This window comes from Budorcas taxicolor, chromosome 2, assembly GCF_023091745.1.
Source record: "Budorcas taxicolor isolate Tak-1 chromosome 2, Takin1.1, whole genome shotgun sequence".
Lineage (NCBI taxonomy): Eukaryota > Metazoa > Chordata > Mammalia > Artiodactyla > Bovidae > Budorcas > Budorcas taxicolor.
This window is the reverse complement of record NC_068911.1, coordinates 173082399-173193586: the sequence shown is the minus strand read 5'-3', so window position 1 is coordinate 173193586 and position 111188 is coordinate 173082399. Positions and strand designations below refer to the sequence as shown.

Genomic DNA, 111188 nt, shown 5'->3' with positions numbered 1-111188 from the left:
TGGAAAATGGATCAGGGACAGCTTTCTCAGCTGCTGGGAGTTCTGCTCTGAATTCCTCCCCCGGCTCCCCCCAGTGACAGGTGCTTTGGGGAAGACACGCAGCTTCTCAGATCTGATTCCCCTTCCGAAAGTGGAGACAGCGAGGCTGGGCCCCCAGACATCAGGAAGACATGATGTGTGACTGGAAAAAGGACCCTTTAGTGCTCATAAGGTATCACTGCTAAAATAAAAGTGGGTTTCTTCTCATCTCTATACCCCCACTCGGCACACAGCAGCTACTGACTGGCCCTGCTCGCCTATGGTGAGGGGCGTGAGGGTGTGAGTGTGTGTGTTTGTGTGAGGGTGTGTGTGCGTGTATGTGAAGGTGCACAGGTGTGTGTGAGAGTGTATGTGAGGGTGTGTGGGGTGTGTGATGGTGTGTGGGGGTGTGTGGGATGTGTGTGTGAGGGTATGAAGTGTGTGTAGGTGTGCATAAAGGTGTGCAGTTGTGTGTGAGTGTGTGTGTGAGGGTGTCTGGGTGTGTGAGGGTACGAGGTATGTGTGGGGTTGTGTGTGAGATTGTGTGTGAGATTGTGTGCGGGCTGTGTGTGGGGTATGAGGGTGTGTGTGGGGGTGTGTGGGGTGTGTGTGAGGGTATGAGATGTGTGTGAGGGTGTGTGGGGTGTGTGTGTGGGTATGAGGGGGTGTGGGTATGTGGGTGTGTGGGTGTGTGGGGTGTGTAGGAAGGTATGAGATGCATGTGGGGATGTGTGTGATATTGTGTGTGGGCTGTGTGTGCGGGTATTAGGCTGTGTGTGTGTGTGTGTGGTGTGTGAGGGTATGAAGTGTGTGTGGAATGTGTGTACGATTGTATATGGTGTGTGTGTGAGAGTATGAGGTGTGTGTGGGGTGGTGTGAGAGTGTGTGGGCTGTGTGTGAGGGTATGAGGGTGTGTGTGGAGTGTGTGTGAGAGTGTGTGTGCTGAGTGTGAGGGTATGAGGGTGTGTGTGGGGTGGCGTGAGGGTGTGTGGGCTGTGTGTGAGGGTATGAGGTGTGTGTGGAGTGTGTGTGGAGTGTGTGTGAGGGTGTGTGGGCTGAGTGTGAGGGTGTGAGTGTGTGCAATGGTGTGTGTGGGGTGGCGTGAGGCTGTGTGGGCTGAGTGTGAGGGTGTGTGGGCTGTGTGTGAGGGTATGAGGTGTGTGTGGAGTGTGTGTGAGGGTGTGTGGGCTGAGTGTGAGGGTGTGAGGGTGTGTGATGGTGTGTGGGGGGTGGATGAGGCTGTGTGGGCAGTCTGGGGGACGTGGCACAGGCAGCCCAGGAGGGCAAGTCATTTCCTCCTTCCCCATCCAAAGTTCCCAAGCTTCCGGAGTGGCCACTGGGGAACTTTCTTCTGGACCTTTGCTCCTCCTCCCCGTCTCAATCCTCTCCCCTCACGGATATTCACACCTAGGCCTGCAGGGCACTAGGGAAGCAGAGGAGAGAGAAGATGCTGGCCATTGGGATACAAGTCTCATCTAGGCGGGGAGACAGGCAGTTACAGCAGGGGGTGATCAGGAGGGGCGCCTGAGCCAGTCTCAGGGGATGCACAGGTCTGGGAAGGCAGTGCTGGCTCCGCTCCAGAGACACAGCTCCCCGTCTGGCCTCTTCCTGGGGCCTCAGGGGCCCAGCAACGCTGAGCCTGTCATCCTTCCCAGTGCCCTGGGGACTCACTCCTCAGGGGAGAGAGACAGACAGACAGATAGACAGAACACACAAGTGAGCACTTCAGCCAAAATCTCAGCCTCCTAAAAGGGAACTCTCATGTATTTCTCGCAGGAATATAAATTGGTGCAGCCCCTATGGAAAACAGTATGAAAGCTTCTCAAAAAAATTAAATAGAACTACTATATGATCCAGCAATTCCACTCCTGGCTACATATTTTAAAAATGAAAAGATTAATTAAAAATATGCACGAACCTCAATCTTCATAGCAGCATTATTTACAATTGCCAAGATAAGGAAGCAACCTAAGTGTCCATCAGCAGACGGATGGATAAAGAAGATGTGGTAAGAATATACAATGGAATACTACTCAGCCAGAACAAAAGATGAAGCTTTGCTTTTTGCAACAACATGGATGGACTTGGAGGATGTTATGCTAAGTGAAATAAGTCAGACAGAGAGACAAATACTGTATGGTCAGTTCAGTTCAGTCGCTCAGTTGTGTCCGACTCTTTGTGACCCCATGGACTGCAGCATGCCAGGCTTTCCTGTCCATCACCAACTCCTGGAGCTTGCTCAAACTCATGTCCATCGAGTCGGTGATGCCATCCAACCATCTCATCCTCTGTCGTCCCCTTCTCCTCCCGCCTTCAACCTTTCCCAGCATCAGGGTCTTTTCTAATGAGTCAGTTCTTTGCATCAGGTGGCCAAAGTATTGGAGCTTCAGCTCCAGCATAAATCCTTCCAATCATACTGTATGATATACCATCACTTATATATGAAATCTTAAAAATGAAATAAATGGGTGGACATAACAAAAAAGAAACAGATTCACAGATTTAGAGAACAAACTAGTGGTTACACTGAGGAGAGAGGAAAGGGGACGGGGAAGATGAAGGTAAGGTATTAAGAGGTACATACTATTGTGTATAAAATAAATAATGTACAAGGGCATGTTGTACAACACAGAGAAGATACAATATTTTATAATAATTATAAATGGAATATAACCTTTAAAAATTGTGAATCATTATGTCATACACCTGAAACTTATGTAATATTGTATACATAAACTATACCTCAACAAAAACATTAATATTAAAATAAAAAATCTTAGTCTCCTGATCTTTTTGAAAACTCTTTCCTAAGCATTCTCCCTTCATCCCTGACTGCAGTGTTAAGAGCCCCTTTGGGGGGAGATCATTTGGCTGCTCTCTCCCATCTTATACTGATCCAACTTAAGAAGGGATTTCCACATTTATGCGTTCACTGTGAGGAGTGAGTGTGAACCTGTATATAAAACCAAGAGGTGTGAGTTTCCAATCCAGCAGGAGACAGTCGTTTAAACTGGTTCTATAAACCCCTTTCCCCCAAAGCAGCCTGGTGGAGGAGCTACTGATCACTATGATCTTGAACAAGTTCTATGATCTTGAATAACTTCTAAGTTATGATCTTGAACAAGTCACTAAGCCATTTTGGTTTTATCACCTGTACAATGGGATCAGTGATGCCTGCCTTGCAGTCTGATTGAAATGATTAAGTCAGGAAACTTGAAGCCTGTTGCACAAAGTCTACTGCCAATAACACTAAATGAGAGCTCCACCAATAACGTCGAGACTAAGAAAACGGAGAGCTTTCTCTGCCTTCCTTTGGGTGTGGTGTTCCCATGTAACCCTTTACAGACCAAATCCCAGGGAGGCCCTCACTCTTCCTGGGGTGCCTTAATGTGAGCACAACCAAGCTTCAGGCCGTGAGGTAGAGCAGAGGTCAGACTTGGTGCTTTATGAACCTTGGTTTAAATACCAACCTCTGGCATCTGTACTTACTAATGGGGTGAACTTGGCCTCCTTTCTGGGCTGCTTCTTTATCTGCAAATTGTACGCAAGCTCTGAGACAACAAGAAATTGCCTGCCTATCTTGTTCACTGTATCCCCAGCCCCAAGAACAGTGATGGTGTACAACTCGGTCTTTGATATATACTTGTTAAAAATGAATGAATGAGTGCCTGTCTTGAAGAAAGTTTATGAGATTTAAATCAGGTTAAAATGCATGAAATGCCTGGTATAATACTTAACTCATGGCTTGTTGTTGTTTAATCGCTAAGTTGTGTCCAGTTCTTTGTGGCCTCATGGATTGTAGCCTGCTAGGCTCCTCTGTCCATGGGATTTCCCAGGCAATAATACTGGAATGGGTTTCCATTTCCTTCTCCAGAGGATCTTCCAGACCCGGGGACTGAACCTGTATCTCCTGCATTGCAAGCAGATTCTTTACCTCTGAAGCACCGGGGAGGCCCTCGCCCTCTGGGAAGTTCTAACCCATGGGTAGTGCTTCTTAAATACTTCATACCCTCTCCCCTTCCTTTTCCTTTTCATTGCCCTCTTTGGATTTATGAACATTAAGGATACTCATCTGAAGCTTTTTTTTGTAAATTAATTAATTTATTTTAACTGGAGGCTAATTACAATATTGTAGTGGTTTTGGCCATACATTCACATGAATCAGCCATGGGTGTACATGTGTCCCCCATTCTGAACCCCCTCCCACCTCCTAATTTACCTGCCGACCACCCTGAACTGCCACAAGGGTTTCTGGGACAGCAACCAAACTGTCTTTGGCTGATGGCTCCACCTGGTGGCCAAGAGGAGAACTGTCTGGTCCAAAGCTTTCTCCCACCACTTCCTTCCGTCCTGTGTCAGTCTGCCTTCCCTCCTCTGTTGCCCTCACACTTCAGTTAATTCCCATTACAGTTCATCTCATGCTAACAGGTCAAAACGCATCTTCCTCGTGCCGCTTCCTCATTAGAGTGGGAAGGGAAAACTGGCTCAAGCAGCTGAAGGGCTGAGTGGGGCTGGGGGTGGGAGGGTGGGGGATGGGGCTGGGGTCTCAGAGCTGTGTCCCTCTGTCCAGGCTGACACTCAGACTAGGGAGGGGCACAGAGGGATCCAGCCTTGCCCTGTGGGACCCTGGAGGAGCCCTCATCCCCAATGGCCCTGTTCTCTGGGTGGAAACTCAGGCAAACCACGTGCATTCCTGGGGTGGGGGGTTTGGGAGGCCAGGAGTCTTCAGATATCCCAGTTTGAAATACCTACCCTCCCCGCCCCACCTTCTTTCAGCTCTCCACCCTCATCTAGGGGGTTAGATGGGGGTGGCTCTAGGGGGATATTTGAGACCAACGGATAAGAGAGCTATTGATATAATAGCATGGGTTCCTCCACTGGCCTAAGAGGAATCACTAAAGGACTTTATTAAAAGCCTGATTCCCTAGGAGCTGTGGACCCAGCAGGTCTGGGCTGGGGCTGAGGAAGATGTATTTTTTGTAAGCTTCTCGAGGGCTTTTCATTGTGAAGCAAGTTTAGGAAACCTCACCTAAACCCCGGAGAAGGCAATGGCACCCCGCTCCAGTACTCTTGCCTGGAAAATCCCATGGACGGAGGAGCCTGATAGGCTGCAGTCCACGGGGTCTCTAAGAGTCGGACACGACTGAGTAACTTCACTTTCATGCACTGGAGAAGGAAATGGCAACCCACTCCAGTGTTCTTGCCTGGAGAATCCCAGGGATGGGGGAGCCTGGTGGGCTGCCGTCTATGGGGTCGCACAGAGTCGGACACGACTGAAGCAACATGGCAGTAGCAGCAGCAGCGCCTAAACCCTCTGAGCCACATTTTCCTCCTTTGCAGAATATCATGATGCAGCCTATCAGGGCCGGTTAAGGGAAGAATGAGTCATCCAGAGCAGGAACTTCCCGACGGTGAGACTGAGTCCCTCCTCCTCTTACTACTCCTTGTCGGGCTCTCCTGGACTCTTATTCATTTGCTTCTGGGCTGGGCTCTGCGTGACTTGGAGGCTGGTGACACCAGACTCACCTTTCTCTGGCCTGGGTGGGGCCAGGCTGCAGTGCGGTCAAGATCTAAGACACTCAGGAATGCCAGCGCCCCAGCCCAGCTCCGGGGCCTCGGACACTCTGCCCTCTAGCTGGTTCCAGCAGTGTCTGTAGCCTGAGTTTCCTGCCTGGCAGGCTGGAGACCTGAGAGGGAACAGAGCCTAGTAGATGCAGGGCCAGGCTGAGGGGGGTCACAGGACTCAGGGACTCATGGACTGTAGGAACAACAGTTACCCCAGGGAGCTTAGAGAGCTTTGTGGCCTTGTGAATTGGAAGAGATGTTTACAGCTTTTAATTAAAACGTCTCTGACACCCTGACCCACTCACCTGGTGAGAAGAGTCCAGCTGGTAAGTTGGTTTTCATGACTAAACCAGGTGAGACCGTCAACCTTTGACCAAGTTCACCCTGAGTGACAGGAAGCAGGCTTATTTGCAGTGTGGGGGCAGGAGCAATCATCAGGGCCAACGTAGCAGCTGTCGAGAGGAGAGTGGGCCTGCCCACCCTCTGCCAGGGAGATACTGGGTCTAGACCAGTGACCCCGAAGAGATGTTAAATATTAATTACAGATAAGGATGGTGCTGCCTGGCGCTGTGCTGCAGGGAGGGGAGGGGTGAGGAACAGGAGGGGAGACGTGCTGGGCGCACAGAAGGGAGGGCTTTGCCCACCCAGAAAGGGTCTCACCAGGGCAGCTGCACTTTGACCCTGTTGCTCGGCTATGTTCAGACAGGGCTTCAGGATGTTCAGAGGGGGATGGGGGCGCTGGCCCCTCAGGGTCCCCATGGGGCCCTCCCCTCCTTATGTCCCTGGAGTCTCATCCTGCAAGGAATCCAAACTGCTGTGGGAAGCTCCTTCTCTTGATGAAGACAAAACATACTAGGTTGGGGGACTTCCCTGGGGGTCCAGTGGTTAAGACTTCCCCTTTCAATGCACAGGCTGTGGGTTCAATCCCTGTCCAGGGAGCTCAGATCCCACATGCCTCGTTGCCAAAACACCAAAACGTAAAACCAAAGCAATATTGTAACAAATTCAATAAAGAATTTAAAATAATGGTCTGCATACAATTTTTTTTTTTTTTTTTTAGAAAAAGCACTAATTTTAAACTCCAACTGTGTTGTAGCCTCAGCAGGGGCCCAGTGGGGAAGCCCCCTTCTTCTCCTTGGGCCTCTGTTTCCTCATCACAAGAATCACAGGAGATGCAGTGATACAAAGCATGTGACTGGATGCTGAAAGCTCAGATGAGAACCTGCTTTTATGGAGGAGCAGAGGCAGGGGCAGAACAGTGGGGTAGCCCTGCCCTGCCTCTGGGGGTGGGGGGTGCTGGGGAGACAGGTCCTCTGAGAAGGCTGCTGCCACCCCCAAAATAGCTTCCACCTAAGAGCTCAAGGCAGAAAGTGAAAAGGAACTAAAAAGCCTGTTGATGAAAGTGAAAGAGGAGAGTGAAAAAGTTGGCTTAAAGCTCAACATTCAGAAAACGAAGATCATGGCATCTGGTCCCATCACTTCATGGCAGATAGATGGGGAAACAGTGGAAACAGTGTCAGACTTTATTTTTCTGGGCTCCAAAATCACTGCAGATGATGATTGCAGCCATAAAATTAAAAGACGCTTACTCCTTGGAAGGAAAGTTATAACCAACCTAAATAGCATATTCAAAAGCAGAGACATTACTTTGCCAACAAAGGTCCATCTAGTCAAGGCTATGGTTTTTCCAGTGGTCATGTATGGATGTGAGAGTTGGACTATAAAGAAGGCTGAGCGCCTAAGAATTGATGCTTTTGAACTGTGGTGTTGGAGAAGACTCGTGAGAGTCCCTTGGACTGCAAGGAGATCCAACCAGTTCAACCTAAAGGAGACCACTCCTGGGTGTTCATTGGAGGGACTGAGGCTGAGGCTGAAACTCCAATACTTTGGACACCTCATGTGGAGAGCTGACTCATTGGAAAAGACCCTGATGCTGAGAGGGATTGGGGGCAGGAGGAGAAGGGGATGACAGAGGATGAGATGGCTGGATGGCATCACTGACTCGATGGACGTGAGTTTGAGTGAACTTCAGGCGCTGGTGATGGACAGGGAGGCCTGGCGTGCTGTGATTCATGGGATCTCAAAGGGTCGGACACGACTGAGCGACTGAACTGAACTGAACTGAACTGAGCTGAAGAGCTCAAGGAGGAGGTTCCATATGTCTCTGGGCCCCTGTTTCCTCTGGTCCCTTCCCTGGCCTCCTCCTAGGCAGTCCAGCCCCTCTGGCTTGGCCTGGAGCAATTCTGAGGAAATCAAGATAACCTGAGAAAATGCCTGATCCAAAATCAAACTGAATTGGGGGTTTTAAAAAAAAATCACAATCGGAGACAGCTACTAGTTTACTGGGCACGGCCCATGTGCCAGGCGCTATGAAACATTTTTTTGGGGGGGGGGGTTTATTTATTTATTTATTATTTATTTTTAATTTTATTTTTTTACTTTACAATACTGTATTGGTTTTGCCATACATTGACATGAATCCACCACAGGTGTACATGAGTTCCCAACCCTGAGCCAGACATGATTTAATCTCAGCCTCACCACAACCTCATGAGGTAGGTGTTACTATCCCCATCATACAGATGAGGAAACTGAGATTTCAAACAGCGATTCATTTGCTTGTAGCCACGCGGCCGGGAAGTGTTAAGGCTGGAGTTGGAACCCGGGTGGGCTGAACCCAAGGCTGAGTTTCCAAAGTTGTGAAGTAAGTACAGTTGTAGTTGTGTCTCCTTCAGGCGCCCCGTGGCCCTGTGTTCCTTTCAAACCCCACTCCCAGGACAGGGTCTGGAACTCCTGCTGACAGACAGGGTTTCTGTGTTCTCCCTGCCTGGTGGGCCTGCACTTCACTTGGGGCCCAGCCTCCAGCAGAGGATGGAAGCTGAAACAGTTTCAGGCAGTAGGCGTGGGTGGGGCTGAGCCACAGGCCGAACTCGGCCCTGGAATCTTGCCATCTCACAGGTTGTTCTGGTTCTGCCCAGTCTGCTGCGAGGCGTCCCTTTTCAGGCTCCTTTTTCCCCTCTTAGGGGAATCACAGAGGAGGCAGAGACCTCAGTCTGCTGAACCAGACTATGAAACTGGCCAGGAAAGGAATGAAGAGGGGTAGGCTCCAGGAGAAGTCTGTATCCAGTGTATTAGGAGCTGGGGCCCTGTGCCTCTGGGAGGTCTCCTCGCATCAACTCCCTCTCTCTGACTGTCCTGCCCTGCAGAGCTCGGCGTGCTCAAGCTCATTTGCACATGATACACCTCTGAAACTCTGGCTGGAGCTCTTCTCATGTCTTTTTTGCTCCAAAGGGATCTCAGCCTAGGCAAGGGTCCAGCCTCCTCCTCTGCTGGTTCCTCGAGGGCACCCACCTGGGGAGGGGGTGCAGAGTGCGCAGTGTCCCTGGATACAGGAGTGAAGGCCAAGGATGTGAGCTGAGGGGGTGGTGGGGACAGGAGGAAGCCCCAGGCCTGCCCTGTTCTCCGCTCAGGACTCCCACTGCACGGTTAGGGCCAGGCCTCGGAACAGAGAGTCCAGCTCCGTGGGCGACTCCAGGTCTGGGGCCTGAAGGCCTGGGCTCTCGGCCTCAGTCTTGGATGCCGGATCCTCATCACTGGGACACACGAGGGACTCCAGCAGGCCCCAGGGACTTGGACCCTCATCTGTGGGGGAACATGGGAGGGAAGGAGTCTGCAAAGGGAGGCACCCGGGGTGGCCCTCGATCTGGACAGAGGAGAGGAGGGGCAGCTGGCCCTTTAGGGAGCTTCGTGTTCCTGGCTCCCTTTGGCCTATGGTATCAGAGTCAGAGTCTGAGTCTGTGTGAACCCCTAGGTGCTGGTGGGAGGATTTTGCTTCTTGGGGGTCCTCCATGGCCAGGGGTGTCACCTCCTGTAGTGAAAGGCCACCTGGGCTGCAGCTTCCAGCTGGCACCTCTTTCTGGAGCTGCCCCTTAGTTCCAAGGTGTTTTGGACCAGAGCGTGTCACAGGTGGGGAGTCTCTCCCAGACCCTTCCCCGCACATCCCGTAGGAAGGAGGCCAGCTGTCTGGGGTGGCCTGCGGGGTGTAGGAAGGAAGCTGGGCCTCTGAGACAGCCTGCGGAGTGTAGGAGGGCAGTTTAGCTTCCAGGGTTCCCTGAGGTGCATAGGATGAGGGCCTGCCCTCGGGAGCAGCCTGGGGGGCATAGGACAGCATGGGGAGTGCCTGGTGAGGTGGTCCTCCAGAGGGCCGGAGGATGGGGAGGTCTGGCTGCCCAAGGTAGGCAACCTCAGGCAGGCCATGCCGCGGTGGGTGTCCCAGGGGCTCCGTGGGGTCGGAGACCTTGACTTTGGAGTACTGGACAGGCTGGACCAGACTGCCGGAGCTGCTGAGGTCGAAGACGGGGATCAGGGTGTGCTCCTGGATGAACCGCAGAGGCTGGAAGGGCAGGATGTGCTGGACATCCTAGGCAGGGAGAACAGCACGCCCGTTAGAGTGCCTTCTCAGCCCCCCGCCCCTGAGGATGCCATGGGCGCCGCGGTCCTCCCCAGGGGTGGGGGCGAGGGCAAAGGTAGACCGCCTGAGGGCTTTTCCAAGATCCATAATCCCTGCCTTCTTTCCCAGGGATTTCTCTAAGTGCTGGGGCCTCTGTGAAGGAACAGAGCTCTGGCCCTGTTAGCTGAGGGCCACTGCCAGAGTCTGGCTTGGCCAGGGAGAGTGGTGAGTCAGGCTGTGATTTCTCCAGGAGGTGGGTATTCTGGAAGGAGTTGACTCAGATTTGGGATGACCTTGGGTGATGCTCCCCAGGAGGTGCTTCAATTGCTCTTCAGCTCCCGAAGGGCCTCATGAAGGGAGAAAGGAGGGGAAGGGAGGGGGAAAGCGGAGGCCAGGAGAGTTTTCAGGAAATGGCTCAGATGGGCTTTGACTTGGAGAGACCGATGGGTCCGACTCCTCCAGCCCCAGACTGTCCAGGCTCTGCAGCGGGCAGAGACGCCGTGCTGGGGGCCAGACTCGGGCTGCTGATATGACACGTGTGGTTTGCTAAGGCTTAATTTAGAAAAATTAGTTGCCAAGACTTGAAACGTGGGAGAGTTCACATTACCATCTGAACTTCTGACTTCATTGGTAAAAAATGCAAAGATGTGGCCACACTGGGCCTGCGATCCCAGGTGGCAGAGCCTGTCTGGGCTGCCCATTCAGACAGGGCACGTGTCCCCTTGAAAATGACATGGTTTTTCTGTTCCACGCCTTCTCTTCCTGATCCCCTAGCTCTTGTCAGTCCACCCCAGGGGCTGCCAGCCACGTCTCTAGGTTGGCGGGAGAAGCAAAGAGCCGGGGGTCCCTGAGCCCATGCCCTCCCCGGGGCCCCTGCTCACCAGGGAGCTGGGAGGTGGAGGCGGCTTGGTGATGTATCTGTAGCTCAGGTAGCAGAGCCCTGCGACCAGGAAGCCCATGGAGAACAGGAAGGCGCCGGAGAAGGAGTAGGTCCACGTCCGATCTGGGTCAATGAGAGGCAGAGCAGGAAGGCTGAGGCTGTCAGTGTGGGTGCGCAACTCAGGCCTCGACCCCCAACCCCACCTCTCGGGACAGGCTTGGGAAGGCCTCTTCTACTCCCAAGACTTATGGGGCCGGGGCGAGGGCACAAATGGAGGGCCACACACCATATGTCTAAATATTAAGAATTTATAAATTGTGTTCTTGCATTGTTAAGTAAAATATGTTCTGTGCCCCCTCCTTGACAAATATACTTTTCATAACAACCTGGAAGGCTTGAAGCTTGCTTCTTGGACTCCTCGGGGTGCAGAGTGGAAAGAAGGAAGTGCAGGGGGGAGTTCCTGCAAGCCCAGCCTGGCTCCAGTCCACCCTGCCAGGGGCCTCATGCACAAGGATATGGGCTCATGGTCAAGTTCACCCAAGGCCCATACAATGCCCATCCTTTGGCCACCCTTTGGGCCGCGGGCTTGTCCTCTGGAAGAAAGACCCAAGGAGGAGACCTGCCGAGACTGGACACAGGCTCCGGCCATTGCTGCAGGGAATTTCGAGGCTCTCAGAGTCCATGGGGATCTGCCCTCTTGGACTTAAGGACCCTTCATCTTGTGGAGAGGGCCATGTCCAGGGCAGGGCTGGAGCAGGACCTTACAAGGGCCCCTCTTGTCTGGGTCTAAGGGAAGTCCTGCCTTTCTGGTGGGGGCTTGGGAAAGAGGCAAAGGGAGGGGGGATGGACAATGAGAGGGGCCTGGCTTGCCCACATCTCAGTCAAGATCTGAGCTGGGTATTGGGAAGACCTCACTCAGGAGGGAGCCTGGGAGGCATCACCCTTTCTAAAGCAGAAGGAGAGGACAGATGAGAGCTTTAGTGCTGAGCCTCCTCCCTACAGTCCTGTGTCTTTGGAATGGGTGCCTGCAGCCAGTTCTTGGCATGACACACTTCCTGTCACCAACCCAAGTGGGACTGGGAAGTAGCTTGGTAAAGAAGAGGTAGCTGGGGTTTTCGTTAAAACTGGTGATTTGGGACTTCTCTGGTGATCTAGCGGTTGAGAAGCCATCTCCAATACAGGGAACACTGGTTTGATCCCTGGTTGGAACACTCAGCTCCCACATGCTGCAGGACACTAAACCACTGTGGCACAGCGAAAGAAAGCCTGCGCGCTGCAGCGAAGACCCAGCGCAGCCAAGACAGCTAGCAGAAGGCTGGCAATCGGGATTAGCCAGCGGTCTTGGCTTTCCAAGTCACCCTCCTTCGGTTCCTGGCCCCTGTGTGGCTTCAGCTTGGGTGATCATCAGTTGCCAGTGACCTTGGCAATGACTGTGAACCCTGGGAATTGTTGGAGACTTTACTTCCAGCCCTCTCCTTACTCCTTCCCAAGCCCCTGTGGCGTGGGCCTCTCTGGGTAGCTTCACACTTAAGTGATACCCTGTCCCCTGCCACATGACACTCCCATCACTCTACTGGGGAGAGGACCGGAGCCACATGTTTCTACACGACATGCCTAACGTGACCGGAAAACTGCAGCTCCCCGTACCAGGACAGGGACTTGGAACATTTCTGCCATCTCACTCATGGAGAAGTAGGAAGACAATACAGAAACAGCACTGGAAAGTGGGGAATTAGAGGTCTGGTTCAGCCACTGATGTGCTGAGCTACTCTCTTCTGCATGACCCTCTCCAGTCTAAGATTTATTATTAATAATAACAGTAGTAGCCAGCGATGACCGAACTCTTACTACATGCCAGGCTCTGTGTAGAGTGCTCTACCAGTGCCATCCTACCAAACAGATGGCTCTGTATGGCCCCTCCTTACAGATAATGAAGCTGAGTCTCAGAGAGGTTGGGTGACTTGAACAAGGTCCACAGCTACTCAGTGGCGAAGCCAGGGTTGACATGTGTAACTCCAAAGCTCATCCTCACAGCTGCTACACAATGATACCTTTGTTTCCTTGTCTATTAAATTAGGATATGTGGTGAGCCGACCCTTAGACCCCTTTCCAGCATCAGGATGCTGGGATGATGGTCCAGACATTCGGAGAGGTAGATAAAGGAGGGGTCCTGGGCTCTGGGGTAAGACAGACTCCTGGATACAAGGCCAAGGGCAGGATGTTTCATCCTGAAATGGAAGTAAGAGGAATAAATGTACAGTAGAGAGGACTGGCTCTAAACGAAATTGCAGAGTGGTGATTAGAGCCCCGTCTTCAAAATCAGATGAACCTAGTTAGGTTCACTGACCAGCTGTGTGATCATGAGGAAGTTGCTTAGCCTCTCAGAGGCAGAGATCCCCCTCTGTAAAATGGGGATGAGGTAACCCAACTTGCCAGATTGTTGTAAGGATTCAATGAGATGATATATGTAAAGTATTTTGCACAGTGTTTGGCACTAGAGTAGGTACTTAATAAATGGTAGGACTTCTTATTAATATCCTTGATTACCCTGGGTTGGGAAGATCCCCTGGAGAAGGAAATGGCAACCCACTCCAGTATCCTTGCCTGGAAAATCTCATGGACAGTGGAGCCTGGTGGGCTGCAGTCCATGGGATTGCAAAGAGTTGGGCATGACTGAGCGACGAATATTATAAAGGATAAGGCACCTTCTATAGGTCACCAAGAACCAGTCACCAAAAAGTATGATTCATATAAAAGCAGCTACAGTCTTAGAAGAAAATGATATCATGAGTTAGATCACGTAGGATATGGGCCGATCAGAAGGATATGGTGGAGTGGTCTGCAAGCTGTCAGTAAGCAAGGGGACAGGGGCGAGCCAGGAATGGAGGAGATTGATCCAGTAGGGTCCGAGGAGAGGGTCACAAATCATATATACACTCCTAGCTCAGTGCCTGTGACATGGGTTTCCTTTATCTAGTTCTTCCGTTGCCAAGTTCTACTCTGGTCTTCGTCTGGCCCTTTCCCCAGGAAGGGCACGCCCCCTGCAAGTGGCCGGTGCTGGCTGGCCCGCCACGCGTATCTTCCCATGAAAACAAGAGCACTGGGACTCGGGTAGAGAAGTCAGTCTCTTACAGACTCTTGGAGACAACCGTTGAGTTGATTTTCTGAACAAAGCTGAGGACCAGAACCTAACCGATGATGATTCTACCAAGCTGCAGTTATACCTTTGGGTCCAGCCTCTAAGCTGCCTGGCCTCTATCCCTCAGAACAGAAATCACCTACTGACATCATTAACCTAAAGATGATGATTAGGGTGGAAACTGTTTTCCAAATCCATCCAACCCAGGGGTATCGCTTTCATCCTCTAAACTTACAGCATTACATTTCTATCTCTATGAAAATAAACACAAATAAAAATATCACGATGCTCACAATGAGAGTCGAGTTTCAATGTGCTGGAGGAAAGGAACACGGGACGCCACCTCCTTGAGCCAGTGACTCAAAACTATTTCTATAGAAGCGTAGTAACGAGAGTGTCTTCCCTGGTATTAGGCCTCGTTCTGTCTGTCACCACCTGTGCAATTTGGGGCAAGTTACTTAACCACTCTGTGCCTCAGCTTTCTCAGTGGAACCAAGATGCTTCATAGATAGCTCATGAGAATTGTGTTTGGTAGTGTCTGGTCCCTGGCTGGTACTGCAGAAATGCTATTATAATCACTGCTATTTTCTTTTGACCTGGGAAGGTAATGAGGGATCTTTTAATCTTTTCTGCTCTCCCATCAGCAGATTATTTCCCAGGATGTCTCACTTGAGTTAATATAAAGTTGAATTTGGTTTGCCAGGATACGCATGCAGTTTGCCAGAGAGAGGAAATTCAGATGTAGGCTGGAGGGTGGAGAGTAAACATTTGCTATGATAACCCACCAGCTAACTCATTTATGGATAAACAAAGATTGACTTTAATAATACACTGATCATCCTTCTGTGTGTGTGTTTTTAAAGAGCATGTTCAAGCCTCACCTGGGTTATCGGGAGGAAGGAATTCAGCAGTCCCACCTCCCTCTGGCTTCAGCAGAACTTACCTGGCAGCGTCTTCACTTGGCACTCGTAGGGAGCACTCTCCTTGAACAAGTTTGGAATACAAATCATGACGGTCCCATGGAACTCCGTGTCAGGGGTCAGGCCGAAAAACTCAAATTTTCTCTCCTTCTCTTCAACGTGCTGAATTTGACAGAGAACGCAGAGCAACATCTCTTATACACCAACCTCCATAAGGAGCCTGCTTACAGCTCCGCCAGGGTCATTGCACTTAGTAAAATGGCACAACCAGCTGCCCAAACCACACACTGGTATGTCAGTCTGCGGCACTCCATTCCCAGTCTCCTAACTTCTGGTTTCTCCCTAAAGCCAGTGAGTTGCAAGCTCAGTGTACTTTCACTTGGAACAGTGTCTGGCATTTAGTATGCACTCTATAAATACTAGGTGCTGTTATGTTACCACCGTCAGGGTGGCACCACCACCACCACCACCACTGGCACCAACAGCACCACCATCACTATCACCAACACCATCACCCTCATGACCACCACGACCACCACCACCACTATCACCACCACCATCACTGTCACCAACACCATCACCATCACTGTCACCAACACCATCACCATCGTGACCACCAGGACCACCACCACCACGACCACCACCATCACCACCACCACCATCACTATAAAGGACAGAAATGGTACGGACCTAACAGAAACAGAAGATATTAAGAAGAGGTGGCAAGAATACACAGAAGAACTGTACAAAAAAAGATCTTCACGACCTGGATAATCACGATGGTGTGATCACTCATTTAGAGCCAGACATCCTGGAATGTGAAGTCAAGTGGGCCTTAGAAAGCATCACTACGAACAAAGCTAGTGGAGGTGATGGAATTCCAGTGGAGCTGTTTCAAATCCTGAAAGATGATGCTGTGAAAGTGCTGCACTCAATATGCCAGCAAATTTGGAAAACTCAGCAGTGGTCACAGGACTAGAAAAGGTCAGTTTTCATGCCAATCCCAAAGACAGGCAATGCCAAAGAATGCTCAAACTACCACACAATTGCACTCATCTCACATGCTAGTAAAGTAATGCTCAAAATTCTCCAAGCCAGGTTTCAGCAATACGTGATCCATGAACTGCCAGATGTTCAAGCTGGTTTTAGAAAAGGCAGAGGAACAGAGATCAAATTGCCAACATCCGCTGGATCATGGAAAAATCAAGCGAGTTCCAGAAAAACGTCTATTTCTGCTTTATTGACTATGCCAAAGCCTTTGACTGTGTGGATCACAATAAACTGGAAAATTGTGAAAGAGATGGGAATACCAGACCACCTGACCTGCCTCTTGAGAAACCTGTATGCAGGTCAGGAAGCAACAGTTCAAACTGGACATGGAACAACAGACTGGTTCCAAATAGGAAAAGGAGTGCATCAAGGCCGTATATTGTCACCCTGCTTATTTAACTTCTATGCAGAGTACATCATGAGAAATGCTGGGCTGGAAGAAGCACAAGCTGGAATCAAGATTGCCAGGAGAAATATCAATAACCTCAGATATGCAGATGACACCACCCTTATGGCAGAAAGTGAAGAGGAACTAAAAAGCCTCTTGATGAAAGTGAAAGAGGAGAGTGAAAACGTTGGCTTAAAGCTCAACATTCAGAAAACGAAGATCATGGCATCTGGTCCCATCACTTCATGGGAAATAGATGGGGAAACAATAGAAACAGTGTCAGACTTTATTTTTTTGTGCTCCAAAATCACTGCAGATGGTGATTGCAGCCATAAAATTAAAAGACGCTTACTCCTTGGAAGGAAAGTTATGACCAACCTAGGCAGCATATTCAAAAGCAGAGACATTACTTTGCCAACAAAGATCCGTCTAGTCAAGGCTATGGGTTTTCCTATGGTCATGTGTGGATATGAGAGTTGGGCTGTGAATAAAGCTGAGCGCCGAAGAATTGATACTTTTGAACTGTGGTGGTGGAGAAGACTCTTGAGAGTCCCTTGGACTGCAAGGAGATCCAACCAGTTCAACCTAAAGGAGACCAGTCCTGGGATTTCTTTGGAAGGACTGATGCTGCGGCTGAAACTTCAATACTTTGGCCACCTCATGGGAAGAGTTGACTCATTGGAAAAGACCCTGATGCTGGGAGGGATTGAGGGCAGGAGGAGAAGGGGACGACCGAGGATGAGAGGGCTGGATGGCATCACTGACTCGATGGACGCGAGTCTGAGTGAACTCCGGGAGTTGGTGATGGACAGGGAGGCCTGGCGTTCTGCGATTCATGGAGTCGCAAAGAGTCGGACACGACTGAGCGACTGAACTGAACTGAACTGAGCCACCACCACCATCACCACCATCACCACCATCATCACCATCATCACCCTCACCTCTCCATTCTTCCTTCTTCTAGTTCTCCTTTTCCTCCTTTTTTTTTTTTTTTTAAATAAAATAACAAAACCCTTTGACTGTCCATCAGACCCTTATCTCCTCATTGCTTCTGTCTTGCCTGGACCTCAGTATGATTGCCCTGGACTCTTGCAGCAGCCTCCTTACTGGTCTCCAGTCTCTGGTCTTGGCCCATCCACTTCCAAATTTAACCTGTGTCACAGTGATCTCTCTAAACAATCAATATAATTGCAAAGCTCCTCTATTCAAAATCCTTGATGGTCTAGGTCATATTACAGAGTGAAAAACCCTGGTCCCTGCCCACCTTGTTCATTCATCTCTCCTTACAGCTCACCTAAGTGTTGTTTTTCTGAAAGTTTCACTCTTCATCTATTTTTTTTTCTTCTTCTTCCATGTATTTTTTGTGGATTTTTTCTTGATCTGTGGCTCCTGTGATCACCAATGTGTGGATAACCCCCAAACTGATCTCAGTGAGATCTATGGAATTCCTGGGGCACACTGCCAGCTCTCTCCTTAACATCTGTGGCCTTCTCTAACTTCACATGTCTAAACATCCTGATCTCCTCTCTCTGGGGTCTGTCCCATCCCCAACTCCAAACTGGCAACTGTATTTGATTCCCTAGTTCAGTTCAGTTCAGTCACTCAGTGATGTCTGACTCTTTGAGACTCCATGGACTGCAGCACACCAGGCTTCCCTGTCCATCACCAAGTCCCGGAGCTTACTTAAACTCATTTCCATCGAGTTGGTGATGCCATCCAACCATCTCATCCTCTGTAGTCCCCGTCTCCTGTCTTCAATTTGTTAATAATGTCTTTCTTGTTCTAATGTCCAAAGCATAAACCTTAAAGCCATTTTTCAACAAATGCTCTCTCATATCCTTTGTATATAATTGCCCTGAAACAATCCATAAACTTTTCTTTAAAGGTCTAGGACCTATGTTCTTGGGAGTTTAAAGGCTAATACGTTTCTTCTTTGGTTCTTTGCCTTTCAGCTATGCCTTCCCTTTTCCAGGCACGTGGAGGCCAAGGTTTAGGGTATTTATGGTTTTTCTTTTGAAGGGGGTGAAGAAGTGCATATATGGATTTAACAACTTATTATTTTATGGAACTCATATGGTTGAAATGATCATGTGATACAATTCCAGTAGAGTTTTCAAGGTCCAAAGAGTCCTTCCTTCCCCTGTTTTTTATTGCTTCCATCCTGGTTCAGGCCCTTAACATATCCAGCATGTACCATTGCAATAGCCTTCTGATTTCCCACCCTGATCACTCTTTCATTTCTATGTTTGATCTCTCTTCTTTCTCAGTAATTTACAGCTTCTATTGGACCAGTCTTCCCTAAAATAACAACTATAAATTCTGGTCAAAATGAAAATTACTTTTAGGTATTGGAAAGTACGTAAAGCAGGCAGATACTGGAGAAAGGCGGAAGGGGTAGCACTGAATGAATTTCTCTCTCTCTTCAGTATCTTTGGGCCTGAGGACAGGACCCCATTCATACCATGTGGGATGGGTAACAGCTAGACAAAACCTTGTGATCTTACCAATTTCAATAACCAGAAGACAGAGTTTAGGGCAATCATGAACGTTGGAAAGTGCAGGGAGAAACCGCAGATAGGACAAGTTCCTAGAGAGGGAGGCCTGAATTCTATGAATAAACTTTGTCAAATTCTTGGTGGATACCAAAAGTATGCACTAATGGAGTAGACTCCAAGCAGTCCAGGTAAGGTTTAAACTGAACATTACACAGCTGAGATTTTGGAGCTTGAAGTTCAGCCAAATTAAGCGTCTAGTAAGGGATGGAAGAGCCTGGTGGGCTGCAGTCCATGGGGTCGTGAAGAGTCGGACACGACTGAGCGACTTCACTTTCACTTTTCACTTTCATGCATTGGAGAAGGAAATGGCAACCCACTCCAGTATTCTTGCCTGGAGAATCCCAGAGATGGCGGAGCCTGGTGGGCTGTTGTCTATGGGGTCGCACAGAGTCGGACACAACTGAAGCGACTTAGCAGCAGCAGCAGCAAGACAAATAAAAATCAGTATTCTTTGTAGGAACATAAGAGAACCCAGTCCTTTCAACATATCATTCACAATTTCTGGGATGCTTTCCAAAATTTTTAGGCATATAAAAAGGAGAAAATGTAATCCATACTCAAGAGAAAAAACAGTTAATTATGACTTACCCCCAAGATAACCAAAATGTTTGAATTAGCAGACAATGATTTTAAAGTCAGTTCAGTCACTCAGCTGTGTCCGTTCTTTGTGGCCCCATGGACTGCAACACACCAGGCTTCCCTGTCCATCACCAACTACAGGAGCTGGCTCAAATTCATGTCCATTAAGTCAGTGACGCCATCCAACCATCTCATACCCTGTCGTCCCCTTGTCTTCCCGCCTTCAATCTTTCCCAGCTGAGATCAGGGTCTTTTCCAATGAGTCAGTTCTTCACATCAGGTGGCCAAAGTATTGGAGCTTCAGTTTCAGCATCAGTCTTGCCAATGAATATTCAAGATTGGTTTCCTTTAGGATGGACTCGTTGGATCTCCTTACAGTCCAAGGGATTCTCAAGAGTCTTCTCCAACACCACAGTTCTAAAGCACAGTTCTTCAGCACTTAGCTTTCTTTATGGTCCAACTCTCACATCCATACACAACTACTGGAAAAACCACAGCTTTGACTAGATGAACCTTTGTTGGCAAAGTAATATCTCTGGTGTTAATATGCTGTCTAGGTTGGTCATAGGTTTTCTTCCAAGGAGCAAGGGTCTTTTAATTTCATGGCTGCAGTCACCATCTGCAGTGATTTTGGAGCCCAAGAAAATAAAGTCTATCACCGTTTCCATTGTTTCCCCATCTATTTCCCATGAAGTGATGGGACCAGATGCCATGATCTTATTTTTCTGAATGTTGAGTTTTAAGCCAGATGTTTAACTCTCCTCTTTCACTTTCATCAAGAGGCTCTTTAGTTCTTCTCTGCTTTCTGCCATAAAGATGATGTCATCTGCATATCTGAGGTTACTGATATTTCTCCCCGCAATCTTGATTCCAGCTTGTGTTTCATCCAGCCCAGCGTTTCTCATGATGTACTCTGCATATAAGTTAAATAAGCAGGGTGACAATACACAGCCTTGATGTACTCCTTTCCCAATTTGGAACCAGTCTGTTGTTTCATGTCTGGTTCTAACTGTTGCTCTTTGACCTGCACACAGATTTCTCAGGAGGCAGGTAAGGTGGTCTGGTATTCCCATCTCTAAAAATTTTTCACAGTTTGATCCACGCCATCAAAGGCTTTGGTGTAGTCAATAAAACAGAAGTAGAATGTTTTTCTGGAATTCTTTCGCTTTTTCTATGATCCAAAAGATATTGGCAATTTGATTGCTGGTTCCTCTGTTTTTTGTAAATCCAGTCTGAACACCTGGAAATTCTTGGTTCATGAACTATTCAAGCCTAGCTTAGAGAATTTTGAGCATTATTTTGCTAGCATGTGAAATGAGTGCAATTGTGTGGTAGTTTGAGCATTCCTTGGCATTGCTTTTCTTTGTGATTGGAATGAAAACTGACCTTTTCCAGTCTTGTGGCCACTGCTGAGTTTTCCAAATTTGCTGGCATATTGAGTGCAGCACATTAATAGCATCCTCTTTCAGGATTTGAAATAGTTCAGCTGGAATTCCATCACCTCCACTAGCTTTGTTGGTAGAGATGCTTCCTAAATCCCACTTGACTTCCTGTTCCAGGATGTCTGGCTCTAGGTGAGTGATCACACCATCGTGGTTATCTGGGTCATGAAGATCTTTTTTGTACAATTCTTCTGTGTATTCTTCACCTCTTATTAATATCTTCTGCTTCTGCTTAGGTCCATACGTTTTCTGTCCTTTGTTGTGCCCATCTTTGGATGAAACGTTCCCTTGGTATCTGTATTTTTTTGGAAGAGATCTCTAGTTTTTCCCATTCTATTGTTTTCCTCTATTTCTTTGCACTGATTACTTAGGAAGGCTTTCTTATCTCTCTTTGATATTCTTTGAAACTCTGCATTTAGATAGATATATCTTTCCTTTTCTCCTTTGCCTTTCACTTCTCTTCTTTTGTCACCTATTTATAAGGCCTCGTCAGACAACCAGCTAATATAAGTATGTTAATTAAGTATGCTAATATAAGGAAGTTAAGGAAAATGTGCTCATAATGAATGAATGATTTTTCAGTAACATATAGAAACTATAAAAATTAGAGACTTCAGAACTGAAAAAAAAAATCTAAAATAAAAATGCCCACCGAATAGTCTTAACAACAGATCGGAGATGACAGAAGAATCAAAGAACTTGAAAACAGATCAATAGAACAGACAAAATTAGATAGTGGTGACAGTTAGAAAATTTCTTGAATATATGAAAAACCACTGATTCCTGCCCTTTAAAGTGGGTGAATTTTACGGTAGGTGATTATATCTCAATTCTTAAAAAGGGAAAGACTATCAGAATGCTGCCTAAAGACATACATTTTAAACATAAAGGCACCAGCCGGAAGGTTCAAGAGGGAGGGGACACATGTACACCTGTGGCTGATTCATGTTGATGTATGGCAGAAACCAGCACAGTATGGTAAAGCAATTATCCTCCAGTTAAAAATAAAATGTAAAAAATAAATATAAAGGCACCGATAGATTGAAAATATATGGATATAAAAAATATACCATGCAAATTATAGATATAAGGCTTTGTTGTTGTTAAGCTGCTAAATTGTTTCTGACTGCCCATGGGATTTCCCAGGCAAGAATACTGGAATGGATTGCCATTTCCTTCTCCAGGGGATCTTCCTGACCCAGGGATCAAACCCACATCTTCTGCATTAGCAAGTGGATTCTTTACCGCTGAGCCAGCAGCGAAGACCCAAATACAAGGCGAGAGTCCCTATATTAATAGTAGATAAGGTACAGGTCAATAAAAAGAGTATTACTAGAGATAAAAGGGGACAATTCATAGTGATGAAAGGGTCAATTCACCAGGAGGCTATAACAACCATGTTTGTAACTGTCTGATAATAAAGTTTCCAATATGCACAGAATTAAAGGGGAAAAGAGACAAATCCATAATCAAAGCTGGAGATTGTAATACTCTCAGCAATTAAGAGAACAATAGAGCTCCCCCAAATCAGGAAAGACATAGAAGATTTGATTAACACTCTTAGCCACCTTTATCTAATTGATATTTGTAGAGCACTCCACAAAACACCCGCAAAACACCTATTCTTTTCGAGGGCATGTGAAACATTCACCAAGAGAGCCCATATGCTGGGCCATAAAACAAGTCTCCATAAAGGAGTGAACTCATACAGAATATGTTCTCTGGTCACAAACTGAATTAAACTGTAAATCAGTAACAAGAAAATATTCATTCAAACCCCAAATATTTGCCAAAAATGAGTTGTGATAAAGCCTCTTCCTGCTCAGTAATCGCTACTCACTCCCCTTGGTGACTGAAGCAAATAAAGACTCTCGATTCCTCCATTTGCCCTCCAGACATCTATAGCATGGCCCTAGCCTGTCTTTTTAGGGTTAGCATTGTTCCTCTCCATCAGTGGTTCTTAAACTTTAGGGTGATCACTGGGTTCGTACTAAAATTCAGATCCCAGAGGTGAAACTCTAGAATTTGATGAAAAGGGGGCCCAAGAACATGCATTTTAAACCAAGGCGGTAGGAGACTGTGATGCCATTGGTTTGGGACCAGGTTTATTTATTGAGAAACTGTTCTACATGTCCCTAAGACTCAGCTCAAATGGGTAGTTTTGTTCTTTCCAACACTATCCTAAGTTTCCCTGGTTTCTCTCTGATCGTAGTGGGACAAGGTAAACTGGTGAAAGGGGGAGGGGAGGAATGTGGGCTTGGAACAGAGCTGGCTTGGAGTCTTGACTGTGCTATTATTTGCTGACCAGTCTTGAGCAAGTGACTTAACCTCTCTGAACCTCTGTTTTCTCAGTCAGAAAATGGAGATAGAAGCACCTACTTCATAGTGTTGCGATGAGGAATAAATGACACAGTCAGCATATATTACCTGGTACACCTCAGAAACTGGTCTTTGCACAAGAAAGTCCCCTGTTCTAGAGGTTCTTTCCGGTCTCTCTGCGCTGACACCTCCTCTCTCATTCCAGCTGCCCTGTCTCTCACACACTCTTGTTTCCCTCTACCTCTAGCTATATAAATTCTTGCTTTCATTCTTGCCACACACATTGGGTTATAAACTCCTTGAGTGCAGGAATAGCCATTCAGTGGAATTATGGATTAGTGGCTCACACTGCAGGGGGTGGGGGGGACATACTTCATATTTTATTTTCTGAATACAAAAAGAAATGTGTAACATTTGACAATTTATGCCCCTGCCTTCCGCCTTTCATTATTACTGATCTTAAGACACTGCTTGTATGCAGTTCCCTCAAAAAGTGGAGAGTCAGCAAAAAGAATTGCCGCAGTAGAAATTGATCCCTTGAGTACAAAATGAAGCAGGGCAAAGAATAACAGAGTTTTACCAAGAGAATGCACTGGTCATAACAAACACCCTCTTCTAATAACACAAGGGACAACTCTACATATGGATACACCAGATGGTCAATACTGAAATCAGATTGATTTTTTTTTTTTTTTTTTTTTTTGCAGCCAAAGATAGAGAAGCTCTCTACAGTCAGCAAAAACAAGACTGGGAGCTGACAGTGGCTCAGATCATGAACTCCTTATTGCAAAATTCAGACTTAAATTGAAGAAAGTAAGAAAAACCACTAGGCCATTCAGGTATGATCTAAATCAAATCCCTTATGATTATACAGTGAAAGTGACAAATAGGTTCAAGGGATTAAATCTGATAGACAGAGTGCCTGAAGAACTATGGATGAAGGTTTGTAACATTGTGCAGGAGGGGGTGATCAAAACCATCCCCAAGAAAAACAAATGTAAGAAGGCAAAAAGTTTCTCTGAGGAGGACTTACAAACAGCTGAGAAAAGAAGAGTAGTGAAAGGCAAAGGAGAAACGGAAAAATTTACTCAACAGAAGGCAGAGTTCCAAAGAATAGCAAGGAGAGATTAGAAAGCCTTCTTCAGTGAACAATGCAAAGAAACAGAGGAAGACAACAGAATGGGAAAGACTAGAGATATCTTCAGGGAGTTTGAATAAGCTCAGGGAGTTGGTAATGGACAGGGAAGCCTGGTGTGTTGCAGACCATGGGGATGTAAAGAGTCGGACACTACTGAGTATCTGGACTGAACTGAACTTCAAGAAAACTAGAGATACCAAGGGAACATTTCATGCAAAGATGGGCACAATAAAGGACAGAAACAGCAAGGCCCTAACAGAAGCAAAAGATATTAAGAAGAGGTGGCAAGAATACACAAAAGAACTGTACAAAAAATGTCTTAATGACCTGGATAACTATGATAGTGTGGTCACTCACCTATCACTTAGAGCCAGACATCCTGGAATGCGAAGTCAAGTGGACCTTAGGAAGCATCACTACAAATACAGCTAGTAGAGGTGATGGAAGTCCAGCTGAACTATTTCAAATCCTGAAAGAGGATACTACTAATGTGCTCCACTCAATATGCCAGCAAATTTGGAAAACTCAGCAGTGGCCACAAGACAGGAAAAGGACAGTTTTCATTCCAATCACAAAGAAAGGCAATGCCAAAGAATGCTCAGACTACCACACAATTGCACTCATTTCACACACTAGCAAAATAATGCTCAAAATTCTCCAAGCTAGGCTTGAACAGTACATGAACCAAGAACTTCCAGATGTTCAGACTGGACTTACAAAAGGCAGAGGCACCAGCAATCAAACTGCCAATATCTTTTGGATCATAGAAAAAGCAAGAGAATTCCAGAAAAGCATTCTACTTCTGTTTTATTGACTACACCAAAGCCTTTGACTCTGTGGATCACAACAAACTGTGGAAAATTTTTAAAGAGATGGGAATATCTTACCTGCCTCCTGAGAAATCTGTATGCAGGTCAAAGAGCAATAGTTAGAACCAGACATGGAACAACAGACTGGTTCCAAATTGGAAAGGGAGTACATCAAGACTGTATATTGTTATCCTGCTTATTTAACTTATATGCAGAGTACATCATGAGAAATATTGGGCTGGATGAAACACAAACTGGAATCAAGATTGCCGGGAGAAATATCAACAATCTCAGATATGCAGATGATACCACCCTAACGGTAAAAAACAAAGAGGAACTAAAGAGCCTTTTGATGAAAATGAAAGGGGAGAGTGAAAAAGCTGGCTTAAAATTCAACACTGAAAAACAAAGATCATGGCATCTGGTCCCATCACTTCATGGCAAATAGATGGGGAAAAAGTGAAAACAGTGGCAGATTTTATTTTCTTGGGCTCCAAAACCACTGTGGACGATGACTGCAGTCAAGAAATTAAAAGATGCTTGCTCCTTGGAAGAAAAGTTATGACAAACCTAGACAGTGTATTAAAAAACAGAGACATTGCTGACAGAAGTTCATATAGTCAAAACTATGGTTTTTCCAGTAGTCGTGTATGGATGTGAGAACTGACCCATAAAGAAGGCTGAGTGCCAAAGAATTGATGATTTCGAACTGTGGTGCTGGAGCAGACCCTTGCGAGTTCCTTGGATAGCAAGAAGATAGAGATCAAGCCAGTCAAGCCTAAAGGAAATCAACCCTAAATTTTTGTAGGAAGGACTGATGCTGAAGCTGAAGCTCCAACACTTTGGCCACCTGATGCCAAGAGTGGACTCATTGGAAAAGATGCTGACACTGGGAAAGATTGAAGGCAGGGGGAGAAGGGGAGGACAGAGGGTGAGATGGTTGGACGGCATCACCGACTCAGTGGACATGAGTTTGAGCAAACTGCAGGAAATCGTGAAGGACAGGGAATCCTGTGGGGCCGTCCATGGGGTTGCAAAGAGTTGGACATGACTTAGGGGCTGAACAACAAAAGAAATTGATTCCAGTATTTTCCAAAGTGGACATGTGAGAATATTAATAGAAGATGTTCTTCAGAATGTTAGAAGGCATTAGGCAAAACAAATCAAAATATGTAATGAAAATAAGGGGACTTTCTCTGATCAAATACATGTGAGAACAGTTGTATTAAACAAACTGAAACTGGAGTCTTGAGTTTGCAGGACTTGTCAGAGACTTTAGCACGCTATTGTGTGTGTGAATCTATAAAAGGTAGGCTGTAGATGTATTCTGGGAAATGCTGATTTATATAACACATCTCATTTCTACTTAAAGCAATGCAGAGAGGAAAATAGGTTTTGGAGGCAGGGAAGGGCCATGGTGGTATGTATATTTACCCTTCATTTACCATTTGGTAGGTATGGTTGATGCGCAGGTTGAAATGGTAGCGTAGGTCCTGGAAGATGTTCTCCAAGGTCAGCTGGTGGCCATTCCGTGCACGGATCACCGTGTAGGGGGGATGGACAGTCATCTGGATAGATCTCACCTTAGGGATGCAGGTCACATCAGGTGGTTTGATGTTAGCTAGAAAAGGGAGAGAGAAAAAAGAAATGAAACAGTTGGAATCAGCCAGAAGTGTCTGAGAGGCTGCCGTGGACCTTGGGAAATGATTGCTTCCCTCCCCTTCCCACCCCAACCCCAGCCATGCTTCTGAAAGCATCATCTAAATTAACAGGTGAGAAGAGAAGTGACTGGTGCTTGGGTGTAAGGCTGGCAAAGAGGTAACCAAGGGTGGTAGGAAGAGCCCAGGGAGAGGGTCCCGGCCCCCTTAGGCTGATCATACCCCCCCTCCACACACTCCCAGTCTACTGGCAATGAGAGTTTTGGGGAGTGATGTTTCAACTATGCATCCTGAATTTCCAGTATCATTGATGTAGCCTCAAAGGCAAGGCCTAAGACTTCAATTTCTCTCAAGATGAATTTTCCAAATAACCAAATGACCTTTCCTGGTTTATAGAACCTTTTGTAAATTTGATGAATGCATGGGCGGCTGCGACCGGTGCACTAAGCGCGGCCGAAAGGAGTTACCCCACGTCGGAGGTCCGGGCAGAAGCCTGGAGGATCCCATGCCTGAAGGGTGGTGGCCAAGAGGAGTTACCCCATGTCCGAGGTCAGGGGCAGTGGCCGACAGTGCCAGGCTGCGACAGTACAGGAACGGCTGAGAGGAGCTACCCCACATCTGAGGTCAGGGGCCATGGCCGGGAGGAGCTACCCTGCGTCCAAGGCCAGGGGCGGAGCCAGGAGCAGCCAGCCCACATCCAAGGAGTCCCACTTTGAAGGTCAGGAAGGGTGGCGGTGAGGAGATACCCCTCGTCCAAGGTAAGGAGCAGCCATGAAGAGATACCTCACGCCCAAGGTAAGAGAAACCCAAGTAAGATGGTAGGTGTTGCAAGAGGGCATCAGAGGGCAGACACTCTGAAACCATACTCACAGAAAACTAGTCAATCTAATCACACTAGGACCACAGCCTTGTCTAACTCAATGAAACCAAGCCATGCCTGTGGGGCAACCCAAGACCAGCGGGTCATGGTGGAGAGGTCTGACAGAATGTGGTCCACTGGAGAAGGGAATGGCAAACCACTTCAGTATTCTTGCCTTGAGAACCCCATGAACAGTAGGAAAAGGCGAAATGATAGGATACTGAAAGAGGAACTCCCCAGGTCAGTAGGTGGCCAACACGCTACTGGAGATCAGTGGAGAAATAACTCCAGAAAGAATGTAGGGATGGAGCCAAAGCAAAAACAATACCCAGCTGTGGATGTGACTGGTGATAGAAGCAAGATCCGATGCTATAAAGAGCAATATTGCATAGAAACCTGGAATGTCAGGTCCATGAATCAAGGCAAATTGGAAGTGGTCAAACAAGAGATGGCAAGAGTGAACGTCGACATTCTAGGAATCAGTGAACTGAAATGGACTGGAATGGGTGAATTTAACTCAGATGACCATTACATCTACTACTATGGGCAGGAATCCCTCAGAAGAAATGGAGTAGCCATCATGGTCAACAAAAGAGTTCGAAATGCAGTACTTGGATGCAATCTCCAAAACGACAGAATGATCTCTGTTCAACTCAAAGGCAAACCATTCAATATCATAGTTATCCAAGTCTATGCCCCAACCAGTAACGCTGAAGAAGCTGAAGTTGAACGGTTCTATGAAGATCTACAAGACCTTTTAGAACTAACACCCAAAAAAGATGTCCTTTTCATTATAGGGGACTGGAATGCAAAAGTAGGAAGTCAAGAAACACCTGGAGTAACAGGCAAATTTGGCCTTGGAATGCGGAAAGAAGCAGGGCAAAGACTAATAGAGTTTTGCTAAGAAAATGCACTGGTCATAGCAAACACCCTCTTCCAAGAACACAAGAGAAGACTCTACACATGGACATCACCAGATGGTCAACACCAAAATCAGATTGATTATATTCTTTGCATCCAAAGATGGAGAAGCTCTATACAGTCAGCAAAAACAGGACCGGGAGCTGACTGTGGCTCAGATCATGAACTTCTTATTGCCAAATTCAGACTTAAATTGAAGAAAGTAGGAAAACCACTAGACCATTCAGGTATGACCTAAATCAAATCCCTTATGATTATACAGTGGAAGTGAGAAATAGATTTAAGGGTCTAGATCTGATAGATAGAGTGCCTGATAAACTATGGAAGGAGGTTCATGACATTGTACAGGAGACAGGGATCAAGACCATCCCCATGGAAAAGAAATGCAAAAAAGCAAAATGGCTGTCTGGGGAGGCCTTACAAATAGCTGTGAAAAGAAGAGAGGTGAAAAGCAAAGGAGAAAAGGGAAGATATAAGCATCTGAATGCAGAGTTCCAAAGAATAGCAAGAAGAGATAAGAAAGCCTTCCTCAGCGATCAATGCAAAGAAATAGAGGAAAACAACAGAATGGTAAAGACCAGAGATCTCTTCAAGAAAATTTGAAATCCCAAGGGAACATTTCATGCAAAGATGGGCTCAATAAAGGACAGAAATGGTATGGACCTAACAGAAACAGAAGATATTAAGAAGAGGTGGCAGGAATACACAGAAGAACTGTACAAAAAAGATCTTCACGACCCAGATAATCACGATGGTGTGATCACTCATCTAGAGCCAGACATCCTGGAATGTGAAGTCAAGTGGGCCTTAGAATGATGCTAAAGCTAGTGGAGGTGATAGAATCCCAGTTGAGCTATTTCAAATCCTGAAAGATGATGCTGTGAAAGTGCTGCACTCAATATGCCAGCAAATTTGGAAAACTCAGCAGTGGCCACAAGACTGGAAAAGGTCAGTTTTCATTCCAATCCCAAAGAAAGGCAATGCCAAAGAATGCTCAAACTACTGCACAATTGCACTCATCTCACATGCTAGTAAAGTAATGCTCAAAATTCTCCAAGCCAGGCTTTCGCAATATGTGAACTGTGAACTTCCTGATGTTCAAGCTGGTTTTAGAAAAGGCAGAGGAACCAGAGATCAAATGGCCAACATCTGCTGGATCATGGAAAAAGCAAGAGAGTTCCAGAAAAACATCTATTTCTGCTTTATTGACTATGCCAAAGCCTTTGACTGTGTGGATCACAATCAACTGTGGAAAATTCTTCAAGAGATGGGAATACCAGAGCACCTGACCTGCCTCTTGAGAAATCTGTATGCAGGCCAGGAAGCAACAGTTAGAACTGGACATGGAACAACAGACTGGTTTCAAACAGGAAAAGGAGTGTGTCAAGGCTGTATGTTGTCACCCTGCTTATTTAACTTCTATGCAGAGTACATCATGAGAAATGCTGGACTGGAAGAAACACAAGCTGGAATCAAGATGGCCAGGAGAAATATCAATAACCTCAGATATGCAGATGATGCCACCCTTATGGCAGAAAGTGAAGAGGAGCTAAAAAGCCTCTTGATGAAAGTGAAAGTGGAGAGTGAAAAAGTTGGCTTAAAGCTCAACATTCAGAAAATGAAGGTCATGGCATCTGGTCCCATCACTTCATGGGAAACAGATGGGGAAACAGTGGAAACAATGTCAGACTTTAATATTTTGGGCTCCAAAATCATTGCAGATGGTGACTGCAGCCGTAAAATTAAAATACGCTTACTCCTTGGAAGAAAAGTTATGAGCAACCTAGATAGCATCTTGAAAAGCAGAGACATTACTTTGCCGACTAAGGTCCGTCTAGTCAAGGTTATGGTTTTTCCAGTGGTCATGTATGGATGTGAGAGTTGGACTGTGAAGAAGGCTGAGCGCCTAAGAATTGATGCTTTTGAACTGTGGTGTTGGAGAAGACTCTTGAGAGTCCCTTGGACTGCAAGGAGATCCAACCAGTCCCTTCTGAAGGAGATCAACCCTGGGATTTCTTTGGAAGGAATGATGCTAAAGCTGAAACTCCAGTACTTTGGCCACCTCATGCGAAGAGTTGACTCATTGGAAAAGACTCTGATGCTGGGAGGGATTGGGGGCAGGAGGAGAAGGGGACGACAGAGGATGAGATGGCTGAATGGCATCAGTAACTCGATGGACGTGAGTCTGAGTGAACTCTGGGAGTTGGCGATGGACAGGGAGGCCTGGCATGCTGCGGTTCATGGGGTCGTGAAGAGTCGGACACGACTGAGCGACTAAACTGAACTGATAGTTCTTTGCTCCTCCAAAATGCACATATACAAAAATCTTGCAAACACTTTCAGGGATTCATGTCTCCCCCTGATGCTAACTTATAAAAAGTCCTCAAGGATCCATTGACCTCTGAGATTAAAATGATCTGCACTAAAAGAATATTTGCTTCAGTTATTTATTAAAAACCAACAAAATCCTGATTCCTTCGAAAAGGGAATCAGGGAAGTCAAATAAAGTACCTCCGTAGAATGGATCATTTTTGTAGTTGTGAGATATCATGATGTGGAAAAGTATTTCATGACATGGGTGAATGTTCATGATACCATGATATGAAAAACAAACCACCAGATCAGAAAAGAGTAGATACAGCTGCTAGTAACTGCGGTTATGTTTAAGTGTTCAGATTATTTGGGCTTAGTTTTATTTTTCTTTGCATATTTCTATATTTTCCAAATTTCCTACAGTAACTATGCATTAATTGAACAAGCTGAGAGACAATATAAAATAACTTGCTGAATGTTATTTTTTATTTTCTTGAAACACCATGTGACTTTTAAGTCAGTTAGTGAACATCACCCGCTTAACTTGTGTGAGGAGTTTGGCCACTCATCCATTTATCTACCCATCCATCTAATCCTTCATCAGTTACGTATGGAGCATCTCCTGGAATACAATGGGTCCCACGCCCAGGCACGTCTCTACGAAGCTCACATTTCAATTCAGATGATATCCGTGCAAGCAAACGATAAAGACAGGTTATGATCTGAGCTCTGAAGTCAGTGAGCAGTTTATGGTGAGGGAAAATAGCAGGCGATGGCCTGTGTAGTACAAGGGAGTTGCTGGGGCTGTGGGGTGGGGGTGCTCACTTAGGAGGTGATGTTGAAACTGAAACCATGCCTGGGGATTGAAAAAGAGTCAAAGAAGGAGCAGGGGGATGGAGTTAGGAAGCCTTGGTTGCGCCCAAGTGGCAAGGCGAAGGTCTGCATACAAGAGGTCTAGAGATGGAGAAAGATGGAGAACCACACGGGGGATGCTGTCCAGTCTGGAGTGTCTTCCCTAAAAGCCACATCCTTAACTGGCCCTGAGAGGCAGAGCCATTCTGCACACTCCACCCACTTCAGAGGGGAAAAGACCATCCTCCCACCTGCATCCCGTGCAACGAGGGGCCCCCACTCACTGTCCTGCAGTGGGCTGAAGCGGTTGGTCATCTTGGTGGCAGACCGGCCTGCCCCGTCAATGGCGGTGACCCGGGCGTAGTAGAGCTCAGTGAGGTTGCTTGTCTCCACGGTAAGGTTGCAGGATTTCCGGGTGATCCCCTGGCAGCCCTCCTTTTCCAACCACTCTCCCTCTCCATACCTGTGAGCAAGGGAGGGGCTGGAGCACACCTTTCATGAACAGGCTTGGCAGCCAGCCTGTGGTTTATTAATATTGATAATGATATCAAATATTTACTTAGCATGTGCGTCCTAGGCTTTTTATGCAGATGATCTGTTAGTGAGGTTCACACATTATTAATATCTTCCTTCCTTTTCAAGTCAGGAAGCTGGGGCTTAAGGAAGTAAAATTTGCCCAGGTGTTTTCATCATGCATGCAGGGAGCCAGGATGTGAACTCAGACAGTTTGAGTTCATGTTCTGCGCACTGCTAGGCCCATTTACAGGCCAGGGACCTGGGCCTCAGAGAGGGCAAGTGACTTGCCACGGGATGAAGTGGCAGGATCAGGAATGGAACCCAGGTTTGCAGTTTCCTGAGCCCATGCTACACCCCCTCTCCTGCCTGGGAAGGGAGATGAGCGGGAATGGGGCTGAGTGGGGGCTGGAGGGGTGAACATGACTTTTTGTTGACTTGCTTGCATGCGTGCTAAGTCGCTTCAGTTGTGTCTGACTGTGCAGCTCTATAGACTGCAGCCTACCAGGCTTCCCTGTCCATGGGATTCTCCAGGCAAGAGTACTGGAGTGGGTTGCCACACCCTCCTCCAAGGGATCTTCCTGACTCAGGGATTGAACCCACGTCTCTTAAGTCTCCTGCACTGGCAGGTGGGTTCTTTACCACTAGCGCCACCTGGCTGTTGACCTAGTCTTCCCCAAATAATAAAGCAATGATTGGGCGTTTGTTCTTTGCCAGGCACACATGCTAATGACTCATTTAACCCATCCAACAACCCTAGGAGGAAAGTATTATTGCTATCTTTACTTCATGGATGGGAAATGGAGGCTTGGTGCATTTATCTACCTGCCCAGGGTTATAGGATGAGGGGCTGGTGTTTGCCTCCAGAGCCCATACTTGTAACCATCATTCTAACCTCTTCCTGCAGAAGAAACATCAAGGGGCAAAGCTATGTCTTGGGGGAGAGTTGCTGAGTGACACCAGTCTGGGTCCGAGGGGGAATCTGGGGACATATGGAAGAGGGGAGGGTTTTCTTTGGTTTCAGAGCAGAGTTAAAGGGGTAATGTTGTGGGGAGCCTACGTCTTATACTGGACGCTGTAGACGGTGTCGGGGGCACTCTCCAGCTTGCCGTCCCATGTCAGGATGTTTTCGAAGTTGCTGGACTGGAACTTCACGTGCTGAAGGAGATCTGAGGTGTCCTCAGTGATGTGAGCTGCCAGAAGTGGGAGCAGGGTGAGCAGATGGGTGCATAGACCCTGCGCTAGCCCCCCTTTCGAGCTGCCCACCGAGGGGGTGAGCCAGCAACCACTTAGCAGGAGACTGTGCTAACCGACCCTCCCGCTCCCCTTCACTTCTTTTTTTTCCCCTTTTTATTGAGCTATGATTCACATTCCATACAATTCACCACTTACAATCATACAGTTCTGTGGTATTCTAAATATATTCACAAGGTAGTGTAGACCACTGCTGCAGGTCTAGTTCTAGGACGTGTTCATCGCCCCCAAACAAATCTTGTATCCGTGAGCTGTCATTCCCTCCCTCCCCTCCTCCCAGCCCCAGGCAACCAATATATAATCGACTTCCTGTCCCAATGACTTTGCCTATTTGGACATTTTCTATAAATGAAGTCATCCAGTCGGCCTTTTGTGTCTGGCTTCTTTCACTTGGCGTCATGTTTTCAAGGCTCATCCGTATTACATAGGTTAGCACTTATTTCCTTCTTACTGCTGAATCGTATTCCATCGTGTGGACAGGTCACATTCTGTTTATCCTCCATCAGCTGCTGGGCATTGGGGTTGTTTCCACTTTTTGTCTATTTTGAGTAATGCTGCTGGTAGTGGTAGTGCACAAGTGTTTTAAGTGGACATAAGTTTTTGGTTCTCTTGGGTAGGAGTGGGATTTCTGGGTCATATGGTGATTCTACGTTGAACTTTTGAAGAGCAGCCAAACTGTTTTCCAGAGAAGTGACTGCACCATCTCACATTCCCATCAGCGATGTTTGACTGGGTGCGGTTATTTCACATCCTTGTCGACACTTGCTGTTGTGTTCACTCATTTCTCAGCACCATCTAAAATCAGTGTTCTCACCAAGGGAATATTTTAGAGGTACTCAGCTAATGTCTAAGAAGTAACTTTCCTAGAACCAGTAATTTCAAGCAAGGGTGGAGAAGATGTTTGTGAATCCCTGCCTCTCTGTCTGTGGGTCCAGTCCCTGCCCACCCACCACACACCTGCTGAAGAGGGCAAAGGCGCCTTCCCCAGCTCCATGGGTTTCATAGGGGCAGGATGCTGACTGAGGCCACATACAGGTTCATGGGGTCGCAAAGAGCCAGACACAACTGAGCAACTGAACTGAACAGGCAGCGTGTCCTTGGGGAAGCTGTTTAAGCCATTAGAACTTCAATTTCTTCAGCTCTAAAATGGAAATAATTGGACCACAGGAGCAGCTGCCATGTCTGAAATGCACGTCAAGTGCCAGGCACTGGGCTAAGTCTCCTCATCAAGTCCTCCTGACCACCTGATGAGGCAGGTTTTGCCCATTTTATGGATGAGGAAAACTGAGGCTCAGAGAGGCAGGGTGCAATACTCATCACAGTAGTTAGCCTGCTTTTAGGGGCAGATACAATGGGCCAAGGAAGGCGGAGCAAAGGCCAGAGCCCCAGGAAGAGGACCCAGGAGGAGGCATTGACCCTGAAGCAAATCTTCACTGTAAATGAGAGCCCTTGACTTATAGATCTCCTCTCAGCCCTCCCAGCTTGGTCTGAGGAAAGGAGGAAAGCACAGGAAAATGGTAACCAGAGCGGCAGCTGGCTCTGCGCATGCTCAGAGGGCCTGGTTGGCTGGGGTGGGAAATAGACAGGTGCAGACCCAGCTGAGTCAAGGCCTTGAGGCCTGTGTGTACGTGTCTTTGATGTGATGTGTGCCTTTTCCCCACCCCCAACCCAGTCAGTGACGACGACTGCCAGAAGGTCCAGAGAGTGAGGGAGTGGAGAGTTATTTACTCCATACAGGATTTCTGCAAGAGGGGTCCGTGGGCTTGGGAGGCATTTGTGGGGCAAGGAAAGTATCTCAGGATAGCCCGACTCTGCTGTGTATCTGTCTGCTAAATCTAAGGCCATATCCCTCTTGGAATCTGGGTGGATCAGGCAGTCCCAGCAACTGCAGAATTCTTTGTGTTCTCAGAACCCCTAGACTGGGGTCTTAGGGGCCGGGGGTTTCTTCCTGCCTCTAGCCAATGTGATGGATATGGTGCTGAGTCCCACAGTATGGCTGGGATCTTGTTTGGATCTGAGTCTTGGCAGAACTGGGGTCTGTTCTGGAGCAAGGGACTTCCAGATGGTGCTAATGGTAAAGAAGCCGCCTGCCAATGCTGGAGACAGAAGAGCTGCAAATTTGGTCTCTGGGTCAGGAAAACCCCCTGGAGGAGGGTGTGGCAACCCCCTCCTCTAATTCTTGCCTGGAGAATCCCATGGACAGAGGAGCCTGGAAGGCTACGGTCCACAGGGTCACAGAGTTGGACATGACTTAGCGACTGAGCATGCACTCACTGAACGGAGTGAGAGGAGTTGCTCAGTCGTGTCCGACTCTCTGCGACCCCATGGACTGTAGCCCACCAGGCTCCTCTGTCCATGGATTCTCCAGGCAAGAGTACTGGAGTGGGCTGCCATTTCCTTCTCCAGAGGATCTTCCCGACCCAGGGATCGAACCCGAGTCTCCCGCATTGTAGACAGACGCTTTACCATCTGAGCCACCAAGGGAGGGGTCCTGGATTCAGAACTGGGTCTTAAGTTGAGGCAGGGAGCCCACTTGAGGTCAGAACTCAACAGTGACTTCAGGCAAGGTGGCGAAGTCAAGAGCAGGCAAGAGAGAGGGATTTGAGAGAAGGCCAGGGTGTGCCCGGGGGTGGGCTCACCTATGGTCTGCTGGGGGAGGGTAGCTGATTGGAGTCAGTATCTTGGGTGGGCCACGTGGGTTTGGAGGAGGCAGGTGGCTGAGGCTGGGACATGCTAGGGAGGTGAAGGGCCCAGGTTGGATGGAGACGGGGACCCCTTTCCAAGAGGGAAGTGAAGTTGGCTTCCTGAAGTCAGGTGGGTGGACCTTGGCAGACCCCCCTCTTTTAGGGGCTGTTGAGGGCTAACAAGATCTCCCCCTTTTCTCCTGCCTACTCATTCCTTTTCCCTCTCAAATTCATTATCGGCTCCTCAGCCCACGTCGTCTCTGTGCTTCCTGGGTAAAAGTCTACATTGTGAAATCATGGGGAGACGTGTATTGTCTAGAGATTGACAGCCTGGGAGATCTGATCAAAGGAAGTTTTCGCATTTGCTAGGAAAAACAATTCTACGTCAATCAGTTGGGAAGTTAAGGACGAACAAGCAAAAGCAATTCAACTTGCTCTGAAATCAGCCAAAGAATTCCAAAGAAGGCGTCTGGGTCTCCAGAGTGAACTTACAGACTCCTAACAACTTCCTAAAGGCTGGTACCCCCGGGTCCCACATCGTGAAGGGCCGATGGTCCCCAGCCAGGATAGGTGGGGGTCTGGAGGGACAGATCTGGGGTCTCTTGGGGGGGAAGCATCAAGTCTCCTGAACTTATCATGAGTTCAGTAGGCTGGGAATGCCCGGCTTGATGCCCAGGGGAGGGTGAACTGGAGGGCTGGGACAGCAGCTGGAAGCCCCGTGGATCCGCGCAGCACACAGCAGGCACAGTATTGGAGGGGCTGGAAGTTCCAGCCCTTTATGGCCTTCACCCTGCACTTCAGCTTGAAGGGACCTTGTGGCAGCCACCCCTCCCCCTTCTTCAGCTGGGACTATGCTTTCACTTTCTCAGAAAGTTCCCTCAATTTTATTAAACATCTCAGGGAGCAGAGAGACAATCTAGGATCTCAAGCATTGGTCCTGAAGTTCTCCATAACCGTACATCAAAGAATCTACTTTATTGGCTGTGAAGACTATGCCCTTGAGTCCCGTTTTCTTAAGAGCGCTGGTGTTTGAAGACCTGTTAGTGCCACAGACCTGAGCACTCTGTGAGAAAGGGCTCTTTCAGGTCTGGCACAAGGGGCTAGAAGAGGCTCCCTTGGGGAGCATGGAAGGAGGCAATGGCCGGACTCAAGCTTTGTCCATCCTGATGCTTCCTCACCTCCCCATGTCAGGCCGGCGGCAGCCAGAAGCAGAGGAACAGAAGCACAGCTTCTACCAGAAAGATGTGAGTTGTCCAAGGATGTCTGTCTCCCTCAAGCTAGTTCTCCATCCGCTCGGGTGGGAGCATCCACAGATTCAGACGGGTGAGAGTCTTGAGGGTCAGTTTAGTCTCTGGAAGAACCCAAGATCTGAGAGACCCTCTCCACCCCTCTCAGCAACCTGAGCTGGTATCTACTTCTCCCCGGAAACTCCCAGTGCAGCCCAGCAGAGAAGAAACTGAGACTGGTTATGCTGGGGCTGGATGGGGTTCCGGGGGGGGACAGCCCTGATCATTGACTCCTGGGTAGGGGCACGTCTGAGCGCAGGGTGATGGGCACTCACCGAGCAGGGATCCCGCCGCCAGGATGGTCAGTAGTGTCCTCATCGGGGCCAGGCACAGGGCCCTCTTCCAGTCTCTACTCCAGACTGAGCCCAGAGGGAGGGCTGAGAAGCTTTGGCGCCTTGGCAGCTGGCTCCACCCAGGCACGAGGGCGGGGAAAGGAGGAAAGGTGGGACCTGGGCAGTGGGGAGCTGGGTACAAAGGTGCCTGGTCCGTGTGCTTCGGAATTCCAGGTCCTGGGCGGGACCCAAGGGAGTTCCCTTCCTAATTGCAGAAAACAGCAACAGTGACGGACTGGCTTGTTTATCTGGTCCAGTGGCTGATTCATCCTAAAACTCTTCAGTGCTTTATTAGGGAACTGATAGGCAGGAAAGACAAAAATAATCCATGATGTACAGCCTTATCTGGGAGCAAGTTGGCACTGGGTATCAAAAGCTTGTAACTTACAAACCACCTTTTGCCCCAGTGATTCCATCCACAGGGATTCACCCTGAGGAAAGCAACTAGAGCAGAGGCAGGAGCAGAAGATATGTTCTGGAATGTTCCTTGAAGCAGAGGAAAAGCTAGACTCCTTGGTTTTGTTCTGGCAAGAAGAGATAAATGTATTTGCTTGTGTCTTGTGCTATGTATTGACGTTGGTCCGCCATGATGTATGCTGGGCTTGGGAACAGCTTTCCACCCAGAGAGGCTGCTGTGGGTGAGAAGCCCAGGCCCTCCTACCTTGAGCCTTTGGACTTTGGAACCTGCAAAACATTAGGGGAAAAAAAAAGGATCTGAGATTTCAGTGACTCTTTCTACTGTGCTAGAGATGGGGGCACAATTCAGGAATGGGCTTTTGGTTGGGGACCATGAAGATTCAAACTGCTCACCCAAGCTGTCTCTCCATGTGCAGCTGGATCTATAGGGATTACATGATATCCACTGGGACTGGTGTTTAGGCAGTGATTTTCCCTTTCTCACTGGGCCTCAAGAGAAGGTTGAAGGGGCCTGGACTCTGATGAGGGTGGACACTGTCAGAGATCTCTACCTCTGTGGAGAGTTTGGCCTGCTGCAGTCACACAACAGCTGGCTGAGTCCTGTAGCAGGACAGCTGGGTCCTCAGGGAGGGTATAGGGGCCTTGGTTTTAGGATGTAGGAGGCTGTGATGGCCAGGGATCTGTATTTAAGTTTTTCTTTTCTGTGTTGTACTTGTTTTCTGTCAGCTCTGAGTCCTTGGTAAAATTTGTTTGACTCAACAGCCACAGTTAAGGTGTGTTTTGGGGGAATTAAGGTATGGCTTGGGACTTTATTTTTTTTTGGCTCCAGAATCACTGCAGATGGTGACTGCAGCCATGAAAATAAAAGACGCTTGCTCCTCGGAAGGAAAGTTATGACCAACCTAGACAGCGTATTAAAAAGCAGAGACATTACTTTGTCAACAAACGTCCATCTGGTCAAGGCTATGGTTTTTCCAGTGGTCATGTATGGATGTGAAAGTTGGACTATAAAGAAAGCTGAGGGCAGAAGAATTAATGCTTTTGAACTGTGGTTTTGGAGAAGACTGTTGAGAGTCCCTTGGATTGCAAGGAGATCCAACCAGTCCATCCTAAAGGAGATCAGTCCTGGGTGTTCATGGAAGGACTGATGTTGAAGCTGAAACTCCAACACTTTGGCCACCTGATGTGAAGAGCTGACTCATTTGAAAAGACCATGATGCTGGGAAAGATTGAAGGCGGGAGGAGAAGGGGACGACAGAGGATAAGATGGTTGGATGGCATCACCAACTCAATGGACATGAGTTTGGGTAAACTCTGGGAGTTGGTGATGGATAGGGAGGCCTGGTGTGCTGTGGTTCATGGGGTGGCAAAGAGTCAGACACGACTGAGCAACTGAGCTGAACTGAACTGTGCCAGTCCTGTCCTGTTAATTGCAGGAAACTGCATTTCCCAGACTCCTTTGCCAATGGCTTCCTGCTAGGTTCAGTGCCTTGGGAGGCACTGGAGGGAGACAGGTGAGCTGGAGGAGAGGAGTCAGGGGATTTCTCCCCCTGTTCCTCCACTTTGAGTGGCCTCCCCCAAAGGCAGTGTCTCCTCTGGGGCTCCCGCTGCCTCCAACCAGGCAGCCGCCACCATCTTTCGGTCAGGTGGCCTGGGCTCTGATAACATCTCCTTCCATTTTCCCCTTTAGTTCAAAGGATGGAGCAACTTCCTGCTGTGGTGACTCTCTGGGCTGCTTCTCAGTTCCTGAGTGAATTCTCAGCTCTTTCGTCACCTGGGCAACCAGCTCCCTTATGTGAAAGTCTCTTGGTTTGAAAGACTCAAGAGGTTTCTGTGCTCCTGACTGGACTATGATGGCTGTAGGGCCTTTGGTGACTTTAGGGACAAGGGGTCTTGGGGAGATCGCGGTCAGAGAAACAAGTTACAAAAATGCCAAGAAGGGCTCGTCAGGAGAGGAGCAGTCGCTGGAATAATCTGGGCTGGTTGGATGAGAGGACTGGCTGCAAGCCTGTAGGTCTGTGGAAAGTGAAGTCTTCCTTGGGGACTCTCAGAAACACCTGGAAGAAGGAACCTGTGAGAGAACTAGGCCCCCCATACTTAGGCTGGACTATGATTACGGGACTATTAATGACAAGGAAGACACCTGGATTGTTAAAGAACTTGGGAACATCCAGACATCATTTCTAATAGTAAAAAATAAAAGAGAACAGCATTCACATCTGACTCTAGGGGTTTGGTTAAACACATAACTATTAAGTCCATCAGATGCAGGATGAATGCGGCCTTCAAAACAACGCTGGAGAAAACCGTTTTGTGACCCAGGTAAAGGGTCACCACATTTTGCTAAATGAAAAGAAGCCTGGGGAATTCCTTGGTGTACAGTGGTTAGGACTCTGCGCTTTCACTGCTAACGGTGCTGGTTCAGTTCCTGGTTGGGGAACTAACATCCCGTGAACCGGCCACAAAGAAGCATGGCATGACCTATGCACCATGTAAGGCTTGTTAAAACACATACACACGCAGAGAAAAAGTTTGAGAGATATAGATGAAAACAATCATGGAATTATATCTGGGTGGTAGTAGAATTAAATGTATTTTTATTTTCCTTCCTTTGCTCATTTGCATTTTTTAAAGTTCTTATAGGAAATATATTATTTTATGACCGCAGCCACAAAATTAAAAGGCGCTTTCTCCTTGGAAGAAAAGCTATGACCAACCTAGATGCATATTAAAAAGCAGAGACATCACTTTGTCGACAAAGGTCCATCTGGTCAAAGCTAAGGTTTTCCAGTAGTCGTGTATGGATGTGAGAGTTGAACCATAAAGAAGGCTGAGGGCTGAAGAATTGATGCTTTTGAACTGTGGTGTTGGAGAAGACTCTTGAGAGTCCCTTGGACTGCAGGAAGATCCAACCAGTCAATCCTAAAGGAAATCAGCCCTGAGTATTCATTGGAAGGACTGATCTGAAGCTGAAGCTCCAATATTTTGGCCACCTGATGTGAAGAGCTGATTTGTTGGACAAGACCCTGATGCTGGGAAAGATTGAGGGCAGGAGGAGAAGGGGACGACAGAGGACGAGATCATTGGATGGTATCCCTGACTCAATGGACATGGGTTTAAACAAACTCCGGGAGGTAGTGAAGGACAGGGAGGCCTGGCATGCTGCAGTTCATGGGGTCACAGAGAGTTGGACACGACTTAATGGCTGAACAACAAAACATTAGGGAAAAGTACGGTGGCAGCGCAGCGCAAGTGGCCGCTGAAGTGCCTCTGTCTGGGCTGACCCGTCTCTGGGGATTTCTTTTCCCTCAACCAGAGACCCCTTTCTTCACAGCCAGCTGGGATGGTTTCTTCTCTGCTCACAACAGCTCCAGACCATCACAGATTCACTCTAAAAAAATCCTTCCAGAAGATGTGGTATAAATATGAATATATATAATGGAATATTACTCAGCCTTAAAGAAGAATGAAATAACTCATGGATGGACCCAGAGATTACATACCTAGGGAAGAAACACAAATATCATATGCTACCACTTACACGTGGAATCTAAAAAAATGATACAAATAAAGTTTTTTTTTTTACAAAACAGAAACAGACTCACAGATTTAGAAAACAAACTTATGGTTACCAAAGGGGGAAAGGGGAGAGGGACAAATTAGGAGGCTGGGCTTGGCATATGTGCACTATTAAATATAAAATAGATGATCAACAGGCAGATACTGTATAGCACCAGGAACTCTGCAGTGTGGCTCTTCGATACTCTTGTGGTGACTTACATGAGAGGGGGATCTGGAAAAGAATAGATTTCTGTATATGTATAGCTATATTGCTTTACTGTACACCTGAAATGAAAGCAACACTATATATTTTAAAAAAGCAACATTATAAATCAATTCTACTCCAATACAAAATTAAAAATTAAAAAATTCCTTATTGAACTCTGGTCTGCTGTGTACTTGGCATTGTCCAATATTATTCTTGAGTTGTGCTCATGTTTATGACTGGAAAAAAGAGGCTCTGGTGGGGGCAAAGTGGGGTGCCAGCATCATCTTCAAATATCAGACAGGCTGCTGCAGGGAGAAGGGTTTAGCCCCTTTTTGGTAACTGCCTCCAAACAGGAAAACCAGAGTACAGAGTAAGGGGACATATTAAAGAAGCAAGTTCCTTTTGGTTTCAGGAAGCAGCTCTCCCCATGAAGGTGTGGCCGACTTTGTGATGGGCTGCACTTGGTTGCTGCGGGTATTCAGTGAGAAGGTAGGACCACTGGGAGATGCCCCCTAGATGACCTCCTTCTCTGGCCTCTCAGGTTTAAGGTGTTTGTCTCCCCAGTGAGGAAGAAAATGTTCTGAGCGCACAGAGCACCCCCTGTATTTCTCGGTACCCTCCTCCGTACTCTCTCTGTATCCTTTACAGAGCAGCTATCCTGCACCAACTTACAGAACTGACCTTTATCTCAGCAGATTGCCCTTGCTAGCTCTTTGACTCAGACAGCCAGAAAAATGCACGTGTTTTCCCTCTGATAAAATTTTCCAATTACACCTTGCACTGTCCTGCCTCTGAGTCTTTGCACAAGCTGTACCCACTGCTCAGAACACCATGTCCATCCCACTTTAATTCCTCTTCATTCTTGACTGCTTCTCAAGCTCACTTCCTCCAGGAAGGCTTCCCCTTGTGATCAGCTCACCTGGGTAGATTAGGAGGCGCAGCTCCCACGGCCCCCTGTCTCTCCTCCAACCTGGTAAGTATCACACCACATTATTTGTTTCCCCATTTGGGGAACAGAGCATGTAACTTGCATCCTGCACGAGCTGATACCAAGCGGGTACCCAGGAATATTTGCCGGACGAATGAATGTGCTGAGGGAGCTGGCCAGGGCTTCAATACTGGCTGCGGAATACCCCTAAGCTGTGGAAAAAGCATTTCCTAAAATGACAAATACTCAGGGATGTGACCTGCTTCTGTCCCTTCTCTGAACACCCAGTGATGCCAGAACCTGTTCTGTAGAAGCAAGAACATTAGCAGGAAGTGGGGTGTGCTTTGGGGGAGGCGAGTGTTGTTTCCATGGTGATTCAGCAGTGAGATGATTGAAAGGGGTCCCTGACCATTCGTGGATGGGAGGAGCAAGGGATGAATCTGTGACAATTCACCCCAGAGCCTTTTATTAAAGAAAAGAAGCATCATATTCACTTTGGAGTCATCTGCCTCCAAGCCTGGCTGTGTTAATCAGGGACATTGACTTAGATGTTCCAAGTTGGGAGCCTGGGTCTGCTCCCACCCTTGCACCTGAGTCCAGGTAACCTTGAGTAGACTTTGGTCGCTCACTGGGCCTCTGTCTATGAAGGAGGCTGGGGTCTAGGAGTCCTTGAAGGGCCCCTGGGGCTCAAATGGCCTCTGCTTCTATGTCACTTTGAGGTTGGAATCCTCTCCTGAGATCCTGGAATTCCCTACCCGGTTGTTGCCAGTGACACAAACACAAATTCAGCTCAGCAGTCAGTGACTCTGCTTAGAATTTTAGCTGTCTCTCTCAGGGTAAGGAGTTCCAGCAGCCTATTACATGCTAGCAAGGTCATGCTTCCTCATAAAACATTAAGAATACCCTGCATCTCATGCCAGGATTGGGGAAACAGGTTTGTATGTACCCTGGGAGGCAGGAAGTGAAAAGATTATGGGCCTTGGGCAGACAAACCTAGGTTCAAATCCTAGCTCTGCCAGTTGCTTGCAGTGTGCAGGTGGCTTAAGCTCTCACCCTGAGCTTTCTCATTTACAAAAGAGAAAAAGAGCCTCTACTCTCAGTGATGCTGGGAGGGTTAAACAAGCTGATGTCTCTGGGCCGTTTCGGAGGACACTTCCTGCAGTGAGTCTTCTCTGTTACAAAATGAGGAACCAAGGATCAAGAGAGGACCCTTAGAAACCTTGATAAAACACCAGCCTCCTGGGTATGCAGGCATGGAGATGGCAGGAGGTGGCAATCAGGACAGTCATAAATATCCACTTGGAAGTTTGAGTTGGCAGGAGTTTTTGAGGCCAAATTCCAGAGACGGGAGAAGTAAGGGCCTGCATCCTGCAGTTCAGGCGTTGAGGCTGGATTAGAGCTACAGCCGGCTCACTAAGCGTGGCCGAGAGGAGCTACCCTGCATCCGAGGTCAGGGGCGGCGGCCGAGAGGAGCTACCCCACATCCGAGATCAGGGGCGGCCAGGAGAAGCCACCTCATGCCCGAGGCCAGGGGTGGTGACCTTGAGGAGCCACCCCGAGCCCGAGGCCAGGGCCGGCGGCCGGGAGGAGCAACCCGAGGAGTGGTGGCTGCGCAGGGAGGGCCTAGAGGAGCTATCCCACATTCAAGTTCAGGAACGGTGGCGGTAAGGAGATACCCCTCATCCAAGGTAAGGAGCAGCGGCTGTGCTTTGCTGGAGCAGCCGTGAAGAGATACCCCACGCCCAAGTAAGAGAAACCCAAGTAAGCTGGTAGGTGTTGCAAGAGGGCATCAGAGGGCAGACACACTGAAACCATAGTCACAGAAAACTAGTCAATCTAATCACACTAGGACCACAGCCTTGTCTAACTCAATGAAACCAAGCCATGCCTATGGGGTAACCCAAGACGGGCGGGTCATGGTGGAGAGGTCTGACAGAGGTCCACTGGAGAAGGGAATGGCAAGCCGCTTCAGTATTCTTGCCTTGAGAACCCCATGACAAGTATGAAAAGGCAAAATATCAAAAGAGGGACTCCCCAGGTCATTAGGTGCCCAATATGCTACTGGAGATCAGTGGAGAAATAACTCCAGAAAGAATGTAGGGATGGAGCCAAAGCAAAAACAATACCCAGTTGTGGATGTGACTGGTGATAGAAGCAAGATCCGATGCTGTAAAGAGCAATATTGCATAGAAACCTGGAATGTCAGGCCCATGAATCAAGGCAAATTGGAAGTGGTCAGACAAGAGATGGCAAGGGTGAACGTCGACATTCTAGGAATCAGTGAACTGAAATGGACTGGAATGGGTGAATTTAACTCAGATGACCATTACATCTACTACTGCAGGCAGGAATCCCTCAGAAGAAATGGAGTAGCCATCGTGGTCAACAAAAGAGTTCGAAATGCAGTACTTGGATGCAATCTCAAAAACGACAGAATGATCTCTGTTCATTTCCAAGGCAAACCATTCAATATCACAGTTATCCAAGTCTATGCCCCAACCAGTAATGCTAAAGAAACTGAAGTTAAACGGTTTTATGAATACCTACAAGACCTTTTAGACCTAACACCCAAAAAAGATGTCCTTTTCATTATAGGGGACTGAAATGCAAAAGTAGGAAGTCAAGAAACACCTGGAGTAATAGGCAAATTTGGCCTTGGAATGCAGAATGAAGCAGGGTGAAGACTAATAGAGTTTTGCCAAGAAAATGCACTGGTCATAGCAAACACCCTCTTCCAACAACACAAGAGAAGACTCTACACATGGACATCACCAGATGGTCAACACTGAAATCAGATTGATTATATTCTATGCAGCCAAAGATGGAGAAGCTCTATACAGTCAACAGAAACAAGACTGGGAGCTGACTGTGGCTCAGATCATGAACTCATTGCCAAATTCAGACTTAAATTGAAGAAAGTACGGAAAGCCGCTAGACCATTCAGGTATGAACTAAATCAAATCCCTTATGATTATACAGTGGAAGTGAGAAATAGATTTAAGGGTCTAGATCTGATAGATAGAGTGCCTGATGAACTATGGAGTGAGGTTTGTAACATTGTACAGGAGACAGAGATCAAGACCATCCCCATGGAAATGAAATGCAAAAAAGCAAAATGGCTGTCTGGGGAGGCCTTACAAATAGCTTTGAAAGAAAGAGAGGCAAAAAGCAAAGGAGAAAAGGGAAGATATAAGCATCTGAATGCAGAGTTCCAAAGAATAGCAAGAAGAGATAAGAAACCCTTTCTCAGCGATCAATGCAAAGAAATAGAGGAAAACAACAGAATGGGAAAGACTAGAAGTCTCTTCAAGAAAATTAGAGATACCAAGGGAACATTTCATGCAAAGATGGGCTCAATAAAGGACAGAAATGATATGGACCTAACAGAAGCAGAAGATATTAAGAAGAGGCAGCAAGAATACATGGAAGAACTGTACAAAAAAGATCTTCACGACCCAGATAATCATGATGATGTGATCACTAATCTAGAGCCAGACATCTTGGAATGTGAGGTCAAGTGGGCCTTAGAAAGCATCATTATGAACACAGCTAGTGGAGGTGATGGAATTCCAGTTGAGCTGTTTCAAATCCTGAAAGATGATGCTGTGAAAGTGCTGCACTCAATATGCCAGCAAGTTTGGAAAACTCAGCAGTGGCCACAAGACTGGAAAAGGTCAGTTTTCATGCCAATCTCAAAGAAAGGCAATGCCAAAGAATGCTCAAACTACTGCACAATTGCACTCATCTCACATGCTAGTAAAGTAATGCTCCAAATTCTCCAAGCCAGACTTCAGCAATACGAGAACCGTGAAATGCCTGATGTTCAAGCTGGTTTTAGAAAAGGCAGAGGAACAGAGATCAAATGGCCAACATCTGCTGGATCATGGAAAAAGCAAGAGAGTTCCAGAAAAGCATCTATTTCTGCTTTATTGACTATGCCACAGCCTTTGACTGTGTGGATCACGATAAACTGTGGAAAATTCTTCAAGAGATGGGAATACCAGGCCACCTGACCTGCCTCTTGAGAAATCTGTATGCAGGTCAGGAAGCAACAGTTAGAACTGGACCTGGACCGATGCAGGATACAGCATGCTTGGGGCTGGTGCACGGGGATGACCCAGAGGGATGTTGTGGGGAGGGAAGTGGGAGGGGGGTTCATGTTTGGGATCGCATGTACACCCGTGGTGGATTCATGTCAATGTATGGCAAAACCAATACAGTATTATAAAGTAAAATAAAGTAAAAATAAAAAGTTAAAAATAAATAAATAAAATTAAAAAAAAAAAAAAAGAACTGGACATGGAACAACAGACTGGTTCCAAATAGGAAAAGGAGTACGTCAAGGCTGTATATTGTCACCCTGCTTATTTAACTTCTATGCAGAGTACATCATGAGAAACGCTGGACTGGAAGAAACACAAGCTGGAATCAAGATTGCCGGGAGAAATATCAATAACCTCAGATATGCAGATGACACCACCCTTATGGCAGAAAGTGAAGAGGAACTCAAAAGCCTCTTGATGAAAGTGAAAGAGGAGAGTGAAAACGTTGGCTTAAAGCTCAACATTCAGAAAACGAAGATCATGGCCTCTGGTCCCATCACTTCATGGGAAAAAGATGGGGAAACAGTGGAAACAGTGTCAGACTTTATTTTTGGGGGCTCCAAAATCACTGCAGATGGTAACTGCAGCCATGAAATTAAAAGACGCTTACTCCTTGGAAGAAGTTATGACCAACCTAGATAGCATATTCAAAAGCAGAGACATTATTTTGCCGACTAAGGTCCGTCTAGTCAAGGCTATGGTTTTTCCAGTGGTCATGTATGGATGTGAGAGTTGGACTGTGAAGAAGGCTGAGCACCGAGGAATTGATGCTTTTGAACTGTGGTGTTGGAGAAGACTCGAGAGCCCCTTGGACTGCAAGGAGATCCAACCAGTCCATTCTGAAGGAGATCAACCCTGGGATTTCTTTCAAAGGAATGATGCTAAAGCTGAAGCTCCAGTACTTTGGCCACCTCATGCAAAGAGTTGACTCACTGGAAAAGACTGATGCTGGGAGGGATTGGGGGCAGGAGGAGAAGGGAATGACCGAGGATGAGATGGCTGGATGGCATCACGGACTCGATGAATGTGAGTCTGAGTGCACTCCGGGAGTTGGTGATGGACAGGGAGGCCTGGCGTGCTGCGATTCATGGGGCCGCAAAGAGTCGGACACGACTGAGCGACTGAACTGAACTGAGAGGAGGCTCGACTGAAGCGACTGAGTGTGCTGCACGTGTCCCGTGACAGGGCTTCCCAGGTGGCGCTAGTGGTAAAGAAACTCCTGCCAATGCAGGGGACAGAAGGGGTGCGGCTCCCTGGGCAGAATTCGGCCCTAGCACCAACCAGTATCTCTTGAGTAACTGATTCATGGAACTGATTCGCTCATTTAGACAGAGGTATAACTTCTCGAAAAAGTAAGAGGGTTCCAGGAAAACATCTACTTCTGCTTTATTGACTATGCCAAAGCCTTTGACTGTGTGGATCACAACAAACTGTGGAGAATTCTTAAAGAGATGGGAATACCAGACCACCGGACCTGGCTTCTGGGAAATTTGTATGCAGGTCAAGGAGCAACAGAACTGGGCATGGAACAACAGACTGGTTCCAAATAGGAAAAGGAGTACGTCAAGGCTGTATATTATCACCCTGCTTATTTAACTTATATGCAGAGTACATCATGAGAAATGCTGGGCTGGAAGAAGCACAAGCTGTAACCAAGATTACTGAGAGAAATATCAATAACCTCAGATATGCCGATGACACCACCCTTATGGCAGAAAGTGAAGAAGAACTAAAGAGCCTCTTGATGAAAGTGAAAGAGAAGAGTGAAAAAGTTGGCTTAAAAATAAACATTTAGAAAACAAAGGTCATGGCATCTGGTCCCATCACTTCATGGGAAATAGATGGGGAAACAATGGAAACAGTGACAGACTTTATTTTTTCGGGCTCCAAAATCACTGCAGATGGTGACTCCAGCCATGAAATTAAAAGACGCTTGCTCCTTGGAAGAAAAGCTATGACCAACCTAGATAGCATATTCAAAAGCAGAGACATTACTTTGCCAACAAAGGTCCATCTAGTCAAAGCTTTGGTTTTTCCAGTAGTCATGTATGGATGTGAAAGTTGGACTATAAAGAAAGCTGAGCACAGAAGAACTGATGCTTTTGAACTGTGGTATTGGAGAAGACTCTTGAGAGTCCCTTGGACTGCAAGGAGATCCAACCAGTCCATCCTTAAGGAAATCAGTCCTGAATATTCACTGGAAGGACTGATGCTGAAGCTGAAACTCCAATACTTTGGCCACGTGATGTGAAGAACTGACTCCTTGGAAAAGACCCTGATGCTGGGAAAGATTGAAGGCGGGAGGAGAAGGAGACAACAGAGGATGAGATGGTTGGATGGACATCATCAACTCAATGGACATGAGTTTGAGTAAGTTCCAGGATTTGGTGATGGACAGGGAGGCCTGGTGTGCTGCAGTCCATGACATCACAAAGAGTCGGACATGACTGAGCAACTGAACTGAACTGATAACTTCTCATCTGTTTTTTTTTTTTTAAATATTTATTTATTTGGCTGCACTGCATTTGGGTTGCTGCGCGTGTGATATTCTACCTTCATTGTGGCATACGGGGGTTTTTTTTAGTTGTGGCATGTGGGATCTAGTTCTCTGACCAGGGATTGAACCCCTGTATTGGGGGTATGGAGTCCTAGCTATTGGACCACCAGGGAAGTCATTGGTTTTTTTTTTAAACCCCCAACTCCCATCACTTTAGCTTGATTTTGTACACACAGGAATGAACTCCAGGAAGCTGTAAGCAAGCAGTCAAAGATGCTAAGTTTACAGAAAATAATAGATTACAGGTGGGGGCTTAAGGGCTTCCCTGGCAGCTCAGACAGTAAAGAATCTGCCTGCAATGTGGGACACCTGGGTTTGATTCCTGGGTTGGGAAGCTCCCTTGGGGAAGGAAATGGCTACTCACTGCAGTATTCTTGCCTAGAGAATTCTAGGGACGGAGGAGCCTGGTGGGCTATAGCCCATGGGCTTGCAAAGAGTTGGACATGACTGTGTGACTAATCCCGGGAGGACAGAAGGGAGAACTCTCCTGCTCTACCTCTTGCTGTCAATCGCAGACTCCCCAGAAAGAGACATAACCCAGCATTGCCCAACAGGAAGAGGGCTACTATGTTACTGCTCAGGGGGAGGAGGAATTTCTCTTTGCCTGGCAACAGCCTAGCCAATGAGAGACTGTCCTAACTCGGCCAATGAAGAGCCACTACCCTTCGAACTCCCAGTTTCCTCCAATAGATGGTTTATAGTGGCCCCTCTTTCCCCTATAAGGGAACATTCCTCTCCTGTTCTTTGGACTCGCTTGTTGTTCACCATGGATCGCATGTCATAAATGGCAATTCTTTGCTCTTTCTGAATAAATCCATTTAGCTGGTAAAATGACAGGCTTTTTTTCTTTTTTGTTTAGGTTTTCAGAAGTTACCCTGAGGGAAAATTGGTGGGAGCTGGGAGACCCTTCCCCAGTAGAGAGCTACTAGAATGAGTTTGGGCTCATAAGGCTGCCACATAGGGTATTCTATATCCTTCCGTAGGCCGTTGTTGCAGAAAGGTAAGCGGCCAGGGTGGTGGGCGCAGCTCTGGCCGCACTGTGGCACTCGTCTTGTGCCCTCAGTTTGATGGATTCCAATTGTAAGTACCCGCACCTCTCTGGGAGGGAGTGGCTCTCTACACAGGACTGTTAAGGGCTGGTGGATAAATTCCCCAGTTCCTGCCCCTGGTAGTGGAACATATCTAGGGGGCCCAATACTGAACTCCCAAAGCTCCCTAGGAGGACAGAGTCCCACTTGCTCAGAGGCCTTGCCTGTCTGATCGTGCACCTGGACTGGCCGCCTCCCCTCCCTCTCTTCCGCTCTCCTGTTGGTGCCTTCTGAAATCACTGCACTGCTGTGTACCCCAAGTCCTTGTCTCTGGTCTGCTGCTGGGGACCCAACCGAAGACCTTATCCAGTAAAGCCCCTACGTATGAATCTTCAAACCGTGAACTTTCAAAGATATGAACGTGCATCCGATTCCAGCAAGGAACCAGAACCTATGTCATCAATGTCAGACATGAGTGAAACTGCAGCTTGCGCTCCATCTCCTATTGCTGACGATCCTTCAGCTCTACCATACCACCTCCCATCTCCTCTCTCTCTTCCAGTCAGTAGTTCTTTTTGCCTGTCCACTCGGTGCCAGCCCTGTATGCCAGCGGTTGTACTTTTCAAGGTACTGTGCATGGGTTCAGTTGTGTCTGATTCCTTGAGACCCCACAGACTGTAGCCCACCAGGCTCCTCTGTCCATTCTTTAAGGAAGAATACTGGAGCGGGTTGCCGTTTTCTGCTCCAGGGGATCTTCCTGACCTGGGGGTTGGACCCTCGTCTTCTGTGTCTCCTGCACTGGCAGGCAGATTCTTTACCACTGTGCCACTTGGGAAGCTTCAAGGTACTGTACTGTAAAGTGAAATATATGTTTTTGTGTTTGTATGCATTATTTGTATGAGAAATATTATAAATCTATTACAGTACAGTATAGTGGATAGTGGTAGCTGGGTACCTAGGCTAACTTTTTGGACTTAATGAAATAAATGGACTTACCAATGTGCTTTCAGAATGGAACACATTTGTATGTAGAGGGCTTACTCTAGTCTTAACAGTCAAGACTGGTGAAGAGCCTTTGAGAAATAAGAGCACACACTTTTCCACTCGATTTTGTCTTTTTCTCTAAAAATAGAGCACTTTATTTAAAACAGTTTAGGGTAGGGCCAACAAGCATTAGGAAATTATTTAAATATGATATAAACATAAAATAAAGCTAGAAATAAATACAAATATCTCAGAGCAATATATAAACTTCTCAGTAACCTAAAGAATCGGAATGTTGCTTTTACTTAGGACTTCGCCTGCTCCACCCCCGTTGTCCTTCACATGTGGCCTGGAGCTCAAGCTGTGCAGTTCCTGGCCAGTGAGTTTATGAAAGGGCTTTGTAAACAGTTCAGTGCTGAGTACACCTAACACATGATGATAGTGGCCAGCATGTTCTTTCCTAATGCTGCCCATAGTTTTTTGTTTATAACTTAATGACTTTTAGAATTCAAGGAGGGTTCAGCCTATGTCAGAAATTAAACTCTGAAAAAACTACTTAGAAAACACACAAGGTTTCAGAATACAGTGCTTAGTTACTTGACACCAGCCTAACACAACAGTGATGATAGCTTTTAGGGACTTGGAATTACCTCCTTGAAGCAGCTCAACAGGTTCCAGAAAGGACACCGGGCTTGGTCTGGGTATTTCCCTGGGAACTGGCCCTGGGCCTTCCCCAGTGCCACGGGTACAGCTTGTTTTTCTTCTCCTGTGTTGAGTGATGGATGTAGACAAGCCTCATGGGAGAGAAACCCCTGCAGACAGGCACGTGTGTGTGCCTGAGCATGCAGGCATGTGCACGCCTCCCAGTGGTGGTGAAGGCCCCTGCAACAACGTGCCCCTTGCTGAGGCCTTGGTACTGTCTACATGGCCAAGGGGATCGGGGTTGCCCAGGCGGGCCAGAAACCCGACCTCACTCTTAGCGAAGTATACAGTGAAGTCAACATTTCTGCTTCTTCATCTGAAACAGAAGGCAGGATTTCCTACTTTAAAGGGGGTTTGCTAACTTTTTCTTTAGCAGTGGAGACTCCCAAGCACCATTGCACGTGGAGAGTGCTGGAGAAAAAGGAGGGGTCCAGGGAGGCTGCTCTGGTTGAACCTGGGGGAACCTCTAGCTTCCCCTGAGACTGAGACTCCTCCTCCCGTGAAGCCCAGGGTCTTTCGGGAGCACAATTTGAGAAGGCCTGGAAGTTTGAGAAGCTTTTCCAGATCATTCTCTCGATGCTATACTTTTAAGCTGACTTCTAAACAGCACAGCCCTGTGGGTACAAAGCTTATGAAGATGTTTTTTGCATCAGTGGAAAAACGTACTAAGTCCTGGTGGGTGAAATGGCAGAGCCAAGGTTTGTTCTGATCTCTGTGGTGCCTGCAGGGCCACAAAGCTGACAAAATTAGGTTACCGAATCAGTTGTTTGAGAACATCCATCACTACCCCTGGGGAAGAACAGTCACCTATTTCCAGAGACAGTGGTTTCTCAAAATCGCAAGGGGAAATGGGACATCTTTACAACCACAATGGGCAACTGAAGGGTCTAAAGTGCTAAACTGGGGATCACAGGCCCGGGGGCCCAATTTCCTGCTGGGCTGCTTCCCCACCACCAGTTAATCAGACTCCCTAGACAGTGGGCCATTTGGTTCTTTCTTCGCCATGAAAAGGGAGAGGGACCAGGGACCCCCTTGACGGCTTCAGCTTTTGAGAACTCAGTTTCCTGACCACAAGATGGGGGCAGTGAGGGCAGGGGGTAGGTGGGAGACTTGGAGTGAGAATCCAGTCCCTCTGAGTTTGGGGTCACAGGTGGGAGATGCCCAGTGGTCCCCCCACCCGCCTGGAGCCTGGGTGGATGGGAGAATCCTACTGGTCACCACGTGATGAGTGCCAACGATGTGGCAGGCATCACGCATCTGTCAGACCTCTCGCCATGCCCCAGGGGGAAGCTGCGGAGGGGAGACTCAGGCACAGAGGAGGAGGGTGCCTCCCCGCCGGCCACACAACTGGTAAATGGCAGGGCTGCGATCTGGACCCAGGTCTGTCTGTGATATTCTAGATTGTGAAACGCGTGACCCAGAGACTGGGCTTTCAATGACGACGCCCTTCCCCTTCCTCTGCCTCTCCAACACCCTCGGCCAACTAGATTTTTCTTCACCGGGGCCCACCCTAGGGAACTCGTAAACCAGAAGGCTGAGTTCTGCAGAGGAGGAAGCCCAGCGGATGCTGGAGAAAGCTGCGAGTCTCTGCTCCACCAGGTGTGCCTCCAAGTCCTTCTCTCCCCAAAGCCGGATGGGCCCTTGTGCTGTCGGCCTTCGTGTCTGCTGGGACCTGATGTTGCCCGTTTCACGTTGTCCAGAGATAATCTTTCCAGCTGGCCTATCACCCCAGGGGCAGTGGGGTGATCTACACCCAACCAGCCTCTGACCTCTGCCCATTCTTGTCTCCACCCCTCCTGGTGCTTGATGCAAAGCAAGCAGGTCATAGGGCGGGTGGCTTCTGACAGCTCAGCCTGGTGGACGGCTTCTAATAGCTAGGGTTCCCCAAGGTGCTCTGAGGACCCTCTGCTGCCCCAGCAACGATGCTCCTGGGATTTCAAGTCTTGGTGATGTCTTGGGTCCTCAGAAAGCTCAGCAGCAACCGGACTCAGAGGCACAGCTCACCTGGCCAAGTAATGCCCCAGGGGTCTGACCTCGGTCCTCTGGAGGCTCTTAGCCCCCCAGCTGCCAGCACTGCTGTGCTCACTTTCTGACTCCCTCCAGCCCTCTTCCTCCTCTTCTTCCTCCCCCTCATCATCCTCAGGACTACTGTCCCAGCAGAAAGTCAGTGTCCGAAGAGAAACCGGGGGTTCCCCGGGGACTAGATTCAGCCCTGGTGATGATAAGCCCCAGCTGGTCCAGGAGGAGAGGTTGTCTTTGGGGGGCTCCCCCAGGGAACTGGAGTCCTCGGGTGGTGGGAGAGGCTTCTGGTGTTCCTCCCGACCCAGCCCCTGGCCTGGCCCCTTCTTGGCCAAATAGCCAGAGGATCCAGCCTCATCCCAGGGGGACGAGGACCCCGCAGTGCTGGCCCAGCTTCTGCCTGAAGAACTGAAGGTAGAGGAGCCTTCCCCCTGGACCAGAGGAGTCCAGGGCCCTCCTGCCTCAGCGGGCCCCGGGCTCTGGGGTTCCTGCCCCAGGAAGGGGGGCGGTTCAACATAGGGCTGGAAGCTGACACCAGGATCCGGGTCCTCTTCATCTGTGTTCTCACCGTCCTTCTCCTCAGCGCTGTCCTTCTCTGGTCTGGCCTGGACGGGGGCTGGGGCCCTGACTCCAGAGGTCAGCCTGACCCTTCTGGTCACTTCCTTCTGGGGACAGAGGATCAAATCGTGCAGGCACTCTGGGCCACTGGGCTGAAAGGCTGCCGCATAGAGTCTGTGTCCGGAGAAGTTCTGATTTGGGGAGAGGAGAGAAGAACAGAAGATTCAGCCTTTCAGGAAACATGACTGTTCTAATTTGGGTTCCCCGGAAATAGACAAGGAAAGAGACGAGGGATTCAAATGGAAGTGGTTTCTCTGGGAAGTGATCCCAGGAAGTGACAGCAAAGCACAGCAGCCAGTAGCAGGGTATGATGAGTCAGGTCACCTCAAGGGAAGGTGGAGCTGAGCCTTGCTGGGGACTTGGAGCCGCTGCAGCGCTCGGGCCTCAGAGCACCAGCAGGGCAGGGATGGAGGGGCTGGTGGCGTGAACTCCCTGGCACACACAGCCTGTGATGTGCACAGGCAGAGTGGGCACCAGAGGCCAGAGAAAGCGTCCAGGTTGCAGGTGCTGGCTTTAGGAGGTTGAGCACCGTTACCATGTAATGGGAAGGTGGACAGAGGAGCTTGGTGGCTACGGTCCATAAGGTAGCCAAGAGTCGGACACGACTGAATCGACTATGCACGCATGCATGCTCGGGAAGGTAGAGGGATGGGGCCGGTGCGGGTATGTCTAACACAGAGGTAGTCCTCTAGTTAGTGGGAATTCCCTGCAGGTCCAGGAATGTCAAACACTTCCGTCTGGCAAACCCTCAGAGCCTATCCTCAAAGTTCCCACCCAACCCAAGCGCCCACCGAGCCCCATGTATGACTCAGCTTCCCTTTCCAGGCCTACACTGAACAGATCTGACCTCTCCAGGCTTCCCTTGTCCCTGTGGCCCCAGGTTCTAAGTGAGTGAGCCAGCAGACCAATGAAGAAATTGCAGGGTCTGCCTGTGCAAGACTTACCCTCGGTTAGATGGTGAACAAAGTGCTGGGACCTTTTTAAGATGTCTCCTTTCCATCCCACCCTCCCCGCCTCCCCTCCTGGCATCTCTCCTGAGTCCCAAGGCTGGGGGTTCTGCTCTTGGCACTTGACAAATCCTTAGCAGAGATGAAGTTATTTTAAAAAGGAACTTAAGGTACTTGTCCCTCCCAGGCATATCTGCTATTTTAATTTAGTGCCAAAGGAATGAATCACTAATGGTGAAAATTTGGAGGGGTAGATGGACGTTTTGCGGTCTAGGCCATCTTAATATTCTACCTGAACTACCTACCAACTCTAGCTCCACTTCCTTCCTCGTGGATAAGCCTCCCTCTCTGTCCCATGCCCCCAGATTTACCATACCAGGGCCTGTGGCATCTCTGTCTGCTGAAGCCAGGGGTTCCCCCTAAAGGTCTTCCACATCACAGGCCCTAAGGCAACAGCCAACAGCAGTGGAAGCAGAAGTGGTAGCAGCAGCAGGAGGCCCCAGGTGGATCCTAGGAAGAAAAAATAATGACAACTAGAGAGAGGGGGCTCCTGTCTATCAGCTGCATCTGAGCTGAGGCTTCACAGACATCATCCTGTCTAATTTTCGTAAGAATAAACCCGGGATGTCCCTGGCGATCCAGTGGTTAAGAATCTGCCTGCCAACGCAGGTCACACAGGTTCAACCCCTGGTCTGGGCAGCGCACCACAACCACTGAGGCCCACAGTCTAGAGCCCGTGCCCCTCAGTGAGAGAAGTCACTGCAACGAGAAGTTCCTGCACCCCAAAAAAAGCAGCCCCCACTTGCAGCAACTAGAGAAGAACCTCTAGCAGCAGTGAAGACCCAGTGCAACCAAAATAAATGAATACATAAAACTTAAAAAGAAAAAAAATACTGAATTAAACCTATCCTACAGATGGTGGAAAGCAAGGTTCAGAGAGATATGTAATTGCCCAAAGATACATAGTAAGCAGAGGTGAAGCTGGGATTTTAATGGAGGCGAGTCTATCTCTAGACTTAGGCTCTTAACCGCCGCGTGATGAAGATCCTAAGGCCCAGGGGGAAAGTCCTCACTTCTGTACCACCTGGCGCTCACCTGGGGCCTCCAGGAAGAAGCAGGTGGGCTCAGAGAACTCGCTGTATTTAGGATTGCCATAGGTGTAGATGGTTCTGGCGCTAAGGCAGTGGTGCCCGCTGGTGTCTGGCTGGAGAGGAATCTGGACTGGCTGGCCATGGGGAGTGGCTGGAAACTGAGTCTGTGTGGAGAGAGAGAGAGGAGGATGGACCTGCGGGGGGAACTGGCTCCATGCAGTCAGGATGGGGTAGGCTTGGCAGGTATGGCACAGCTGGGATTCCCACAACTTCTTTACTTGTATTAAGGCTTAAGCATTCACAGAGCACTTCCCAACACTATCTGGCTTCTCTTCTTCACTGAGTCTCAAGGTAGAAATGGTCTGGGTTCAAAAGCAGCCCTGCCACTCAGGGTCACTCCCAGGCACACCCGACCAGGGCCCAGTGGTCCTCACTTTTGGGGGCAGATGCCTCAGGTTTCCCACCCTGAGGGCATGTCAAAATATTAGGGTGGAGGAAATCACCCCTGAAGATTCACTGGAAGGACTGATGCTGAAGCGGAAGCTCTAATACTTTGGCCACCTGATGCGAAGAGCCGACTCATTGGAAAAGACCCTGATGCTGGGAAAGACTGAAGGCAAAAGGAGAAGGGGGTGGCAGAGGAGGAGATGGTTAGATAGCATCATGGACTCAACGGACATGAATTTGAACAAACTCCGGGAGATAGTGGAGGATAGAGGAGCCTGGTGTGCTGCAGTCCATGGGGTTGCAAAGAGCTGGACCCAACTTAGTGACTACACAACACGGGCGTAGTCCCTCAGCCATTACAGACACAGAAAACTCTAGGGCTGCTTGTCCAACACAGTAGCCACTGGCCACATGGGGCTACTGAACACTTGAAACGTGGCTGGTATCAACCAAGATGCACTCCAGTATAAAATACATACCAACTTTCAAGGGAGACCAACCCAAAAATCTCAGTAATTTTTATATTAACTACACGTTGAGATGATTACATTCTAGTGAATGAAATAAAATCTACTATGAAAACTAAATTCACTTGTTTCTTTTTACTTAACTGAATGTGGAACATTTAAACGACACACTGTGTTCTACATTATCTTTCTACTGGACAGTAGAAAGAACACAAGAACACCTGTGGGGTTCTTGAAGGCAAGGACCACATCAGATGAAGATCTGGGATCCAGAGTGTGCAGGAGGCCAAGGGTGAGAGTCTGGGTTCAGTAAAAGACAGAATGAATAAGAACAGGGGTCCACAGACTTTAACCTCACCTTTCTTTGAAAATAGTTTTCCTGGAACATGGCTATGCCTCTTCATTTATCTATTTACTTACGGCTCCTTTTGTGTTTCAGATAGAGTGGAATAGATGTGAAAGACGATATGGCCTGCCAAGTCAAAGATATTTATTCTCTGGCCAATTATGGAAAACATTTGCTAACCCCTGCCATAAACAAATAGATACTGATATAAGCACATGCCTACACAGAAACAAGTCTGAAACTGTATATACACCAAAGAGTTATTTGAAATCATCTCTGAATACTTTCGGTTTTCTTCCTAGAATTTATCTGAATTTTCTAGTTTTTTTTTCCCTAATGAATCTGGTGCCTCAGCAAGTAGGCCTCCCAGAGCCCATCATACTTCAATCAGATTTTATTATTTTTTAAAAAGTTTCATAATCAAAAAAAAAAAAAATAGAAAACTGTTCTGTTGTTACTAGCTGTAATATGCAGGGGAAGGATGTCCTGGATTTGGCCCCTTGGGGGCGGCGGTTTGGAGCAGAGGTGAGCCACAAGTCAATCACACTGCAAAGTCAAGGGGGTGACTGCAGCAGTGAGGGGTAGGCATGGAAGGCTTCCTGGAGGAGGCATTCAGGGACAAGGCTCGGAGGGTGAAGAGCATGGGGATCTGCTGGGAGAGTGAGGAAGGGGATTCAGCTTGCGAGGGCATGAGAGGGGCTTCTCACCTTGTTCTTAGTCCCCTCCTTCCAGAAATCCACCTCATAATTCAGATCTGGTTGGGGCACACAGTGCGGCAGCTGGTATGTAGCATTGACAATCAGAATCTCCTCTGTCTGGTTGAATACCAGGACGGGTGGGGCTGGCTCCACTGGAGGAAAGAGAACGGGACCTGTCAGGACCTTCCGCAGGCCACAGAGCACGCATGTCCCTGCCTCCAGGCAGGCCTGCTCCTCACCCAGCGCGGAGACAGTTAACCTGCCTTGACTGGTGTTGTCCCTTCCCCCTCGGTGCCCTTCCCCTGTCACTGGCCTGTCAGCATCCTGCCCGTCTGTATCTGTATTCTGTTGCTGCCATAACATTGCCACAACCTTAGTGGCTTATATCAACACAGATTTATCATGTCACAGTTCTGGAGGTAAGAGTCTGGGTGGGCTTGATGGGGTTCTCAACGCTAGGTGGAAATCAAGGTGTCAGCTGGCCTGGGCTCTCCTCTGGGATCTTTGGGGCAGAATTCACTCCCATACTCAATACTGTTGTTAGCAGATTTCAGTTCCCTGTAGCTATTGAGGCTGAGGTTTATTTCCACGTTGTTTGTTAGCTGGGGGCCTTTCTCAGCTCCTGAAGACACCTGTGCTTCTTTCTTCTCTTTTTAAAAAATTTTTTGGCCACACTGCATAGCATTGTGGGAATTTTAGATCCCTGACCCAAGACTGAACCCATGTCCTCTGTAGTTGAAACATGGAGTCTTAACCACTGGACCTCCAGGGAAGTCCCAGCACCTGCATTTCTAATCACGTTACCCCTTCATCTTCAAAGCAGAAACACCACATTGACTCCTTCTCACATTTCGACTCTCTCTGATTTCCCTGTTGTTCTGCACCTCTTCTGCCTCCAGCTGGAGAAAGGTCTCTGCTTCTAAGGACTCAAGGGACTAGACTGGGCCCATCTGGATAATCCAAGATAATCTCACTATTTTAACACCCATCAACTTAAGTAAAATCCCTTTTGCCATCTAATATTATTAGCATTTAACGTATTGAGAGGTTCAGGGATTAAAGCATGATCTTTGCGGGGAGTCATTCTGCCTGTCATGGTCCTCCGTCTAACTCCTGAGAGACAGACTGAAATTCCTGTCTCTCTCAAGGGCAACGTACATTCACCCCATCCTGTGCGTGCAGGCTTGGTCGCTCATCTGTGTCCGACTCTTTGTGACCCCCATGGACTGTAGCCCACCAGGCTCCTCTGTACACGGATTCTCCAGGCAAAAATACTGGAGGGGGTTGCCATTTCCTTCTCCAGGGGATATTCCCAACCCAGGGACCAAACCTGCATTTCCTGCGTCTTCCACACTGGTAGGCGGATTCTTTACCATTGAGCCATCTCACCCCATCCCAAGGCCCCCCCAGGGTCTCATCCCATTACAGCATCAACTCAAATTTCAAAATCTTGTCTTCTAAAGTATCTAAATCAGGTTCAGGTGAGAGTCTGGGTACAATGCATTCAGCATGACTCCTGAACTCAATTCCTGTCCACTTGTGGACCAGTGAAAATAAAGTACAAGTTATCTGCTCCCAATATAAAGTGAAGTCGCTCAGTCGTGTCCGGCTCTTTGCGACCCCATGGACTGTAGCCCACCAGGCTCCTCAGTCCACGGAATTTTCCAGGCAAGATTACTGGAGTGGGTTGCCATTTCCTTCTCCAGCGGATCTTCCCAACCCAGGGATCGAACCCGGGTCTCCCACACAGCAGGCAGACGCTTTACCATCTGAGCCAAGCAGGTGGGATAGGCAGCAGACAATAATCATGGACATTTTGGTTCAAATAGGGGGAAACGGGAGGTAAAAAACTCACTGAGCCAAAGCAGTTTTGAAATCTAGCTACACAAACTATTAGATTTTTAGGCCTGGGAACTACATCTCCTTGGCTTTCAACACTGCTCTCTGGGATCTTGGTTCCACTCTCTGAATAATCCTTCTTTTTCATGAAAGATATTTGCAGGTAAATAGTTCACAGTCTGCTTCTTTCCAGTAGAAATTGGGGGACCAATAGCCTTCTTACATTTCATATTCTCTCTGCTCCTTTTCATCCAAACTGACACTGTTTCTGCTGATATAAAATTCTCAAGAAGCTTATGGATCTCCTACAGATGTCACGGGGACCTACTGCATTCGAGAGAAGCCAGTTCCACATATCTTTTTGAGAAGAGCCGTTTCTATTTTTGGCTTTAGCTGAGCTGGCTGAGGGATGACACTCAGCTTTCTTGATTGAAGGGAACTGTATGTCATACCCTTAAATCTCTTCAAAGAGCCCTTTTTCTGGACCAAACACTTCAGTCTTTCTGAGGTTTTAGAAAATGGTTGTACAATCATGTGGGTGTGTGAGTGTTCCGTCGCTTCAGTCACTTCCAACTGTTTGCCACCCTGTGGACTGTAGCCCGCCAGGCTCCTCTGCCCATGGGGATTCTCCAGGGAAGAATGCTGGAGTGGGTTACTGTGCCCTCATCCAGGGAATCTTCCCCACCCAGGGATCAAACCTGCATCACCTATGTCTCCTGCCTTGGCAGGCGGATTCTTTATCACTAGCACCACCAGGAAGTCCAGGTGTACAATCACATCCTTGGCTATTTCTCTGCATCACACTCCTGGAAGATATTTCTTGATTTTAGTATCTTTTGCCATTCTGGATAGGTTGAGAATTTTCCGGATGTTCAAGTCCTGGTTCCTTTTTGTTTAGGCCCTTTCCTCAGTTTCTCTCTTTCCTCCTTGCATTTTGCTATAGTTGCCAATAATAAACCAGATCATGCCTTCAATATTTTGCTTGGAAATCTCCTTGATGAATGACCAAATTAATAAGTTCTGTTTTCCATGTACATGCAGGACACAATTTTGCTCGTTTTCCAGTATATAAAAGGCATCTCCCTTCAGTAACATATTCCTCACTTCCTTCTGTGGGGCAGTATCTTTAGTATCCATACTTCTACTAACAGTCTGCTTGTGATGATTTAACTGTTCTTGAAAGAGATTTAGGCTTCCTAGATGGCACAGTGGTAAAGAATCTGTCTGTCAATGCAGGAGAGGCAGGAGACGAGAGTTCGATCCCTGGGTTGGGGAGATCTCCTGGAAGAGGAAATAGCAACCCATTCCAGTATCCTTGCCTCAAAAATCCCATTTCAAGACAGAAGAGTCTGGTGGATTTCAGCCCAAGGGGCCTCAAAGAGTCGGCCATGGCTGCGTGGCTGAGCACACACATTCCTGAAGGGGATGTAGGTTTCCTCTACGATGCTCTTCACTTCCTTCTGAGCCCTCACTGGCAGAATCTTTACTGTCCATTTCTACAGACAGTCTGATCAAGGTTATCTAGGTTTGACTGATGGTCTGAAGATGGAGAGGGCAGTTGACAAGGAATAAAGCAACAAGAGAAAATAAACATACCGTTGCTCCAGGTCCAGCTGAAATGCCACTATTTCCATGCAGCCTTCCCTGAGTACCAAACAGCAGGAGCCCTGACCTCATTGGTCTTCCCTGCTCTGTTTGTGCTCAGGGAAAGCATGGGGCTTCTGCAAGTTGCCACCACTTATGTGTGCAGGAAACACCCACTGGACTCTGATATGTATTAAGCCCTGGGCAGGGAGCTGAGAGAACTGGGGAGATGAGGCCCCCATAAATTTTGACCTCAAGGAGTTGGAGGAAATTAGAGGGAAATGAAATATTCAAATTAAAAAAACTCAAGAGAGAAAGTGACTTGGGTCACAGTTGAGGGCAGAAAAAGGCAGGAAGGATCATTCAAGCTTGAGGTGTGGTCTAGGAGCATCAGAAGAGCTTTAGGGAGGAAGAAACAACAAAAAAATCAATTAAAGAAATAAAAAAGTAAGCACCACTCTGCATCTGTCCCTTTATTGTTCTAATTCTTCTTCCTATTCCTCCATCGTTCTTCTAGGCAGACAAACTTTCTGTCTGCCTTCCCAGCTTTCTTTTCCTTTCCATCCATCTATCCATCTTTCGTAACTATGCTTCTTTTCCTTCCCACCCACACATCCTTCTCAGCCGTCCTTCCTTCTTCCTGATTTTCCTATCTTGCTTTCTCTCCAGCTGACATTTCTTCCTTCCTATCCATCCTGTCTTCCTAATCATTTATACTTTCTTTCTTCCTTTCTTCTAGCCAATCAGCCTTCTTTGCTATCCCTCCATCCATCTATTTTTTTCTTTCCATGTATCTTTTCTTCTTGCTTTTCCTTTCTCCTTTGCCTTTCCTTCCCTCTCCCCTCCCTCCCTTGCCAGGCACCCAGCCTTTCTTCTGTACTCTCTAGCCACTGACCCAGCCATCTGAGTTTCATTTGTATCCTGTACTTCACCTATACGAGTTCCTTCGTTGTAAGCATTTATCCATCCTTCTAACCTCTTCCTTTCCATGCATCCATCACTTCCTCCTTATCATTTCCACACTTCCTTTCTTCTCACCCATCCATCCATGCATCCATCCTTTGTGTCCATTTGTCAATCCACCCTGCCAGCTTCCTCCCATCCCAATCATCGCTTCTTCCTTCTCTGTCATTATTTCCTGCCATCCCTCATTCAATCCTTTCCTCCCCTCCCTTCAAGCCCTATTTTGTCCTCAAACATTTTGAGAAGCCTGAGTGATACGTTACAGACTGCAGCTCCATGAAGCTACTGTGTGAGTACTTATACTCCCTTTCTTACTCTTGACCCACACCAGCATCTTGTCCAAGATCAGAAAGAACCATTCCACATCGCATCTCTATCACACTCATCTCTATCACAAAAGTTTCTTAACTTTTTTGAGTCTTGATTGTTTAATTTTTTTAAAAACATGGGTGGATTAAAATGAACCTCACAGGCCTATTGTGAGGATCAGAAATAAAACACACTGGAGAAAAAACAGCTCTCTTCACTCATTGTTAACAGTGGTGATTCCTGAAGGTTAAAAGCATGGGGAATGTTCTCCTCCCTATTTTTCTCTCTCTTTTCCTTGAAATTTCTATGGTGCACAGAAATTATTTTTGCAACTAAAATTTAAAAAAAATTGTTTCTAAAAGAGAGAGATTGAACATTAACAAAAATAAGAATAAGTAAAATGCCTTGTGTAGTTCATAACCAAGGTTGTACACAGTAGAAGATCATGAACCTCATTAGTTGGAGGTACAAACAGAACTGGGTTTTCCTGGTGGCTCAGATGGTAAAGAATCTGCCTACAATGCAGGAGATCTGGGTTTGATCCCTGGGTTGGGAAGATCCCCTGAAAAAGGGATAGGCTACCCACTCCAGGATTCTTGCCTGGAGAATTCCATGCTCAGAGGAACCTGGTGGGCTACAGTCCATTCAGTCACAAAGAGTCAGACACAACTGAGCGACTCACACACACACACACACAGACTGAACTGCTGGGGCTGGCGAACTCCTCTGATTCCCGATCGCAAAGTCAGACTCCTTGGGCCCATGGTAGGTGGCTCCAGAGCTTTGGGGAAGTAGAGGGCAGATGGCTAGGACAGCAGGGCCTCTGAGCTGAGCTCCTGGGCAGTCTCCTTCTCACAGGTCCCTTCCCTACCTTCAAAGAAGTAATCCATGGACTTGGACTCTACCCAGGGGGACCTGGCGCTGGGTGAAACTGCTTGCACACGCCCCTTGAACTTGTTGCACAGGTCTTGCTTCTCCAGGCACATCAGAGAACACACCAGCTCTTTGGTTCCTGCACACGTTTTCACTCTCCGCCACCGTCTGGGGGGTACAAAGCTGAGGAAAGAGACAGAAGAGTGTGGGTCATGGGTTCGGCCTCTTGGGGGGAGGAAACTTGGAAAATACACAATTTCTTGCCCCTCCATCCCACCTGATTGTCCATCCATCTATCTGTCCGGCCAGCCAGCTGTCGGCTGAGACAGAAGAAGGACCGTCCTGTTAGGAGCTTGGGCTCGAGAACGACAGACAAGGGTGGGAACCCGGGCTCTGCCCGTCACTAGCTCTGGGACCTTAATGCCCCCAAGGCTGAGTCTCCTCATTTGTGATGCCTCCCTACAGGGCTGCTCTGCTAGTAACCATTCTCCACCACGTTTATTCATTCAGGCAGTTACAGGCCGCCTGCTGTGTGTCCCACTCAGTGCTGGGTGCTACGTGAACGTCAGAGGGGACACCCAAGACCATGACTCCAACTTCCTGAGAACACTAAGGTGCAAAGGAGGGACCCGCTTGCTGGGCATTGTTTGTGGGGAATGTGCAATTCATGGAAGACAGGTCCTGCCTTCAGGAACTGACACTGGAGGGAGGGGCTTTCCCACCATCGGCACATCGACAAGATAAATCCAGGAGCTGGTAAGTGCGGTGATAACAGGGGAAGGTGGGGTGACTACTTTCTAAAGGCAGCTCAGGAAAGGCCAGGAAGACAGTGCTGAAGCTGAGGCTGGGATGCTGAGAAGGGAGCCAGGAGAAGGGGTGGGGGGAAGGAAATTGCAAAAGCAAAAGCCTTGCGATGGGAAGGGACTTGATCAGTCCAGAAAAAAAGCAAGACCAGGGTGGCCAAAGCCCAGTGGACAAGGAACAGAGAGGGTGGGCAGACAGGAGATGAGGATGGAGGTGGGTGGGCAGAGCAGGCAGAGTCTCACCATCTTGGTTGGGAGTTTGGATTTTACTCCGTATGTCATAGGAAACTGCCAGAAGGTTCTGAACAGGGGAACTGAGGTTATCCGATTTATGTTTTTAAAATATCACTCTGATAAGCCAGCGTTTAAATGAGTTTAGGCCCCTAGTCTGGCATTTTGTCGCGGCAGCCCTGGAAGACTAACACATCAGCTTTCTTTTCTTTCGGTGTCCTAAGAAATGTGAGCCTGACTCAAGGCCACGAAGATCCTCTCCTGTTTTCTCCTGTGAGTCTTATAACTTGAGCATTTACATTCCAGGTCTCTTTGAGTTTTAAAAGTTTCTCTCTTTTCACCTTCTGTTTCTTTCAAGGCATTACCTGCTGTATTGATTTGCTCTTATATTTCTTCTAATTTATTCCTCATTTATGAAACATGGTGGTGGTGGTTGTCATCTGCAGCAACATGGATGGCCCTAGAGATTGTCACACTAAGTGAATTAAGCCAGACAGAGGAAGACAAATATATGAAGTCACTTGTATGTGTAATCTTAAATGATACAAATACACCGATTTCTCATGGTTCTGGAGACGAGAAGTCCAAGATCAAGGTGTCAGCAGACTTGCTGTCTTCTGAGGCCTCGCTCAGGAGGTGGTCACCTTCCTTCTCCCTGAGTCCTCACCTGGCCTTTTCTCTGTGTGAAAGCAGCCCTGATGTCTCTTCCTCTTCTCATAAAGGTGCTAATCCTATTGGCTTAGGGCCTCACCCTCAGGACCGCATTTAATCTTAACTGCCTCTTACACCTTAAATACGGTATACTTGTGACTCTGTCACCAAATACAGTCCCCAAGGGTGTTAGGGCTTTAACACAAGAGTGGCTAAGGGGTGGGACACAATTCATTCAGTCTGTAACAGGGAATTATGAATTAAGCTGCCATGCAAGTTCACATACAAGTCTTCATATGGTCATGTTTTCACATCTCTTGGATAGAGATCTAGGAGTGGAACCTGGGAAACGTGGTCACTGAATGTGTAACTTTACCAGAAACTGTGAAGCTGTTTTCCAAAGTGACTGTATCATTGTAGTTCCCGCCCACAATATATAGTCAGTATCCACAAGGGATTGGTTCTAGGACCTCCCCCACTGATACAGAAATCTTCAGAGTTCAGTTCCTTTACCTAAGGGGCTTTGTATCTGCATACGGCACACGCACATTCTCTCATATACTTTAAATCATCTCTAGATCACTTATGATATTTAATATAAATGCAAGCACTATGTAAATAATTGTAAATATGATGCAAATGCTACATAAATATTTGCTACTGTGTGGCAAATTCAAGTTTGTCTTTTGGAGCTGTCTGAATTTTTTTTAAATATTTTTGTTCCATGGCTGGTTGAACCTGTGGCTGCAAAACCTCCAAATATGGAGGGCCATATGCCCTCCATACCCACTCCAGTATTCTTGCCTGGGGAATTTCACGGACAGAGGAGCCAGTGGGCTACAATCCCTGGGGTTGTGAAGAGTCGACATGACTTAGCAACTAAACGACAGCAAAATGCCCTCCACATGCTTGTCTATATTTAGCACTGTCACAGCTTTTAATTTTAACCATTCTAGTGGTGTGTGTATTTCCTGTAGCTTTAATTTGCATTTCCCTAAAGACTAATGATGTTGAACATCTCTTCATATGCTTTTTGGCCATTTACATATCTTCTTTTGTTAAGTGACTATTCAAATATTTTGGGGGTGATTCATCTTCTTATTTTTGAGATGTAGGAATTCTTTATCTATTTTGGATATAAGTTCTTTGTCAATGTATGTATTGTGAATATATACTTCTCAATGACTGACTTTTTCATTTTCTTTGGGGTTTTATTTTTTTAAAGAACAAAAGTTTTAAATTTACTGAAACCCAGTTTACCAGTACTATTGACTAAATTGTACAGCACCCCTCACCCCATCCCAGTTCATATGTTGAAGCCCTAACATCCTAATGTGACTATATTTGGAGACAGGGCCTTTAAAGAGGTAATTAAGATTAAACACAGTCGTGAGGGTGAGGCCCTAAGCCAGTAAGACTAGCGCCTTTATGAGAAGAGGAAGGGACACCATGGCAGCTCTCACACAGAAAAAAGGCCAGGTGAGGACACAGAGAGAAGGGAGGTGACCATCTCCCGAGAAAGGCCTCAGGGGTGCTAATGTAACAAACACCTAAAAATGAGTTAGTGGCTTTGCAGTTGGGTTATGGGTAGAACCTGCAAGGGTTTTGAAGTTCATGGGAGCAAAAGCCTAAATTGCCTTGAAAAGACTATTGGTAAGAATATAGATCCCCTTCGTGGATTACAGCCTTGTCGTGGTGAAGGGGCTTATGTAACTCAATGAAGCTATGAGCCATGCCATGCAGGGTCACCTAAGATGGACGAGTCATGGTTAAGAGCTATAACAAAATGTGATTCTAGGAGTGATCAGATGGAAAGGAGGAATATCTTATTGGAAACTGGAAGAAAATTGATCCTTGTTATAGAGTGGCAATGAGTGTGGCTGAATTACACCCTAGTGGTTTTATGGAAAATCAGAAGTGGAAAGTGATGAACTTGGATAGTTAGCTGTGGGGATTTCTAAGCAGTGTGCTGCAGATATAACCTGATTTCTTCTGACTGCTTACAGTAAAATGAGAGCGGAGAGAGAGACAGACAGATAGAAGGAATTGCTAAGCCAAAAGGGACCAGAACTTGAAGATTAGGAAAATTCTCAGCCTATGAATATTGCAAAAAAATAAGAAACCATGTTCTGGAGAGAACACCAAAGTTGTGGCTGGAAAATTATTTGATAAAGACATCATGGGTGTGACTTGCAGATTTAATCAGTCATCTCAGTAGAAGCCAGGAATAGAGATGGGATTTTTTATACACATCACCCAATTCTGTTCACTGAAAAGCTCTCAAAGCAATTGGGCATTAGTGATCAGACAGCTACACAGTGTTCTTTAAAACCATTTTTTACCAAACAGAGACATGGTTGATTTCAGGTTTTAGGTCAGGAATTGTGCAAATGAGTCTGGAACATCTATTTGCAACAAATGACAATAAAGAAATTAAGACTCACTAGGGTCAAGTTCAAAGGACTAAGGAGCCAACCTGAAGGGACTTTCATTGGCCAAAGAGAGACAATTCAAGCTTCAATGAGTAGAATCAACTGCAATGAACTAAACCATTAGATATGTTTAACTACTTGAGTTGGTGATAATAATAAAAAAAAAAAACAAGGCAATCACCTTTGGGACATGATAGGGGACCAATTCATTATCTTCCAAACTGGTAAAGAAAAAAGTTTCAAGCATTTATTCTGTCTTGCCTGTATGAACAGTACTACTGAATATCAAATACTACATAAAAGGAAGCATCTCTTTGTAAAATAATTCTAGCTAATAAATGAAAAAATAGTACCATTAGAACATCACAGTTTTGGAATCTGCACAGGTGTTTCAAATGTGTAAAAGGAAAGGAAAATATCATTAAGGTCTGAGGTTAGGCTTTCAATTCTTTAATCAATTTATCCCACCTCCACTATGCCTAGCTGTGTGGTTTTGAGCGAAACACCCTCTTAGTGCTTCAATTCCCTCCCCAGTAGAGCGGAGTCCCTGAATCCTTCCTCGCAGGGCGGTGTGAAATTAAATACGTTTCATGCACGCACATGTGCAGACACACAGCCAACACACAGGCCACGCTGGGTATTTTCTGCCTCCTGATACAGTTCTGCACCATTCTCTCTTTTTCTTTTCTTTCTTTTGGCCGCACGGGGTTTTTGTTGCTGCGTGTGGACTTTCTCCAGTTGTGATGAGCTGGGGCTACTTCTCAGTTACGGTGGTTTCTAACGTTGTGAAGCATGGGCTCTAGGGTGCACAGCCTCAGTAGTTGTGGCCCACGGGCTTAGCTGCCCTGCAGTATGTGGGATCTTCCCGGACCAGGGATCGAACCCATGTTCCCTGCATTGGCGGGCAGATTCTTAACCACTGGACCACCAGTGAAGTTCCCATTCTTTCTTTGAAAAGCTCTCTACAGTCTGTTCTTTCCCAAGCCAGGCGCCCACCATTCACATCTGGAGGCTACAGATGGAGGCACTGTGATAGAACTGAAGAGCACAAGCTTTGGGGTCGGACGGATGTGGGTTTTTCTTCTGCTTCCATCACTGACTTCCTTACTCAAGTCACGGCCTGAGTTGTTCCTCACCTCTAACACAGGGGAAATGCAGAGCCTGCCTGGCAATACGGGGAGGCAGAAGGGAGGTACTCATGCTAGGCTCCTAGCACTCAGCCTGGCACAGGAAGAGTCCTGAGTATATGGCAGGTTTTCTCCTTCCTGCCTCCTCCTTCCCACCAATTCTAGATTAATGCTGCTGAATATCTGCTTTTATTAGCTTACTCTCTAATGAAAGATCTTCAGATGAATTCCACCTATGTGCAAAGATGAGAAATCTGCTTTCACTTTTAGATTCCTCTGCATTAGCGATGGATGCCTGGGCTGCCAACGTGAGAAGGACCCCAAGGCTCTGTGCAGGGTCTGTGGGGAAAAGGGTGATCATTTCACCATGCCTAACACAGCTCTGCAAGAGATATCTCTGCCTCCTTTACTGGCTATAGTGTCAAGCACTTTACCCAGGCCCTCAAGAATTCCATTGTCGGGCCCTCACAGCTCCATCCATGCCCTGCTCTGACTTTTCTCAAAGATCCTGCCTCGCTCCTGGCAGGTCCATCACCTGGGCACTGTTCTCCATTCAGCATCACCCCCACCTCCAAAACTTTCGTGAATATCCTCTCCCAATACCTGCCGCAGGCCATCACCCATGGGACTCAGAGAACCAGTGGGTGCTGTCCACACTGAATGCAGCTATTCATCGCAGAGAAGCCCCTCCGGCCCCTGCCCACCTCTTCATGCCCACCCCCCTACCCCACCAGCTCAGAGGCACCCCTCCACCTTTGATAGGCCACAAAATAGGTCACGTTCTGGGGGTTTCCAGGCCCTGGGAGCCACGTCAGGTACACACTGAAGTTCCGGGAGAGCAACGTCACGTTCTGGGGAGGGGCCAGGAGGGGCCGCCCTGTGGAGGAGAAAGAGGTCATGAAGCCTGGAGCCATTCTGAGCTGAAGAGTGGCATGGCAGGCAATTGGGTGCTTGCTCAGTTTTAGAACCAGGCATTATCTGGGGTGGCTGAAGCAGATGGGATATGATGTAGGCTGGGGCCCTGGGGGGCATGATTCCAGTTATAGCTGTGTGACCTACAGCCCCTTCCCCTCCTTAGACCTCAGCAGTCCATCTGTGCCAGGTTGGGAAGCCCACCGTGGCACTTGAGGGTCCCAGCAAAACAGCACAGAGCAGGACCACCTGATAGATCCCTGGACTTCAGGAGGGAATGGCCCTGAGGGGCTCATGGAACGGAGGCTCTGTCCTGTCCTCAGCCATGTCCCCAGCGTTTGCCTGCAAAGGTCCCTATGCAGATAGCAGGTGCACAGTGAAAATCTGTTGAGTGAATGAATGAATACTGTGATGACTTGGATTATCCCTAAGGGCTCCTAACTGCTGTCCCTGCTTCCAGCCTTGTCCCCTCAATCCATTTGCCATATGGTAGCAAGGGTTAAAATGAAAGTCAGATCATGTCACCCTTTTGCTTTAAAGCCCCAGTGGTCTCTGTTTCACTCAAGGTAAAACCAAAGTCTTTGCCGTCACCCACAGGACCCTACCCAGGACGCCCCAGGACTCTGTCCCCTCCAGCCACACTGGCCCCTTCCTGTTCCTAGAGCGTGTGGGCCTGCACTCACCTCCAGGCCTTTTCACAAGCTATTCCTTCCGCCTAGACTGTTCTCCCCCTGGATATTCCATCTGGCTCACTTCTTTGCTTCCTTCATATCTCTGCTCAGATGTCACCGTCCCAGTGGCTCTTTCCCTGACCGCCTCTAACTGCCCCTAACTTCCCTCCTTGGCACTTCTTCCTTCTCACTGCTCATCTTCTGAAATGTGCATCTGCTTACACAGCTGCCCAGTTCCTGCCCTTCCCTTGCTCTCAGAATAAAGTCCATGCTCCTTATCAGGGTACGTGAAGCCCTGCCCAGGTTGGCCTGGCCATCTCGTTGACATCTTCCTGACAGCTCACCAACACACCTTACCAGGCGGCAACCAATCTTCCTTCTCGCCCTTCTCAAACCACTGCATTCCTCTGGGTGTCCTTGAACCCGAGTGTCCTCGACAGCGTGGCATTCACCATCTAATCCTTTAAAGACTTGATTCCAATGTCACTTCCTCCGGGGAGTCTTCCTGACATCTTTCAGAAGTGGTGGCGGTGCTGCTGCTGCTCGTGGTAGCAGCTAATGTGTACTGTGTCTCAACTATGTGCCAGGCATGATGCAACTATGTTATCTGCATTTTCACGCAAACTATGTTATCTGCATTTTCACCCAAACTATGTTATCTGCATTATCTGCCCCACATCTCCAGGAGGCAGGTACTAATTGTGAGCATCACATTACAGATGAGGAAACTGAGGCCCCCTCAGCTAATAAGTTGCAGAAATGGAATTCAAATCCATCCAGGCCTAGTCAATCCCAAAGTCTGAGCTCTTTCTTTTTTAAATTTTTTAAAAATTTATTTTTATTTTTGGCTGAGGTCTTCATTGCTGTGGGAGGGCTTTCTGTAGTTGTGGGGGCTGGGCTCTTTGTTGTGGTGAGTGGGCTTCTCTTGTTGCGGCAAACTGCCTCTAGAGCATGAAGGCTTCAGTGGTGGTGCGCTGGCCTAGTTGCTCTGAAGCATGTGGAATCTTCCCCAACCAGAGATCGAACCCATGTGCCACCAAGGAAATCCCCAGAGTCTGAGCTCTTGATCACACTTCCTTCCCTAGGTTCTCATGGGCCCTGTTGTTCTTCAGCCACGAAGTCATGTTCAGCTCTTTGCAATTCCACGGATTGCAGCACGCCCAGCTTCCCTGTCATATCTCCCGGGGTTTGCACAAACTCACGTCCATTGAGTCAGTAATGCCATCCAATCAGCTCATCCTCTGTTGCTTTCTTTTCCTCCCACCCTCAATTTTTCCCAGCATCAGGGTCTTATCTGAAAAATGGGTCAGTTCTTCGCACCAGGTGGCTAAGGTATTGGAGCTTCAGCTTCAGCATCAGTCCCTCCAGTGAATACTCAGGTTGATTTCCTTTAGGATTGACTGGTTTGATCTCCTTACTGTCTAAGGAATTCTCAACAGTCCTCCAGCACCACAATTCAAAAACATCCATTCTTTGGCACTCAGCCTTCTTTATGTGAGCCCAACTCTCACATCCGTACATAACTATTGGAAAAACCAAAGCTTTGACTAGACAGATCTTCATTGGCAAAGTGATGTCTCTGCTTTTTAATACGCTGTCTAGCTTCCCTAGTGGCTCAGAGGGTAAAGCGTCTGCCTTCAATGCAGGTAGACCTGGGTTTGATCCCTGGGTCAGGAAGATCCTCTGGAGAAGGAAATGGCAACCCACTCCAGTACCTTTGCCCAGAAAATCCCATCGACGGAGGAGCCCAGTAGGCTACAGTCCATGGGGTCACAAAGAGTCGGACACGACTGAGCGATTTCACTTTCCCTAGGTTTTTCAGAGCTTTTCTTCCAAGGAGTAAGTGTCTATTAATTTTGTGGCTGCAGTCACCATCTGCAGTGATTTTGGAGCCCAAGAAAATAAAATCTGCCACTGTTTCCACTATTTCCAACTATGTTCAGCATTATTCTTCCAACATCTGTGGCTCACTTCTGGTCAAGAACATCTCTCGATCACTGCATGCCAGAAGTTTCAGAGGGCTACAACTCCACTCCTGCCCTTTAGGTGCTCATGGTCCCATGGAGAATTCAGTGACCCGAAGGGTCACATGCGCGGTGACAGAAATCCATACAGTTTACAGATGGGCATCAGGGAGGGAGGGGCCCATTCTGCTGACTGCCCTCAGTTCAGCCTCACACGCTCACCCTTTTAGACCCAAATGTGGGTTCCTGCTTTCACCCCAACCTGGGTCCTCTCATTGGAACTGGATCGCCAGGATGCTGATGCTGACAGTGCTCCCAGTTTCTGGACTTCCAGCAGGTGGCTGGCAGGAGGCCAAAATCTGTCTACAAGGGGCTTATCTGAGAATAGGCCTCACGTTTGAGCTTGGCCACAGTGGAGAAATAGCAGCCAGAGTAGCTGCCCTCGAGGTGCTCGGTCACTCCATGGTGTCTGACTCTTTGTGACCCTGGACTGTGGCCCACCAGACTCCTCTGTCCATGGATTTCCCAGGCAAGAATACTGAGGTGGGTTGCCATTTCCTTCTCTGGGGGATCTTCCCGACCCAGGGATCGAACCTGTGTCTCCTGCATTGGCAGGTGGATTCTTCACCACTGAGCCCCCGGCAATCCCAGTTACCCTCTACTGAGCCGTCAAAGGGTGCCAGGCACAAGGGTGGCCTTCAGTCAAATCCCCATTCAATCAAAACGTCATTCAATGAAAACCTCATTCAGCCCCCAGGACAAACTATTCTGCGGTGTAGGTATCATTCCCCTTCCACAGAGACAGAAGGGGCTACACACCCTTTACAGAGTAATAATTTAAGAGCTGGAAGGGCCCTTGGACATAATCTAATATTAATGTTAAAAGCCAACATTTGTCTGAGCAACTTTTTTGTGCTGGGCACCACATTATTCTAGTTAAGTGTCACAACGCAACTGCCTGAGTCTACACACCCATTATGTGTGGGAGCCAGGATTAGAACCTGGATTCAGCTTTGCTTCACCCTAAATCTTCACACTGCAGCTTATGTTCTGTACATTAAATATTCATCAAGTGTAAGGAGAGCTAGGGCTAGACAGCAAAACTATTGAGTTTGGTGGTGAAAAGGGAAGTACAGAGGACACCCTCCCCTCCCACCACGTAGGTACCCTATTCCTCATCAGCTGCTGTGACACTGCTGCGAAGGAACCAGGAGCTGGGGCGTCCCTGAACTGACCCGGGTGGAAGGACCAGCCGCCCGCCCCACAGCCAAAGCTGGCCACGCTCGCTTCAGGCTCAGGCTTCTCTGTTCTGTGTGTCTCACCAGTGCCTCCCTTAATTGCTCTGAGCCTCAGTTTCCCCATCTGAAAAGGGAGAAAATACTACCTACATTGTAGGACAGTTGGGTTGTGACGCTTAACTAGAATAATGTGGTGCCCAGCACAAAGAAGATGCTCAGACAAATGTTGGCTTTTAACTTTAATATTAGATTATGTCCAAGGGCCCTTCTAAGCTCTTAAATTATTAGTCTAAGATCAGGGTGATATCCTGGGGCCAATCTGGGGTCCTTCTCCGGGGATTGGCTGGGCTTTGGGGGTTGGATCCCAACCACCCAAGGTATTTTGTACCCTGTCACTTTATTTACTAGCGAGGGTGCAGAAAAAAAAAAAGGTGCCTTGTTAAAACGGTAGCACAGCTTAGACTAAGCGGGTGCTCCTTCCCCTCAGGCCTGGGTAGAACTTTTGACCCCCCCTAACCCCTTCACACCCCCCACCCCCCAGCCCCCACCCCCGCCCCCCGCCAGGGAGGGCAGAGCACTTCTGCTTGGTTTCCTGTACCAATGAGGGTCAAGTGTGGTGGTATTCGTGCAGCGGACAGGGCTTTTAGGAAACCTTAAAAAGCGCTTTATAAACAAAAGCAGCTGACTTTTTTGTTTTTCTCTGTTCACCTGGGGCTGAACTGGCACTAGGAAATTGAATCAGTTCCTTCCCGTAAAGGAATTTCAGACTCGAGTCTGTTCAGTCCCCGGTTAGAAGAAAACTGGAGGCGGCGGGTTGGGGGAGGGGGGAGAATGGTATCTGCGGATTCGCACGACCCGGGTTACCCCGCACAGACCTCTGCCCGGCCACTCCCTCCCTGGGTCGGTCTGAAGGAGCGCCCCCGCGGCCCCGCGCCCGCCCCGCCGCCCCCCGCCCTTACCTGGAGCGGACTGCAGCAGACACAGGAGCAGGGGGGCCCAGCGTCGGGCCCCCGTCATTCCGGTCCTCCCGCGGCCCCGGGTGGGACCAGGTAGGCCTCCCACACCTCGGGCCTCCTGGTTCACACCCGGCAGGTGATGCGACCGGCAGCCAATAGGAGGCCCAGCCGCGGGCCCGCCCCTCCGGGGGCGGGGCCTGGGAGACTCCGGGACTTCCCCTGGGGCCGCCCCGCTCAAACCCTCCAGGAGCTCCCCAAAGCCTCTACTTCGTTTTCTTCTGCGCGATCTGGGAGAGGGGGTGGAGTGGCGGGGGTGGGGCGGGGGGCGATCAGTAAATCCGCCTATGGAGGGAGGGGAGAAGAGGAAAACTGTTCATAGTTACTAACCACAGGAATTTCAACACGGGACTTGAAAGAGGACGAACTAGTTCAGGGCCAGTTTAAGAACGTAGCCTCAGACACCACTGGCTGTATCCGGGCGCGTTCCAAGTGCCAGGTTCCAGGTCAAGCACTTTGTCCCGTTATTTACTTTAATTCCAGCGACAACCGGGGGAGGGGGGCGGGGTCTATCCTGTTATTCTCACATCCTTCACGCGGGGGTGACAGCTACCAGAGGTTCCTGGGCATGTTCCCGGGAACACTGGTCCCTCTGATGCCAAAGCCTGTGGCGTGGTACCTGTCACTGGAACAGTAATCGCTTCCAGACAATGGAACAAGCCTCACCACAGAAGAGTCTACAGTCATTAAAAAAGATGTTGCCAAGACATACGTAGTCACTCAGGGATGTTTACTCAGTAGCAGAAAAGCAGGTACCAAAATATGAGCGCTTTAAAAAAAATGTGTGCCTATAGGCATTTGTGGGCTTCCCAGGTGGCACGGGTGGTAAAGTATCTGCCTGCCCACGCAGGAGATGCAAGAGACTCAGGTTCAACCCGTGGATCGGGAGGATCCCTTGGAGTAGGAAATAATGGCCTGCTCTGGTATTATTGCCTGGAAAATTCCATGGACAGAGGACCCTGGCAGGCTACAGTCCCTGAGTTTGCAAAGGGTCAGATATGACTGAGCAGGAACACACACATAGGCATAGAGAGATTTGGAAGGGTATAACACCAGTATGTTCCAGTAGTCATGTATGGATGTGAGAGTTGGACTGTAAAGAAAGCTGGGCACTGAAGAATTGGTGCTTTTGAACTGTGGTGTTGGAGAAGACTCTTGAGAGTCCTTTGGACTGCAAGGAGATTCAACCAGTCCATTCCAAAGGAAATCAATCCTGAATATTTGTTGGAAGGCTTGATGCTGAAGCTGAAGTTCCAATACTTTGGTCACCTCGTTGGAAAAGACCCTGATGCTGGGAAAGATTGAGGGCAGGAGAAAGGGATGACAGAGGATGAGATGGTTGGATGGCATCACCGACTTAATGGACATGAGTTTGACCAAGCTCTAGGAATGGTGAAGGACAGGGAAGCCTGGTGTGCTGCAGTCCATCTGGTCGCAAAGAGTTGGACAGGACTGAGCAACTGAACTGAACTGTACTGAACACCAATATGTTAGCCCTTGTTATCTCTCAATGGTGAGGATATATATTTTTTTAAGTTTTCTTCTTTCTGTTTATGTCTAACTTCTAAAGTTAAGTAATTAAAATAATCCAAACCTAATTTCTAATTAATATATATTGCTTTTCCAACAAGAAAAGCCACTTGTATCCTAAAGAAAAGTCATACCTCTCGTTTATGAACTCTATTTTCTGTTCTTCCACAACTCTCAGAGGAGGTTTTGCTTCCTCTTTACAGATGAGGAATCTGCCATTCTGAGAACCCCGAGAGCTCATGCAGGTGCTGAACTCCGGATTCAGTCCCAGGCCTGTCTGACTCTGTGGCTACACTGCCTCTGGGTAACTGCTTTGTTCATTCTCTGGGTCTCAGTAATGGGCCTGGTAACTGTTGATCAGTTGTGACCAAGCCCATGAACCAGTGACGCTGCAGAGAGAATTCTGTCGCTCATTTGATTGTGTTCCAGCAGTTCTTGGGAGAGAGAACGCATCTTCTGGGGACTTGGTTGCCCTGTATTTGCTCCTGGGTGCAGATGTTCAGACATTTCAGGAGACTTCTGGGATTTGCATCATGCACTGAATTCAATCAGCTCTTCTTAACATCGGCTCACAGAAGCATGTCCAGATCTCAAAGGTGAGCGAAATAGAAGCAGTCTCATCTGGGAGCATACTTAAGTATCTTTGAATCATCCCTGGAACTGTGGCTTCATCTGACCAACTGCGTTTCTTTCAGACCCGGAATCCCACTGAACTGGGAGCAGTTTAGCAGGGGGCACAGAAGGGTCTTTCTTTGCCACCTGTTCCACATGTGTGGCTCATCTGAATCTGGCACCTGTTTTTTTTGACAAAACCTGCCACATGCTTGCTTTCCCTTGTTCCCTTTCTCCCCACCCCGGAATTTCAAATTAGGAAGTTGTGTGTCTGAATGCCTTGTTGTAACTGTTCGAAAGGACATTTTGTGACCATAGAGGTCGGGTAAAGCATCTCTCAAAATGTTAAAAGACCTCATCTTGAGAAAAAGGAAAGATGAAAGAGAAAATCTCAGCTAGTTACCACAACCTAGCCTCTATGTAGGTCCTCAGGGAGCTGCTTCCGTTTCTTTCCGGTATCTCAAACACTGATTATAAGTCCATTCTGGAGTAAACTGAGTGTATCTCTATTAAGATCTCTTTACCTGAAACAGCATTCAATAGCATTAATATATATTGGAGTCCTTATTATGCAGCGGGCACTACAGTCTACATGTATTATAGTCTTTAGTAGACACAGCAATCCCATGAGGTGGGTGTCAATATCTCTTTTAACTGATGAAACTGAGAGGTTACATTGCTTGCCCAAGGTCACACAGCGGATTAGTGATGGGGCTAGCGTTTGGATCTCAGTTTGACCTGTGTGTTTAAAACGTCTTCTACTCAGCCTCCTGATGGTTAAGTGCAGACGAAAATAAAATGCCCCGATCTTGATCACTTCCTGATTTGCAAAGATCATTAGCACTAAAGTCACCAGTGCTGGGATGCCAGCTTCCTCTTTGGTGAGAGCGGAGGTGCTGGTAAGTGTTTAAGGACTGGGTCTCGTGGGGCAGGGGAAAGCCCTGCTTGGTAGCATTTGCCAGTTTCTGTGGTATAAATACCTCCATCAGGGTCAATTTCAGTTTGAAGCCACTGAATACAGAGTTGGAAAGAAATGCACGCCATGGGCTCTGCTGAGTCTGTGGTGGCTGGCTTCTACACAACACAGGGTGGAAGAACCAGAACCGAGCTTCTCCATGTTTTCAACAAACCATACCTCAAGACCCAAGTGGCCCATAGGGATCGTGTTGAAGTCTCTGGTCCAGACGCGTGATCCCTTACGTGGCAGTCAAACGCTTTTAGAGCGGGGCCTCCGCTGACCTGCTGAACCTCCCTCCGGTTCTCTGTTCACCCACACAGGGTCCTCCTGGAGCCTCTCTCTGTCTCTCTCTCCTTCCTCCTCTCGCTCTCACCCTCATGCTCACTCTCTCTCATCTTTCAAACACTGTGCCCAGGGTTCCCTTCCCCGGCTCATCTCCCCCAGAATCTTCTAGTGTTCTTTTACGCAGTTCCTGTTCTTGCTTCCTGTCTCAGCTCATGAGTCACTTTCTCAGGGAACTTCTCTTAACCCCTGACTTTGATTTGTTCTCAGTCCTCAAACATGTTTCCTTTGGCAGTACTAATCACCATTTCATGGAAATCATTTTTGTACTTTGAATATTTCTCCGCCTGGATATATCCTGACAGCTTAGCACATAGTAGGTATTCAATAATGAGTAACAGGCTTTATTTTTTCTTAACTTTTTGTTTTATACTGGAGTACAGATGATAACAATGTTGTGATCGTTTCAGGTGGACAGCAAATGGACTCAGCCATGCATATATGTGTATCCATTTTCCCCCAAATTCCCCTGCCATCCCAGGCTGCCAGATAACATTGAGTGGAGTTCCCTCTGCTGTACAGTAGGTCCTTGTTAGTCATCCATTTTAAACAGAGCAGTGTGTTCATGTTGATCTCAAACTCCCTAACTATCCCTTCCCCCCATTTTCCCCACTCAGCAACCATAAGTTTGTTCACGAACAGACTTTTAATGTCTGAAGTTCAGGCAACACATTTCCAGATGCCTGAGACAACTCAGCCCCACTCCTGGCTCTTAGCTGACACATGGTAGTTACTCTGTAAATGTTTATTAAGCTGTACTTGGTGTATGACTCATAATTGAAAGACCTTAGTATCTCTTCTGAAAGTATGATTTCACAGTCATGCCTTGCTCCATAGACGGGATTTTACAATCACACCTCTTCTCTTGACTCTGAGACTGATCTGCATAAATCCACATTACTGGACAAGGAGTTACACCTTTCTTCTTTCCTTCCTGCTTCCAGGATCCGGCAAGGTTGGATCAGGATCAGTGGACTTTGGAAAATGCTGATTAGGAGGAAAAAGCTAAGAGCCAACTGGGGCTTAGGTGTTTGGAGAAGAAAGAAGCGAATTTAGGAGCCAGCCGCAGTGACTATGAGATGAGAGAGATGGAGAACATAGATTTTAAAACTTTGTTCTGTTTTGGGACTGGCATCTCTTTTGGCATTTTCAAAGAGACTAAAGATTTTAAATGTTTGAAACTATTGTTGTTTTGTCTGTTGTTTTTGTTGCTCTTGCTGTTTTAATGTAATTCCAGGCAGGCCTCAAAACAAGGACAGAAAGCCCATTTTTGTATATGGGAGTATTCAGTTCAGTTCAGTTCAGTCGCTCAGTCGTGTCCGACTCTTTGCGACCCCATGAATCGCAGCACGCCAGGCCTCCCTGTCCATCACCAACTCCCGGAGTTCACTCAGACTCACGTCCATCGAGTCAGCGATGCCATCCAGCCATCTCATCCTCAGTCATCCCTTTTTCCTCCTGCCCCCAATCCCTCCCAGTATCAGAGTCTTTTCCAATGATTCAACTCTTCGCATGAGGTGGTCAAAGTACTGGAGTTTCAGCTTTAGCATCATTCCTTCCAAAGAAATCCCAGGGCTGATCTCCTTCAGAATGGACTGGTTGGATCTTCTTGCAGTCCAAGGGACTCTCGAGAGTCTTCTCCAACACCACAGTTCAAAAGCATCAATTCTTCGGCACACAGCTACAAAACAACAGGGATGGGGTGGTGGTTGGCAATGGGACTCATGGGGCAGTCTAATTGACTAGTCTGGGTAGTGTGCCCTCCCCTGGGGTGTGAGGCCTGAATGGAACACCCTGGTGCCACCAGTTAGTAGCAAGACTTTACTATAAAAAACTAGAATGTGCTCAGTGTATAAAATTAGAAAGGAAATTTAAAAAATATAGCCCCCTCCCTAAAGAGACTCATTGTTGCCATTTATGTGCCTATCTTTGATTTATGTGTATATAGATAGTATTTTTATACACATTTTGATACTAATTTTTCCCTTACCATTATATGATGAACATGTCATTTAAAACATTAAAAATATCAACAATATCCCAGTAAAAAAATTAAAAATAAAAACCATATTTTTTAAAATCTTGATTTTTTTTTTAACTGCTTTCAGAAAAGTTGTACCAATTTGGGTTGCCCTGGGGAGGTTTGGATGGGTACGCTTTGAAAGGAGCAGCATGGCCCTCATCCACTCTGGTCTCTAAGGATTGGAAGACTATATCTAGGAGAGAGTTCCTTTGAGAGGGTTGTCAGAGGAGCCCCAGATACCATCTCCACTGGCTCTTCAAGCTCACAAGCCACTGGGAAAGCCCCTTCAAGCTCACAGTTCAGTTCAGTCGCTCAGTAACGTCGGACTCTTTGTGACCCCATGGACTGCGGCACGCCAGACTTCCCTGTCCATCACCAACTTCTAGAGCTTGCTCAAACTCATGTCCATCGAGTCAGTGATGCCATCCAACCATCTCATCCTCTGTCATCCCCTTCTCCTCCCGACTTCAATCTTTCCCAGCATCAGGGTCTTTTCTAGTGAGTCAGTTCTTGGCATCAGGTGGCCAAAGTACTGGAGTTTCAGCTTCAGCATCAGTCCTTCCAATGAATATTCAGGAGTGATTTCCTTTCGGATTGACTGGTTGGATCTCCTTGCAGTCCAAGGGACTCTCAAGAGTCTTCTCCAACACCACAGTTCAAAAGCATCAATTCTTTGGCGCTCATCTTTCCTTATAGTCCAACTCTCACATCCATACATGACTACTGGGGAAAACATAGCCTTAACTAGACAGATCTTTGTTGGCAAAGTCATGTCTCTGCTTTTTAATATGCTGTCTAGGTTGGTCACAGCTTTTCTTCCGAGGAGTAAGCGTCTTTTAATTTCATGGCTGCAGTCACCATCTGCCTTGAGTTTGGAGCCCCAAAAAATAAAGTCAGCCACTGTTTCCACTGTTTCTCCGTCTATTTGCCATGAAGTGATGGGACCAGATACCATGATCTTTGTTTTCTGAATGTTGAGTTTTAAGCCAGCTTTTTCACTCTCCTCTTTCACTTTCATCAAGAGCCTCTTTAGTTCTTCTTCACTTTCTGCCATAAGGGTGGTGTCATCTGCATATCTGAGGTTATTGATATTTCTCCCAGCAATCTTGATTTCAGCTTGCGCTTCATCCAGCCCAGCGTTTCTCATGATATACTCCGCAAATAAGTTAAATAAGCAGGGTGACAATATACAGCCTTGACGTACTCCTTTTCCTATTTGGAACCAATCTGTTGTTCCATGTCCAGTTCTAACTGTTGCTTCCTGACCTGCATACAGATATCATAGGAGGCAGGTCAGGTGGTCTGGTATTCCCATTTCTTTTAGAATTTTCCAGAGTTTATTGTGATCCACACAAAGGCATAGTCAATAAAGCAGAAATAGATGTTTTTATGGAACTCTCTTGCGTTTTCAATGATCCAGTGGATGTTGGCCATTTGATCTCTGGTTCCTCTGCCTTTTCTAAAACCAGCTTGAACATCGGGAAGTTCACGGTTCATGTATTGTTGAAGCTTGGCTTGGAGAATTTTGAGCATTACTTAACTGGTGTTTGAGGTAAGTGCAATTGTGCGGTAGTTTGAGCATTCTTTGGCATTGCCTTTTTTTGGGATTGCAATGAAAACTTTTTCAGTCCTGTGGCCACTGCTGAGTTTTCCAAACTTGCTGGCATATTGAGTGCAGCACTTTCAAAGCATCATCTTTTAGGATTTGAAATAACTCAACTGGAATTCCATCACCTCCACTAGCTTTGTTCATAGTGATGCTTCCTAAGGCCCACTTGACTTTACATTCCAGGATGTCTGGCTCTAGGTGAGTGATCACACCATCGTGATTATCCGGGTCATGAAGATCTTTTTTGTACAGTTCTTCTGTGTATTCTTGCCACCTCTTCTTAATATCATCTGCTTCTGTTAGGTCCATACCATTTCTGTCCTTTATTGAGCCCATCTTTGCATGAAACGTTCCCTTGGTATCTCTAATTTTCTTGAAGAGATCTCTAATCTTTCCTAATCTGTTGTTTTCCTCTATTTCTTTGCACTGATCATTGAGGAAGACTTTCTTATCTCTCCTTGCTATTCTTTGGAACTCTGCATTCAGGTGGGTTCAATATGCATTCAATATCTTTCCTGTTCTTTGCTTTTTGCTTCTCTTTTTTTTACAGCTACTTGTAAGGCCTCCTCAGACAGCCATTTTGCTTTTTTGTATTTCTTTGTCTCGGGGATAGTCTTGCTCCCTGTCTCCTGTACAATGTCATGAACCTCTGTCCATAGTTCATCAGGCACTCTGTCTATCAAATCTAATCCCTTAAATCTATTTCTCACTTCCACTGCATAATAGAAAAAGATTTGATTTAGGTCATACCTGAATGGTCTAGTGATTTTCCCTACTTTCTTCAATTTAAGTCTGAATTTTGCAATAAGGAGTTCATGATCTGAGCCACAGTCAGCTTCCTGTCTTGTTTTTGCTGACTTTCCCCCTAGATGCTCTTAGAAAATCAGCTGCATTTCCCATAGTGAACACCAGGAGGCACCACCACCAAAGGAAAGTAACCCTGACTGGGCGATATGTTGAATCGACCGCTTTCTTGGGCCACTCTAAAGCAGATAGTGCTTCCCTGTTCCTCAGATGGTAAAGAATCTGCCTGTAATGTGGGAGATCTGGGTTTGATCCCTGGATTGGGAAGATCCCCTGGAGGAGGGCATGGCAACTCACTCCAACATTCTTTCTTGGAAAATCCCCATGGACAGAGGAGCCTGGTGGGCTACAGTCCATGGGGTGGCAAAGAGTCAGGCATGACTAAACGACTAAGCACAAGGCAGAAAGAAGGCCATTTCTCCTGACTTCCTTGACATGCTCCTGCAGCCTCTGGGGAGGATTACCCTCAGATGCGCCCATAGGAAGCTCTGGGAGTTGGAAGGGCATGTCTGGGAGCACCATGGCAGGGTGCAAGATGGTGGTAGGCGCCACGGTCTCCAGTTTCCCCATTGTGTGTCTTTGGGCCAATCACACCTCTGCTCTGAGCCTCAGTTTTCCTCATCTGTCAAGTGGGAGTGACAATTCCCTGTCCCCCTCCACTTTTCTTTCTTTCTTTCTTTTTTCTTTTTTTTTTTTCTGTGTATAAGTTATATAAAAGTATTCAGTTGGCCAAAAAGTTTGTTTGGGTTTTTCATAACATTGTATTGAAAACCCAAACTAACTTTTTGGCCAACCCAATACTTTGAAACCAAGGCATAGGGGCTCTGCAGTGTAAACTGGAGAGGGCAAGCAAGTGGCAGGACTAGTTAGATGGCTGCCACACCAGAACAGGGCAGGTGATGATGCTGGCAGCTGTGGAGGTGATGAGCCACAGTTGGATTCTGGGTATATTTTAAATGTAGAACCAATGGGACTTGTTGAAAGATTGGATATGTCATGTGAGAAAAAGACAGGATCAAGGGCTATCAGAGCTTTTGGCATGAGCAGAGACCAGCGATGCCTGGTACTTAGATGGGGAAGATGGTGCAGGGATGGCTTGGAGGTGCACGTCGAGTGTTCACATTTGAACGTGATAAGATTGAGATGCCTTTTCGGTCACTGAGTAAAGATAGAGGTCAGAAGATTGAACCCTGATCCCTTTCTTCGGGTACTAAAAAATATACCTGACATCACATCCCTTCCAGCATCCCTGGCAGGCATCACTGGCAGGCATCACTGACTCATCATGACAATCCTTCTCAGCCCAGGATTTTACCAACCAAGTGGAGGTGATACAAAGGGGAAAGCTCTCCATCATCCTTGGACTTGATGGAGGGCTTGAGACCCTGATGCTGGGAAAGATTGAGGGGAGGAGGAGGAGGGGATGACAGAAGATGAGATGGTTGGATGACATCACCAACTCAATGGACATGGGTTTGAGTAAACTCCGGGAGTTGTTGACGGACAGGGAGGCCTGGCGTGCTGTCGACCATGGGGTCGCTAAGAGTTGAACACGACTTAGTGACTAAACAACAACAACTGAGAATGTAGTTAAAACCATAGATTAAAAAAAAATTTTTTTTTGGAGTATAGTGGCTTTACAATGTTGCGTTAGTTTCTCAGTTCAGTTCGGCTCAGTTGCTCAGTCGTGTCTGACTCTTTGCGTTAGTTTAGTTAATTAATTTAGTGTTAGTTTCTACTGTACAGCAAAGTAAATCAGTTGTACATATATATATATGTCCCCTCTTTTAAAAATATGGAACACTTCATGAATTTGTGTGTTATCCTTGCGCAGGGGCCATGTTTTGCCAAAGTGAGCACAAAAACCATAGGCTTTAAGTCCTAAAGACCTGGACAAGAAAGCTAATCTTGCCACACACGAATCTGAGACCTCAGCAAAAGATTTTATTTTTTCTGCCTCAGTTTACTCATTCGAAAAAAGGGATTAATAATAGTTCTTATCTCATGGGTTTGTTGTGAAGATTAAATGAGATAATACAAGAGGCCTACCTAGCACAGCTTCCCTGGTGGCTCAGATGGTAAAGAATCCATCTGCAATCGAGGGGGACCTGGCTTTGATCCCCGGACTGGGAATTGGGAAGATCCCCTGGAGGAGGAAATGGCACTCCAGTATTTCTTGCCCCATGGACAGAGGACAGAGGAGCCTGGCAGGCTACAGTTTATATCGTTACCAAGAATCAGACAAAACTGAGCAACTGACTACGCACACATGCTCTTAGCAGAGCACTAGGGACGCAGTCAGTTCTTTATCCGTATAAGCAGCAGCAGCAGTAATAAATCATTGACCTGTATTGTTCCAGCTCAAACAGTCTAGAAGATTTCTTGCTATTTCTGACCTCCAGGACAGAGATGTTGTAATGCTAGGCCTTTCCAGCAGGAGGCACTGTTGACATTTACATCTCCATTGCCTGCAGAGATTCAGGAGGTGGGGAGAAAGTTTCTCCGGGGCCGTCCTCCAGGCACTGTCCTGGCAGCTGCCTAGACCCTTCCTTCGCCCAGCTCTTGGTTCTTCCCAAGCCACAGTGTCTCAGCTTTCTTCACTGGGTCTGGTCTATCTTCCTGGGTACACTTCCTGGCCTCCTCCCGCTGTGGTCCATCCGAGCTACTGAATCTGGCATCCCAGGCCCCAGCCAACCTCTCCTCACTGTCCAACTTCCCCAAGGTGACTAGGTGCATACCAGGGCCTTCCCTTTGCACATCGTGTCCACTTGGTATGTGTCTCAGGCCCTCTCTCTTCCCCTCAGCTCTGTAGGAACCCTTTTCCCAATTCCTCCTCTTTGGGGCAGGAAAAAGACGGAGGTGGGTTAGGAGGGGCAGAAGCCAGACACGTGTTCCCTGAACCGCCCAGTCTCGGTCATGGGTGAGCTCAAGAGGAAACCAGAACCCGGGTCTCCCCAGCCTCAGGCGTAAGTGAGTCACTTGCCACCCAGACCGCATTCATCTTCCGACTCAGACTCTCATTTGGCCTGTGTTAAGCACCTGTGACTTGCCAGGCCCCGTGCCCAGCGCTGGGTCAAATGGAGATTGAGGAAGACCTTGTGCCAGGCCTCAAGGGGCAGGACCGTTTCTGGGGGAGGGTGATGGGTACCACTCCAGTGGGCCATGACAGTGCAGAGCAGATGTGCGATAATGGAAGGACGGGCCCCCAGTGTGCGGTCTGGGGATGACTTCTGACTGTCTGAACAGCAGATTCAGTGAAGCACGCGCCTGTTTTAAAGGGTCGCTCTTGGATCCATCTTTTCTCACACTCGGTGGCCAAAATGGACCCTTCCTCAGCCTCCATATCCCTTTTTTAGCCAAATATCATGTCCTTCCCACTGCCTTCAGCACCCCCAACACAATCAGACACATACAGACATACACACACACACACACACACACACTGATGCTTAGAGTAAGATGACTTCATGGGAAAGCCCTGGAAGGGGGCCACTCGCTTGGGAAGTAGCCTCTGAAACTGCCCCCTCTCTGTCCCTCCCTTCCTGCTTCCCTGCCCACCACCCCTTTCCATGGGTCCCCTCCACGGTTTGGCATCCTAGAGGATGTCTGTCCCCAACCTTTATCCCTCTCCACTGGTAACCCCAGTTTGTACACAGAAGATGCCAGGACTTATGGCCTGATGAACTACAGTGTGCCTCTGCCGCCCACCCCTGCCCAGCCCCCGCCCTCCAAATATGAAATCTGCAATCTTGGGCATGTGTTTGCTGCACAGAATGCCCCCAGTAGGTCATTGGCTGTCACGATGAACAAACGAGAAGGAAAACAAACAACAAGCAGTGGGCTGCTTCTCGGGGCTCTGATGCCCCAACCGCAATGGCACGCCTGGAGGTTTCCAGTGGAAGGGGTCACGGGGTCAGCGTAGGTGCTGGCTGGGGTGCCACATGAGCTGAAGTGGGTAGCAGTGATTCTATAGGTTAATCAAAGTAATCTCTTTATTTCTTCACATAAAAGGATATATATTAGATATTAGAGAAACTAGGAACTAGACATTTTCTGGGTTTTTTATTTTTTTAAGGAAATAGACATTTTTGATATAACAAACAAAAAGCAAAGGCATATGGTCCCCCAAGCATACAGTAGGGGCTTCCCTGGTGGCTCAGATGGTAAAGAGTCTGCCCACAATGCAGGAGACCCGGGTCTGATCCTTGGGCTGGGAAAATCCCCTGGAGAAGGAAATAGTAACCCACTCCAATATTCTTGCCTGGCGAATCCCTTAGAGGAGCCTTGCAGGCTACACAGTTCACGGGGTTGCAGAGTCAGATATGACTGAGCAACCAACACAACATTTAGAAATGATCCATTCCTGGGAATTTCACACAAACCACACACTTTTCTTTTTTTCTTTGTACTCTTACTGTAGAAGCTGCCTTAAAAAAAAAAGGGAACAATATATCATAAGTGAAAAAAACTAACATTTAGTGACTCTGTGTAAGGCACAGTGGAAACACTTTGTATATGGAGTGTCATTTAGTCAACTGTGTGAGATTATTTACTGGCCCCATTTTACGGAGTCAGAAAGTCAGAGTCAAGTGCTCTTTTGACCCTAAAAGGCAGTTGAGAGACAGGCAGAAGCCTGGCCTGGGAGGTGGCAGACCAGGCTCCAGCTCATCTTTTCCCTGGTTCAGGGCCTCAGTCTTCTCATCTGAGAAATGGGAGAGCAGGGCCAGAATGACCTTCCCCATGTGGAGGGGGTTGCAGACCCCTTCCCCACTTACGGAGGTCACCTCCTCTGAGGCCTTGCTTCACCCTTGTTCTGAGGCTGATGGCGATCGCTCATGTTCACTGAGTCATGTGCCAGGTCATTCTAAGCTCTTCTTTTTATCCTCCCAACAGTCCTAAGAAAACCTGGGTTATGTTCATTGCCCACCTTGACAGGTGAGGAAACTGAGGCATGGAGAGCTAGAGAAACTTGCCCAATGTCATTTCATGAGAAAGGGTCAGTGTCCAAATTCAACCTTAGATCAGGTCAGCCCCACATCTGTGTTCTTAACCACCCCTAGTTGCTTTTCAATGCTTCCTTACCCATGGGAAGACAGACACTTTACCTCTTGACTCAGTAAACACGTGTATATCAAAATTCAACTGGGATACAAATTTCATGAGCTAAAATCATATCTGTACCATGTGACATGCTCTCAATGTTGTTTATCTATTTCATAAAAAAAAAAGAAAGAAAAAAAATTCTGGCTGCAGCTGCTACCTTTGGGCTCAAAAGGGGTCGTGACCCATAGTTTGCGAACCATTGCGTATGCAGGCCCTTCTCTGGCCCTGGGGGGGGGAGGCCTTTTTAATGGGTTCACAGTCTTTCTCTTTTGGTCCTAGGAAGTAGCCGTAGAGGCACTGTGACCTATCTCAGAGGGGAGGGAACTAAGGACCGGAGAGGGGTAGGGCAGGTCTTGCCGGGGGCACACAGGGAGCCCCGGGGTTCCCACCTAGGGCCAGGCCGGGGCAGACGCAGGCCAGCTGACACAGCGCCTTTACTGATCAGCTGCTCTTTGTAGGCAGTCACATACCTTACAGCACAAGGCTTAGGTCTTTAAACTTCTCACCACCCGGGGTGAGGGAGCGATTAGGGGCCCCTTGTTACAGATGAGACAGCTGAGGCTCAGAAAGGTTGAGTGACTTGGCCAAGGCCACACAGCCCGGAAGAAGCCAGGCCTGGTCTGGGTCCCCACCGAGTTCCCGGGACCACGCTGGGGACCTGAAACCTAAGAGATGTTCTAATGAGTGTGGGCCTCTGGCCGGCCCCAAGCCCTCTCCCTCCCGCTGCCCACTGCCCGCCGCCAGGGCTCCGTGATTTCCACTTCGGCCCTCTTTTCTGGGAACATGGGCCCCGGGCGTGGATGGCTCCCCCGGAGTTCGGGGCTTGCTGGGGCTCCGCCTGGGTGAGGGTCCCTGGGGTGCGTACTCTCCTGAGTTTCGGTTCCAGGTCCCTGCACGCTCGCTCACTGGCCCTGCCCTGTCGGCTGGGAGGAAGGGAGGGAGGAATCGAGACCGCTCCCCTGGGCTTGGGGCGGAGGAACCCTGCTGGCGCCTCTGCCGCTGGGCCTCTCCCACCCCGCCTCGCCTCTCACTCCCAGGCTGGGTTCTGGGGCCTCCTGTGGGGCCCAGGCCCTCTCTGGTCCTTCCTCCAGCCTGGGTAGGGGCTCTCCCTCTCGGTCTGCCCTTTTCCTTGGGGGAGAGATCCCAGAGAGAGGGTTGAGCTTCAGGTCTGACCCCTGTGCCGAGGTCAAGCTTCCCCCGTGGAGAGGAGCAGACACGGAGTCTTGCACCCTCTGTTCCATTCTTGCTTCGAAATGTCCCTGCCCCAGAGGAGGGGAGGAGGAGCCCCTGGAGTCCTGAAGCTAACCCTCCCTTCCTGAGCAGGAAGGGGTCTGGCCCCACCCCCCTAGCAGGAAGCCCAGAGCTGACTCAGGACACCTTCCAGACCTGGGAGGGGAGGAGGGGGAAGGAAGGAGGGCTGGAAGCCAGGGCAGAGGGCCAACAGCTGGGCTTTGACAGGGTTCCGCATGGTGTGGAAGTGCCAAGTGTTCAAGGGGAGTGCCATTTTCACCTCCACCCTCCTCCCTGCCCATCTGGGCCTCACCCCTCCTAAAGAGCTGGCTCAACATTGCCTTCCTCCAGGAAGCCTTCCCGGGTTGACCCCACCTCACACTGCCTGGCATCACTTTGCATCTTCCGTGAGGGAAGGAGGTGAGACTAAGACCCAGCACTGCATACACTCACAGCTGGGAGCTTACACGTCTCAGAGGGCTTGGTCTGCTTCCCATTTCTTGCACAAATGTTTGAAAATGACCCTCTGAACCAGTTTGCAGATAACACACACACACAGGCACACAAGTACCTCTATCATTTCTTGATTGTCCTATCTTGGTTGTGGCCAGGAACAGATGTTTCCAAAGTGAATTCTGGACTGTCCACAGATGTTAATCCACCCACCTGACTTTTCTACCAGAATAGAGAGTCCTGTGGTCAGAGAGACTTGGAGCCCTGAGATTTAGGGATTAAGCAAAGCTAATTTGATTTCTGTACTACAGGCCTTTTCAGATCCTTTAACAGTTAATGCACACTGTGAATCTCCGAGTGTCTACAGTTTCCCAAGTTTACTTGACCTTAGAAATTTTGTATAGTGGAGCATCTTATGTCTAGTGTGCTACTGAGCACCCTTTGGAAAACATTGGGATATGGGATGTTCTAGAAAGAGCCGACACAACCGAGCAATAACTTATATCAACACACAATATACTTCCATGGACTGAGTGTTTACTCCCTGTCAGGCTCAGTACTAAGCCTTGATGTGATAGATCTTAGCAAATTCTCAGAACAACTCGTGAGATGAATATTATTTTGGAAGTGAAGAGGATTTTCTAAGTCATTTGGTAGGTTAATTCATGACGATCTCCTAAGCTATGGATTCTGCACTATCTGAAGTGATATTCAAAATATTTATCAACCTACATGGCACTGATCAATTTATCAGAGATCTCAGATTCCTGGATAGACTAAGCATTCGTCCTTTACTCTTTGGGTTGTGAGGAGACCTGGAAGATTTGAGTGTAGGAACAAGGATCTCTAGGGTGATGAGGAGGGTGCATTCAAAGTTAATTCCACCAAGAGGGATTTGGTCCAATTCTCTGGATGTTGAGACCTGGGGATGGGCGCCCTGGGGAACCACAGGGTTTTTTCTGCGTGGCTCAGAACAGAAGCAGCACTGCCTGTCTTGGTTGGCTTGAGGTGTGACCTAGCTTCAGAGGCAGAGGCGTGGATGACCTGGGTGTCCCGGAAGTGCACCACGGCCAGTATGCACCACGGCCAGTATGTATGGCTGACCTGCTGGAGCTGCAAGTCTCCCTGGATAAGTCACTTTTCCTCTCTGGCCTCAGCCTTCCCATCTGTCTGATGAGGGTGCTGGAGATGTGATTGAGTTTTGGCCCTGTCCCCAGAGTCAAGCATGGTCCAATCTTGCTGCTGCCTCTCAACTGATACTCTCTCTGTTAACCAGATCCTGGGCTGTGTCTACCCTGACCCCATTCTTTCTCTCCTCTCCACTTCCCTTCTCCCAGAGCTGCAAGATCTGACTAAACTCTCTTCTCCTAGAAGTCTAAAGTCCTTCTGGCTATACCAGCCTCACTCTCTCCAATGGTTTCCACTTGTGGAGCCAGAGCCTCTGAACTTTCTCCAGGCTTCTGGAAGATTAACAACAGCTCATGCAATATAGCATGTTTATGTGCCAGGTACTGTACTAAATGTTGGATGTTGATTCATCTAATCTTCACAGCAGCTCCTCTGCTCTCATTTCCAATTTGCAGATGGGAAAAGTGAACCAGAGTTGTTCAGGAACCTGCCCACAGACACACAGCCAGTATGTGTTGAAGCTGGGATACAAACCCAGATGGTGTGGCTGTTAGGGCTTTGTTGTCCAATGAGGGAGCCTCCTCCCTCATAGCCACATGTGGCTATTGAGCCTTGGACATATGTTTAACTGAGATGTGCTGTAAGCATTAAACGCACAATAGGTTTTAAGGTGTGGTATGACACAAAGGATGTAAAATATCACATTAATATTTTTTGCATTGTTTGTATGGTGAAACGGTATTTTAGACTTATTGAATTAAATAAAATAGATCTTTAAAGTTAATTTCACTTTTTCTTGTAACTTCTTGACTGCTTGAAAATTTAGAATTATACATGTGGCCATTTTATATTTCTACTGGATAGTGCTGTTCTAAACCCTGTGCTCACAGGCACTCTGTTGAATTGTCTGCTTCTTGGGAGAAGGGAGGTGGGGCAGATGATAAGAGTGGTAATGGTAGTCATGGTGATAGTGGTGATTTGTTGGTGGTGGTGTGGTGGTGATGGTGGTGGTGGTGGTGGTGGTGGTGGTGATGGTGATGGTGGTGGTGGTGATGGTGGTGATGGTGGTGGTGGTGGTGGTGGTGGTGGTGGTGATGATAGTGATGGTGGTGGTGGTGATGATGGTGGTGGTGGTGATGGTGATGGTGATGATGGTGGTGGCGGTGGTGGTGGCGATGGTGGCGATGGTGGTGATGGTGGCGGTGGTGGTGATGGTGGTGATGGTGGCGATGGTGGCGATGGTGGCGGTGATGGTGGTGATGGTGATGGTGATGATGGTGGTGATTTTGATCATGGTGATGGTGGTGGTGATGGTGGTGGTGCTGGTGGTGGTGGTGATGATGGTGCTGGAGGTGGTGGTGATGGTGGTGATGGTGGTGGTGGTGATCGTGTTGATGGTGATGGTGATGATGGTGTTGATGGTGATGGTGGTTGTGATTGTGGTGATGGTGCTGGTGGTGGTGGCGATGGAGGTGGTGGTGATGGTGGTGATGGTGGTGGTGATGGTGATGGTGGTGGTGATGGTGGTGATGGTGGTGATGGTGGTGGTGATGGTGATGGTGGTGGTGGCGATGGAGGTGGTGGCGATGGTTGTGGTGGTGATGGTGGTGGTGATGGTGGTGGTGGTGATGGTGGTGGTGGTGGTGGTGGTGGTGATGATGGTGGTGGTGATGGTGATGATGGTGGTGGTGATGGTGGTGATGTTGGCGATGGTGGTGGTGGTGATGGTGATGATGGTGGTGGTGATGGTGGTGGTGGTGGTGATGGTGGTGGTGGTGGCGATGGTGGTGGTGATGGTGGTGGTGATGGTGGCGATGGCGGTGGTGATGGTGGTGATGGTGGTGATGGTGATGGTGGTGGTGATGGTGGTGGTGGTGATAGTGATGGTGGTGGTGACGGTGGTGGTGATTGTGGTGATGATGGTCGTGGTGGTGGTGGTGGTGATGGTGGTAGTGGCGATGGTGGTGGTGATGGTGATGATGGTGGTAGTGGTGATGGTGGTGATGGTGATGGTGGTAATGGTGTGGCGATGGTGATAATCGTGATGATGGTGATGGTGGTGGTGGTGATGGTGGTGGTGGTAGTGATGGTGGTGATGGTGATGGTGGTGGTGGTGGTGATGGTGGTGGTGGTGGTGGTGGTGGTGGTGGTGGTGGTGGTGGTGATGGTGGTGGTGGTGGTGGTGGTGGTGGTTTTGATGGTGGTGGTGGTGATGGTGGTGGTGGTGGTGGCCGTGGTGGTGGAGGTGATAATGACAGTAGGGAGGTAACATTAGTGGGGTGGTGATGGATGAAGCCATCTCATTTATAGCATCTAATATTTTAAAAGAAACATCTTTTTTAAAAAAAAAAAAACATATCCATTATAAAAGTGCTTTCCGAGTGGCTCAGATGGTAAAGAATCTGCCTGCAATGCAGGAAACCCGGGTTTGATCTCTTTGTTGGGAAGATCCCCTAGAGAAGGGAATTGCAATCCACTCCAGTATTCTTGCCTGGAGAAATCCATGGACAGAGGAACCTGGTGGGCTACAGTCCATGGGGTCCCAAAGAGTTGAACACAACTGAGTGACTAATGTAAAATATTATCCATTATAAAACTAACTTGAACAATAGAAAGTGAAAGTCTCCCTCTATCCTTTTACTTCAGAGATTACCAGTAGTTTAATGGGTGCGATCCCCTAGCCTTTCTCTAAACAGAAACAGCAAGTAGATATAAACTTAAAAAAATAGATGGTTTGTTATTACATGCGTCCTGTAATCTGTTTTTTTTCCTTATCTAGCAATGCATTGGGCCTATTTTTCTCTGTCAATATAAATGAACTTAATTCAGTCTTTTTTACCATCTTATAAGTATCTTGCATGATTCTGTCCAAGTTATTTAACAAGCCCTATATTACTGTTCATTTGAGTGGCTTCAAATTTTTACTATTTAAGCAGAGATAAAATGGCTCTCTCATATACCTGGTGTATCTTTGAACTTTTGAGACAACATCTCTGTAGGACTGACGTGCCAGAGCAGAGCTGCTTCACATTTACTATTTTGCTTGGATTGCCCACTGGCCCCTCAGAAACTAGCCTCCAGAGCACACGTAGGCCCCTGTCCCATCTCAGCAGCATCAGTTTCTGCTACGACATGAGCACGAGCCTCTCAACTCTCTGTCCACATTCACCTGCCACCCTCCTGGTTTTCTCTTCACAATAGCCAGAGTTGCCTTTTCAAAACACAGATCTGATCATGTCATTACTTGTCACCTGCTCCAAAAAAGCCCCTTTGAGGTCAGACTACCCTTGGGTTAAAGACAGAGTCCTTCCCACGCCCTGGAGGACCTGTAGTGTCTGGCCTCCGCCCACCTCACCAGCTGCTTCTGATGCACGTTCTCCTTCAATCTCCGCAGCCACGCTGGTTCCCCGTGAGCACCCTGCATTCTCTGTTTTTTTACCACCTCAGGGCCTTTGCACAAGCTGTACCCTCTGCCTGGAACACCCTTTCCAGCCCTTATTCTACCCTTTCATCTATGTAACTCCTGCTTATCCTTCATCTCCCAGCCCAATAGCGCTTTCTCAAGGAAGCCCTCCCTGATGCACCCCCAGACTAGGCTCTCAGAGGACACCCCACCCCCACATCAGCACACTCCTCACTACTGCTGAGTGCACAGTTGTCTATATCATTATCCTCCTCTTTGAAGACCAAGGCCCCTCTCCATGGAACCCAGGTTCCAGCACAATGTCTGGCTTCCAGACATTCAGTAAAGATTCACTGGATTTTTTTCTTTAACCACATCAATTCAGTTGAGTCGCTCAGTCAAGTCCAACTCTTTGTGACCCCGTGGACTAAACCACATACTTGTTCATAAAACCCTAACCCATAGGATGTGTTATTTACTTACTTGTTTTTGGCTGCACTGGGTCTCCACTGCTGCGTGCGGCCTTTCTCTAGCTGGGGCAAGTGAGGCTGTTCTTCGTTGCGGTGCATGGACTTCCCATCGCGGTGGCGTCTCTTGTGGAGCACAGGCTCTAGGCCTGGTGGCTCAGTGGTTGTGGCACACGGGCTGAGTTGCTCCACGGCGTATGGGATCTTCCCAAGGATCGAACCCATGTCCCGTGCATTGACAGGCAGATTCTTAACCACTGGACCACCAGGGAGGTCCCATGATATGTTCTTGTTGACTCTCCCTATGACTTTGCAAGGTAAACAGGGGTATTGCAGCCATTTTACAGAGGAAGAAACAGGTTTGGAAGAGGAACCTGCTTTGGCTAAGATCCCTCAGCAAGTAAATGGCCCAGGTGCAGGACTCGAACCCACCTTCCGCTGATGCTTCTCATATCTGGACTCTCAATCTTTCCTTTACTCTCTGCAGAAAATTGCACCTTTATCGTTTTTATTTTGCATCTATTGCTGACCTTCCACCTGGCCTCGTGTGATGGGAAGCCAGTGGGAAGTCCTGGGCAGCAGAGTCATACAATCTGATTTATAGTCTTAAAATACCATTCTGGCCGCCATAGGCAGATGGACTGTGGAAGGGCAAGGGTAGATGGGACACAGGTGAGAAATGATTGGCGATTCGGACCAGAGCGGTGGTGGGGGCAAGAAGTGGTCAGGTGTGGAGAATATTTTAACAGCAGACCTACAGGAGGTGCTGATGAGTAAGCTGGGGGTGGCAGTCGGAGGGGGTGTGAGGGAAAACAGGGGAATCCAGAATGACTCCTGGACTTCTGCCCTGAGCACCTTTTACTGGGTTGCAGAATCTGGGGAATTAACAGCGGTGGAGTGATGATCAGAGTCTGGGGGCATGTTAAGTTTGAGATGCTAAACTCAAGACATCCAAGACAGTGAGCAGACAGGTGGAATATGAACCCAGCCTAGGGCAGGGGTCTGAAGAGGTACACATCTGGGAATCATCAGCTTAGAAATGGGACCAGGGAGGCGTCTAGACTCCTGGCCCAGTGCTCTTTCCACTGTTTCTCTTTCTGTCTGGCCCTTTCTTGCTCTCTCAGATCCCTGGCACATCCTCTCAGGAGCAAGCAGCGGGGTGGGTCTCTGGGGTGACACAGAGCCCTGCCCACCATTTCCCCCACCTGCCCTGGCCCCGTTCCCTTGGCAAACAGCCCTGGGCCCCCTGGGCTGCTGTATTTCAGAAAAGCGTTCCAGTTTGGCAGAGCAAATACAGCCGAGGAGAAAGGCAACACCTTGCAAAATCACACCAGGCCCTCAAAGGAGAGTTTTCTTGGTCTTTTCTTTAACTTTCTCATCTGGCCTCCAGCCAAGAATGTGTCCTGTATTTTCTTCCTTGGTCCCTCCCCACCGCCCACCCCGTCCCTGGTGTCTGCAATTCCCAGAGTGTTAATCTCCCATCACGAGACTGGGAAATCTCAGAAATGGCCTGGAGCTGCACAGCTGGCCTGGGTTCCTCCTCTGCCCTCCCACAAAGCCCTGGCTTCCAGTGGAGTGCCTGGAAGGAGTGTGGGCCCTGGAGTGGGCGTGCCTGGACTTCAGTCCTAGCATGTGGCTGTATGACCTTCGGCAAGTTACTTCCCTCTCTGTGCCTCAGTCTCCTAATCTGTGAAATGGGGACAATAATAGTACTACTTGACAGGCTTGTTGTGAGGTGTGCGTGAGTTAGTATAGGTAAAGCCTAGAATGGTGATAATTATGATTTCTCTGGGTTAGGTCAAGATAAAGTACACAGGCCCCAGAGGGGTACTGCCTGAGTTCAACGTCCAGCTCCACGACTTTCTACTTAATCCCTGAGTGCCTTGGGTTTTGTCTAGGGCAGAGCTGTCCTCACAGGTGTGGGGGCCTATGCAGGTGCTGCAGGCGGAGCCCTTACCAGTGCCTGACACGCACCCTGAGTGCTCTGTGGATGTTGACTTAATGGGAAATCAGTGTGCTTTCTTATCTGGGCTTTCTAAATCTGGCCCAGGCCTCTGACCTCCTCAGCCCAGGCTGAGATCACTCCCTGGCACGCTTCTCTGCCCAGACTTATCCTGCTGATGCCTGAAATTCCACCATTATTGCCTCACTTCTTTGGCTTAACACTTTGCCATCATTAAAATGCAGATAGCCAGGGAAAGGGTCACCAGTTCCATATTCTGTCTTTTATTCCTCAATGTGAGGACAGTCATCAGCGATTTTCCTGAGAGGGATAAGGGAAGGAAAAGCATGCTCTCCCATCATGCCCCCTGCCCTGGGCTTGACCCCAGGCTCTCCTGTTGCCCCTGAGGGGAGTCCAGTCTCCTTGCCCTGCCCCCCCGCAAACCCTGCCAGGATCTGGTCCAAGCCCACCTCTCAGTGTGCATGCCCCACGTGACCCCTTGGCCAGCCTGGATGTCTTCTCACCCATTGTTTGGGCTTTCTGGCCCCAGTGTCTTTGCTCATTCGAGTCCCAGCACACAAACTATACCCCATTCTCCTACCTGCAGTGTTCTTCACCTCTCTTGGAGGGTCTGCATTATGGCTCCTGAGCCTCAGCACTCCTGACGTTTGGGGCGAGATAACTCTTAGTTGTGGAGACTGCCCCACAGCGTGCAGGGTGTTGAGCATCATTGCTGGCTCCTACCCACTCTTGCGCCTCTCCAGGTGTGGCAGCCCCAAGTGTCTCCAGACACTGTCCAGTGTCCCCTGGTGTGGGTGGGGTTGAGAACCACTGGTGTATAATGTATGACAAGGGGTTTGGAGTTGGCTAGACCTTGGGTTCACGGCCTGCTCTGCTTCTGCTAGCTGGGGGACGGGAGGTTCGTCTTGGTTTGCTCAGCTGCAAAATAGGCACCAGAAATCCTGTCTCATAGACAATATTTTAAATTTATTTTTATTCATTTATTTAGGCCATGCTGTGTGACATGCGGGACCCTAATTCCCCAACCAGGGATCAAACTCATGCCCCCTGCAGTGGAGGCATGGATTCTCAACCATTGGACTGCCAGGGAAGTCTCCAGATGACATTTTAAAATGATAACTGTTGCAAGGTTACATTGATAGATGCTTGAAAAGGTGAAGCAAAGATTCAAATGGCAACCATGCCGTCTGCTCAGACTAAATTCATCCCCTGTCTCCTTTTTTTCAGGAAATGCACCCCTGGCCTTCTACCCAGTACTGTCAGGCCCCAAACTCTGGAGGCTTCTTTGATTTCTACACCCCTCTATCTGTCCATTTGCAAAAGCTTTGAGCACCTCCCAAACCAGTCCCAATCCAGCCCTTCTACCAACTTCCACTCCTCTCACCCCAAATCTCCACTGTGGGCATCACAGCAGCCTACCTAACAGCCTCCAGATTCCACGCTGTCTAGTCCACCATCTACACAGCAGCCAGAGGGCTCTTCTTACAACAAACTCGAGTTAAACCTTAGTTAACCTAAAACTCCATCCCAGGACCTCTAGAGCCTCCTGCCTGGCCCTGCCTTCCCCGCCCCGTGCCCAGCAGACAGCATCCTCCCTGGTCTCTTCCTGTTTCTCAGACAGCATTGTGACCACTGCTGTCCCACCAAGGCCTTCACACTGGTGGACACCCTGCCTGGCACGTGGGCCTCAGTGCTTACCTGGCTGGCACCTTCACACCCATTCTATCCCTGCTCCAGTGCTGTCTGGGGACCTTGCTTGAGTCCCTACCTACAGCAACCACCCCCACCCCAGTTACACTTGGTCCCTTTATCCCACTTTATTCTCTTCACAGTCTTTATCATGATCAGAAACTATGCTCTTTATTTATTTACAACCTTGCCTGTTAATAGTCTTCCCCAACCAGAACGGTCAGCTTCTTGGGAGAGGAGTCCTGTCTACTGTGACATCCTCAGGGCCAAAGACAGCACCTGGCACACAGCCGGCATCCAAGAAATGCTCGATGGATATGTGAATCCAGTTGTAAAATTTCATCATCTTTCAAATGCAGCCCAGAGGCCACCTGCCTATAGCCCATCCCTCAGAGGAGTGGAAGCCATATTCCTCTCCTCTGAGCCTCTGAAGGATCTGTATCTCTCCCTTGGCTGAATCACTTGGCCCTGTTACTTTCTTTTTATTAAAAAAGAAAAAAAGAATTATTAGACTGTGCTGGGTCTTACTTGCATTATGTGGGATCTAGTTCCTGACCAGGGGTCAAACCGGGGCCCCCTGTATTAGAAGCACAGAGTCTTAGCTACTAGGCCTCTAAGGAAGTCCTGGCCCTGTTACTTCTTTATGGAAAACGGCCCATTTCTCCAGATGTACTGTGAGTTGGAGGGCAGGGATCTGGACAGGCTTATTTCTGTATCTCCCGTAAGCTTGGCACAATAAATACAGATGGGGACAGTGAGTACTTAGGGAGGAGTAAGAAGGGCTCTGTGATTTGCTGATCATTTCTGGAGCTTGGCAGACAAACTTCATCTCCCCTGCCGTAGCAGATTAAAGATGGCTGCAAATTCTTTGACTTTCCTCCCATGGAGAGGTGGGGTCCAGGTCCCCTTCTCTTGAACCTAGATGGGCCTGTGACTGCTTTGACCAACAGAACTCAGCAGAAGTGCCCTTGTAGGCCCTGGCTCAGGCCTTGAGAGACTGCAGCTTCTATTTGCTGTCAGGTGGAATTTTGAGCTGTGCCATGGACAGGTCTTACTACCCTGGCTGGTGAAGTCCCACACAGAGGTCCCAAGACTGCATGGAAAGGGAGAGCAACCCACCTGGGCCCAGCCAGTGTCCATCAAGTCGCCAGGAATGTGGGTAATACTGATGGACCCTTCAGATGAGCCCAGCTGCCAGCTGCATCGAGCAACCTCAGTAACGCCATGTGGAGTCAAAGTATTGCTCCACCGACCCCTGCCTGAATTCCTAACCCATGAAATCATGAGACGTCATAAAATGCTTGTTTAAAACCACTAACTTTGGGGAATTTCCTGGTGGTCCAGTGGTTAGGACTCAGTGCTCTCACTGCTGGGGCCCTGTGTTCAATCCCTGGTCAGGGAACTAAGATGCTGCAAGGGGCCTGTGATCTATTAGTGATGTCTGCCATGGGTACAGAGGGGAGTAAGAGGGGTTATCACCTGTGATTCACTTTTCATATGTCTGGCCAATTCATGTTGAATACAGCTAACACATGATTTCGTTTAACCCACATAGGTAGGGCTTATCATCTCTATTTTATTTTCTGTGTTTTTTTAAATCTGTATTTCCTTATAAATACGGAAAGTGAGGAACAGAAAAGTTACACAGCTTGCCTAGCAGTTTACTCAGCTCATAGGGGCAGAGGAGATTCTGGGGCGCAAAGTCCACTAAACAAGGCAAGAACGCAGGCCTTTCCCCAGAGGCAAACCTCCCGTCCTTCCTGATTGATGGCTGACCCCTCACCCGCTCTTCTGTTTGCTAGCGCTCAGCCCGGCTTTACTCTGGGACTGAAAAGAGTTGGCACTTAGCCAGCGTCACCAGGGCCCCAGAACTACTGACTTTCCCCGCCACCCCCCGCTTGTCATGGGAGGCTGGTGCTTAGGTATCTCTCAAGGGTGGAACCATCTAAGTTTGTAAAGAGCTTAAGGTAATACCCGTTTCACGTCCCCCGGCTCCCAGAGCCAGGCAAAGCCAAGCGCTCCCCGTTCAAGGTTCTTAGAGAGCAGTTACGCAAAGCTTTCCCGGGTCGGGGGGAGTCAGAACCCAGGATGGGGGGAGGGTGGGGGAAGGGTTGAGAGCTCAAGCCCCGCTCCACCCCTTCCTGGAGGTGTGATCCTGCACAGGTGACTTCACCGTTCTCTCAGTTTTTTCATCTGTCAAGTGGGGATTATTAGACCTACCCTGCACAGTAATTTTAAAGATAAAGGGATTTAATGTGAGTAACTTCCTAGAGTCACGCTTGGCACACATGGGTGCTTATTAAATATTTCTTGGTGAATGAGTGCATGAATGGATGAACAGCTGGGTAACACTTTACCAGGCTGAGGTGTATACTTAGCTCTGGGTCCCAGCTGGCTGGCTCCCTGTACTCACTGCCTGGCACAGCGAGGGCACCTAATATATATTTGTCAAAATAATTCTTCTAAGTCTAATCTAAGGAAGTCATTTCCAGGCACACACACACACACACACACACACACAAATCATACCGTACTGTACATTCCAAAGCAGACAGAATTTATTCAGGTGATGATAACACTTATGCTCTTCAGACTCCATATCAGGCAGCCTCATCTGTGAATCAGGAAATAAAAAGACCTCTGAACACACGAAACAGATAGCATAAAGTTCATGCACCGATACCTGCGGCTTTTCTCCTGAAAGTAACCTCTGGTCCTCATTTTTAACCTAGTAACTCTTGGTTAACAAGCAGATCCAATAAGCATCATATGATGGTTTTGAAATCCACTTTTCTCAGATGAGAAGGCACAAGCTGGAAATGAAGAATGAAGAGACACCCAGGAGGAGATGATTCCCAAGGGAAATGGGGTTTTGCATCCTTAAGATAGGAATGATAACAAAATCCAACAAAAGTCCACAATGATACAAATTCTGGCCAACTGAAACTGGCAGTTGGCTCCTGGTCCCCTGTAAATTATGATCAACTAGCTACGCAGGCTACTCTAAATTTGCAGTACACAATCTTGCATGTTGCATGATTGAATCTAGCCCCTACCACCATCCCATGAGATGGGTTATTATCCTCTTATTACAGGGCAGAGTTTCTCACTGAATTTAGGGATGATATTAATATTTGATATCAGTTGATGGATGGATAGTTCCTTGTGGGGAGAAGGAAATGGCAACCCACTCCAGTACTCTTGCCTGGAAAATCCCATGGATGGAGGAGACTGGTTGGACATGAGTGAGTGACTTCACTTTTGCTTTTCACTTTAATGCATTGGAGAAGGAAATGGCAACCCACTTCAGTGTTCTTGCCTTGAGAATCCCAGGGACAGGGGAGCCTGGGGGGCTGCCATCTATGGGGTCACACAGAGTCGGACACGACTGAAGCGACTTAGCAGCAGCAGCAGCAGCAGCAGTTCCTTGTGGGGACCTGTCCTGTGCGTTGCAGAATGGTTAGCAGCATCTCTGACCTCAGCCCACTAGATGCCAGAAGCACCTCCCCACTCCTGACTTGTGACAGGAGTGTCTCCAGGCATTATCAAACACCCCTGGGGCAGAATTGCTCCCATCGAGAGCTGTTAAAGATTTAGGGATTGAGGTTCAGCGAGAGTGAGGGTTGTCCAAGGTCATACAAGTCCATGGAGCAACCTGAGCTCTGAGCCCTTAAAAATTATGCCAAGTTACACTTGACTGTCTAGTCAAAGCTATGGTTTTTCCAGTAGTCCTGTACAGATGTGAGAGTTAGACCATAAAGAAGGCTGAGCGCCAAAGAATTGATGCTTTCGAACTGTAGTGCTGGAGAAGACTCTTGAGAGCCCCCTGGAAAGCAAGGAGATCAAACCAGCCAATCCTAAAGAAAATCAACCCTGAATATTCATTGTAAGGACGGATGCTGAAGCAGAAGCTCCAATACTTCGGCCACCTGATGCCAAGAGCCTACTCATTGGAAAAGACCCTGATGCTGGGAAAGATTGAGGGCAGGAGGAGGGGACGACAGAGGATGAGATGGTTGGATGCTATCACTGACTCAATGGACATGGGTTTGAGCAAACTGCGGGAGCCAGTGAAGGACAGGGAAGCCTGGCTTTGGGCAGTCCATGGGGTTGTAAAGATTCGGACATGACTTAGTGACTAAACAAGTAACAACAATGCTGCAGAGACTGTTGTGAGGCTCATTTCCTGGAATAAAGGTAACAAATAGCCATTCTTCAGCCATCAGTGACGGCCCCTGGTCCTGGGGGATGACCTTTGTCCTTGGGGATGAATTTCCCTGAGCTGCACCCTTGGTCTCCCTGACCCTCTCCTCTCCGAGCTTGACAGCATCTGCACCCCTCTAGGCCCCACCCTCTGTGATCTGGACCTGGAGGAGTCTAGGTGGAGGGCTCTCTTGGGGGTGTGTGTGGAGTAAGACAGGGAGCTGGGTATTTGTTGAGGCCGCTGAACGCAAAGCTGAGGGAGCCTGGCACGTGACAAAGAGAATTCAGCAGCCTGATGCAGTCTGTGTTTATTTCCCTCTGATCCACCCCAACCCTTCAGTTTAGTTCAGTTCAGTCTCTCAGTCGTGTCCGACTCTTTGTGACCCCATGGACTGCAGCACGCCAGGCCCCCCTGTTCACCACTAACTCCCGGAGCTTACTCAGACTCATACACATTGAGTCGGTGATGCCATCCAACCACCTCATCCTTTGTTGTCCGCTTCTCCTCTCGCCTTCAATCTTTCCCAGCATCAGGGTCTTTTCCAATGAGCTGGTTCATCGCATCAGGTGGCCAAGGTATTGGAGTTTCAGCTTCAACATCAGTCCTTCCAATGAACACCCAGGACTGGTCTCCTTTAGGATGGACTGGTTGGATCTCCTTGCAGTCCAAGGGACTCTCAAGAGTCTTCTCCAACACCACAGTTCAAAAGCATCAATTCTTCTGTGCTCAGCTTTCTTTATAGTCCAACTTTCACATTCATACATGACTACTGGAAAAACTATAGCCTGGACTAGATGGACTTTTGTTGGCAAAGTAATGTCTCTGCTTTTGAATATGCTGTCTAGGTTGGTTATAACTTTCCTTCCAAGGAGTAAGCGTCTTTTAATTTCATGGCTGCAATCACCATCTGCAGTGATAGTAGTGTCTTATTTAAAGGGTCTCAGCTGTGGTGTAGGGAATGAAGCAGAGAACTCTAAGGGTGCACATTAAGCAGACCATCAAAGGGAGCACCGTGCTTCCTTCTCCGAGACAGCAGGGATCTGGGAGAAGGTGAGTCTAGAACCCCAGGACCTGGAGCTTCCCTGATCAGTGGCCCACCGTGGAGGCTGGGGGTTTTGGCAGGCAGATTCCTTGTAAAGCACCGTGCTCCCCAAGTTTAGGGGCTGATTCAGATCTTGAGTGGGAGGAATCTGGGAAACAACTGAACACAATCAATCACACCCGTATGGCTCCATATATAGGTCACAGCCCTGGGTGAACACTTGAAACAGCCCACTGTGTATGGAGACCACAGATGCTGCATATTCAGGGAAGCTGCTTTCAAATAGTCAGACGTCTTATTCCAAACTGTTAAATGACAAAAAGCTTTAAGATAATGGTAAGCACAAACCTTTTCTCGGGATGAATGAATTCATTCAGTAAATGTTTATCGAGCACCTCTGTGTGACTAGGATACTATTAGGCATGGCACTGAATAGAACAGACAAAGATCCCTGCCCTCTCATTCGAGTAAGAGAGACAGACAACGCCAAGCAAGAGAGTGAAACAGAGCACAGGTTACACAGTGTTGGCGTTAAGGGAAAAAAACAAAGCAAGGAAGAGTAGGCGAGGGGGGAAGTGACATATTAAAGGAAGGAGATGACAATGAGAAAGTGGTTGTCAAGTAAAATCCTGGAGGACACGAGGGTGCCAGCCAAGGGATAAGAGGGGAAGAGCATTCCAAGCAAAGGAGACAGCAAGTGCAAAGGCCCTGTGGTGGGCGTGTGCCCGCCTCATAGGAGGAACATCTGAGAGCCGGAGCAGAGGGTGGCGGGGAGGTGGGAGGGGGCAGAGACGTGAGAGGCCCAGGCTGTGCTGGGTCCACAGGGTGTGGTAAGGAATCTGAATTTTCCTCTCAGCACAGAGGCCATGTCGCACAATCCCTGCCCCCTCAACAGGAAGTAGAATTTTGGATAATTTGTCTTTGTTATTTGTGTGTTTCCCTGTTAATACAATGAATATCCACTGCTTTTAGAGTAAGAAAAACAAAAAAAAAGCCAAACAGCTTTCTAGTTTGAAAAGTTTTGCTGAGTTTCAAATATTTTTGAAGATTTTCAAAATGTTTGAAAGTATTTTGCTGAGTTTTCTGTTTTCACCCTATATTTTAGAACAGTTCTTAAGAACATCACAAAATTCAGTTTGCATTATGAAAGATTTTCCACAGAGGGAAAACCCACTGGAAGTCTTTAATGGAATGAATTGGGTAAAAATTATTTGTATTAAAAATACAAAGTAGAGGGACTTCCCTGGTGGTCCAATGTTTAAGACTCCATGCTCCATGCAAGGGGGCTCTGGGTTCAATCTCTGGTTGGGGAATTAGATCTTGCATGCCCCAACTAAGACCCAGCACAGCCAAATAAGTTTTTAAAAACACAATGTATAATATGTTTATAGGGTAGGAAATACATTTTCCTCCAACCCAATTGTTAAGGGTGTTCCCAGGGTGTAAGGAATGCTGAGAAGGGTGCAGGCACTCCCAGAGAGCCTGGGCAGTGGCTAAGGGCACTGGCTGGGAAGCTGACCGCCGTGTTCTAGTGCCCGTTCCCACTCTGCCACCCTGGTAGCTTTCCTAATCACCTGAGGCTCAGTTTTCTCATCTATAAAAAGAGAATAATAATTATACTTATGATAGTGTAGGAAACAGAAGCCACTCAAGGTACATTGAACAAGAGGGATTTAACACAGGGGAGTAGGGGCTTATAGCATTGGTGGAAGGGCTGAAGGAGAAAGCTCTAGGATGGGCCTCTGGGAGCTGTGTCCAGAAGTGACCCATCAGGGGGGCTGTAGCATCTGAGATTGTGTTCAAGACATACCTCCCTCACTGCCAATCACAGAACAGGAAGGCAGAGTGTGATGCCACCATTACAGTTGCCTCCTGGCACTTATGTTTAAGAGGCACAGGAATTCATTGCAGAAAATCCTCATATCTTCCCAAACTTCATTGGCCAGCAGAAATAATTAAAAGCAGAAGAAAAGGGGGCCCTGCCTCTCTTCAAATCTCTCACTAGAGCAACTAACTGGCAGAATCTAATTTATAGCTAGAACCCTAGGTGCAAGGGAGTCTGGGAAATGTAGTTTTTAACTTTCCAATCTTTTCACAAAAGGTGAGATCATCTGGGTCTTCTGAGAAGCAGAGGCCAAGACAGAATATTAGGAGAAATGCTTGAGTAGAGTAGAGAAAATAAAGTAGTAGGTAAAGGGCCGAGTGAGGCTGGAAGAGTTGTCAGGTTGCAAAGCAAGCTGACTTATTGAAGGGGAGATGGGGAGAAAGTTGGGTGGAAGCGTTTGAGGAAGTTTCAGCAACTCAGTCTGAGAATCCTTGAACCAACCTTGGTCTGCAAAGTAGTCCACGTCTCCAAGGAAGGAGTCTGTCTTAGCATCTCCATTACTGTCATTTGTGGCATCATTCCATGGGGACGGGTTACAAAGCACCACTGCTGGGGTCCCTAGGCAACTATACTCCCTGTAGTTGGATGCCTTCTGGGCCTGTTTTCATGGCTCCTCATAAGGATAGGAGGTCAGGCAAATCAATCCACAGAGCCTACCCTGATAACTATACCCGTTTCCTGGGGTTCCTGTTCTGTACCTACATGCATGCTCAGTCGTGTCTGACTCTTTGCGACCCCATGGACCACAGCCCGCCAGGCTTCTCTGTCTATGGAATTTTCCAGGCAAGAATACTAGAGTGCATTGCCATTTTCTCCTCCAGGGGATCTTCCTGACCCAGAGATTGAATCTGTGTCTCTTGCGTCTCCTGCATTGGCAGGTGGGTTCTTTACCCAGGGTAATGTAAGGGTTAAATGAGGTACTAGAAATAAAGTGCTTAGAATAGTACATGCCAGAGAGTAAGTGCTCAGCAATTGTGCGGGGCAGGTAGGAGATCACGGAGGCCCCTCTGGCCCTCAAGGCCTTTCCCACCTTCTGTGGGAGACCTTGCTGAGTGTCCTGGAAACAAATAAGGAGAGGATGATGTACTGCAGGCAGGGAGGGTGTACATGGCTGCCTGTTCTTAACAATAGGGAAGCTTATCACAAGACGGTTTCCAGGTCCCGCCCTGGGAGTGCTGATTCAGCTGGTGGGAGGTGGGGCCTGAACACACACAGTTTGCTCATGAGGCCTGGGGCTCTGAGACCAGTTGCTTTGGGATCCCAACTGTACATGTCAGAGGAAGCAGTACTTAGCGAGGTAGCGGGTAAGGAAGAGAAGGTAGGAAAGACTTTGAAGAAGAGATGGAGCCTGAATAGGGTCTTGAAGGATGAATAGGAGTTGAAAGTGAAGGAGCAGAGGACATTCCAGGTGAAGGGAACAGTGTGCATGAAGCAAAGTGGGTTTAAAGAGCTCAGGGTGTTTAGGAACCCGCAAGGTTTGGTGTGATTAGGTCAATGATGGTTTTTTTTTAATTGAACATTACCAATGGCAGGTTCAGTACTAAGGATTTAACATGCTTTATGTTACTGAGTTCTTACAACAATTCTATGAGATCAGTATTATTATCCCTCCCATTTTGCCGATGAAGTAACTGAGGCTCAGAGAGGTTGAGTGACTTCCCCTAAATCACACAGCTATTTAAAGATGAAGTCAGGGTTGGAATTTATTTGTGTCCAAAGGCTGAGCTGTTGACATTCCTGGGTGAAGAGGCTAAAGAAACAGGTAGTCATCTGCACAGGACATTTGTGCAGTTGGAGTGTGACGTCTATTGATAGGAACACAGGCTTTGATGTCATCAGAAGAGGGTTCACACTGCCCTTATGGGCTCTGGAGCTTTGGGCAAGTTAGTTAGGCTCTCCAAGCCTTGTTTTCTTCATGTGTAAAATGATGTAATAATACCTGTCTTAGGGTAGGTCATGAGATGGAATGAGTTATGGAACACACCAAGCACAATGCCCTTTTCATGCTGTTCACGGGGTCCTCAAGGCAAGACTACTGAGGTGGTTTGCCATTCCCTTCTCCAGTGGACCGTGTTTTGTTATTCATTGGAAGGACTGATGCTGAAGCTGAAGCTCCAATACTTTGGCCACCTGATATGAAGAACTGACTCATTGGAAAAGACCCTGATGCTGGGAAAGATTGAAGGCGGGCGGAGAAGGGGACGACAGAGGATGAGATGGTTGGATGGCATCACCGACTCAATGGACATGAGTTTGAGCAAGCTCTGGGAGTTGGTGATGGACAGGGAAGCCTGGTGTGCTGCAGTCCATGGGGTCGAAAAGAGTTGGACACCACTGAGTGACTGAACTGAACTGAGCACGATGCCTGGTTCTTAATAAGAACATGGTGATTGGCAGCTATTATTATTAACTCTAGCAAATGTGTTGGGACTTCAACTTGTAGAAGCTGGGAAACCTAAAGGGTTTCAAGCCGAAAGATCATAAATAACTCTAGAAGGTCCATGAGGGAGCAAAGCCCTGAGTTCAAGGAATGCTACTCAGATGGTGAGCTTTCAGGCATGAATTGGGGGCCCAGGAGGCTTTGGGGGCAGGTGTGATCACAGAGCCATTTGACTCTGAGTTTTCTGGAAGTCTCACCAAGTGGTCAGTTACCCACTGCCCAGTCCATCAGAGAGCATTGGATATTACTTTGGAAAATCTCAGGAGGGGCTTCCTGGGCTGGGTTGAAGGAGAAGGCCATCTCACGGTGCCCACTGCTGTAATGTCGGGGTCACAATCCTATAAAGACTCAGTTCCCCAAATATTCGAACGAACACCAAACTGTGACATATGCGTCTTCCATGGGCGGTGGAATCACTGGGGGTCCCTTTTGCGTTTTTGCATGTCTTCTACCCTGAGTATGTACTGATTTCTGTTTTTGGAAATAGCAAAGTAAATGTTATTTTAAAAGGAAAAAATAGAGACTTCCCCGGTGGCCCGGTGGTTAAGAATCTGCCTGCCAATGCAGGGGACCTGGGTTCAATCCCTGGTTCAGGAAGATGCCACAATCCTTGCAATAACTAAGGCTGTGTGCCACAACTATTGAGCTTGTGATCAAGAGCCCATAAGCTCAGATTACTGAGCCCACATGCCTAGAGCCCGTGCTCCACAACAAGAGACAGTGAAAGTCGCTCAGTCGTCTAAATCTGGACTCGCCCATGGAATTCTTCAGGCCAGAATACTGGAGTGGGTAGCCTTTCTCTTCTCCAGGGGATCTTCCCAACCCAGAGGTCGAACCCAGGTCTCCAGCATTGCAGGCGGATTCTTAACCAGCTGAGCCACAGGGAAGCCACTGCAATGAGGAGCCAAGCCCCGAAACTAGAGAGCAGCCCCCACTTGCCACAACTAGAGAAAAGCCTGCCCACAGTGTGAGAACCCAGCGCAGCCAGAAATAAATACTTAATAAATTGATTAAATGAAAAGGAAAAAATAGCCCTTGCATGGGAAGGCTGATTCACGTCTCCCGCAGCAGCCCATCAAGAAGGGCTGTGACCACCGCCTACCCCCACCCCACCCTGACCTCCTCTGTGGGAGCAGTTCCATCAAAACCCTCCGGGGCTGACAAGTCCTTTATCCTCATCAGCAAGCCTTTGGTGGCGTGAGTGTGTGTGTGTGTATGTGCGTGTGTTGGTGTGAGCGGGGGTGGGGGTGAGGTGGGGGAACGGTTAGCGGAGCCATTCTCAAACTTCATCGTCTCAGGATCAGTTTACACTCTTAAAAAATGATTGAGGAATTTTATGGGTTATATCCCTGCTAATTTACCTGGCTCCAAATGTCGGTATTGCTGTTGTTCAGTTGCTAAGTCCTGGCCGACTCTTTGCGACCCCTTGGGCTGCAGCACACCAAGCTCCCCTGTCCTTCACTGTCTCCCGGGGTTTGCTCAGATTCAAGGAGGTTGCCAAACCCAATTTAAAGTAAAGATAATAAACTTTCATAAAAAGTAGCAAATTTTTCCAAATTAAAAAAATTAGTGAGAAGAGTGGCTTGTTTTTAGATTTTTGCTGATCTCTTCTATGTCTGATTTAATAGACGACAGATGGATTCTTGATTCCACAGTTGCATTCAATCTGTTGTGATATCACATGTCATGTAGCTTCTGGAAAACCCCAGAGAATGAGTTTTGTCAGAGAATGAGAGTGAAAAAGACAAATAACATCTCAGAACGACTAGGAAAATACTTCTGACCTTGTAGACCCCTCCGAGAGTCTCGGGGAACCCCAAGGGGTCCACAGTCAACATTCTGAGAACTGTTGCTCTAGGCAGACTCTCCCAGACTGTTTCCAGAAACAACCATTGTGATTTAGGTGTGAGCACATCTGGCCCGCTGTCCCAGGGGGAGGGCGGTGGGGGGGAAGGGATTGATGAAAAGCCAAATGTGTGTCTGTGCCCCGAGCAAGCACAGCCCCCTTCTCTCACCGCATTACCGTGTCAGCTGCTAGACAATCCGTGGAAATTTCTAATGACAGCTCTCACGTTTCACCTCTGCTGAGAAAACAACAGGCCAGACAAGGGGGGATAAAAGGCCAGAGAAGAGAGTGTGGGGGAGGTGGCTCTGTTGGCTGTTCCGAGGGGCAGAAAGGGGTGCTCTGGCTTTGGGGTCCCTGCGGGGTGTGTGTGTGTACAGAGGGCCCACGCCTTGAGCCAGGCCCTGGGAGCAGGCCTTGAGGTGGGTCGCCTGGTCTCTGACTCACCCACCCAAGTTTCATCGGAGGCAGCTGGCTAATTTTTGGAAGGAGAGAGGGAGCCCCAGTCTCTGCGGCCCAGGAGGGGTGAGCCTCACCCCTCTTCTCCGAAGAGGCCATGAATCCAAGTCGGGAAGCGTGGCCCCCTCGGTCTTCCTCTGGGCTGCATCCTTCCTGGTCCCCACACCCCCTCCCCAGGTGGTGGAGGCTTCCAGCTGCCATTCTGGGGGGCTGAGGAAATAGGAGTGTGAGGGCATTTACCGAGCGCTTGCTGTGTACAGTGGGCTCTGAGCTAATTCCTTCCAGCGCCTGCTGCATTTAACCCTAACCTGTGCTGTGGGAGTCATTACTATTCTTCTCCTTTTAT

General features: G+C 48.0%; 2 protein-coding genes across 2 annotated transcripts; both read right to left on the bottom strand.

Moving 5' to 3' along the window:
• Window positions 1–7985: 7985 nt before the first annotated feature.
• Window positions 7986–38133, bottom strand: IL22RA1 (interleukin 22 receptor subunit alpha 1). Its single transcript, XM_052664329.1, has 7 exons — window positions 37868–38133; window positions 33429–33561; window positions 32140–32318; window positions 26698–26873; window positions 14996–15134; window positions 10915–11036; window positions 7986–10003 (listed from the first exon to the last, which is right to left on the bottom strand). Exons 1-7 carry the CDS (start codon window positions 37908–37910, stop codon window positions 9050–9052), a joined length of 1746 nt encoding a protein of 581 aa, XP_052520289.1. The 5' UTR covers window positions 37911–38133; the 3' UTR covers window positions 7986–9049.
• Window positions 38134–51870: 13737 nt separating this feature from the next.
• On the bottom strand, window positions 51871–75713 carry IFNLR1 (interferon lambda receptor 1). Its single transcript, XM_052664134.1, has 7 exons — window positions 75602–75713; window positions 70611–70734; window positions 64612–64796; window positions 59055–59197; window positions 57092–57251; window positions 56373–56506; window positions 51871–55180 (listed from the first exon to the last, which is right to left on the bottom strand). The coding sequence occupies exons 1-7, from the start codon at window positions 75657–75659 to the stop codon at window positions 54413–54415; spliced, it is 1572 nt and encodes a 523-aa protein (XP_052520094.1). The 5' UTR covers window positions 75660–75713; the 3' UTR covers window positions 51871–54412.
• Between the last annotated feature and the right edge of the window lie 35475 nt (window positions 75714–111188).

What these genes read in the sequence shown, in the direction of transcription:
- IL22RA1 (XM_052664329.1), bottom strand. Translation starts at nt 37,910, where the DNA reads ATGAGGACACTACTGACCATCCTGGCGGCGGGATCCCTGCTCG. An exon ending in CTTCAGCCCACTGCAGGACA is followed by an intron (nt 26,874 to 32,139) that starts GTGAGTGGGGGC and finishes TCCCTTTTCTAG; the next exon opens with CTAACATCAAACCACCTGAT. An exon ending in CTCCACCTCCCAGCTCCCTG is followed by an intron (nt 10,004 to 10,914) that starts GTGAGCAGGGGC and finishes CTCCCTGCCTAG; the next exon opens with GATGTCCAGCACATCCTGCC.
- IFNLR1 (XM_052664134.1), bottom strand. Translation starts at nt 75,659, where the DNA reads ATGACGGGGGCCCGACGCTGGGCCCCCCTGCTCCTGTGTCTGCTGCAG. An exon ending in AGGAGGGGACTAAGAACAAG is followed by an intron (nt 57,252 to 59,054) that starts GTGAGAAGCCCC and finishes CTCTCCACACAG; the next exon opens with ACTCAGTTTCCAGCCACTCC. An exon ending in CAGAGATGCCACAGGCCCTG is followed by an intron (nt 55,181 to 56,372) that starts GTATGGTAAATC and finishes TCCCCAAATCAG; the next exon opens with AACTTCTCCGGACACAGACT.